Source organism: Myodes glareolus, chromosome 2 (assembly GCF_982192425.1).
Source record: "Myodes glareolus chromosome 2, mMyoGla1.1, whole genome shotgun sequence".
NCBI classification, from domain to species: domain Eukaryota; kingdom Metazoa; phylum Chordata; class Mammalia; order Rodentia; family Cricetidae; genus Myodes; species Myodes glareolus.
In genome coordinates, this window is record NC_142027.1 from 75,134,213 (window position 1) to 75,278,391 (window position 144,179).

At 40.4% G+C, this 144,179-nt stretch overlaps 1 protein-coding gene and 1 pseudogene across 1 annotated transcript; both read right to left on the reverse strand.

Annotated features, from left to right (window-relative positions):
• Nucleotides 1-23,028: 23,028 nt before the first annotated feature.
• Nucleotides 23,029-102,191, reverse strand: LOC146895607 (tumor protein 63-like). The gene is made up of 4 exons (XM_087897833.1): nt 101,628-102,191; nt 28,485-28,613; nt 27,598-27,730; nt 23,029-23,076 (listed from the first exon to the last, which is right to left on the reverse strand). The coding sequence occupies exons 1-4, from the start codon at nt 101,687-101,689 to the stop codon at nt 23,029-23,031; spliced, it is 372 nt and encodes a 123-aa protein (XP_087753959.1). The 5' UTR covers nt 101,690-102,191.
• An 8,172-nt stretch (nt 102,192-110,363) lies between these two features.
• Nucleotides 110,364-111,174, reverse strand: LOC125413160 (tRNA-splicing ligase complex subunit RTRAF pseudogene; annotated as a pseudogene).
• Between the last annotated feature and the right edge of the window lie 33,005 nt (nt 111,175-144,179).

Genomic DNA, 144,179 nt, shown 5'->3' on the forward strand with positions numbered 1-144,179 from the left:
TACATCCTCTAAAGGCCAACAGGGGTCATAACGTCAGATTTGACTGCAGCTCCTGGCATTGTTTTCATAAAAGAAGACCAAATTTTTAGGCTGGAAGAGGTTTTGATAATACTCTTGTGATAATTCTAGAGCTGGGATTGTCTCAGTTGAGTACTTATGGGAAAATCTACTTTAACTGACAAAGAGGGATGTAGCAGCTTAGAGATATGCAATAATTGCCTTTGGATTTTATTTTCATTGTGCCTTATACATAGCACACATAGACTATGTTTGACTATCTTTCAGCTAGTTCCATAATTTTCTCCAAAAGGAAAACTCAAACAAACAAACAAACAAAACAAAAACAAACAAAAACAAATAACCCAGCACTCTCAAAACATGTCACCGCTACTGCAGTGAACGCAATCTGCTGTATACTCAAGCGTTTCTTATTCATTCATGGTTCCTTATTTCCCCTAGGTCGTCAGTTGCTAATTTCTCACCAAATTCTTGTTATTGCCGATCTCCTCTTAGAACCTTGTGCTCAAGTCGTTATGACTCCTAGAATAAAGAGGCCCTTGAGAGTAGTGGCCCTGCCTCCTTCATTTCTGTATTTCCTGTAGCTTGAGGACTGTACCATCAGCAAAAGTTCTGCTAAAGAGAGGTCTGGTTTGGGAAACAAGCTTGTTCTCCTTAGCTTTGGTTCTCAAATAAGGAAATACGCTTACAGAGGAATTAAATGTATAATGAAGTTCACACATAAATTACGCTTAGAGCTGAGCTCAGAACTCAGATTTTCTGGCTCCATCCCCAGGGACTCACTCTGTGTGGCACCAGTGCTCATTACAGAAGAGATTAGTGTCTTGCACGCGTGCCAACAATGTGCGAGAACGCAGCCTCAGAGAAAGGCACTACTTGTTTGTATGGTCTGCAAGGGAAAATGAATGGTCCTATGGACAGAACGGACTTCAGTGGACCACTGCTTCCCTTCTGTAATGTGCCCCCTGCTAAGCATTGCTTTCCTGAGCTTTCTACTGTTACAAACATAGCAAACTGAATTATTCCCAGCTTCCCAATCCTGATTCACAACTCGATTAAAAAGTGGTGCAACCAAGTAGGTGTGCCTCTGAGTCTGGGTGGCTGAGCCAGATCTACAAGGCTATGGAGGACGCTGTTTTGATTTTGTAAGAAAACATTATCTGTTTTCATCTTTAGCTGGAAAGGTCTGTCGGGAAGAATCTTAAAAGTTCCAAGAGAAGTGATGCATCTGAGAAATATATGCAGCTTCAAGTAAACACTGAAATATCTTTCAGACTGACTCTTTATAGACAACAACAGGAAAATAGCTCAGTAGTACAGTGCATGCTTAGCACCCGCGAGGCCCCGGGTTCAGTCCCCAGCATGGCAAATCCAACAAACCAACCAACCAAACAGAGACACCTAAGTCAAAACATCAAGAAATGTAATTAAGATTATAGGGTAATAATAAGAATGATACAGTAATTTCTTTAAATGGAGTCTAGTCCAGGTATGTGCAAATCATAGAAGGAAACAAGTGACAAAGCCAGGCTTCAACATGTGTATCTAAAAACCCACATAGGTGTTGCATGTGCGTGTGTGCACATACATATCTACATATGCATGCCTGTGCATTCACACACAATTACACTCACAGGCATATACACACATACATACTGGAACAGTGGATCTAACAACATGAAAAATAAAAATAACACTAGGGTCTGTGCATAGCATTTGCCTAGCATGCAAGACTTTGTTTGTTATTCTTATCAACATAAGGAGATAAAGAGATAGAGTGTGTGTGTGTGTGTGCACGTACATGCACATGCAAGTGTAGAAGAAAGAGGAGGCAGAAAGTCCCATAGAGAGACAGAGAGGTAGTGAATAGAAAAGGTTATAACTGACTATGATTTGTAATTGGGTTGCTAAGTGGGTGCAGGGCCACACTACTCATATTCTAAGCCACTACGTATGATTTATTGCTTTTTACTGCTGAGAATTTCTATTCAGAAAGAGTCTATGTAGAATGGGGAGCTTAAGCTATAATATCCCAGAGTGGACTTAATAGTATAGCTGCTGCAGCCTGGGCTTAGAGAATTATACCAAAGTCAGGTCACTGATTCTTCAGTCTGAGCATTCTTAGAAGATACAAGATACATTCACCATCTTCTTTCCTCCCTTAGTGCGAAAAAGGTCCTTTGAATAACTTTTTTACTTAGCAGCTATAATATGTTGTTAGTCAGGGTCACTAACTTGGCACTCATGTAAGCAAAGTGGCATTGATGCATGATCCTCAACACCACACAAGCTGTGCTCCACTCCAGGATGGAACAAGTCATAATGCATTGGTTCTTCCAATGTGCAAAAGTGCCAACTGTAACCTTCTACTTCTTTCCCCTTGTTAATAGGAACATAAGAAACATAGACAAAAAATATGAAAGTCAAAGTTTAAAGTTAGTTGATTTGATTAGAACTTAACATCAAACCATGTATCCATGGAAGATGGTAAGTCTAGAAGGAATATTACAGAGTATCTATTGGAGATCAAACATAGGTTTGTACACATGCACATTGCCTTTAAGAATATGCCTGCATATTTTACTATATATGGTCTGTGAAAAGACCAAAGCAACAATATGATGCAGTGTTGCTCCTAAATCTTCCCCATCTAGTAGACATCTCTATGTAAACACATAAACAGAGGGTCAGGATGGTACCCATTCGAAATGATAGCTAGAATAAATGCTAGCATTAAGTTAAAAGTCAAAGCTACAGTACCAGGGAACACTGAAGGGACAGTCACTGATTCTTTGTGGTGGGGGATAGAGAGGTAGATCCTTAAGACGGAGCAGGATTTAGGAAGAGGGAGAATATATCCTAAAAGCAAAGTATCAAAGCAAAGAAATGAAAAATATAAAACGTATCTGAGCAGTAAGCTGGAGTTGTTGGCCTGGGGTCTCATGGAAAGAGATGATCAGAAAGGCAGGACTGGAGTAAGGCTGTGATGGGCTGGCATTCTGCACATACTACACGTGAGGTAACATACGCACGCAGAGACTTTGTGACTGAAAATCTATGCAAGGAATTGCATGGGTGAGAGATCACCTTTTTCTGCCCATGACTACTTTTCTATCTTCTCATTTACCATAGAAAATCTTCATGTGAATTGAAAGTCTATCTAAAAAGACGAAATGAGCAGAGCGCTTGTCTTCTGGGACTGCTATCACCAAGATCAATAGCAACTCCTCATCTCCTTCACCCTCCACAAGGAAGTGGGCCAAGTCCACCCAACTGTCACAACAGCATTTACCCTCTGACCCTCAGCAAACAAGAGGACAGGATGCCTTTCTGCACTGCTGGATGCTATGCCTTGTAAAGACTGACCTCTGTGGCCAATTACAGAGTACAACTTCAGGCCCCTAGGACTCCCAAACACACTTAGACCTGTCTCTGACGGATCTGTGGCCTTGAAAGAGTCTAAACCAGTAGAGAGTGGGTGGAGCTTTATTATTAGGGTAAAATGTTAAAATCTAAAGAAGAATCTATTTCTTCATCAACACTGACCTGGGAAGTCAGGAGTAACAAGCAATTAGTAGTACCTCAAATGTCTATGCACTAATGCTGTTTTTCAGTATTCTCTGGGACACAGTGATCGCTCGGTGCCCAGGATATCGATTTTTTTTTCCTCCAAGATGCGTGGCAAGCCTAAGAGGAGATGTGACATTGTCCCAAAGGAAATGTGGAATTCCAGAGACGAAAGAAGAAGGAAAGGTGGAAAGAAATGGCAGATGGTAATGATTACGGTGACCTTAAATTTTGGTAAAGCAAGAACTAGATGTCACAGTAGTGGGGACGGTAGACATCACGGCTAAACAAACACAACTACAAGTGAACAGTACAAAACTGAAGATGGAAAAAAACTGGTACTTTTGCCACTGTTGTGCTGGTGTCTCACGGCTTGTTTGAGTACCGTACCCCACATCTGAAGACTCACATCACCTGTGACGTTAACTGTAAGAAATACAAGCATTTCCATATGTGCTATTCTGTATTTGTTGTTCAGTGTTGTCTCCCACAGTTCCTTCTCATGCAGCCTTTGCATTCTGCGGTAAAATTAGTTTTGATGTATTGCCCCCAGGACAGGCTTCTACAAAGTTCACTATTGCACAAGCTACCATTGGCTTTGGAGAAACATATTTCTGCTCTCAGCATGGAGACTATAAAAGGTATTAGAAATGGGGGATTTAAGAGATGGAGAATTAGATAGCAGTGACAGAAATGGCGACAATGGTTGTCAAAGTAGTAGAGAAGAGTGACCAAGCCTGCTGAAAGGCATGTATTTAAAAGAGAATGAGGGAGAAAGAGGAAAAGTCATGAAATCAAGAGAGAAATGTGAGGATGACTTGGGAAATGCTGTTGAGTCTGGATATGATCTGAATACATTGAATTCATGCATAAAAGTACCAGAGAGTAACATTTTTTTTTTAAAAAAAAACTGAGATTAAAAAAAAAACCCTAGAATCAATGAGCACTCTAAAATAAATGACAGACAGCAAGTAGAGGAACAGGGTGACTCATGAGGACTAGAGGTATCCAATGCTACTTGAAGCACATCTGTCACAGCTTAGCGTGAAAGAGCTTCGTTGAGCCATGGGTTCTGAACCTGGCTAGGTTTGTGACGTTAGGAAAGCCTTTTTTCTTACTCACTGAGAGGGGGTACCACCCGCTAAACCACCTCACTTAAATATAAATGTGAGTGTTGTTCGGAGAGATTATTTTACCCCTCCTGAAGTGGAAAGAGAAATCGTAGACAAGAAAAACTAGCAAGCATATATTGAAGTTTCCAAAACAGCCACGCGTAAACTTTAGGCCATCCTTGTCCTCAGCACAAACTGACCACGATTTCTTTCATATTTTCTTTGTGAACAATCACCTCATAAAAGAATCTGGGGGCTGAAGCCGCAGCTCAAAGGGCAGACTGCCTGCCTCGTATCCAGGAGACCCTGTGTTCAGTTCCAAGCACAGCATAAACCAGATACAGAGGGACAGGGCCATGCTGGAATTCCGGCAGTTGGGAGGTGAAGCAAGAGGGTCAGAAGTTCAAGGTCATTCTCAGCTATACAACACATTGGTGATGAACGTGGGAACCCCCGTTTCAAAAGAAAAAGAAAAGAATTTGGCTACAATGAATGGTGACTTGTGGAGGTCCTACTGCTCATCTGATATTTATAAATTAGATATTCTGTCAAGTCTGAAATCATGTGCTCCCTTTGCTTTTGTGTTTTGAATTTGCAGTCCTAGGAGCGGGCTTCGTGGTTCTCATGAGCAAAGGAAACTCCACCCGAACCACAACCTTGTCTTGAAGTTTGGGCCTTCAGGGAAATACTCAGCAAAAGTCAATAGTTTGCCTTAAAGCAAAGTCTGAACCTCTATCCACATATGAGATGGTGTTTCTATTATTGTGCCATTTACTCGTTCCTGTAACTTACTTATCGAAACCTAGTGATATATTTTCTTCTCTCGCTTTGTGTATGTGTACTCATTTCATGTATGGTGAATGTAATCCATGTGTACATGTATGCATGTGGATTGGACCTTAGGGGAAAATCTCTCAAGTTTTCATTCATTCTTAGGCACCACACACTTTTTTTGCTTGAAAAAGGGTCTGTCACTGGCCTGGGTTCCCCAATCAGACTACACAGACTGTCTGGCAAGCCCCCAGGGTTCTCCTGGCTTCAGTTTCCTAGTACTGATCACAAGCACACAACACTCCCGTTTTTTTTCTTTTCTTTTCTTTTTTTTCAGGTGGATTCTGGGGATCAGACTCTGGTTTTCACACTTGTGGGACCAACACTTTATTGACCAAACCATCTCCCTGGTTCGTCATTTTTTCTGTGATCAGAGGATGAACCAGATGACATTTTTCCCCCACTTCCCTCTAAGAGAATTAGAAGGTAGATGCTTCCAAATTGTAATTATGGAGTTAAAGGCCAGACTGCTGGGGAGGTTGAATCTGGTGACCTTTGTGATCTTCCCTAACGCAAGGATTTCTATAATTACACAGACACACGTGCACTCATGCACGCACACACTCACACACGCACTCATCAGCATTAAGGAAGCAGAAAAATGCCATCAATGAACGCAATTACTAAACAGTATTTTTTTAATGCCAGCACCATGCAGGCCTGGCATGGTTCTCTAATTCTCCTGGGAGTTGACTTCTGATTTATCTACTATAATGAAATAATTGTTGGTTTGGCAATGTATCCAAATTGTCTGAATTTCCAAGATGTGTACAAAATTAATGAAGGCAGACTCCTCATCTCTAACCAGGTCCATGAACCTTGCTAATACAGCTTCACTTAGCATGGCTTCTTGGAGCCACAGTAGCTTGAAGCTGTCTGGCAGATTTACTGTCTGGGCTGACCTAAATAAGATTAACAAGGAAAAGATTTGAGAAGTGAAAAACAATCCTGACATAACCAGAAGGGATTAAGTAAAACACAGGATACTTAGTAGCATTGAAGTTTTGTGTTTTGTTTTTCAGTTGTTTTTTATTTGCTTGCTTGCTTTCAGAGTCAAACATTGTGGAAGAAGTGCACACAGAAAACATTGCATCAAGATCAAGATAACTTTCAGAGGTATTGCTCCATACCCTAATGACTTAGTTTTCCAGAAAAAGAAAAAAAAAAAATGTTACCACTGGTAGTTTTCGGAACGTCTTGTACTCATTTATCAAGCAGGGAAAACAGCCAGAAAACAGGAGCAGAGGCCGAGCCACCCCCCGCCACACACAGGAGGGGCCTTGGTATTTGATGGAACAGCAACCTTCGGCTGCTCGACAAAAGACATTGAGTGCAAACCCAAAGAATTATCTACCTATTACCCACTTATCTGCTTATTCTCCCCTTGAAGTCCACTTCTGTCTGCAGTATCAATCACGCCTCTGGCAGCTTGTCCTACTACAAAGGGAGGATTTGGTGCCTTCCTTAGTCTTCTAGAAGAAGCAGACTCCTGCAAAACTAATTCGTTTTACCACCAAGGCTGTGGGGTGAGGTTGTCTGGGGGCTGGGCATAAAAGCAGACTATTACAGCAGAATTCTTGAGAATAAAACAGAAATTCAATCTAAATTTCAGTGACATGCTACAGTCTAGGCACTAAACTTGGCACCGAGTAAACACTAAATAAAGGAGAGGAAATTTCTTACAAATAACAGTATGAGAACAAGTATCCAAAATTATCTTCAGAACGTTGATAGGACGACATTGATATTATTGCTGAGATAGAGTTAGCATCAAGAAATTCTATATTATTATTATTATAGATACACAATTTTAAAGGCTCCACACATCCTACAGTCAGGAACCTGGACTTCTGGCTGGCTCTTTCACCATCTGACTGTGTGATCTTGGTCTGGGCCCTTCCTTTGCCTTGCTTCTGTTTCCTTAGTTAAAAGGCTTTGGCTGCCAGGTGATCGACACCATCCACCCTGGCGCTGACATGCTGAGTGAGAGCGTTAGCTTATGTGACATGGCTTTCCAGTAAGTTCAAAATAGGTGCCCTGCTTGGGAAGATAAAAGATTGGGCCAGGGACAAGGAGCAAATTAGCTGAATGCCTCCATGAACCCTGAGACTCATTATGATAGTTTGTTTACTTAACTGTCTTCATTAGCTGCTCTTGCTTCATCAAAGGAATGCTTCCAGACCCTTCCAATTAGACATGTAAACAAAAGCACCATCTATCACTGCCATACTCAGACAAACAGGGTTTCTGATACGCTATCAATCCTACCAAGGATGATAGCCACACTAAAACTATTAGGCAGGCATGCAAATACTAGGGAAGTATCCATAGGAAAAGAATAAACCAAGTCACAAACTTCCTGAACGCCGATGGGAGCAGACTGCTAATGAACAATGCCTTGACCTTTCCACCATGGGCAAGGGGAAACCTGGATCTTGCAGAGAAGGGAGCGATCCACCAATCAAAGCTTTATGCAATTTCTGATTGTGCTGGTACTAACAAATATATGCAGCTCTTCTACCGAGGAGTCTCATATAAACATGTAATATTATTAAAGAAATTACATTCAGATCAGTAACTACAAAGGTGAAAGTTTTACTATCAGCCCACAATATCAAAATTCTTTGCTTTTATTCTTTCTCTGCTTCATTATCTGTTTGGTTTTGTTTTTCGAGACAGTGTTTCTCTGTGTAAATTTGGAGCCTGTCCTGGAACTCACTCTGTTATGTAGACCAGGCTGACCATGAACTCAGAGATCCACCTGCCCCTGGCTACCGAGTGCTGAGACTAAAGGCATGCACCATCCGTGCACCTGGTTCTCTGTTTCATTATTAATGATGTCAGTATGTATTATAGTATGACATAATATAAAAAATATTTAAGTTTTGAAATCCTAATCTTTTAAGTTGGGGAATTGAGAATAACATTTCACTGAATGTCTGAAATATTATGGTGCTTTTCATTTAGACATAAATATTAAAATATACACTCAATGGAGTTAAGTGGCTTTTAGTAACATTTTAATTGAACAAAAAACAAAAGATAGTCCTGGCTGGGTGGCATATGAGTGCAGTACCTACAAGTAAGGAAATGGAGGTAGCATAAACCCAAATTTAAGACCAGCCTGGGCAGATTATCCAGATTCAACTTGAAAATAAAAAGTGAAAAAATATCTGGGGATTTGAGTGAGTATCAGACAATTTATCTAGCATGCTTCAGGCTCGAGGGTTGATGTCCAGGGTTGGGAACGGGGTGGGAGAATAAGGAAACAGTTACTTTGCATTTAGACTGTGCATTATATCAAAGACAATAACAGCTAGAAAATAAGATTTTAAAATACAGAGAGTTATACAAAGTATTTTTATGACTACATATTTAAAATCCTTATTGTAATTAATTTCAGTTCATTCAAACAATAACTTCTGACATCTTACATCATTTGTACAGCGGGAATGACTCACTAATCTCAAGAAAAGAGCTTGCAATCTTAAACGTCTCTTCTTGCCTAACAATCTGTGGCAACAATGGCTTGGACTGGACTCTTTAAATTTGCATACATCAAGAGCAAAAGAAATGTTCTTCAGAAAGAAAAAAGAACAGCCTTCCCGGCACAATGCCTATTGATAAGCTCCCAAATGTCCAGCCTTCTGCTGCTTAGCTACATCACGAAAGGCTTACTAGCTGCCCAGGAAGCATTTTAAAGTCTACACATTCCGACTGCACAGAAAAGCAGTAACTAGCATATGTGAATGGCACAACACCCACCAAGGTGGGTAGAATCATTAGAGAAATCACATTTGCTCACTAAAACTCATGTCACGACAAACCCGGGGTAGTTGGAATACAGTTCAATAGAATGAATGGCACATGCTTTCAGATGTGTGAGGCCCTGGGTTCAGGCCTCAAGAGCAAAAGTCAGAAACAAAACAATAGAACAAACTCCACATAAGGTGAGCCATCGGGAAGGCTTGGGTTGTACGGCTTAACTGAAGGAGCTAAGAAATTTTGCTAGAGATAAGCCCTAACCATTCACTAGACATTTGCTGAATGTTGCTAGGTGCCAGGCTTTGTAATGTTTCTGTGTTCCCGGAGCTTGAAGCAATCTGCTGCAAATCATGAATCAATCCGTGACTCATCGCTGGAATCCCACCAATGGTGACAAATTTCCATCCTTTAAAAAAAGGTTTTCCGCTGAACTGAGTAATCAAACTAAGTAAGATTATCGGGGAAAAAGTAACATTAAAATAACAACATTTCATGTTCCTAATATGTTTGCCCTGAATGTAAGCACAAAAGAGACTTTGAAGCAATGCAATTGTCCGAGTTCGCTTGTTAGAGACCTCTCTGAAGTTCTAAATGTGTTCAATCATTTGAAAGTACATTATTTCAATGATTCCTTTGAAGAGTACAAAAACTCTTTATACATGCATGTTGTTAACCAAAGAGATTATTAGTATTAGATATTGGATTAATTATGGATGAAGAATAATTTTTTGAAGTAGCTTTCCACCAAGAGTGGGGAAAACATGAATAAGGAAGTCCTGACATTTACAGAGTCCATGACCTCTCACCCAGACATACAGCAGGGCTCTGACTTATCACAGATAAATCACAACGATATGTCTACAAACAACTTCTAAAATATCATTTTATTATCCAATACTCTCAGGTAGACTAATTAGTAATAGACTTAATAAAAAATATTTTTCTTTTCTTTTAGCCAAAAATAACTTTCTCCACTGTTATTCAAATTGATCATTGCATATGTTCAAAAATTTGGAAGACAATAGAACTTATAAAAATATGAGCATCAAATGATTTTAAAAATTCATTATTTGTGAAGTTGGGGAGATAGCTCAGTGAGGAGGCACTTGTGCAAGCAGGAAGACCTGAGTTCAAATCCCTAGCTCCCTTGGCTGCACATGCCTGTCATTCCAGCATCAAGAAGTGGGGACAAGTGGATCCAAATAGTTTACTGGTCAGACTGCCTAAGCAAGGCCAAATTTAGCAAGCAAGAGACCCTGGTTCCATGCAATAAGGTGCCTGGGGATAAAATACACTCTGTGTCTTCCTCTGGACTCTACATTCAGGCACTCAGGCACGCAAAACTCACGTATACACAACAGAAATACATACATGATATACATATACAAGGACATATTTACATAAACAGTCACAGGATGGAAATAGTGAACATTTGTTAGACACTTCTTTAGTAAGTCACAATTCTCAGACTTGACATACATGTTCTGATTTAATTTATTGGCCCAAGAGAGATTACTATTATGATCCCCTTTTTACACATGAGAAAGGTACACAGGTAAATAATGTAATGTGTCCAAAACCATGTAGCTAAAAGGTAGGAAGACCAGGACTGGACAGGTCTCTAGCAGCCACATTAACTAGCTCTGGTGCTTGACCTTAAATGGAATTGCTTCATCTACCTCTGTGATTGTACCTGTACTTCTGAGTCCAATTTCACAATCCCACAAGGCAGAAGGATAAGGATTGATGTCTGCAATTTGCCACGTGACTTTCACATGTGCTGTTGGCATGTGTATACCCACACATGTACACACACACATATACACACACACACACACACACACACACACACACACATACAAGCTAAACACATACAAGATGTTAAGATGGAAAATAAGTCCTAAATCTCAAAGTTAGTTACTATTATACTCAGGGTATTTAAACACAGAAACCAAACTACCTCATCTTTAAAATAAATTCTAACATTAAAATGTCATGTAATTCACTCAATGTATCAACATACTATATATAATCTCACATTGCCATGAAATTCTTTAGAAAACCTCTCATCTAGATTTGAATATCAATTCTTAAGGGGCAAATCAGAATAATCAGAGTTGGTTAGTGACATGTTAGTTTATAGGACTCACAGGTCATGGCTAACATGCTAGAGATTTGATCATCAGAAGGAAGTTTCTGCAGCTTGTGGGGCTGCTTCCACACAAAGCCGTCTGCTCCCAAGGATGCTTCATCCAAGTTGCGGTCAGCCAGAGAAGGAGGGTTGTTTCCATGGGCCCTCAGACAGTGCGGCAACTGTCACTCAGTGGAACATAAACTACTTACTATGTCTGGTTTGCCAGCTGACTTATTGGTGGGTGCAACTGGCATCCTGATTCTGTGCCAAGGGAGATGCTGGAATCAACACTGAACTTCAGATCAACTCATGTTCTTATACTCTGAAGATGATATATAGAAAATCAAGTTCGGCAAAGAAAATGCATTTTGTTCTTTCATGTTTGCATTTTAATGAGAGAAATCAATAAATTCAGCTTATATAAGACTGAACTACCATTTCCACTACACAAACCAGGAAATGGACATACTTTTCTCTCTTTGGGGGCGAGATTCATTTCAATTTTTGTGTAGATGTGTTTTGCTTACATGTATTCATTTGTACCGTGTATGCTTGGGACTCATGAAGGCTAGAATGGGACATTGGATTCATTGGAATTAGTGTCATGGTTCTTTATGAACCACCACATGGGTACTAGAAACTGAAGTTGGGGCTCCTGCAAGATCAATAAGGGATAGTAACTCTCTCTCTCTCTCTCTCTCTTTTCTCTCTCTCTCTCCTTCCCTCTTCTCTCTTTCTCTAGTCCCCTTTCTCTTTTTCATTGAATACAAAACAAACTCTCTAGTTAGTTAGAAACTTCATATAATCTGATCAAGAAAATTATCTGAGACAGCACTATACAAATTTTTTTTCTTATTTTTAAAGCCCTTTTGTAGGACTAAATAAAGAACTGGATCAAAGTATAAATAGGAGAGGAAAACACACCAATTCCTTCAGCTGTGGCTTCAGTTAGCATTGCTTACTGAAGTGAGCTCACGGGTACTAAATTTATCAGCATAAAACGTTTTCATATACTTTTCCATGGCTTGGTAAGTGACAGTTTTAATTTAGATCTTTTGTTTCATGTATGAATTGCCGATCCGAAGGCACCAGCAAAGAATACACACACTAAATATCTTCAGAAAACCACCCGTAGGCTGCAGGGAGAAGGACAGAGGGAGGTGTGCAATAGGAGGAAAGATTACATCAAGAGAGCCTAATCCCTGTCACCCAAAGAACAAATGCAACCTAGGGGGAAAAAGTCTCTAAAAGGAAGAAGGCAGCAGGGAGTTTAATCACTTTTGCTTTTGTTGGTTCAAAGTGGTAGGTAGGTCTGTGCACTCAAAAAGAAAACAATAGCAACAGATTGTGTGTGTGTGTGTGTGTGTGCAACATTTACTACTTAAAACAGCAACATGATTTATGCTTTTAGAGTGTTTCAATTTCAGAAGAAATCTGAATGAGGAGATAGTCTGTGCAAAGACATTCCGATGAACTGGTTAGGCAGGTCCCTGTTTGGAAGGAACACTGCCTGGGGCTGGCCAGGGAGATAGAGGCAGCTTTACTCCAGGGAGTGGAGAGCCACAGAAGGTCCCTACTTTTCCTTTCACCTCTCCACACAGGACTCACATTTATGACTAATCGTTATTAGGACAATCTGTTGCCGCCCACCCTACCTTCAGACCGTCAACTGGGAACCAGGCGTTTTCTGAGACAGGAAAAGTCACTTTTGTGCTAGGTTTGCAACATTACAAAGACTCTGGATGGTTCGGGCACATGTGTTTTATTTAGAAGAACCCTTGTTTGAACAAAAGTTCATGCAGGTTCTAGGGCCCCTGTACTTCCTCACTAGAGGAGCAGCAGTGAGATGGACTCAGAAGCAAGGAATTGACAAATGCAGTCTTTACCAAGCACGAAACAACAAGAAAGCTCAGTCCAGCTGGGACCTGTGCTTTTTCTTATCGGCTAAGGAAACTAAGTGGAGAGGGAGAAGTAATGGGTGTCGGTCAACAGAACCATGAGTGCTAGCAGCGCGGACACTGGAACCTGAGACTGTTGCCTTCCAGGCCAGAGTTTCTTACCCGAACTTGACTACTACAGACGTTTATATGCCTTTCAACGTGCTTCATATTTTAGAGAGTCTCAAACTGAAACCATCTCAGGGCAAGAGACCACTGAGGAGCTCAATCTTGCATATGCTGCATCCTTTATTTAATTACAAGGAAACAGAGATTACATATCGGGACACTAGTTTCTTTTATCATTTATTCACCAAACAGATAGCTGTCCATCTCCAAACCCTCTAGCTTTTTCCTGTTGGGCCCATCGCATGCACCGGAGTAGTCTCCTTTTCTAACCGGGCTCTTTTTATTGTTAAGAAGCAAATAAAACAGCACGGTCAAATAAGGAGCGGGCTGCATGTCTTTAACACAGTGGCTGGGGGGCTTTGCTCGCCTTCCTTTCATCTAGAGCAGCCACCGTCACCCCAATAAAGTTCCGCCTAACCCCAAATAATCAGATAGGGCACCCAGACATCTAAAGGAGAGGCCACTTTACAAAGCCATATTTTACAAGGTCATCCAGCCCTGATTGGAAGAGTAACAAGTGGCAAAGAGGCCAAATCATGATTTGATGTCGAACACAGTTTCTGCGTCCTTACCCTGTGCCACAGAGGTACAGGAGTCACTGCTGAACATCCCTGCCCACTTTTCACTGCTGTAGGAAGGTGTGGCACGAAATGACTTAAGTAATATCCATGATGAATGCCCAGGTTCTTGGCAGGATGGTGAGTAAGTAAATGCAAAGGGGCCGGACCTGTTCCCTGTTATGCTTGCTGTCTTGTTTTGTTTTAACATACAGAAAAGAACTGTGTATCTCTTCTAATCACAAAGGCTAAGTTCAATAGACAAAAGAGGCAACAATGAAACTCATGGAGCTGCAGGTCGGATTCTTCTGGCGGCACCAGGGGTCCTCCAGTGAAATGGAGAGTCACAGGCAGGAAGCGCTCCAGAAAGAGTTCCCGGAGGCATGGGCAGCCCACACCCAGTGTGAATGCCATGCACAGTCTTCTTACACCCTGGAGACGTCCATCTGACCCTTCCAACCAGAAACGATACACACACAGTTGTTGGTGTCGACTTGTTTTGTTTTATGCTGCATTCCCAGCACACAATCAATGTGGTTCTTGTATTGTAGTTAGTGGGACACACAATTGTTCCTCTTACAACAGCAAAGCTAAGAGCACACCGATTTTCATCTCTGTTGTTATGTGTGAACAAGCCGTCAGTTCTCAATAAATATGGGTGAGATGAATAGGGACTGTTTGAAAAGCAGACTGAACCATTAGCACCCCTCAAAACCTGCTTTTCTTCCTGATGAACCACAGAGAGGACAGAAGAGGAGACTATAGACATTGCAGATACTTTATGTCTCCCCCAACTTCTAGGTACTGACGCCCAGCTCAGCAAGGACATGGGTTACATGTATGACTCTTTTTCCTTTCTTTCTTTCTTTCTTTCTTTCTTTCTTTCTTTCTTTCTTTCTTTCTTTCTTTCTTTCTTCCTTTCTTCCTTTCTTCCTTTCTTCCTTTCTTCCTTTCTCCCTTCCTTCCTTCCTTCCTTCCTTCCTTCCTTCCTTTCTTCTTTCCTTCTTTCCTTCTTCCTTCACTCATTTTTTTTTCTTTGAAACAGGGTTTCTCTGGGTAGTCCTGGCTATCTTGGAACTCACTTTGTAGACTAGCCTGGCCCTGAACTCACATAGATCTGCCTGCCTCTGCCTCCCAAGTACTGGGGTCAAAGGTGTGCACCACCAAGTCCAGCCACACAGCTCTTCTCTTTTCATCTCTTTTTTCATATATATATGAATATATGTAACATAATTCTTTATTAATTTTTGGGGTATTTCACTTTATACACCCCAATCCCGGGCTTAAACCCAGGGCTGTGCATTCTATGCAAAGGTCCTACTGACTGAGCTACATCCCATTCTTCCAGGAAAAGCTCCAAACTGTCATTTGAGTCACGAGGTGATTCATGTATCTTTCCTTTCTTAGTAAGCACCACCACTCATTACCTTACATTCGCTGTTTCATGTATCTAAGCCGAACCCTTCCTTTCAGTCGCTCCCTGTCTCCAAGAATACTCGCTGTCTTTTTCCTTTTCAATAACCTGATTATTTCCTCAGCTTCCAAATAGAAATGAGCTCACTGGTATTCCTGTTGTAGAATTAATTCCCTGCTGCACAGCACCCTTTCCCTCAAGAAGGGCTGTTTGTACAAGGTGCTGTCTGCCAGGACCCAGGAAGTCCTTGGGAGAGACTTTTTTCTCATTTATTCTTTGCTTCTGCAGACAATCTAAGTGTAGTAAGTTGTGGGTGCCCACCAGATGCAGGGTAACTAAAATGCTCTCCGCCAGGAAGCACGCTCTCTTATAGCTCCTGGTGAAGGTCGCTCCTGAAGCCTAGCAGTCATCCTATGGGACTGACCTCTGGGCTAGTATTCTAGGATAAGTGCACATTTTCCATCTTTTCTATTCATCTTTCAGTATTCAGTCCTCAACCATTTTCCCGAGGAGCCCTAACAGAGTGTCATGAACTTTGAAGACTATTAAGAACATGAAATGACATTGTAAGTCTTTTCCGGGGAGGACACGTGAATGAGCCAGGAATCACGTGAATGTGATTAAGGAAGTACAGGCGAGGCGAAGCAGAAGAGAATCTGATCAAAATACAATGTATGAAATCTGCAAAGATTTCATAAAAATTAATAATGAATGGGAAGGTAATAGAATTTTCTTGCTTTTTTCTGATAAAGTATACGCAGTCAAACATTCAGTAAATATATTTTAGCTACAGTATTATACTTAACATTTGGTTTGGTTTTCTTGTTTTTGCTTTTGTTTTGGATATGGAATCTTCCTATGCTGCTTAGGCTAGTCTCACATTTATGAGTTCAAGCACTCCTCCTGCTTTATTCCCCCACCTAGTTATTATTACACACATGTGCCTCGCAAACACCAGAACCGGACTTACCTTATTTTCTTAATGCCACAATGTTGCAAATCCTTGCACATATTTTAATATGGGCCCCAGTCAGAAATGCCTATTTTAGAGGAGACACTGATCTAGGAGTTTCTTCTCTGTCATTACAGTTTTATAGCCTTGCCCAGTCACCCCCTCCCCCAAATGGTTTGTGTTCCTGTGAAAACATGCATTAAATGTTTGCCCCAGAAGCTCTGCTCATCAGAACACCTGGAGGGTGTGGAGAAACATGGACCCTAACATTTTCCCCATCAGGTTCTGATTCTAGATCTGTAACGGCACCTAAGAATTTCCAGATCTTAACAAATTTTGAAGTACTCTTGATGCTGTTGGTCCTCAGACCGTGTTTCAAGAATTAAACCATATCTTGGGTCTATGTAGATCTGACTTTACCACTGTGTTAAGGATTAAGCCCAGGTGGATCTGTGTTGAGCCACTGAAGTTCATTCTCCCAGTCACTCACTGGAAGAGAACAGTGCAAAACCACTCAAGGACAACTGAGTAACAACATATAAATAGCTAAGTAAAATAGGTATGTTTTCTAGTGAGTTCTGTGAGACCTCAACATAAAAAAGATTATTTGGTTTTCAGAAGAAGTCATCAAACTTCAGCAACAGTTTGGAAAAAACAGAAACCAGAAAAACTTCTGTTATGATTTATGACGTGAGAGACCCTGGCAAGTCCCAGGTAGGTCGGGGACGTGCCAAGCAGAGAGCGCGTTGGTATGGGGAGTTTATTTAGTGTGTATTGGGAAGGTATGGAAAGGTAGGGGTGTGTGTGTGTGGGAGAGGGAGAAATAAAGGAATAGAGAGAGACAGAGAGAGAGAGAGAGAGAGAGGAAGGAGGAGGAGGGGGAAGAGGAGGAGGAGAGAGAAGAAGGGAAGGGGGACAGAGACTGAAAGCTGTTTTTTCTGAAGGTGGGGAAGAGAAAAGGAAGAGAGTGGAGACCAGTTTATCTCTGCCTGGACTGGGGAGTTGGGGAGTGGGTGGAGCTTGTTTCTTAAAGGGATAGGGTACTGACATGGAAGGCCAGCAAAATTATAACAATCTCAACTCTGTATAACTTTAAATAGGAATGGCCAGATCCCATTTCACAATGTGCTAACATGTCAGAAGGAAGCAACTCTTGATTTTAAAAAGGATGAATATATAAAAATTTCATAATTTTCTTTCGTCAATGGTAATTCTGCTACTGAAATGAAAAAATCATACTTTTGAGACATTTTAGCCATGATTATGAACATTTTAACCAAGATTATGTGACCATTGAACAACATGCCCACAAGAAGTACAGCTCTAACCACTTTGTGCTCACATCTCAGGATTGTCTGCCTTCTGTAAGTAGTGACAGTGACTTCCTCCTCCATCCTGGGAGACAGGCTCAGAAACATTCCGTACTTTTTCTTTTTGAATTTTTTTATTCATTTTACATACCAATCCCAGTTTCCCCTCCCACCCTCCTCACGGACCAAAATAGTGAACAAGAGAGCTGGATTAACCGCAGACAGCTGGCTGGCTGTTTGCCTCCAGAGACTGAACTCTTTAGATTACTTCTCACAGCAGCCAGCGAACAGGTCTAGGAGCTCTCAGAAAGCCGGGCTTACCCCCAGAGCTCATGTTTATCAGAAGTGTCCCCAGGGTCCCTTGAAGCTTAGCTATCTCAGAAAGGTGCATTGGGCACGAGAACATTTCTGAAGTTCCCATATTCTCAAAGAGTTGTCTAAGTTTCTCTGGTTGAAACTCTGCCTCCTGGCTGAGGAAAAACCTGTATTCTTTCTTTTCAAGTCAGCTTGCTAGGATATCAACCTGCTGAGGTTCTGAGACCAAGCAAGGTCACAATCAGCTCTCCTGTGTCTGATGAAATCCCGGTCTGTTTATCTGTCCTTTTCAACTTCGCCATCTTGAATGCCGGCACACTGAGCACAGTGTCTTAAGTAACTTTGCTGGGGTTACACCAGAGACAGGTGTTAAGAAAACTATTCCCCTGGGGCGATCATTTCGAACTCTCCCTCAGCAAAAGGAGAGGGAGGGATAGAAGGGAAAGGGTTTCTTTTCAGATTAAAGCAGGGACTGCAAACACCTTCCCCCAGGCAATACATTCTCTGCCAGTGTGGGCTGCAGTTTACCCAAACACCAAAGCAAAAAGCAAACAGCCTCTTTTGTAAGGGAAGAGCTGTCAGCTGTCAAGTGATATTTGTGAATTTCTAGAGAAGAAAGAAAGAAAAGAAAACCCTTGCCCTTATTTTATTAAGCAGCCTGTTTGTTCAAGGTTGAAATGCATATGTGTGTTTAAGGTAAAGTCTCTCAGTTGGCACTCTGGAACAAAGTGATGTCTTCCTATTGGCTAGGCCATACAAAGAAGAAAATAGAAAAATAATCTGCTGTCGGGGGGACATCTAAACTCGGTCTAAACTAAGTGTAGAGTGAGCCTCCCCATACACAGAATAGGTAATTACACACGGATTCCATAGGAATCGCTAGAGCATTAATTGTTTGGTGGAATGTTTCCTTGCTCCCATGTTTTAACTGTATGCATAGAGTGGACACACAGCTCAACAGCCGAGGGGATTGCCACGGCTTCTGCGGGAAAGGTTACGAAGTGCTGGAGGAAAAGGAGAAAATGATGTAGCCATTCCCATGCCCAGGACAAATTCTAGACCCTGCGCACACTGTTTTTCCACCTTGCCTTTGGCACACTGTCCCCATCACAATTTGCCCACACAAGGACTAGCTGCTCCGGTCCCCAAGAGTACTTACTTCTTTTTAGCCACAATACCTCAGCCCTGTGAATCCTTCCGATAAGGTGACTACAAGGAAAGGTGTCATAAAGGAGGCCTTTCAGCATGGTGTGCAATCAATGGACACTTCTACAGATGTTTGCAGCTTTTCACAGAAGATACTGTATCACCAACATTATCTCCAGTTTGCAAACTTCCTCACGGGTAATGGATATGTATAACAGAAAAATTCATGGAAACAAGTCCTTTGTATACACAATGTTATCCAATGATTACGCATTTAAGTATCTAGAAGAAAATAGCATATCTAAATACATTTCTAAATTTTTTTACCAATAGAAAAGTTAAAGTATGGTAAATTTGAACAATCTATATTATAACAATTAAGGGTTTTTTTTGGTGAAGATTAGCAAATAAGCTCCATAATAGACATACAAAAGGACAGTTTATAAAACTTATTTACTGAGTTCCAGCCAGGGAAGCAGGAGAACATTTTATCTGGAACATCCAGTGACCACACCTACAGGAATCCCAGAAGAATTTCCAACCAGGCAACATACAGCCACCACACTCTCCTAAGAACCAGAGAGTAAACAGAAACCAAAGTAGAAAACACCCATCCAACAAAGACAAGACCAGATATCCCAAGAATTACAATCTTCTCAACCCCAGATGCCTAGACACTAGCATACGATCAGTAACAGGACAGTATGTCTCCACCTGAGCGGATCAAGTCAACACAGTAGGGCCTAAGGATTGCAACACAACTGAAGCACAAGAAAAAGACCTTAAAATAGCCATTATGCATATGATAAAGGTCCTTAAATATTAAAAAAATAAGCCCTGTAAAGAAATCAATGAAAACACAAACAGTGGAAGGAAATGAAGAAAACTGATCAAGATCTAAAAGTGGAAAAAAATTAATAAGAAAAAATCAAACTGAGGGAAATCTAGAAATGAAGAAAATCAAGAAACCTGAACTTCAGAGGTAAGCTTCACCAACAGAATACAGGAGGTGGAAGAGAGAATCTTAGGCATTGAAAAGACAATAGAAGAAATTCAATGAAAGAAAATACTCAATCTAAAAGAATTCTGGGACAAAACATCCAGGACATCTGAGATGGTTTGAGAAAAAAAAAAAATCTAAGAATAATAGGAATAGAAGAATAAACACAGGTCAAAGGCACAGGAAATATTTTTTTATTGTTTCTATTGAGCTATACATTTTTCTCTGTTCCCCTCTCCCCCTCTACCTCTCCCATGAAAAATATTTTTAAAAAAACACAGAAAAAAATTTTCTAACCTAAGGAAGGAGATGTCTATCATGGTACAAAAAGCATACAGAACACCAAACAAATTGGACAGGAAAATAAATTCCCCTGGTCAAGTAATGTTCAAATCACTAAACATATTAAACAAAGAAAGAATTTTAAAAACCTCAAGGGAAAAAGACCAAGTAATATATAAAGGCAGAATTATTACAATAACTCTGAATTATTGGTGGAGACTCTAAACACCAGAAGGGCCTGCATAGATGTTCTACTGTCTTTCAGAGACCACAGAGGTCAGCCCAGACTACTAGACCCAGCAAAACTTTCAATCACAACAGATGGAGAAAATAAGACATTACATGAGAAAACCAAATCTAAGCAATATCTATCTCAAGTTCAGTCCTCCAGAAGGCATTAGCAGGAAAGATCAACAGTAAGAGATTAACTACACCCAAGAAAGCACAAGGAATAAATAATCTCAAACCGGCAAATTAACACACACCACCAACAAACAACAAAGTAACAGTAATCAACACTGTTCATTGAAAACTCTCAACATCAATAGTCTCAATTACCCAATAAAAAGACACAGACTATTGGGACAAATATGAAAACAGGACCCATCATCTGTTGCAATCAAGTAGCACACACACCTTAACATCCCGTATAAGCATCACCTAGATAAAAGGATTCAAAAAATATTTTTCAAGTGAATGCACCTAAGAAGCAAGCTGATGCAGTCATTTTAGTATCTGACAAAACAGATTCCAAACCAAAACTAATCAGAGAGATGAGGAAGGGAACTAAATAATCAAAGGAAAATCTACCAAGAGGATATCAATTATTAACATATATGCACCAAACAAAAGAGCACTCAAGTTCATAAAAGAAGCGCTAGCACAGTTTAAATCATATATTGTCCCTCAAACACTGATAGTAGGTATCTTCAATACCCGACTCTTACCAACAGACAGATCTCCCAGACAAAAGCTAAACAGAAGAACGATGGAGCTATATAAACTATATTTATATACATTATAAACTATATACATTATGAAATAAATGGACCTAACAGTTATTTAGAGAACATTGCACTCAAACATAAAAGAATGTATTTCCTTTTTTTTCACCTTCTGGAACATATTTCAAAATTGAACACATACTCAGACAGGAACCTCCTCTTAGGAGCAGGCTTCATGCCCAGCATGAAGGCAAACAAGAAGTGAATTCAATGGTATCGTTGGAGCTACCTTGTCTCATAATGTCATGTCAGAACTTTACTTTCTTATTTTGCAAAATTCTATCTTATTATTTAATTTATTTATTTTTATTATACAAAATTATATATATATGTATATATATATATACATATATATATATAATTTTCTCTTTTAATCCTACAGGTCCTTTGTATTCATATGACAGCTCCTGTTTAGTGTTTTTATAGTATTTTTGGGTGTGTGGAAAAGTGGGTCTCTGTTTCTTGCTGTGTGAGGGTGATGTACACCTTTAATCCCTGTACTATTATTTATGACATAATCCAAAATTACTTGTTTTTTTAAGTAAAGAAGAGTAGGAGAAAACTGTGATCTTCATGTGTATTATGACTGTGTAGAGACATACATACTTGTGAGAGTTATAAAGTTTTTTAAAATTTATTATCATCTAATTAGGTAAATTTATGAGTGTTATTCTCAAAACATTACATATTTACTGTATTTAAAAAGCTTATACGCAAAACAGACAAATGATGACAAAAAATAACAAGTTTTGGACTCTATGATTATACGTGAGGCATGCGGAATGAAGCAAATCACCATAATTCTCCTGGGTAAAGATGCGTGTGTGTGTTATTAGACTTTTCTATGCAAATGAGAACAGACATGTTTGGGAATGCATGTTACTGGAGCCTCGTCACAGTTCTGAAGAAGCAGCTCCAATACCAGTTTTTCTAACTATACAATTCTGTGATGCAATTTAGCAATGAAAGGTAAATCGTGTGGAACTTCATTGTTGGAGGAGGCCACTTGTTCTTCCTGGCTGCCCGGCTAGCTTAGACCCAAAATAACCACACAGAAACTGTATTAATTAAATCACTGCTTGGCCCATTAGCTCTAGCTTCTTAATGGCTAACTCTTACATATTAATTTAACCCATCTTCATTAATCTGTGTATGGCTATGTGGCAGTGGCTTAGTGGCTAAAGCTTCAGCATGTCTATCTCTGGTGGCAGCTCCATGGCTCTCCTAAGTCCACCTTCCTCCTCCCATGCTATAGGCCAAACCATTTCTCTTTATTCATTAACCAATAAAATCAACACATAGACAGAAGGACCTTCCTATACCACTTCATCACATACATAAAGTATTCACTGACCATTTTCTAATGATTGTAACCAAATCTACATACACTGAATTCAACGAGTTTCCTAAAAGACCAGACAAGGGTGTAGACGACAAAGGGGAAAGGCATGGAACAAAAGATGGTGATGCTTTGAGAATGGCTCTAGAGGCCTCATGGGAGCCAAAACTGAAAGAGAAGAGAAGAGAACCAATGATGCCTTCCTTAGAGTAGGTTCTACCCATCGTCTCCAGGCTGAGCTGTGACAATGCACATCTCCAGAACCTGGGGACAAGGGTGCACAGGAAACGACAAATGAATGCACCCCAGAGCTTTGTGGAGTCAGGAGAGGGCATATGCTAACTCCTGGATCTGACCTAAGTTAACGAAAGCAGTTCCTGTGAACAACTTCTAAATAGTTTGCTTCCCCCCCAGACCGTGTGTAGTTAATACATATATAAATCTTAAAATTTCGCAGATGATGATGATGGCATGACATTATATATGCCAGAAACTGCTATGACTTTATTCTCTAATATTAGAATACCTGTGCTGTTCAAAGTGCATTACATGTGGGTGCATTCATGTATGCATGTGTACCTGCAAGCTGGGACAGAGGAAAGGAAGAAATTAGGAGTATTAATAAATTCAGATCAATGCAAGACTGGACATGAGAATCGAACTTGTCTTTCTGTTCTGCTTCAAAAACACAGGCATTGTTTACTTTGAAAGCAGTCATTCTGGTAACTGAAGGGTAACTTAGCAATGCTCAGTGAGAATTGTAGTTTTCCCCCAAGAAAGAACACTCGAACTGATAAGCATCTTATTTAATAAATAGCCCATAATTCTTCTCTTGAGTTCACTTCTTGGTAGTTGAAAGTTGAACTTCAACCCTCAGTAGTCAATATAACAGGAGACAGAAAAGCAGAAAGAATGTAGTTCTTTACAGTTCCAAAGCCAATTGGATCCAATTGCTATTTATAGAACCTCCCACACAACAGAAGCAGAGTGTGCAGACATGTACTTCAGTGGTATGCTTCCCAACACTAATAGCTCCAAGTTGAAGTTCCAAAAGAGGGTGAATATATTTAAAACTAAACAGAAACTGAAAAAAGCACATGGAGTACATCAGCATTTATTGGATTCAGCTAAGGCAATGTCTAGTGGGAAATTTATTGTAAATGCCAACATCTCCCGGAGAAAATGAAAATAATCAACTTACAAATATAAACTTCTAGGTGAGGAAGCTAGGATATTAGAGCTTTGATAGAGGGATGGCTGTAAGACAAGAAAGGAGAAGCAGGGCAGGATGAAGAGCAAAGGGAGAAAGAAGGAAGAAAATGAGAAAGCGGAGGAGGAAGATGGGAAAGAGAAAGAGGAAAGGGGAATGGTAGAGGTGGAGAAAACTTTGGGAAAAACAGGGGAAATAAGGGAGGGGTGCAAAGTAAAACCAAAGACACAGAAGCAAGGAAAGCAAACCAGAAAAAAAAAAGTGAGGTTGGACACAGATAAACATTAGAAAAAAAGTTAAAGTAAAATTTAAGGTGTTTTGCTGAAAGATAATCAAAATCAGTAAGTCTCTGGTACTGAAAGTTTCCAACATAATAAATAAAAATATAATTACCTTTTTGATATTAATAGAATACAAAGGCAATATTCCAAACAATTCTGTATGCATGGGTTTAGCAAGTTGATTCAATTTATCCTGTTCTCAAAAACTCCATTTTGTCCAGACTTGCCCAAGACAAAATAATAGCAGCAGTCCAATAAAGACGTTCAATTTCTCGCTTCTGGAAAAGACTTATCAGACCTAGATGGCTCCACCGGTAAATTCTATCAAATGTGTAAAAGGGAGTATCATTCTATAAAGCTTTTCAATGTCAATCAATGTCTGTGCTGGGAATAGAATCCTGGTCCTCTGGAAGAGCATCCAGTGCTTTTAACGGCCAAGTTATCTCTCTAGCTCTCAACACTGCAATTTTTATTGCCCAAATTTTGCTTATATATATATTCTTTAGCTGAATTTTTAGCCTGACCTCTTCATATTTCAGAGTTCCTTCAAGCTATGATTTGATGATATCAGTTTTGCAAATGAGGAGTCATGTTGCCCCTTATAATCAATTTTACTCATATTTCAAAGCCTAAATACAAATCACTCTTCTGTAACATATTGCTTGTCTTTCTCAATCTTAATAAATCAATACTTTGTCGTGTTTTTATAAGAATACCCATACATCTGAGTAGATTTCATAGGCAACTTTATATCCATTTGCTTTTGATGCTAGCTATTTCATAGCCTTCTTGAGGGGGATAACCAATGACTTCCTCATCTGCATCATAAGGAAATGCCATATGTAGTTACTAAATAATAAGACTGTTTGGACTTGTAAACAGGATGGAAATTTTATATAAATCTGGGTCATATAAGTAGGGTACTATGATAGGTACTAGGACAGGTACTATGGCTTATTTTACCAAACATGCATGCGTGTCCCCGCATGCATATACATACATACATACACACACACACACACACACACAAGTATGCACACGCACATGCACATACACAATAGAAGTCTGTTGACATGTAGAGCTGAAGACTTCTTAAATGTATCTGGGATGAGTCAGTAAGGATTTATAAAAACAGAGCATTTTAGGTAATTACCACACAGTCTCCTTAAAGAAAACTCTGATAATGTGAAGTATGAAGGAAAAATAAGGGCAAAATAGTTACTTGGCCAGTATCTGTAGCTAAGGAGAATGCTTAGTTTTACTATTTAATATACATTTTGATCATTTTAGAGGCTTGCTTACACAGATTTAAAGCAAGGCAAGATGGAGAAATACAGTAATATATAAAACAATAGAATCAAAAATCATTAAGGCACTGAAAAAACAGATTAAAATATGATTTTCTTTTGAGATATTTCACTCACCCTCACTCTTAACCCAGGAGGAACTAATTTTCAGAGGCATAAAGCACATTCTAATTTTTAAAAAGATACACAGTATCTACATGTTGTTACAATCTAATTTAACATCCATACTTTAACTTTCTTTGTTAATAATCAGACCAAAATATCATGATTTTATTTCTTGGCCATATGAAAAATCAGAAAAGAATAGAATGAATTTCTCAATTTTTATCCTTAGTAATCTGATATGTCTTTTCATGCCCATTATAGAGTTGCATTTCTTATATAGTGAGAAAAGAATTGGCTGAGTTCCCAACTTATTAAAATACTGCATTGATGGGGAAAGCAATTTATGTGTAGACTTTACAAAGTATTTAGCAATTAACTGATAATGGAAATGTGAAAGACTGCTACTTCACAGTTGAAACAAGCCCCTCTCAGTAGCACAGCTGTTGAGAAGGACCGGGCATCTCAGAGACACCCTAATTCCTGATTCACAGAGCACAGCACTGCTACCGCATCTTGCACAAAGCCACTATTTCGCCACGCCTGCTGCTGAGGCCTCTTGTAATTTGGCCCTGTGTGTGTAACTGCCAATCATATTTAACTATGTGTATTCAGAGATAAAGATAAGAAGGTATTAGAATAGTGCTAATATAGAAGTTGACAATTCATATTAAATTAGAGTTTATGACAATTGTAAAATCTTTTGAATTAAAAACAGGGTATCTACAGAAAGGTAAGCTTGTTTATTTGTTGAAATTCATTTCTTCTCTCCTTCCATGGACATATCAATATAGCTGCCTCAAGGGCTTTCTTATTATTTTGTCCTCTCTGGCCAAACCCTACTGCCTTCTGTCTGAACCTCTACTTTGTGCTCTCGAGAACTCCAATGACAAAAATATGGTCCCTGATCCCCGAAAGACAGAGAAATAAACAGGTATAGTATTGTGTAACACAGAACATACCGAACGTTAGCATCACGGTTGCTTCAGAGGGATGGTATTTAATTCCAGGGGAGGGAGATAGCGACACAGAAAGGAATCCAAGAGAAAGCAAAGAGGGCAGTGAAGAGCACATTAGTGCTGGACAGAGGGAGGGAACACGTGGAAATGGTGTTTTAGAAGAGAATGTTTTCAACAGCAAAATGAAACAACAGGAGAGCCTAGAACATCAGGAAACCAGCTATGTCAGTGTGTAAATCAGAATGATCATAGGAGCAGGGAATTGAAAAGCCTGCGATTTTAAACCTCCTAACTTTTGGTATTCCCATGTGGCCAAGAGTCAGACTAGAAAATCTTTTCAGTACGAGAACACACAACTTCTTTAAGACAGGCAGACCTCTGCTGGGAATAATCTGTTTTTTTCTCATTAGTGTAGGTATTAGTATTTTGATCTGTATCAAACCTAAAAGTAATATTCCTGACCTAGCCAGAGATGGAAGTCACTGGTATAGCTTGGCCATTAGCTGGCTAGGTCACAGATCTAGCATCCTAACATTAGAACTGACACAGTGACCAGACAATACAGCTTATTTATCGCCTTTGTTCCTTTCCCGAGTGCACACACAGTAGTTACTTCTTCCTTCAACATTACAGTGAAGCCAAGCGAGAAAAGCGGTTCCGACAGTGGCTGGATCTGGGCAGAATCAGCTCCAGTTTCTGCTTCTCTAGGAGTCTGCAAACCCTGGAGACATCATCCTCTCTAATTTGGGTTTAACATGAAGAACAACTCAGAAAACAACCAAACAAAGGAAAAGAAAACCCAGCTGATCATTCCCCAGTTGACTAGGTTTGCTTTCTTCCCAATGTTCCGATCTGTTCGGAACCATCGACTTTTGATTTGCCGATAGCCTGGCCCACACACTGAAGAGGAAGCTCAGGGTACTCACCCACATGGGGTCAGTGAGGTCTGAGTCTTGCATGCGAATACAATCCATGCTAATCTCAATCTTGTTTGTTGCACCATTTTCTGATGGTTCTTCCACAAAGTTCAAGTCGATGGGTTGTACTGAACATATGGGCCTAGCACAAAGAGGGAAGAAAGTGTGTATCACAAATTGGGAGAAGCTACAAGGCATTTAACTACTTAACTAGGAATATTGAATATGTTCTGTCTCAATGTTGGCAGGTCCTTGCTTAGAAATCAAAAACCCCAGGTTTGCATCTGGACTCAACCATTTCCCATATGTCTTCATATGGGCAAACTAAATCCTACTTGGCAAGTTGGAGGCACGATCTCTGCTGACTGACATGCAGGCCAACAGGGATAAATTAGTGACAGAGTTATGTGTAGATCCTGGAATGTCAGCAGTGTGCGGGAAGCACTCTGGTGTCCCCTTTCATCTTTGTAGTAACTTAACTAAAACCTGGTATCGATCAAAACAGTGATAACCATTTTTCACAGAAAGGTTTAATTGACTACTGCAATGAAGTGTTTCACCTTCTTAGGGGATATGTCTTCAAGAAAAAAGAACAGGGTTTGAGTGTCAGACACGGACACTGGGGAAGATGTTTTGGATTGTTCTGGAAAAAAACATTTAGAATGTCTACAGTGAGCTACTTTAAGACAATGATCTTCTTTTGGTATTGGAAACTAGAGAAAGAAAGCTAATTTATTTCCAATGTATATATATTATCAAAGGCCTTAAATTTACAAAAGTATAACTTTTGCTAACTGATTTTTCAAAAAATATTCTGTAATAAATGATATTTCAGCCATTAGTGTTTACTTATTCTTAAAGAGTTCAGGTACACTTCTTGATTAGATGATACTTACTGTTCCAGAAAATCCCAAATATGCTGGAACACTTCCGGGCTGAACAACTCACTTGTTTGGGAGCTCTGTGACATGGCGGATCGGTAATAACTTTCTTTCCAAGAGAAATGAGCTGGGGTTTCTACGAAACTTAAAAGGACAAAGAAAATGAAGCTAAGATTATAGTTTCTGTATTCACGACACTGGCTAATAAAATCAAAATCTAAACTATCTGGAAAACACCAATGAGTCTCTACAGTCAGACAGGCGTGTGCAGCCCCGTTCCTAAGTTGCACAATTGGTGCTTCATTCGAAAGCAGCATGGACCTACGTTCTGCATGAAATCAAGGCAGAACTTCCAATGCTAGACCATCAAGTCTCCTTTATCAAATTCATCTCTCTTAATTAATAGCATTGTTACTGTATGCTATACTTACACTTCCCAACAGAGTGTAGATTTCAAAAAGAAAACAAACACCCCTTCATTAAATCTGTCGGCAAGTCTGGCCTATCATTAAGTCTATTTTATAAGTGCCTCAAATGGTTATCTGCCTTTTCTGCCTCCAGCAGGCAAGAGATAGAATTGAAAAACAGAAGTGATTTCAGAGAACTTAAATTTCACCCTCAGATTAACAACTTCTCTTATAGCTACAATTTTAGCGTCACACTCTCGGACAATAAGTATAAGCTCTTGGACCTAAGGCTTTATTATTATTTTTTTTTAATCACAAGTTGTTTACCAGGGTGTGTGCGGAGGTGTTGCTTAATTGGAGTTAGGTTAACTAAGGGATCAACAAACACCAGGATACTGTGCCAGTTAACGCCAATTCAATTTGTTCATTTTGCTGTTAGGTCCTCAAGTATGCCTGTTTTTTCTTTTTTTAAATTCAACTCTGATCCCTGTTTATCTAGAGCAAAACTCCAGCTTTCACCGTGGATATATTCTCCACGTCTGAATATTATCTGCCTAGATAATCTGGGTAGTGATTTGCTGTAATGATCAGGAGGCTAATTTTACCTCAGAATGAAATCAGTTAGCTCTTAAATCAGTGCTCTTCCTATAAAAATTAATTAAATTAATAGTGTACAAGGGCAGTAAGTCCTCTTCCCTGTCAAACATTTACTCTATAGTCTCTTTATGTGGTAGGTGATCACAACACTGCAGTTAGTAATAAATGATACTAACCTACCTTGTCAGTACATCGATCAGGTGAAATATACAAAATAATGAGTAAAATATGCCTTGTTCACCAAGAAGCATGTGAATAGTGAAAATAAAAGAGTGAGTATGACTGTCTCATTCCTCTGGGAGGTCATGGGGGAGGCAAGAGCGAAACAAATCCATAATAAACTTGGTGAGTATACACATCTCTATTAAATCGTGTTATATAATTTCTGCAGGACCAAGGGAAGAGCCAAGTGGCCGAGGGAGAATAAGCCCGTGTAGTAAGCGCTAATGTGCAAAGTAGGTAGAAGAGCAAGGAGGCCAATCAGGTGTCTGTCTCTTCCACTTGGGGCTAGAGTTAAAGATGAATTGCTAAGATGGACAATGACTTGGTGCATGTGAAACAACTTGAGGAAACTCTGTGTTCAGGCTGTGTAAAATGTTGGACACGGAATGCGGAGCTATGCAGTGTTTGAGGATATGAAATTTACATGTGTGTCTAAAGAAGCGCCGGCACTAGGACTTAGGACAGCAAAAGGTCCTTTTGCCAGCTATTCTTTCATGTGTACATTCCTGTGTCTGTGTGGATATATGCGCATGAGTGCAGGTATCAGTGGATCCAGGAAAGGGAACTGGATCTCTCAGAGAGGGAGTTACAGGTGGTTGTGAGCTACCAGGCGTGGTTACTGGGAACCAAACCCTGCAAGGTCCGTACACACTCTTGTCCACTGAGCTGTTTCAGCATTACCTTTTAAGCCATTTTAAATGAATTTCTTGTCTCAAGATAATTATAGATTCATAAATGATTATGATAAATACTATAAAGAGATCTTAAGTTTGCTTTATGCAATTTTACCTAAGGGAAGTATCAAAAAAAAAATCATCTACTGACATAGCCAGGTAGCCAGGACATGACTTTAATGAGATTTACAGATCTCTCCCAGAAATTCTTAGTGTCACTTACATTTGTGTGTGTGTGTGTTGTGTGTGTGTGTGTGCGTGTGTGTGTGTGCGTGTGTGTGCGTGTGTGTGTGGTGTATGTGTATATGTGGTGTATCTACTCAAGTTTACATGTTTATCACTGTTTAGGGCAATATACACTACCTCCACAAGGCTAAAGGATTTGAACCATACAATGGACGAAATCAGAATATATATTTAGTGATCCGTCTGGATAGTGCAGGGAGGAAGGACTTAAAGTGATTGTTTAGAAAGTTGTTGTTAACAACGTAGGTAAGAAAACAGGAAGAGGACAAAGTATTTATACAATTCAAACTTGAAAATGAACATAAATGGTCACACGAATAGTCATTTATGTGAGAGACTGAATAGGTCAGGAGACAGATATAAGGGGGAAAAACACCATATATCCCAGGAGCAATTTCTTCCAATGGTCAGTGTGTGCTTCATTGCTGTTAAGCACCCCTGAAGTTGTAGCTGGGGTCCTCCATTTACAACAGAAACAAAGATACAAAGGAAACTTCCCCAACTGCCTCACACGGACACTAATAAAAAATCTAAATTAACAGAAACCACTCTGATATCATAATATCACTTGGAATGTAGTTTGACTGCCTGTCCCCCACCATGTTCCTGTGGGCTTTTAAAAAGAACCTGGATATGAATATCCTAAAATGTGGCTGTGGGCGTGGCTCGGTGCTCTTCAAGAGGACTTGAGTTTGGTGCCCAACACCTCTGTCTGGTGGCTCATGACCACCGATAATTCCAGTTTCAGTGAATTTGATGCCCTCTTCTGGGATCTTTGGGCACCTGCACACAGACGATACGGACGGACAAGCAGACAGACAGACAGACAGACAGACACACACACACACACACACACACACACACACACACAGACCCTTTTTTAAAAGGTGACATCTAGAACTTAAAAGGAGATCCAGTCCTCTAGTCCTCTGTAATTTGAGATGGGAAAGAGTGATACTTTTCATCAGTAGTATATCACCTATCTCAGGCATATTCATTCATAAGCATTCCTTTAAATTATGCAATGCAGAACCCAATAGGCTGGCACCAGCATCTTCTGACACATACTCCTCCCTTCTGGTCAGTGGCTACAGTCTGTGTCGAGAGCATGCTGTCCTGCGCTTCACTTTGTTAAATAAACTTCCTCTCAAACTGGGTGGATTTTTTTTTGCCTCTCTAAGAATCTAAAAATTTAGGAATGCATACCCGGTAAAACATTGACCTCCAAATGGGGAGGAGGAAACGATAGGGGAAGGCCAGAGCGGGGTGGGGGTGGGGGAGTGTTGGAGAGGTCACCCGGGGCCATAGGGCATGAAGGGTGAAGTAAGTAAGCACCGCCCATCTTTTAATTCCTTGCCTATGGGTGAATCTCAGTGTCAATTACTCATGCAACAATGGCTCCCTTCAAAGGTCTTTGTCAAAGCAGTCACGCCCGAACACTGGAAGTCTGAAGATGTATTTTTTTACAACTTTTTTTTTTTTAAGAACCATCCTTCACTCTTTATACTAATTCAGAAAAGAACACTTGTGTGTGGGGGGGAGTTACTGGAAAACACACATCAATCAACAGTTGGTATCTTCTTTTGCTTTCTCATTGCCCCATAAAGCATAACTTCTGCTCAATTTTGTTCATTTGCTACATGGAAAGGCTGAACGAAAACACCAAACCAGAGAACAATCAGGCCAGCTCTGTTATGCGCTAACTTGGCTCTTTCCACACAGTCTTTAAAAATACATTAGGACATGCGAGGCTGAAACGTTCACACCTGAACCAACCTATGGTTTCTTAGCAGCATCCGTGCTTATCATTTGTCCAAGAGCATAAATATGGGGAATTAATTTAAACAATAAAGTCTCCCTGTTTCCCTCCAGAACATATAGAGTTAAACATATAAGCCTAGAAATTCACTTGATTCTACTCAAGTGTGCCTTAAGTTAGGTAACAGAAGAAGTAACAGTTAGCAAGGCAAGCTGGAAGCTTCTGGCAGCTGCTAGATTTCCTGCCTCAAGGAGCCCTTGATTAGATAGATCTCAGTCACCAGGCTAGAAGGGAAAGCAACTCTTCTGGGAGCCTCCTCTCTAGCCAATAGTATCACAATTGGGACTCACATGGACTGCGGGGATGTGTTCATGTCTGAGTCCCAGCTATGAAGGAGGGGCAAGCAGCTCTTCTAAGAACCTCCTCTCCAGCAGCTAGGATCACACTGGAACTCAGATGGGCTGCGGGGATGAGTTCATGCTCATACCTGAGTCTCAGCTATGAAGGATGGGTAGCACACCATGTGCATCCTGTCTCATTAACATCACAGCACAGCTGAGGTCCCAATAGAATCGAATGCCAATGCCTCAAGATTCACCGTGGTGCCTCAGTGTTGGCTGCTGAGACCAGGAGGTTCACTTCCCTGGGACTTTCCAAGCCATCGTTAATCACAGCTATTACTCTACCGCATTATTATGAAATACATTGAAAAGAAAGTTATACTAAAATACCAAGGTGATAAATACTGACAACTCATCTCCTCTTAATCATTCTGCTATCTAGCATATCCATCCATCTGAAAGCCATTTTAAAAAGAAATATGGTAGGATGGCTTAGGTAAAAAAAAAAATAAAATAATCAGTGACTTCAGTACCATCCCTCTGAAATAATGCACATAATATGCTTGGTGTTATGTTTCATATGCAAGAGATTCAACCATCTACAGAGATTCTAGCATGTGGGAAACCAAGCAGAGGGGTTATCTAATAAATAGAGCATGTTGCTTTTTTTGAAAGTTTTTTTCATAGATGCTATTAGTAATGTTTTTAAGTTTTTCCTAATTTTTATCCATTTTCATAACACCTTGTACACAAATTTCTAATTTCCTACAGGTCTGTGGCCATCTTAGCAGCAGAAAAGGCAAGTTTGTGCTCTGCTGCTCTGAGGACAGGCAGCAAAACATTGCTATGGATTAAGGCAAGATCTCCAAATGGGGCCTGCTTTTCCAGTTATGCAGAGGCCCTCTAGCCTCAGAGAGGAGAAGCAGGTTATTCAAGTTCACTCAGGCAATAAATGATAAAGCTGAGACTTAAATACAAAATTGTGTTGCTTCAAAGTCATGCCTTATTAAATTACAGATATAATATCTACTTTTCATTCCCCATAAAACTTTGGAAGCATGGAATTTTAATATTTAGGAGGGGTTTTTTTTAACGTTAAAAATTCTACTGAATCGGTTTTGTCATAATAGGTATCCTTTGCCAATAGGATGGGCATGAGGTGACCTTAAAAACGATGGTCATAAGTGAATAACGCCCCTATAACTGCCATCCAAGAGCCTGTGCAGCTCTGGTAGAATAGATAGGCCTGTCCCATCCGTCAGTCTACTATCCGTTCTTACTTGCGAAACAAGTGCATTTAGTAGGCCCAGAGGAGTCTGAGCTGAAGCTGGCCTACAAAGAAAAGAACAACCCAAGCCTTTCAGAAAAATGGACCCAGAGGAAAAGAACTCTGCCAGGCCTGGAGTGGATGGGAATTCTACCACCAGCCAAATCAGAATCGTTTCTCTTTTGAAACAATTGGGGGAAAGGTTTTAACTCCATTTTCACCCTGTACTTAAACAAACCAAGGGCAATTGTCTCTGTAAAAGAGAACAGGGAGACTCTTGAGTTCAGGTCCCCTTCTCCCAGGACAGAAACCATTATATGTGTATTTTCTGGCCTTGTTTCATCTTCTACATAAAACTGGAGCACTACAACAGGAAACAGAAATCAGTAGCCTTTCTCTCCCCAGTTTGGTGAAATTATAAATATGTCCACATTCTTTGTACCAATTTGCTCCCCAAATTCTCTGAAATACAGGGATGTCATGGCTAGGAACCTGTAACAGCACCTGCAGGGGCGACTCACAAAGGCATTGAGAGAGGCTCTGATGTAATTCAGCCTTGAGCAGTCTCACAGTCTTGGGATCAATCCTCAGCATCAGCTCAGGGGGAGGAAGGGTGGTGGGGAAGGGAGTCTACACATGGAGTGTGAAAATACAGCCAACAACTTCCCTAGTGCTCAAATGCTCAAGAGACCTTGATCACTCAAATACTCAGGGAGTCTCTCCAACTCTCAGGGAAAAGTCGATCCAAACTCTGAGGTTGACTTCTTGTTCTAATATCTACCCATTGGTTGATAGTTTCTTACTAACTTCTCTAGGCCTCTGAAGCATTTTAGATCACATAATTCCTTTTACATTTTTAGCTCAGAAACCCTTAATTTCTTTGAGTTCCACTACTATGATCATAATAATTAGCATCATTAGGAATACAAATATTAACTATTAATATCTAGCTTTAAGGAGGCCAAAGAACATCTTGAAGCCTTTTGGCACATTGTCTTCTTTCTCATACCCACCACCCTCTAAAGGCCCCAAATGACTAGATTTACTCTTAGGACTGGGTAAAGCAAACCTCCTCACCATGACTTAGTAACTTTAAGTCAGGTCATTAGCATGTTTGCTTCCTTTGATGGCAGTTTTTCCTCTACCATCATGATGAAAACAATCAATGTGTTTCTTGTCTCTCCATTTGTGAAGGTTACTTTTGATTGACACTTGATTGGCTTAACAGACACATAGGGGATTAGTGGAAGACCTCTCCAAGGATAGCTGGGACAGTATGTCCACAGATAGTTTTCAAAAGGGCTCTGATCAATTCAATGGGTTTATCTTCTATATATTCATAATATAATTGCTTCATTGCTTCATTGAAAGTTAATGAAAGCATAGTTGAAGGAAATAGCTTACCTTGATATGTTCCTGGAGCAACATCTTGCTCTGGTCCTTTCTAGAGTCTTTTTTAATTCTATGTGTGTGTGTGTGTGTGTGTGAGTGTGCGCGCGCGTGTGTGTACACGTGTGTGTATGTGTGTGTTATACATGTGTTCATATGTATACATATGTGTGTGAAGTGATGTCTACATGTGTTCACATATGAGAAAGCACCTCTAACTTTCACATCTTGGTTTCACTTTGTGTCATAGCCAATTCTACTTTGAAGGTGATGACGCTCTCTCTGTCTATAGCTCCCTTCTCTTACTACCCTGTTCCATTATGGCTTCTTTCTGGTTTCTTTCCACTTGTTGCTATTCTCTCCCAAACTATGAGCCTACATGATGCTCAGAATTCCCCAGCTCAGAGCCTGCACTCATTAGCTTAGCCCCCTTTTTGCCTCATTCCCTTCAGGGATCATTCTATTTCACTGCCCCTAAATCATTGTGGAGCCTTTGTTCTCATTAAAAAAGACTCTAGAAAGGACCAGAGCAAGATGTTGCTCCAGGAACATATCAAGGTAAGCTATTTCCTTCAACTATGCTTTCATTAACTTTCAATGAAGCAATGCTTTGTGCTTAGAATCCTATCTTGTCATGTGGTAGAAGTTTTAATAGTATCTGGAGTTTGGCTTCCGGAGACAAGAAACACCTTTTAGCCTCTGTTCTTTCTGCTTGTACTTTTCAGCATAGTGGGAATGCAAGTACTTGTCAAAGGAAACATTTGAGCAGTAAAAACATTTGAGCAGTGTCAAAGGAAACATTTGAACATCAAAAGCCGTGATGCCAATAGTTAGAGCCAAAACAGCAGCTAGCATCCCAACGCTCCTGTTAGCGAGGTGCCCTGCAAAGCACCCAGCAAGCCTTGTTCAATTTCACAATGTCCTTTGATGCAGATACCAACATTCTCACATCGTACAGATAAGACTGCGCTCAAGGCCTTGTGTGGATTCAGAGAATGGGGGCAGTGTTTATAAGGACATGGCGTTAGAGTCACTAGATTACCACTCTCAAGGCTAATTGAAGCCCTGGTTTCCTTAACTGTACCAACCAGGAAAATGTGGTCTAGGCATAAGGAAGACCTCAAACCTAAGCTAAGAGGCTACCAACTCCTCTAGTAGGAGGTAGGAATCTTCACCCTGTAAAGATAAGGGGAATCATGGGAATATTTTGGGGGGAATGCCAGTGCTGGTGTTTTGATCCCAATGATGTGGTATGAACCTGATCCGATGTATAGGCCTGTCATGCAAGTTGAAGGCAAAAGGACCCTAACTTCAAGGGCATCCTGAGCAATTAAACAACACCTTATCTGGAAAGAAAAAGTAGAAAAGGGACTAGGGCTATATCATCAATATGGATCAATGCTGCAATGTCTTGGACCAATAGATAGACAGACAGACAGACAGACAGACAGATAATATGTGGCATAAGACTTAGAAATCTACACCTTAAAGACAGAGTGTATAAAAACTCACACCTTGAGGTTTCGGTTAAATTTCAGTCTGTCTAGCGTTCAGAACACTTTTCTAAAAATCAAAATTTCCCTAAATATCCATCCTCAGGTAGGCAACGAGTCACAGGCACGTTTCCTCTCATCAGTGCATCACAAGGGTTTCTGGAAGCATTAGGGATTGAACCCCGAGCCTTGAGCATGCTAAGGAATCGGTATACCACTTCCCTTATATCCCAGCCCTCAGACACCATTTCAGTACTAAACAAAGCAGCGAGGGCAATGATTACAATGCTGCAGAATACAAGTAGCCTGCTAAGCATTTTCTCAATACTTTTGGCTCTTAACTCATTTGGTCCTTTCAACACCCTATGATAACATTTTACAAGTCGAATCTTCTCTCGCAAGGTGAGGAAATGAGGGTATGTATAGCAAATCAGCTTCCACAAAAGGAGCCTACGTGGGTCGAGATTGGAACAGATTTAAACCTGGTGAGAGGGCAGCACGGCCCGCGTCCCTAGGTCTCACACTATGCTGCGTCTCCCACTCATGGACCACATAGAGCTCTGGACACAGGTTCGAGCTGTGCCTACTGTACAGCCCTGATGGAGGCTTTCAGTGACTGGGATCTTGGGCAAGTCTTTGCCATCTGGGGTTCAAGTTCATCCTCAGTGAAAGGAGGTGGGTGACTTTAGATGAATTCTAAGATGCCCTGTTCCAAAGACTCTAGCGTTCATCTTACTGTGTTATTGACCCACTACGACTGAATGGCTCCTGACAGAAACACACACACACATACACTTCAACACTGCCCTGCTATTGTTGCCGCTACTTTTACCTGTCAATTCAAACTGTTCCTTTCTGAGACATTTCCCCTGGTCAAGCAAAAGTCCCATGGAACTCCGTCTTCATGGAGTTCACTCGTTTCGGCTGAATTTAATCTCACTCTCTGCAGGGCTTTCACCTGAGTCTACAGGAGCCCCACCCTTCTCCCGGGAGCTCAGCAGCCTCTGGCCACTCCTTCCCGTGTTTAGGCCCCAGTGCACCCTGCCACCAAGGCATCCCCAGCCCTCTCCCCTGTCTGTCCTTCTTACCTACTGTTTTTCTGCTATGGTCCTATTTTAGGCTTAACCTCTCCGGCTTCCCTTAGCCCTAATTTCTCAAACCTGGCAATGCCTTGGAATACTTGGGATGTTTAAAATGCAAATGGCTGAACCTGACCCCGATCCAAGTAAGTCAACAGTTAGCAGAGTACAACCTTGGGATAAGGTGTTCTACAGAACTTTGGGGTTCCGCAAGAAGGGCTAAGCTGTGGGATGGCTGAGAAACATCACGGTCCCGCTCTCCTGATTTCCATGCCCTGGGAATCAGAAGACAATCACCCCGGCAGGTGGACCAACCTCACTCCAGGGAGGGATGTCTGGGCATGTGAAGTAAACGAGTAGGGCCTTCTGTGAAGCAGCTTTAAGAAATGTCAAAGTCGTAAATCATATCTAAGGTCCAGCGCATTACTATCCTGTCCTGCCTGTCCTTTGCCTTCTTCACCCTCCAGCCTCAGGCTGTTTATTGTGTCCGACACTACCCTCGGCTGCAGCGCAGACTACATTTTCTGACACTGTGTGCTCTCGCTGATGAGGTGACCAGGAGGGTCCCTGTCCCTCTTTAGGCTCCATTTTGCTGGCGACTGGATTACTAAAGAATTGCTGCTTTCTCCCCGTTTCATTATTCTGATACTTTAAGGCCTGCAACTCATCGCCCTCCACGATTACAAAAGCAGCCCCAGTTCCTTCTGATTCAGCTGACAACAGGGGATTCATCCAAGAAAGCAATTCATGGCACCTGCTGAAGAAAGCCTGGTAGCCAGCACCGTGGCCTGCACACGGCCTACTGCACCCTCGCTACACCCAGAGCTCTCGCCGCAATTTTGGGAACAAAATCCGAATCCGCGCAAAAGACTTCCCAGGGTGTAGCGATGGCAGTTCCTTCTGAGGGTAGCTCGTCTTGCAGCTAGGGGATTCTCACCTCCTCAGATGACTGTATGAACGTGGCTCAACGTGTAGACTCCATGCTCTCCCTTCAGCGGCCTGCTGATGCATCCTGGGTAATTACTGTGCACCCCAGCTGCAGGGGCTCTCCCTTCAGCGGCCTGCTGATGAATTCTGGGTAATTACTGTGCACCCCAGCTGCAGGGAGATGGTCAAACCCGGAGATCTACAAGCAGAGACTGCCTCTCCCCTCCCTCTCTGGTGGGATCCTTGGCTTTGAGAGACATTGCCACAGGGGCTGGAAGCTTCATATGGGCGTTTTTATTTTCTCCCCGCAAATAAACAAAATTCACCAGTGATAATGAAGACCATATTTGACAGCATAAAAACTTAAAGCCAGGAGTGTTTATGGGTATATTTTTAATACTATTTTTTTATTAATTCTTTGAGAATTTAATACAACAAATTTGCCTTCTTCACAGTCACCCCAACTCCCCCCAGATGCATCCCTTTTTACTTCCTGTACCTCTTTTCCTTCTTTTTTTTTTTTTTTTAAATTTTGCATTCTGACCACATCCCTTCTCTCCTCCGGGTCCCCTCCCCCCACATCCATTCGCTACTCTTGCATTTCTATCCACAAAAGGGCAGCATGCTATGGATATCAATACCCATGGCATATCAAGATACAGTAAGATTAAACACCTCCCCTTGAAATAAGGTTGGGCAAGGTGACCCAGTATGAGGAGTGGGGTCCCAATAGCCAGTAAAAGAGTCAGAGACAGCCCCTGTTCCCACTGTTAGGAGTCCCACAGACAGAGCACCGCTACACAACTGTCACGTATAGGCCAAGGGCCGCTCTCATGCAGGGTCCCTGATTGTCTGCACAGTCTCTGTGAGCCCCTGTAGACCCAGCTTTGTTGATTCTGTGAATTTGCTCATGATGTCCTTGACCCCTCTGATTCCTACAATCCTCCCCCCCTCTCTTCAGGTTTATTGGTTTTGATAGTCTTCCAGTAACGAAGATTCTTTGACTTTTGTGTTGGGGAAACAGAGAAGAGACAAGATGAAGGACATGTTTAATAAGGGAAGTTTAGCTTAATGCCCTTCAACTGAAATAAGGGCTCTGAGAGAACTGGGAGTGAGACAACGAGAAACTGATGGCGTTTGTATGCTGGGGGTGATGGATGGACCATGGTGTTTGGAAAGGAGAAAGAACAAGAAAGAAGAAAGAAAGGCATTTTATGAGCGTGCGATAGTCTCCAGAAACAGAACATGTGAACATGTCAAAAGAAGTATTTTCTTTTTCCCCTTCTGTAGTGAGGGAGCTGCAGGCAGGCCTGCTTTACATCCCGCCCGGCTCCCGCACAGCTAGCTTAGCCCCAGAAATAACAACACACAAATTGTATTCACTTAAGCACTGCCTGGCCCATTATCTCTAGAGAGTTAGTTACTGACTAACTCTCATATCTTGATATTAACCCATTTCTAATAATCTGTGTAGCACCATGAGTTGGTGGCTTACCGGAAAAGATTTAGCATGTCTGACCTGGTGGCTGGCTCCATGGCGTCTGCCCCATTGCCCTCTTCCCAGCATTCTGTTCTGTTTACTCCGCCTACCTAATTTTCTGTCCTATCAAAGGGCCAAGCAGTCTCTTTATTAACCAATGAAAATAACATAATAGACAGATAACCCTCCTCCATCATTTGCCCCTTTTCTGTTTAAACAAAAAAGAAAGGCTTTGATTTTAACATAGTAAAATTACATATAACAAAACAGTTATCAAGCAAGAATTATAGTCACAATATTTATAACTATATCTTTATCATAATAATGGAAAACTATAACTATGACTATCCTGTTACACCCTGTACTGTTTAAATGCAATACCAGTAATGGAACAAACTCATTTCAGTCAAGGGTTCCAAAGGGCACAGGGTGTTTCAGTGTTAAACACTTTTAGGTACAAGGAAGGTGTTTGTTTGGGTTTTTTTATTTTGTTTGTTTGTTTATGCTTTATAGAGCAAAACAGAGGCACAATACCATATAAAACGGTTGTCAAAGTAGATTTGCTAGAAAATTGGAGGATCTCATAAACACGTGTCCACAAGCTGTTAGCCCCCAAATTGCTCATTGCTTAGGCAGTCTGGGACTTCTGCTCCACATGGCCAGAGGATAGAGGCTGGGACAGTGATCAGACTACAAAACTAAACAGGTTTGTTGTCGTGGTGTCTTCAGCCACAGCATCTTACATTCTGGGAGAATGTAAAGATAAATCTAAACACACCAGCAATAGCCTTTACTCGTTTGGAGTCTCTTGGTCAGAAGAAAATGTAAACGGCTGGAGCTAGAGGATGTGATATTGACTAAGGTAATCAAGAAAAATAAAACCATGCATGTTATCTCCTATTTGCAGACCCTAGCTCCTAGTCCTTAGACATTAGACAACCTGGAGTGAGTGCACAACCAGGCAGGAACTCAGAGAGCAGATGAGGGCATTCAGTTCTAAACGGTGACCTCAGGCTTCTGAGACTCACAAGTCATGGGGGTTACGATGAGGAGCTTGACCTCATCCTTGGGAGTCTCAGAATGTACGTAGACACAGGCTTATTTCTCAATTTTACGTCTTCTTGGTTTTGTTTTATTTCTCAAGGCAGGGCTTCTCTGTGTAGCCCTGACTGTCCTGGAACTCAATCTGCAGATAAGGCTGCCTGGAAGGGAGATCTGCCTGCCTCTGATTTCCAGCTGTGCAGCACCATGTCTGGCTAGTTCTTGATTCCTTTTTCGGTTCTTTTCTTTTTTTTCAACAAAAGAGAAACAAATCAGTGTACAAACTGTTCGCAGATAAATCTTGTCTCTCCCACAGTGAGTTCCACAAGGCATCTACATTTTTAACAGGACTAGCTGTTCTAATTTTTAGTATCAGATGTATATCCCATCGTAGCTGCCCCACACACCACAGCAGATATGGTCCCAGACTCACTATCTGTGACCTGGTACTATTTAGAGGCATTTGACCTCAAGTTCAGGATGTAATTATAATTGCAATTTGCTGGGATGGTACACCTAAGAGTTCCCGTGTTTATCGAAATTTACTACGTCAAAGAAGAAAAACTATACATTCCTAGAGAAACAGGTGAGCCATTCCCAAGAGCCTCAGCTTCCAGGAGATGAGAAAGCTTTCATAGCCATCATTCATTCATTCATTGCCATTCATCATCATTCATTCCTTCATAGCCAGACTGAACTACATGCAATCACTTCTCAGTATTTTGTCTAAGATCAGCTGTAAAACAGAACTATAACAAAATGTAAATGTGGTAACTCTAACCCTGTCCCACCACCGAATGTCCTCACTCACACCAAGCCTCATTAGGAAATTTCCCTGCAGGTGTCTTCCATGTTCAGTGTTGTCCCAAGTGGCTCATCGGTCTTAGAGTCCTTTCCTCAACTGTGCAGCTGGTCTTAGGACCTTGAAGATTCCCTCCAGTTCCTTTCTATACAGTCCGTAGGCAAAGAAGGACTGGGAATATAGGGAAGGGGGGAGAGAAAAATAATCTAGAGAGCAAGGGAGGAATCTTAAGTAGTTTTAGGCCCATCCCGGCAGAAGCATACAACACTCCTGCTCATGACTCATGCCACCATGCCTGACTTCAGGGGAAGCTATAAGGTGATAGCTGTACCCAAAAGGAAATCAAAATGAAACAAAACACACAACATTGTCTTTCTCATAACAACCTTCCCAGTGAGTGGGAAAACTGTTGAATTTTGGGTTTTGTTTCAGTGTGTTCTGTTGAATTTTGGGTTCTAGTTTCAGTGTGTTCTGTGCATGTGTGCATGCATGTGTGTATGTGTGTGTGTATTCATAAGAGAGAGAGTGAGAGAGTGAGTTTATGTATGGCATTACACTCATCTGTGGGTATTTTGCTTTAGGCGCTTTTCTCTGTATCTCCCTATGTCATCTCTTTGAGACACAGCTTCTCACTGAACATGGAACTGGCTGTTGTCATTTACACTGCTCTCTCCACCCTCCCAGGGCTAGGGTGACAGATGCTGCACTTGCCATTACACCCGATTTTCTCTTTCTCTACCATGGGTGATAGAAATTCAAACACAGCTCCTCATGCTTACACAGAAAGCACTCGACCCACTCAGTCATCTCCTCAGTGTCTAGACAGCCCCTTTAGATGTTTTTTTTTTTTACCTGAATTGTGTGTGTGAGAAATGACTAAGTCTGAGGAGGATGCTGAACTAAATCATTGGTACTCATTTATCCCATCTTTTCAGCCTCACCCAAGAAACCAGGGAGTTCTAAGTGTTTAGACAATCTTGGAGACATGTAAAAAGATGTAAGGTTGTTGTCCCACCAAGAGGACTCCGTCAAAAGACAGGGACAGACCAGCAAGGGAATTCTAGGCAGAGAAGCCTCTAAGGCTAAACTATGTTGTCATGTGTCACAAAGATATACTAAGGAGAAATCTCCAGGCAATTGTTTGTAAGGGCTAGCTACTTAGTCTTCTGCCAAAACAATAGTTATTTCTCTCCTCTTTATGTGGTGTTGATTCTTGGAATAATCTCCTGTATAGCCTGTGCTTGAGCAATGAGCCAGGTTTTTAAGCCAGAGTTTCTCTGTATAGCTTTGGGGACTGTCCTGGAACTCACTCTGTAGACCAGGTTAGTCTTGAACTCACAAAGATCCACTTGCCTTTGCTTCCCAAGTGCTGGGCTTAAAGGCCTGCACCACTGCTGCAGGACAATGGCTCTTCTATCCTGTAAAGATTTGTCATATGTATTGGTTTAATAAAATGTTGATTGGCCAATAGCCAGAGAAGAAGTATAAGTGGGGTGACCAGGCAGAAAGTATAGGCCAGGCTAATTATATAGGCGAATTCTGGAAAAAGGAAAGGCTCAGTCTGCAGTCGTCACCCAGACACACAGGAAGCTATATGAGACTGTCTCACTGATAAAGATACCAAGCCACATGGCTAACACAGACAAGAATGATGGGTTAATGCAAGATGTAAGTGTTAGTTAATAAGAAGCATGAGCTACTAGTTCAACAAGTTTATAATTAATGTAAGCCTCTGTATGTTTCTTTAGGACTGGATGGCTGCAGGATTCGGTGGGACAGAAACCTCTGTCAACAAATGACATCAAACATGGAGTTCGAACACGCTACCCTGAGATTAAGAGTCTCATGCTCTATTGACTGAGATAGCCAGGAGAGAGAGAGAAAGCGTGATCACATACTTTAAGTTGGCATTGATAGTATAAGAGGCCACGCCCAAGTGGACTGATGTATTAAAGGTTACTGACTGAAGGAATTCCCACAGCACTCTACTACTGCCCAAATGAGGCTGGACCACTTGAAGGAACAACTTCTGGGACTTGCAAAAACCTTATCCCTTTGTATGTGTTTTCTCAACTCTTAGGATAAAGACGAGCACCAGTGTTAGGAAAGAATGCTGAGCACAAGACCACTGCGCCAAAGATCACAGCTCAAAGCAGCGGAAAATGGAGCTTAGAGATGGGAAAACAGGGACGCTTGAATGGTGCCATCTCTGGTTGCTTTGAGAGTTCAGTGTTAACTGGGAAGTGGTGGCACACAACTTGAATCCCAACACTTAGGAAGCAGAAGCAGGTAGATCTCTGTGAGTTTGAGGCCAGACTGGTCTATAGAGCGTGTTCCAGGACAGCCAGGGCTACACGGGGTCTCCTACCTGTACACTACCAGTTTCCTGATTTCGTTGATCACCTTCAGTTAACACTAACACAGCACCGAGTGTCTGTGAATGTCTCATTCAACATACAGATTTCAAAGCCCAAATTTATCTAAAATGGTTCCAGGTTTTATCTGTATTTTTGATAAATGGGAACTATTAATATATGAAAAAATATGCCTTGGAGAACATGAAAATCAAACTCTGACCACATTTTTCACCATAGACAATAAAAGATGCCTACTTGATCAAGTAGTTCCTAAATACTAATTCTGAAAGTGTCATAAAGGACAGGAATTGGTGTGGGACTTTGAGTGATATCTCAGTTGACAAAGTGCTTGCTGACCAATTTGATCCCTAGAAGCTGCATAAAAATATTTGGGTGTGGCGGCACACACTATTAATCCCAGAACTATGGGAAATGGAGATGTGTGAATCCTGGGACTCACTGGCCAGCCAGCCTGGACTCCACGGCAAGCTTTGAGCTAAAGAGATATTCCATCTCAAGAAAGAATAAGGAAAGCAACTGAGGAATGGCACCCATGGTTGAATCTGGCCTCCATACATATGCACATGTATATGTATACATGCAACCACCCAAACACACATGTCCACTTGGGCACATACATACACCCATACAAACAAAATCATTTGTTTCATAATTACATTATTGACTTGCTTGTTACTATATGCAGTTCTAAAGTCTATTTCAACAATCAGTTACATGCATTTCATTATACCAGTTACAACTATAAAAAGAAGTATAAAAACTTCCAGGAAATCCTCAGTGAGCTGTTAGGAATAATTGTACTGGTTATAAATATGAATTTGTGATTTATTGATTCAGCTGTGTTATTTTATAAGAAAATGATTCTTTTAGAAAATGTTTAAAAACTATTATCCCAAAACCTTCACTCACATTTTTTTTTTACTCCCCGCATCTCAAAGAGCAATAAATCAGGGAGGTGTGAAGACTGACTTTCTGAAGTGAAACCCAGACCAGAACAAGTAGGTGAAGAACATTTAACACTGTTTTCCAAAGTTGGGTAAGATAATCTTGAAGGAAACTCATTATTTATCAAATATTGTCTGATCAAAAGGAAGCCATCAAAGGTTGACTTTCTCTCCTGTTCCAAACCAGAGGGATGGATATGTGTGGATTATTTATTCAAGCACTAAAGTGCATTCCTCTACTGAAGAAAACAACTTAACTTTTTTTCTTAAAAAAAAAAAAAACAACTTAGTGTTTTGTCTGATAATTCAGCCAAACATTTACTGAGTACCTATTACTTGACAGATAGTGTGTTAAGTCTCAGAGACACAGAGACTTGTTTAAGACTAATAGAACTGTCTAAGTGGCCGAAGTGGAGATGAAGATGAGGTTGCAAGAGAGATCCATCAGGAGAGCTTTGCTCATCTCAGTTCACAGTTGCCTCTTGAGTTCAATTATCAGGATGCCCTGACATACCTCTATTCCATGGAGGCCCTAAGGGAAGTCCCAGCCACAGCTATCCCTTTATTACAACTTAAGGAAACACCGATGGACAAGCCCTCCATCCCCGGCATTTACAGATAGGTCATCCAGTGTCATACTGCATTTGAGATGGTTCTTTATCAAGTCGTACAGCCAAACCCTTCAACATAACTCTGCAGGCATTTAAAGATCTCGTTCTAACCCCAGCTCGTCTGGAACCCTAACTCTTAACCTCATTTTCATTTCTGAAACAGTAGTTGACTGTTAGGACAGCTTTCTTTCTTTACTCTCCCCCACAATCAAACACAACGTTCCACATTTAATTATTAGTGTGGTCCGAATGTTTATGTCCCTCTACGTTTATGTTTTGAAACCTAACATCAAAGCTGATGGATGGGGTGAGGATGGGCTTTGGGGCAGGTCATGACATCATGATGTCAGAGTCACAAGGATGGAGAATGCACCCTTATAAAAAGAAGTCGCAGAGAGATGCCTTGTCCATCCACTGAAATGAGGACACAATCAAAAGCTGCCATCTAGAAAAAAGAAGAGTCCTAACCAGGCGCTTCTGTGACTTTGATCTCAGTCTCCCCGGGTTCCAAAACTGTGAGAAATAAAATTGTCTTGTTTTACCAACTCAGTTTGTTGTATTTTGTGTCAGTGCCCAGAATGGCTGAAGATCACTATTGATAACCTGGTTATTTCTTTTCTAACTTCAGAGTGAGTGTTTCAAAAATAATTTCTTGTTCCTCCCCAGTTAAAAATAGACCTGTCTTTTGCCACACTACAGAGATGAATTACCAGCTCTCTCTGGATTTGATAGTAGCTGTATATTTCTGTGCCTGTCTCCCTTCCTTATAGCTTGGAATAGGGGAGGTAAGTTGTGTCCCAGTAACTGCTACTGACTATTATGGTGTTTGTGTAGGGTGTATGCTAAATAAAACATGCCAATTCAAACTGTTCTGTCTTCCTCTTCTAGACCAGTTACTAAAACTCTCCAAAAATCTCTCTTTGTTTTTTCCAATACCTAAGGTGGTAGTTTGAATGTAGTTGACCCCCATCATCCCAAAGGGAGTGGCCTTGTTGGAGGAAGTGTGCCACTATGGGGGTGGGCTTTGAGTTCTCATGTGCTCAAACTACTCCCAGCGTTACCGGCCATTTCCTGTTGCCTGCGAGATGAGGGACTCTCAAGATACCTATAGACCCTCTTTCCTTTGTTGTTCCTGCACCTACATTTTCCATGCCCACCCTCACCATCAGGACAGCCTTCCATTAGGGGTGCCCCATCCTTCCACTCGGCTCTCCCTCCTACTGTTTACTCACCTCAGACAAGGCCCTCGTCTGTGTAAGAATCTAACCAATGTCACTGAAGCCATGTGCCCAATGGGAGGTAAACAAGTCATCTTACTTTTTTCATGGCCAGAAACAAAAGAATGATGGTTTTCAAATCATCACAGCCCAGTTTCAACACAAGAAATACACATGTCGGATAATCTCTAGAGCGTCTTTTCTCTTTTCTGCTTTTGTTTCATTTCCCCCTTCTCTTGCAATTCCCCATCTATGTCTTCTCAAGCACCCATCATTCAAAGCCTATACCCAAGGTTGGTTCCTTCTTGAACTTTCTCTCGTCACCCTGGATGGACTTGGGGTCTCTCTGAATTCCTACCACATCCTTTCCACAACTCCAGCATCTCTTCTTCACAGCTGACATCCCCCTGCCTTGGTTCACACCCATGAGCCTTGTCTGACTAACTCTGTCACTATCCGCTCAGCACCAGACCTTGCACATACAAACTCTCCACATGATGAATAAAATTACACGCATGCTGAGTTCTCGCCACTGAGCAGAGAAGAAATGGATGCCTTGCCCCAAATTCCACAACATGGTTTTCGAAAATCAAACTGGGGTGAGGAAAAAAAAAAATCTGTGCTTCTGGGATTAAGTGATGTTCACCCAAATGAAAGATCATTAGCTCTATCAAGCCTGACATCTAACCACACATACCCACATGCCATGTTGCTGGAGACAAGGGCGCCATCATCGGTGTTCATACATATTTCAAACACTCCAAGTGGACGGGTAGGCATTACAATTGATGCAAAAAAAAAACCTGTCATAATATTGAACTTATTTATAGTTCCAGAGGAGGGAGAGACAGTCTGATGAGTGTGCCGTTAAAACTCTAGGAACTTGGCAGCGGCCTGTGTTCAGGAATTCCCCCTGCTCCGCATTTTAACGCTGATGGGATTTGTAGGCATCACTATTTAATGAGGCACACAGCTGTGCAAAAGAGCAGGAGGTGGAGATTGGCAATTAAGAGCCAGCAAGCAATCTGGCACCCCCCATCCCCTGGAATTTCCCCCGAACTCTGTCAAGCCACCCTGCTTCCTTGTTCCACCTTAGAGAGGGGCTCTCTCTGAGCCGAGCATCGCAACAGCATAAATAACTGCGTAGAGTTTGAAGTTCATCCTGTCCTTGAACTCGTCTTTAGCAAGTGTATTTTTGTAAGTCCGGGAACTACAGTTGGACGAACCGGGAAGGTAAAATAAGAAATGATACAAACCGGCAGCTAAAAGTGAAATGGAAACACTGAGAGGAGCTTGGGTTAATGCTATAAATCATTCGTTTTAATTAAATTAGCCCCACCCGCTCCGATTTTAGCTGCAAGCAGAAGTTTCCACAGCAGCAGCGTGGAAGCTGAGAAACTTGTCTGAAGTCCGGAGCTGCAGTTCTTAGTTCAGTTCAGATCCCAGCTCAGTCCTGTAGTGAACCCAGGATTCAAACAAGTTACCTCATTCCTTCCACAACGTGAAGCAGGAATTACCTCACAAAGGGCACTCAGGGGGTGTTTTCTCTTCTCAACAGCCCTTCCCCTAACATGTGGACAGGTCTCCATGACATGAGTGTGTATTCTAAATCTAGTGATAAAAAGAAGGAAGGAAGGAAAGAAGAGGAGGGGGGGGGATAAAGAAAACCTTGCTTTTAAAAATAAAATAAATATTTGACAAATGTATGTCAAGCAACACATCTCTTTTGGAATTATTAAGTAGTACAACCTGATCATTGTGTCTTTGTTTAAAATGATTCAACACATTTATAGCTATAAGTAATTCTTCATTGATATAATATTCCCATTAAATATAAAGAAAAAACTCTTGGGCTGGAGAGATGGCTCAGCCATTAAAGGCCAGGCTCCCAACCAAAAGTATAAGAACAAACACTTCCTGCCTAGTGAACAAAGAAAGGGGAACAGGCTGTTGCAAGATGCAGGGCTTATGAGAGAACTCCAGTACTCGGGTTTTTGTCGTACCTTAAAGGAGCTGTCCTGACAATGGCTTCCACATGTATGCCCTCTTTTAAGAGTGTCCACTTTAGAACGACAAGGACAACTCAGAGGAGCGAGCAATGTTCTATAGAGACATTCAATTAGGGAAAACTGGAATTTAAAAGCATCTCAATCTCTCAAAGAAAGTACACAAACGTTTGCTTTGCAATCTTTTCTCAGGTGAAATAATAAACCAATGGGACTGGAGAGGTTGCCCAGCTGTGTAGGAAAACTTGCTGCTCCTCCAGGGGACCCGAGTTGGTTTCCTGCCCCCATGTGCAGTGGCTCACAGCTGTCTGTAACTCCAGCTCTGGGGGCTCTGACACTTCTGGCCTCCCCAGGCATACAAGCCTGTATATACTCTAAAAGATAGACGAATTAACACAAGGGGCATGGCGCTACACACTTGTAATAGCGGCTCCCAGGAGGCTCAGGGAAAAGGTGGTAAGTAAAGACCAGCCTGAGCTGCACAGCAAAACTCTGTCTCAAAAATAGTGTAAGGTTTTCTTGTTTTTAATTCGGACAAGGTTAACTACTGCCTTAAATATACAAGAAATGTGTTTCTGTTGCCATAAGTATAAATGCTAATATAATCATTCATAAAAGACACCATGCAGCAAGCTAATGGATTTTAGGTGGAGAAAATGAAGTCTGCATAACTAAAGGGTTACATTATGGTAACTTATTCCGAGGCTGTGGGCAGATTGATTTCTGTAGGGACTATGTAATAATACATGGATTCTCTAAGATTGCTTGCCTACGATGTTTAAGACTGTGCTTACTCTATTCAAACACACTTACAGACCTGGTAAAATGGCTTAGCAGGTGAAGGCACCTGACACTAACTCTGTTGACCTGAATTCAATCCCCGAATACTACATGGTGGAAGAAGAGAAGCAATTAACCAAGCCCCCCAAGTTCTCCCCTGAACTCCACAATATGCCATGGCGCGTGCGTCCCCGCCACACACAAAAAATAAATCCCTCTAGTCAAAATTATAGAAGCCGAACTTACACATGTCTCCTTCTATGACATGCTTATTGTGATAACCCAACATATTTTCTGGGTTTCTTATAAGCTTTACTAGAAATGCTGGCGTGCCATGCTGTGTGGGTTTTGTTTCCCCAGTTAGAGTTATTTGGGCCAGAGGTGAAATGCACCGACCAAACTGAGTGCCATCAGAGTTTATGTTTTAGAATAAAGCATACGGATGAAAGACCAACAACAACAGAAATCAAGCTTTAGCTGACAAGAGAAAGAACTCGAAAGATAGATTGTGCTTTTTTGGTTCAAAACAACAGGTTGTTTTCCGTAAGTGGATATAGTCCTCATGACAACTACAACTGGCAGGAAGAAATGTTTGCTCCGAATGTGAAGCTAAAAGATAGTACGCAGTCATTTGAAGTCAGTGTTGGTAAACACTTCCCAAGCACTAGATATTGTCACGGCTGCTTTAAATCTCCTTTCCAATCTGTTGATCCAGATCAGGAAACTTGGCAGCTCAGAAAACAAAGAGAAAGAAACGAAAACAGCAATGGAAGCCTCTGATGTAGGCTAAAACACAACACAGCCAGATGACAAAAACGAGAACCCACGGCATAGAGTGTAGGTACATAGCACCTTATGGGACTCTGGGGTTTATTTGTAGATGTACCCATTTGTGTGCTTTGTTTCCATGTGCCTGGAAAGTTCAATAAGCTAAGCAGACAACATCTTTATTTTTTTTTCCTTTTTTAGCTAACGCTAAGAATATCCAAAACCTGAATTAAAGAATAGTTAAAATTCATTTTCATCTGAGCTTGAGCTTACCGAGTCCATTTTAAAAGTTTTAAATACAGGTTCTAAATTTTCCTTCCTGATTTTAACTTTAGTATGGTAGTGATTTTAGTACTTAAGGTATTAATGTTAATATTTATGATACGTTTTAAAAGCAATCATTTTCTAGCATAATGATCTGATTTTTGCTTAATGAAAAGCAATGAGATATGTAAAAGAGCAAAGATGCCATGATTCTATAGCTGCAAATGCATTCTCATCCTGTGACATAGAAAACCTTTCTGGGATCATCTTATCTACAAAGGTAAGTCTTTAAAACAATGAAATAGACATATGTATTTAGACGATTATAGGTGTATGAACAATAGCAAAATAGATTTTACTCTCCTAAGCTGCAATTCAAATATTGATTATAGAACACGGACTTAATATATTCAGATAAATCTATAAAGACAATATTAAATGTAGGATTAAAATGATCACAGCGATAAGTTCAGAAAGTGTGTATGTGGCGCGCTGAAACAGTGTCCTTTCATATGCTCTCATTGCAGATATCCAATGTGTGCCAGCATCTAGCTAGACTATAAAAGGGAATACGAAAATAACAATGTTTAATATCCCTGAATGATATGTTTTATTATTTGTAAAACCTATATTTTTAGCTAATGTGATATAGCTATTAAATAGGATGACATGATTCTAAAATGCAATCAGTGTTGACAATAATTATCAGCAAAGGTACATGTTTGATCTGCATACGTACTGCTAAAGTCCCGTGAGAGAGCTAGCAAGAGAGACCGTTCAGAGAACTATAACAAAAAACACAGAACAAGTCTCAGACATCCTGAAGGGTAGGCTTTGTGCACCAAGAGGAAACAAAGCTATATAACGAAGATCCTTCCTTCTGGAGGTGGGGTGGTTTGTGGTTTCCATTTGTGGATTAGGGGTTTGGAGTCAGAACTACTCCCCAGTTAAAGACTATTATTCCAAGTCATCTGTCTGGCCCTTACCTTTCAATGTTGCTGATGGCATGCGACCTTCTGGCTTTACAGTTTGTGTTGTAAAACTGTATTAATGAAATCACTGCTTGGCCTATTATTAGCTCTAGCTTGTGATTGGGTAGCTCTTACATCTTAATTTAACACATTTCTATTAATCTGTTTATTGTCACATGACTGTGGCTTCCCAGCAAGTTTCCTTCCAGTGTCTGTCTCTGGTGGGGCTATATGGCTTCTCTCTGACTCCTCCTACTCTCTCTATATATATCTCTTTTAGCTTGGATTTACTCTGGTAAGCCATTGGCCTGAAAGCAGCTTCTTTATTAACCAATGGCAACAAAACATATTCACAGCATACATCACCTCCCATATCACCTCCCCTTTTCTGCTTAAATAAAAAGGAAGGTTTTAGATTTAATATAGTTAAATTACATATAACAAAACAGGTATCAAGCAAGAATTACAGTTACAACATTTATGTGTACTTTATCTTTTATTATAATTAAGGAAACTATAACTATTTATTCTTCAACTCCACCAAAGACCCCGGAAGGATATATTACCTAAGTAAACAGGAAGCGCATTGTAAGCAACTTCTAAAACTCTGGAATTGACAGAGACATCTCACTACCTAGACAGTCACCCATAGGTCTTCTGTAAACATTGGAGTATCCATCTTCAGCCTACTGGTCTGTAGTATCTGGCAGACCTTTCCATGAAGCAGGAAATTCCAAAGACAGTTCCATCTATATTGGCAGTTTGTCAGTCACTTTCTTCTTTGTCCTGCAGAATGTCTGGGAGACTCTTTAATGAAGCAGGAACCCCAAAGGATCATCTCACGTTTAGGCAAGTTCAGTAGTCATTTCTCTGTGGGTCCTGCATGCCCATTTCATACAACATAACATCAAGCAGTCTAGGCAGAGCAGTTTCTTGCCCAAATGGCTAACAAATTCCATAAGGAGTCTCTTCAGTGTCCATCATTCTTTTGAAGTAAATTGGTGCTGCCAGGAGGAGATGTGTCTCATTGTCATGAAATAATCTAAGTTCTTAGAACATTTTAAATACATATTCTGTAGTCTTTGAAAGATTTGAAGAATACCTATCTAACTGAAATTTATCTCCGTATATCTAGAAAACCTAACAGACAAGATTAAAAGTTTGACTATTATAGATGATTAACTTATGTTTATGTTTTTTAATTATACATTATATTTGTAAAAGAGCTACACAAACACAACACCTTAATCAAGAAGAGAAGTACACATATATAGCAAAATTGATCTTAAATTTATACCAATAAACCAAGATCCATACCAAAGCAAAGTATTCATATGTATAGCAAGTTTGCCTTTATATCTAGCAAGCTATATAAGATCTAAGTAGGCTGATTTGTAGGTACTGACCTGGGAAGACAGAATCTGTAGCCAAAAGATAGGAATCATCTTCAGAACAAAACAAATAAACAAGTAACAACAACAAAACAAAACAGAAAGACACAATTCAGGACGGAGGTCACAATAGCATGCTTTGTCCCCTCAGGTTCCTAAGTCTTTATTGTTTTCCCAAATTCATGCTTTTAATTATGGTCTTGCTGTATGAAGATTATGTTAGAAGAAAGTTGGAGGGATTGAGAGGGAAGAACACACATGGCATATTCCAATTTACCATGGAGACTTTCTCAATAGCTAAGATGTAGGGTGGGCAAGGTGGAAGAAGACGGTGTCTTTACAGAATCTGTCTGGACCAAATGTTGCTCAGTCTTAGCCTTTATTTGTGCTGTTCCATTGTTCTGAAGTATAGCAGGTTCTGCTAAAGGTTTGCATCACTGATCCACAGTGGACAGCTGTGTTCTTCCTCACATGACCCATTTCTGAGGACAAGTGATCCCATTTCAGGTCTGAAATGGTCATCTCGTCTATCACTTGGTTAAAAGGCTCCATACCTTGGATCTCTAGCATACCCACCAGAGAATGCATCTCCCAAGCCTCGTGAAATCAGCACACTTCTTTCCAAATTTCAAACACAAAATTGATACAATTACATATACTAAACAGAGTTTTAAGAACTCCATATCTTTTTCCACCTACTTCAGTTTCTAATTTAACATGGCAATGATAGTCAAGGCCATAGTTGGTGAGAGAGGCAGCTGTGAGTTAAGGGACAATTCCATGTATCAGAAAGACGTGTGTTAGGTATCACCCACCACACTGATTTTATTTTTAAAAGAAAAAACACCTAGGCTGCAATTTCTATTAAATCCAATAATTGGTGTCATAGGAATTTCTTTTATGTCTACATGTATGTTTAAATATTTCTAATAACTTCTCCCAATTATAACTTAAAATTATCAATCTTTAAGTTTCTCTAACATAGCTGGAAGAAGGGATGTGTTTGAGAACTGATAGCATTATTTAACTCTTCCAGGCACGACTATTTAATTCTTCCAGTAGAACCTCCTGGAAAGCCACAACTCTTAGCAGCACAAAGACTCTACCCCAGGCACATTGAATGAGCATATGTACAGTTCGGTTTGGAACATCAGTATTTCTCAAAATCTTTGCTACGCAATTCAAATGGTTTTTGCCAAAAGTCAAATTTCTGGGTTCTCGGGTCGACTTCAGAGGGCATCTTGTCTAATTCACCTGTGTTTCTTTATCCAACCCCACCATGAACAATAGCTGGGTTATGCTTGTTTAAGTTGTCTGCTTCCTAGTAAAATTTCCCTGGAAGCAAAAGCTCTCAAGCACAGAAAAAGAAGTGCCGTCACAGCCTTTGATAACCGTCTCCTTTCCCCCTCGAGAAGATTCAAGCCCGTGGCCATGTCCAAGCCTCCAGTATCGGTGAGAAAAGGAAGTCGGTAAGAAAAGGAAGTCGTTGGTTACTTTACCCTCTGCCCACTCTCAGTGTGCATGGATGGCTGTTTCCACAGATATGAATCTAACCGGAAGTGATTATACAAGTCTTGTAGTCTTCATATCTATATTGAAAGTTAGTGTTTCACGGTATACAATTAATTTATAGAAAAGCCTGACATTTAGCACAATTTTAATTAGTGCACACAAACAGTGCCTAAATACCTATAGGGGCTTAGAAATCTCTTTGATAGCATAGTTTCTGTTTTTCTTCCCCCAAATTCTGAAAAGCCCACAGTATTATTTTATCTCATTTGTTTATCTGGCAATTTATGGATATTAGAACTAATCCCACTTTCTGTGGATATGGTCTTTGCCCTGAGTGATACCCCACTCCCAAATCCCTTTATTCATAAGAATTCTGCTATTGTGAGAAACTGTTCTTTTATTGAGAAACTAAGACAATAAAATCCTCTTTGTTGTTGATTTCTGTGCCAACTTAACACATACTATAAACTAAATACTGCGTGCTATTTTATTTAACATTTTTTATTAATTCTGTGGGTGGGTCTTATTGTTATACCCATTTTATACATGGGGAAGCAGACACTCAAGTTTCCTGACAGATCCTTCTAGAAAAAGGCACTGAGTGAGCAACTTGTTCTCATGAGTTTTCCAACCTCTTGGGTATGTCTCTCACAGCTTTCCAGAATGCTAGGGTATTGAAATCCCTGCACCAGACATTGAGTGGAGGATGCCAGCATATAGAGAAATATTATGCATCTCTGGACAACACTTGAGGGAAGTCATACAACTGAGCAGACATCATTTTAAAGTCACAGCATCTTATAAATATGTAGCACCGCCTTTCTTTGAATTTTTATCCCGTCTCTCTAGGAGAAAGAAGTGATAAGAAAATAGGAATCTTTCTAGCTGGCTGACTGGATTTATTAGAATTTACAAACTCCACGGGTGAGAGATTTTACACTTTTCACTTATCTGAACTCTCTTTTAACACTTCCACCCTGCCAACAGTTGGCTAAACTGTAAAGGAACTAAACTCACCAGACGTGTCAGCAGGGGGAGAATTGTACACAGCACGCGGTGACAACTGCTCATGCAGTCTGAGATTCTACCCGAGATCCGCTGCGTGCGCAGGGCTCCTCTAGGCCCTGAGCGAGGCAAGCGTGGACAAAGAGCCCTGTCTTTCCTTCAACTTGAGGGAGACTGATTTCGCTTCAGTCAAGCACTGCAATTACCATCCGGGAGCTGTGACAAGTGCGTGGAGGAAAGACGAGAAGGGACAATGACAGCGTGTATTAGGGGCCTAAGCCTCATATCCAAGTGTGTTTCCCAGAGATGGTGACATTTAACCTGAGCTCCGAACAGCAAGTCCATGTTATCTCAGTGCTAGGCTGTCTGGAAAGCTGAGGGAGCTACTTTGTAAGCTATGGGTGGCTTCACAAGGGAAGCTGAGGAAAGTGGAAGTTGGAAAGATAATTCAATATTATGTGGAGAGCAAGGGAAAAGAACATTCTTGGATGGAAAATAGCATGAATCCATATGACCTTAGCACACCTCTTTCATTCTGAGCGGAACACACACAGGCAGCCTCTTATAAGTACACACACATATATCACACACACTTATCACACACACACACACACACACACACACAATTTTCCACCTTAGATTACATTCACCCAGATAAATGTCTTCCATCAAGTACCGGCCACATGTGTATGATGTCTCTGATACACACTGTCTTGCTTACCATCTAGTTTCTACCACCCATCCTTCACAGAGGACTAGACCAAAGTGAAGGTTAAATCTGGCTAGGGAGGGCTGTGAGCTTCCTATAGGCTGCTGGTCCATATGTGAATGCACTGTTCTCTGGGACAGACACCAGGAAGGTTCTTTAATTCGTATTTAAGTTGCTGTCAAGTACTGTTTAGTGAGTGAGGTTTATTAGGGAATCTTGAAGATCACCAATTAACCATAATGAGCCCCTTTCAGAAGCCAAAGTGAGGTCGCATAAGCAGTTGGCCAGTGTGGAAGGGACTTGTGTTTTGGCCTCAGCTTGTCTAAGAACTTGTCGTGTGACTCTGGATAAGTCAGTCATGGCAACTTTCTGAGCTTCTGATTCCTTCTCTTTACAGGGAAGATACAATGGCAAGGCTCTCAATTCCTCCAAGGAGCCCTGGCAATGATGGACACGCATTTGGAGTGCACTGTTGGTGTACCTTTCAGCCATTCTCCCAATTAGCATAAAGCACCTGAACGTTGAGAGTCATTTTTATTGAACATCTTAAAGACCTCTGCCTCCAACTGCAAGCTGGTACAGCCCCTTTGGATACCAGTATGGTGACTTCTCAGAAAATTAGGAAACAGCCTTCCTAAAGATCCAGTAATACCACTTTTGGGTATATATCCAAAGGATGCTCAATCGTGCCATAAGGACATGTGCTCAGCTATGTTCATAGCAGCATTGTTTGTCATAGCCAGAACCTAGAAACAACCTAAATGCCCCTTGACAGAAGAATGGGTAAGGAAAATGTGGTATTGGTACACAATAGAGTACTACATAGCAGAAAAAAAAATAATGACATCTTGAAATTTGCAGGCAAATGGATAGAGCTAGAAAACATCATATTGAGAGAGGTAACCCAGGCTCAGAAAGACAATTATCATATGTACTCACTCATAAGTGGTTTTTAAACATTAAGCAAAGAAAACCGGCCTACAAATCACAATCCCAGAGAACCTAGACAACAATGAGGACCCTAAGAGAGACATACACGGATCTAATCTACATGGGAAGTAGAAAAAGACAAGATCTCCTGAGTAGATTGGGAGCATGGGGACCATGGGAGAGGGTTGAAGAGGAGGGGAGAGGATGGGAGGGGAGCAGAGACAAAATGTAGAGTGCAATAAAATCAATAAAATAAAAAACTGTAGAGCAGTCATGGCAACCTGCTGCTTGGCAGCTCACCCCACCAAAAGACACACCTTTCCTTCCTGTGCCTCCTGCCCTGTTCATCACACCCTTGGCTGGTAACCTTGAGACCCAGGTAGAGAACAGGTTGAGTGATTCTGACTTAGTTTGCAAAGGAGAGAAGAATTTCAGGCCTTGGGAAAGTGACAGTTTACCAATCAGCTCCATCCCCCAACAAGTCAAGAAACAATAGGGAGATAATCTTCCACAAAAAGAAAACAAAAACAAAAAACAAACCAAAAAACTGAAAGCCCTAAACTTCCAGAGAGGCCCTGAGGACTTCAAATCTGAATCAATTAGGCTAAGAAAGAAGCTGGTTTCAAATTAACCTTCGGAAAGTTGAGACTCACTCAATAAATATCCCCTGATTTTTATGTCTGATGTATCACATTAGATTAAAACTTGTAACCCCCCCCCCACTCCAGAAACTTCCAAGACAGCAAAAGTCACCTAAGAGCTTGGTGACTTACTCCCTGATGCAGCTCATTCGAGAACCAAGAACCCTAAGAGGTCCATTTAGCAGGTCCAATATCAAACACACCTCCAGGGCTAATCCAATGCTCTAAGGATATCATGCATTGGCTGTTGGAAACTCCAGAGTGTGGAAAAGATACAAATTCAACTTGCTAAGGTTAAATTGTGCATGGGGGCTCTTCATCTACCAAAGAAGTAATGGAAAAAAAAAAAAACTAAGGAAAAAAAAAGAAAAGAAACGCTCCCTCAGATTTGGGAGAACATTCAACCAGTCAGTCATCCTAGAAACGACATGTGCCACCCCTGCTTGGACAAAGCAGAGCACAAAACAAGGATTCACCCATCTAAAACCACTTCAGCCTGGTAACGGAGGGCTGAGTTCCGCAAGGGAAGCTGTGGGTCCAGACCTTCTTCATGGCCTTGTGTATTAGTTCTACCCCTGTCTCCAGTGTCTACTCAACTTTAAAAGGACTTCTAACCCCCATGTTCCCGAGACTCTTTTATCCACCCTCTCCTCTAGGCCCTTGAAAGAAGGTTTTGAATATAAAGTCAGACTTTCCTTTGTCTCTGACTCATGCTGTATATACCTCACTTATATTACAATTTTAATTTCCTTCCATTCACGGGGACCCTCCAGAATCACAACAGAGGAATTTCAGTATTCTTCATAGCCCGACACAATCAAATTGTCTTCCTCCCTCCCTCCCTCCCTCCTTCCCTCCCTCCCTCCCTTCCCTCTTTCTTTCTTTCTTTCTTTCTTTCTTTCTTTCTTTCTTTCTTTCTTTCTTTCTTTCTTTCTTTTTCTTTCTTTCTTTCTTTCTTTCTTTCTTTCTTTCTTTCTTTCTTTCTCTTTCCCTCCTTTCATTCATTCTTCTTCTTTCTTTCTTTTTTGAAACAGGGATTCTCTGTGTAGCCCTGGCTGTCCTGGAACTTGCTTTATCTGTCAGGCTGGCCTCAAACTGACAGAGATCCACCAACCTGTCTCTACCTCGCAAATGCTGGGATTAGGGCATGCACCATCATTGTTCAACTAAACAGAAATTTCTTATATAAACCCCTTTGGTATATGTAACTGCTAAATAGCACCAACTGGACAGAAAAGTCTGAAGCCAAAGGTTTCCTTGAAATGTGATATAATAAGAATGGCAAAAATAATAAATGGGCAGTAAGAAAAGTTATCAACAGCACTGACTGAAACTTACCCTGGGCTCTCTTAGAATGCTTCATGAATGCTTGATCATTTAATATTGACATTAATTATAAGGTGGATATAATAGTCTTCTCTTTTCCTGTTTGGGAAACTGAGTCCGAGGGAGTTTATAAAACCTGGTGGAGCAATACTCTTTTAACATGAGAGAATTAAAGGTAGATTTAATTAATTAATTGTAAAAGCTTTGTTCTCTAACCTTCATCATCAGAAATGCAGATAGATAACGGTCCCCAAGTTTGTCTTTCTAATAAACAGAATTCTAATCTCTATTTTTAAAATATTTTGTTTTTCACAAATTTTATGGCTTTGGCAGTTCTTCATAATCTGATTATTCTTTATTGACATCAATTCTGTGATATATTCATTTTCAAGATTTGGCCGATGCTAGCCTGGCCCAAGGCTTCCTACATTCCCAGCATGGGATGCTATGATTTACCCTTATCTTAACCATCCCCAAATTAATCCTTAGAAAATTCAGAGGAGGTAAAGGAGCTCTCAATCTCGACTTTAAAAAGTGAGGGCCCCGTCGGGCGGTGGTGGTACATGCCTTTAATCCCAGCACTTGGGTGGCAGAGGCAAGTGGATCTCTGTGAGTTCGAGGCTAGCCTGGTCTACAAGAGCTAGTTCCAGGACAGGCTCCAAAGCCACAGAAAAACCCTATCTCAAAAAAGAAAAACAGACAAACAAAAAGAACAAGTAAGGGCCCCCTACATCTAGCTACTTGTTTCTAGTTCTGTGCATCACTTCTTTCTGGTAAAGGACATCAGTTCCAAGATGAAAATGGAAAATTTCACCTAAATACACAAAGAGACATTGACATCTTATTGCGCCAAAGCTACCCAGACTCAGGAGTCTTTGGTCCTGAATGTCAGTGGCGTATTCTTGTATAGCATCTGTCTACCTACCTATCTGATGTTGGAGTTACTGCATTTCACTTAGAGATCTGCTCTGTGCTCTGTTGGCTTTTGCAGTGAGCATTTCTATTTATTAGGTGCCGTTCTGGGACAACAGTTTGTATTTGGGAGGCAGTGCCAAAGGGAAAATCCAGTGAGGCAGTGTCTTGGCCTGCCTGACAGGAAGATACTGAATGAAGGCCAGGCAAACTGCATCTCCAAAGAATGGCGCCATGTTTCGTAATACTTGAGTTACTTCACACAGCGCCAGGTCAGGAATCCATTGTGCAGCTCTTCTCGTTCAACACAGGCTACCTTCCTGGTGTGATTTAACAACCCCAATCAGGAAAATCCAAAGAATGATATTTAGGAGCCTCTGGGAAGGCATTTCATCTCTGATTGTCGCACAACGTGTGGATCCACCCATGATCAGACTCACTGCAGACACTTCAAATGTCCCACACAGGTCAAGGAGTGAAGACCGCTGAAAAGGCGAGACGATTTGTCTACACAGCCCTGCAATCAGACAGGCGGTTCTGCACCAGCCCATATCACCCTGTTTCTCCAACAAAACCAAGCCGAAGCTGAGCTTTATCAGCTAATGTCTGAGTTGGTAAACATTGGTGTAAATCACTAACAACTGGTGTTTGATTAGCTATGTTGTGTTCACACCTAAATATAAGGCCGACTTTATACTTATTAAGCCAAAGAAAGAATTCAAATTCTCTCTAGTTCAGAAATAACTCAGTGAAAATCAAAGCAGGAATGAGTATAGCGATATCAGAGTACCCACGGTTACAGTTTTACAAATTTGGAGTCTTGATATATATATAAAATTAATGTTAACAAGTTTATATTTGCAGAGCTCAAGAAAGAAGAAAGTCTGACTTTTCTAATGTTTACTCATTCTAAACTTTTTAATATCTTCACTTTGAAGAGACATTGGACCACTGGTAATGATCTGATGACGCTTGCATTAAAGCCCAGTGTTTTATAGCCATTTGAATCTGCCTTTTGATGCCTCCCCAAGTCCAATGCAAAACAGTAAGGGTGTGCCTACCATTTTTTTCTGCTTGTCATTGAACCCCGAGCCTCATACATACTAAGGGACATGCTCTATCACTCAGTTACATGCCAAGCTCCATGTATGAACTTTTTATTTGGAATTTTAACTCAAATTGGGTATAAAGGTTAATAAAATATTTTACCAGATGCCATACTTACATGTAGAAGGTGAGTGAGCGATTTTGTGATGTGAAGCACAACTCAAAATTAAGAGCAGCATCACAGGGTTGCCATAGTCTGAAAATAAGGAAGTAACTGTGCATACTTTGACCGGGGAAGATCCTTACTATGTTTTGTGAAGAGTTGACAGAAAAACTGACCTTTCATTCACAAAAGAGTGAGTTTGCTGTATGCAGGGGCTGTGTTGTCCACTGCATCATTGCGTGTCTACAGTCAACTACGCAGTACGCAGTGAGCTTATGCGTACTTATACCTGAATTCTGGGTTTGTCTTCTCCAGCCTTTTCCTTGCCCTGACAAGATACCTGACAGAAGCAACCGAAGGAAGGAAAGATTGGTTTTGGCTCACAGAGGTGCCAGCCCCCAATGGTGGACACAGTATCATGGAACAGCGAAGCTCACATCACTATGTCCTGGAAGTAGAGTAAGCATGGCCATGATGAGCTTGGTCCTTTTCTGTGTCTGGGCCCCTTTCCTGTGTGATGCTGCTGCCCACTAAACATGACTCTCTTAATCCTTGCTAAAAATGCCCCCACAGACATACCTAGAGGGCAGCTTGCCTAAACTTGCTCTTTCTCATTCCAGTCAATTTGGCAATCAAAGTTAACTCATCACAGTGTGTATCAGTCATTCCATTTTATTCCGATATAATTTATGGGAGACATACATAATAATAGACACTACTTTACATTCCGCAGCGAGATGGTTCTCTAAGTAAACAAGGGAATATCAATTATTCAGATATTTCTAAACACTACTTTAAGAGATAATTTCAATAAAATCAGCACACCCTTTATCACGTTGTAAAAAATAATTACAAAGAAATACGGAGCTATAAACAACAATATTTATATAATTTATGACATTTCTGATACTCTTTTAAGAACATCACATCCATTAGCATGCTTAGTCCTCAAAGAGCACGGTTTATTATTAGCCTCTTTATAGATACAGAAAATGAAGGAGTAATCAGTATATGGTCTCTTAGCTCATTAAAGAGTACAGCTGGCTTGGAAAGTCAGCCATATCAAGCTTTAAAAATGTAACAACATTATAGCTGGTGAGATGGCTCAGTGTACAAAAGTGCTTGCTGGGCAAGTTGGATGACCTAAGTTTAGATTGCCAGAGCTCCCACAAAGACTGGGCACAGTGGCACAAACATCTCTAGTCCCAGCACCCTCCTATGAGAAGGGAATTGTGGAGATGGGAGAATTTCTAGAAGCTCGTGGACCAGCTAGCCAGGGTTAGCAGCAAGGAGACCCTGAAGGTTGTGCTCTGACATGCCAAGATGTACTTTGGCATTTCTATGTTCACATGCATATATGTGAGCAAGTATATCACCCATCCACACATCACACACACACACACACACACACACACACACACACACCACATACACACAAGCAAATAAAAGACATCAGTAACTACTCTGTCATATCCTTGTTGGAGCATTAACCTATAACCTCTGTCTTAAAGGAAGGAATGGCTGCTCCCTCTGATTAAGATGAAACAAAGTGAGGGAAATAAGGAAATGAAAAGAGAAAGGGATGGGTTATTGAAGACTGAGAAGTATTTCAATTTAAATTCAGTTAAAATAAAGGGCTGCTGCTCCAAAGTCAAGTCCTATCCCAGCCCCTTTTAAAGTTCATTCTATTCTGAGACGGGGGTCTCATTACATGGTCTCCAAATTGTTTTGCTGCCTCTGCCTCCACTGAGCTGAGATTCCAGGTGTGTTCTGCTGTGCCTGACTCTCCAATTTAGATTATATTCTTACTGTCTAGTTAATAGAGGTAACTATTGAGGAGTAAGTTATACCACACTCCTTTCAAAGTGAAATCTTTATTGAAAATGAAAGGAAGGCGAGAAAGAGGAGGAAAGGAAGGATGACAAGGGGGAAATAATAAATAATAAATAAATGGCAAAAAAAGGGGAAAGAAAGGACAAGGGGGGGGGAAAAGGGGGTGCAAATGTGCAAACAAAAACACACAAGTACACAATCAAAGAGCAAAACCCATGTTTTAAAATCACTTTTTATTTATTGATGTCCCTAAGGAGAATCTTCTACAAGATGGTGCTCTTGCAGGAATGACCCCAGGGGAGCTTGTTAAGGCATCTCAGCAGGACCAGCTCACAGGAGTTGTAGGCCCACGAGAGAATGAGCATTGGAATTAATGCTGCCAGTCTGAGACCACAGCTGCCTTCAACACCAATCCAAACAGCACACAAAGAGAGGGAGTTGCGGTGGAGAAGTAAGAGCTGGGATTCTACGTTTTAGTCCAATCTTTAACCAGTGTGGCCCTGAACAGCCCACACTCGGTGACGTTTTGAGTATGAACATCTCTGGCAGGTGATGTGATGATCCAGCCCAACGGTTCTGTTCTCAGTACAATGGTCCGTAGTTCTGACAGACACCTAACTGAGAAACTGGCTTGTTTATACAACAAATGGCAATAAAGTTCCAGAGGACAACAATAGCAGGGCAGAAAGTGGCTGCTGTATACACCAGGGGCGACAGCAGAGATGTTCGGCCTTCTCAAAGGGAAGCATACTTTCTTTTTACAGACGGTGACTAAGCAGCACGGAAAGAAATCACCATTGATAACTCATTTGGAAACGTGTGGCCACCTTTCTGCCTGGTGCAGCTAATGAAAATTTCATTAGAGGAATATTTTGTTTTAAGAAAATTCAAACTGTAGAAAACCTTCATGGACTCTTGCCTACCCCCCTCTCCTGTGTTAGAAAATGAGCAATCTGAGACCTAGAAGGAAGATATAATTTAACTTAGCTCTCAGGATGTACACGCGGGCATATGATTTGGGGATATTATGACATGCATATGTTTTACACACACTGTAGGAATTATTGACAGAACCACAAAGTCTTCAGCTAAAGAAATTTTCAGTGCAGACCAGGTTGACATTACCTCCCTGCGTGGCTTTGATCAAGTTAGCTGCCTGGCGCTGTGATTTCAGGAGTCAATTATCCTCTTTGACACTGGAGTTTCTGCAGTTTAAACTGAGGGAGCACTGGGTAGCTCTGCTGTTTTGAGACACTTAAATCAAGGGAGAGTCAGATGTGCCAGGCAATAGTTTCCTCTCTAATAAGCAGGCAGAACTAAACGCCGCTGAAGCGGAAGTCTCCGGGGCTCTCTCTCAACACAGCTACACAGAAGAACACAGAGCTCCTGGCTAAGTCCTAGGGCGTGACAGGTGAGGACTGATACCTACAGCTCTCCAGATATCACGTTTTCCCATCAGTTTCCTTTCCAAAGCCAGTGGCCATAAACTTTTGAAGGACTGAACCCTATCAGCAGCCGCATCTCCCCTCTGCTGCAGAGCACAGCAGATAAGGTCTCTTAAATTTTGAAAGAAGGAGGCAGGAAGTCCTTTCAGAGCCAGAGGACACAGAACAGCTGTTCTCAGGCACAGGGGCGGGTGTCACCAAAACTGTCAGGGTCAGGAGTGCCTCTAAACTGCCTTCTTTAAAGCGAGAAGCATCTGTTCCTGCCGGAGGAGCCGTCCTCAGGCACCAAAGCGCTGGAATAAATCTGCCAGATCCTAGGGATGATCACACCCTCTACTCTCATTCACCCAGGGCAGTTCTGAAGTTTGTGACCTGACAGAGGGAGATTGGTTTGAATTATATCCCCTCTTCTTGGTCTCTAGTTACTCATCACCAACTTGTGTGTGTGAGCGAGGGGAGTTGAACAGGCTCAGCTGGGAGATGTTTTAGGCTCTGAAGGCTTTGCTTTTAGTGAAACTTTCTTAAACCTGAAGTACCTCCTGAAATACTATTCTTCTGATCTTTTGTTTCTTTTCTTTTCAGGCGGGGGTGGAGGGGGTGGTTCAGTGAACTTTATTGATGGTATTTAAGAATACTCTAAGCACTCCCTAAGCACCCCTCCCCCTTTTTCTGGGGGTCTGGGATGGAAACTGTAAGGGGAAATGCCCATTATCAGAGGCTGAATTGGAAGGGCCTCTTTCTTGCTTTCCTGCTGTTACTGAAATGGGTGGCCCAGGGTTTCTTACTCTCCGGAGGCCATGTAGGCCATGAGGTCTACCACCCCATTGCTCTAACCATAATGATTGTTATGCCAGGAAGTGAGCTTTACGAAGGGGTCACTGAGAGCAATGCCAGCCCCAGCATCAAAGGTGGAAGAGTGGGACTCACTGTTAAAGTCACAGGAGACAACCTTGTCTTCAGTGTAGCTCAAGATATTTACAATACAATTTCTAACAGCAGCAACATTGTAGTTATGAAGTAGCAACAAAGGTAGGTGGTCACGACAACATGAGAAACTGTTTTAGGGAGCTGCAGGGTTAGGAAGGTGAGGGAAACACTGACATATTTGCTGCTTGATTCTTCCTCCTGCCCTTTAAGGATGAGGTGAACGAGAAGAGCCTCCTTTAAACAATGGCACCACACTTTCCGTTCTGTAGAAAAGTCACCTGAGGAAACAATTGCTCTTTCCTTGTTCTCCTTCCTAGCCTTCGTTCGTTCTCCCATGACCACGTTTATGGAGAATGAACTGTGAGACAACTGTAGAAGCAGATGAAATGCCCATGCCTTACTGCAGTTCACAGGAAGTGAGGCACTCTGGGAAGTCCACAGTGCATGCTACGGGAATGCCCAAGAGCTAGGAAACTGTAAAGTCAGGCCTTAGAGGACAGAAGCTGGGCCTAGAGGAGAGGGGCCGGATGACCAAGAACAGCATTGCTAGAACCTTTCAAATATGACTGAGTCAAAAACAAGAAGCTAAACACACAAGGAGGCTAAGCTCCATATCCCCAGCTCACCGACTTTACAACGCTAACTCTTCTAAGCATGGAAGTTCTCATTAACCCTTTTCTCCACCCATTTCCTGTCAAGCTATTGCCCTTTGAGAAAGTCCGTAATCCCTGGGATAATCAGTCAACCTACTTATCCTGTCATTCTTTACTGGCCATATGTTTGGGGGGAAATGTCAGATTTTTCACCAGAGCCCATTTGACTCTTCCTGTTTCTAGTTTCCCTGGCTCTGTCACATTTTGTTGTCGTTTTATTATCTCGATATTAGTCTATTGCAATTTAGCTGTTTATTTATTTTTATCACATACTCACTATATATATATATACTATGTACATATATATACATATTCCCGCACTATAAAAATGTGAAAGTCACAAATCACATGCGAGACAAAAGTTACCTTTTTATCCATCCTTCCTTCCTTCTTCTCAGAATCAGCAACATTAATAATTTTTATTTTTATACAGCTATATACTTCTATCCCCAAAATAGCAACACTTCTTCATGTCATCCATAAAATGTCAGTTTATTCTATTCTATTCTCATTTGTTACTCTCAATTTTCCAAACATGAATGGACCCACAGTTCTCAAAATTCTGCTTCACTCACATCACTATACCTGCATGAATTGCTCCATCTCTAGTATCCCCATTTTAAGCTTTTAAAGCTTTGCAGTGTAGACTTAGTCACTCTATAAGCTCCACCCTCTGTTCACTACAACATTTATAACCTGTATTGAAATCAAACGTGTCTTCTCCTGATAGGATCCGTCAATTTTTTTTTTTTTTTTAACACAGCGAGTGTACTGGGCTGAGCTCACAGTTTGGGCATACAGCACACTGCCTAGCTTACCGGAATTCTCAAGTGAGTATCGACTAGCTGCAGGAAAGAATAAAGGATGCAGCGAAAGTTTCTTCTGGGAAATCCAGTGCCATGAGCTTTATACAGAATCTATACCATGTAGGTTCTGTTTGCTAGTTCCGGCCATACGGCCATCACAGAGCTAATTTTCCCAACCGTCTCCATGCAGTTGCTGAAGCTGCAAATGGCTCGGTTGTAATCAAATCACCAAACTTTGAACGTAAAACTTTGTGCAGCCCATTTTTCATCCTAGGTGACGCATCTACATTCTGTGCATAGCCTTCTGATGAGAACACCGCACACTTTAGCAGGTTGAGAACAGGTGCCGAGTTGTTCTTACTCCAGGTCATGCAAGACAGGGATTCGACGAATTCAGAAGCACTGAGCAGGGGCTCATGACTGGCAGGCTACCACGATGACTTCATGTTCAAGTGTAAAGAGGAGACCGAGTTCCCGACAAAGGAACAGAAGATGAAGTCATCGTCTTGGCTTTGTTTGGAAACTCGAATTGTTCAGCGCTATAGTGGGACATTCAATATGCCGAATATGATAGGGGCTGGAACTGACTCACCGGAAACTAAGAAAGAAATAAAGCTCTCGTTTTTCAGAAATAGCATGTGTTCCTGCTGCCTACTGTGTGTCTGCCGCTCTGGCATCTCGTACTTCAGCAAGTGGGTTGTTAAATATGTGTTTCCAAAGGGGAATGAATAGATGAAGCGTGTGCTATAACATATTACAAAACAACCACATCTGCAGTAGGGGTTCCGCAGGGCAGCAAAGAGTATCGGATCTGGCTTCATTTGGGCTTTAACGCTTTCAAGACAAAGGCCTTGGGTGTCTTATATAGGGGCTCCAGTTTCTTCATCTGAGTATGGGGATGGTAATAGTGTCTCTCTCATGGAGCTGTTGCTAAGTTTAAATGAGGAGATGCATAGAAAGCACTTACTGCAGGCCCTAGCTTATAGTTGTCTACTGTATATTAGGAAACTCTTGTTCTTTTAGGTGCAACCCTTGTGATTATTAAAAGTTTTACTCACGGACTAAAATCTGGGCTTAATCTTCACATTTACCATTAACTAGCTACACAGGCAATTTAGGTGCTACTTCTATTTGTCGCAATAGAGACTATAGAAGCAACAGATGTAAGATAGCACATGGGGAGGGCCTAACATGGTTCCTGATGAATTGAAGGGCGTCGCGGCATCATTTACAGTCCGCCAGGAGTCATCCCGTCACCAGGCTTGCAGGGGTTCACACTTACTCCCTTTAAGGTTCTCAGTCAAGGGCAGAATGCAGGTTCAGAGTCTTGGGCACCGGGGAAACAGTGGTGTCTGTGTGTCTTTGAATAGGAGATTGCAGAGCAGAAGGGGGAATAGATTAGCTAAAAGCCGCTGAAGATAGTTTGTCATTGATTTTCCTGGGTCATCTTTGACTTTATAAATAATGCTTCCGTGAATCGCACTGTAAATAGTCTCTACCCTGTTCCATCTTTAAGGCAGATTCCAGGAAATAAAACTTCTGAACAATCAATGTGTTGGGGAGGAGCAACTCAAGGCTGGGCATGTGCCAAGAAAGCTCACCTCCCCTGGTGGGTGAAGTTTTCCTTTGGGATGATACAACAATACAACAATGTAAAACTCCATAGCTCTACACAGCAATTGGAATTAACAGTTAAAAAAGAAAATAAAGGTACCAATTTATCTATCAGACGATGACAGGTTGCTTTTAATTTTGCTCTCTTCAGTGGCTGGAAGAAAGGAGTGTTTTGTATATGCTTTTGGCACTTGCATTCTTTCTTTGAGGAATTACTTATGTGAATTTTCCTGGGCCCTGCAATCTTGTGTTTTGCATTGTCGTGTGCTAATAATATATGTACAATGTATTGACCCTCTGTCAAGGATTGAATATTTTCCCAGTATACTTTTTAATTTCTATATGATGGTATTATTTCAGTTTCTAAAACTTCGCAAACAGGATCAGTAGGTCTCATGTCTATGGCTTTCCCCTTTGTCTTTATACTTAGTGAAGATTTCAAACTTGATAAATGTATATGTACAGCGACTAGGCTGTTTTGTTTTCTTCATTTGCTGCTTTTCTTCTCCCCTGCACTGAGCACTAATTATCTCTCCTTAGCACTCTGATTTGCGGCACCAAACATTAGAACCCATCCCTAGGATGCTTATGATACTGTACTTTTTTTGAACGGGTGGCTGGGGGTCTATTGCTGTACTCATACTATTGTGTAATTTTTACTATCATAAAGATGTTCTATGTTTCAGTATCTAATAGTACAAATCTAACTTTTAACTTTCAATTTTTTTCTGGGACATTTATTTCTCTTGATCTCTTTTATCCACCAAATTCTAGAAACATAATAGAATCCACTGGAGCGATAGCTGGACCCCCACGCAGCCAGCACCATTCAGAGAGTTGACAACTTTATGCTATCAGAAAATGATTTTCCCCTGAATTTACTGAAGTCCCCACACCATTATGTGTGGAGTTTGGATTTTTCCACAGAGCGCTGGTAGTTTTAATTGTTGTTAATTCATATTCTTGTTGTTGCTCTAAATACGATATCTCTCAAGAACTATTTCATGTGATTTTGCTAATATCTGGGAATTCTATTAATGTCTAAATATTTAGCATTTTTACCTACCTAATTACAAACTTTAAAATTCATGCAAATGGGTATAACGTCAGCAAAATGCCAAAGCAGTGGAGTCTGGGTTTCATTTCCCTCACAACCTGAACAACTCTTCTTGCGGAAAACTCTCTTCAGGAGCTAAAACATTCCAGATGAGAGAGTACAGCTACTGAATGCAGTTGACAAGTTAGAAAAATGTATTTGAGAGGTTCAGAGGGCATTTTCACAAAACCAGTGTCTCCCATTCCCCAAGCAAGGCCAGGGCAGTGTGGAAAGTTACACCATCCATTTAAGGGAATGGCAGTAAGGTTATAAACTCAGCTTTGTTGTGGACCTAAGTACCGGGCCTGCTCTAGTACACCCTAGTACTACGCAGCTCCCAGGTTTTAGAACACAGGTTCTTGAAAGAAGGTCTCCAATACTAGCACAAGACCGTGTTGGCTATACAAGTTATGTTTAAGGGTCAAGCACAGGCTGAAAGCCCTGGACTCAGACCTCACTAGAGTCTTAGCACACAGGCCCCAGGTCCACCTTCACAGATGTTATCACCAGCCCACTCCACTGGACCAAAGCTCCAAGCCTGTCATTAGAGAAGATAGAAGCCTGACCCTGGAACTTAAGCCTCTAGGTCTGCCACTGAAAAGTCAGACACCAGGAAAATCCTTGTGAACTCAACACCTCATGCAAGCATCAAGATTGTCTACTGAAGATTCCAGTAACAAGCCCAACACAGATCTGTGTTCACCTACTTACACTCTCTGACTGGACTGAATGGTAGCAAAATTCCTTTGTTAAAGCTATCCCATCAAAGGGGGAGGAAGGGCTTACTTCAAAGCCCCCTTACTTACTTACTCAACAGTGCAGCCAACAACAAAGATTCCAAGGATCATAACCATAAAAGAAATAAGAAATAAAGCAAAATACATGTGCCTGATCCAGAAAGGAAGGGAGGAAGGAAGAAGGGGGAGGGAGGAGGAGAGAGGGAAAGGAAGAGAGAGAGAGAGAGAGAGAGAGAGAGAGAGAGAGAGAGAGAGAGATCAAAGAAATGAGAGAGGGAAAGGGGGCTCATATAAATATGAACTGTTTACAAAAAATTCAAGATTCTCAATAAAGTCCTAGCAAAATACATATGAGAACATTAAAAAGAATATTCCACCTGACTAACAGAAGAGTTCTTTGACAATATACAATATCCTCTGATGATAAAAATGGCAACAAATTTGTTATGGAGGGAAATTTTTTTTCTACATAATGAAGTCTCAGACACTGCAAGAGCCCAAATCCTAAAATACTAAGACTGAAGCAAAAACATAATTTTCTTTTTTTAAAGATAAGATAGTTCCGAACTGGAGAGATGGCCCCGCAGTTAAGAGTACTGTCTTCTTTTTTTTAGAAGACCTGGGTTCCTTTCCCAGCATGGCAGCTCACAAATGTTTGTTGCTCCGGTTCCAGAGGATCCAACATTCTCACACAGGCATACACTGCAGGCACAACACCAATTCACTTAAAAGAAAGAGAAAGTAAGAAAGATAGGACAGTTCTTACATGTGAAGAAGAAAGTGAATATCCAGATGAAGCTCAAATAAGCCCAAGCACGTTAAATATGAGATGTTCGCTGGTATATGTGATGATCAAAGCAGGCAAAGGGATACAGTGACATTTGAAGGACGCATAAAAAAATCTGAAAAGAACTAGAAAAGTTGGCATCCCTTTCCTGTTCCACCTGTAAAGAAAAGGTTTTGAATGTGCAGCTAACCTGTTAGGATCTGTGCACCTGCAGTGTGTGAGCCCCTAGTAGGTCAAAGAATTCTCCCCCTCTAACATCTTTATTGCCAGAAGACACTGTCTACTGTCAAATGCTTTCTCTTCCATATGCATTGTTCTTTGTGCTGTGCTCTTATACTCGCTTTGCCAGAATTTTGTTCAGCATTTCTGCAACCCTACTCATCAAACATATCAAGTTCTCATTTTCTTTATTTTCAAAGTATCTTTGGAGTTATTAGCATAATACTGGTCTCCAACTGTGAACTATCTTTTAAAAAGTCAGTGATTTTATTTATTCCTTTCTGATTCACGCTTCTTTTATTTCTTTAGACTTCTGAGGAGTGAGCCTAGTAAATTCCTCTATTCTTAACTGACAGTAGGACATTACCCCAGGAGGGACTGGAGAGATGTTGGGGGAGATTCCTCGGCAAGAATGAGGATCTGAGTTTTTCTCCTCAGAACATAAAAGCCAGGCATAGGAGCACGCATGATTCCATCTCCAGTCCCAATGGTTTTGTGGGGAGGTGGGAGGAGGTGAGAGAATATGCAATACACAGATCCTGAGGAACCAGTTAGCCTGGCATATGCAGTGACATACGACAGAGAGACTATGCCACAAAACAAGGGGCAAGGTGAAACCATCGACTGGAGTTGCCCTCTGACCTTCATACAGTTTCCAGACTCTCCCCTCCTACAAGTTCTGGTTCAGGTTTTTGTTTCTTTCTTGGTTTGTCTTTGCTTGCTTTCTGTCCACTTGATATAAACCTCCACATATCTGGGAAGAGGGATTGATCTAGAGTGAAGGTATCTTCTTAATTGATTGATATGGGAGGTCTCGGCTCATGGTGGGTGGTGCTACCCTTGAGCTAGCTATGAGGAATAAGTTAGGAAGCAGTATTTCCCCCATGATGTCTGATTCAGTTCCTGCCTCAACTTCCTACCTTGATGTCCCCCATGATTGATTGGGACTGGAACATGTAATCTAAAAGAAACCTTTTCCTCCACAACTTGATTTGGATATTCTAAGACATCAATAGAAACCCTAAGACTGCCACTCCCCCTACACATAAAGAAACACTGTTCTAAAAGCTGTTATAGACACAGGCAGAGCTCTACAGAGAAACCTGGTTGAGAATCTAGGGAATGTTTGTTTGTTTGTTTGGTTTTTATAGACAGGGTTTCTCTGTAGCTTTGGAGCCTGTCCTGGAACTAGCTCTTGTAGACCAGGCTGGCCTCGAACTCACAGAGATCCACCTGCCTCTGCCTCCCGAGTGCTGGGATTAAAGGCGTGCACCACCACCACTCCGCCAAGAATCTGGGGAATGTTTCTGGCCTTTAAGTCAAATGAGCTGATAGAAAAAAGAAAATAAAAGAAAAGAAAAGAAAGGAAAGGAAAGGAAAGGAAAGGAAAGGAAAGGCAAGGCAAGGCAAGGAAAAGAAAGGAAAAGAAAGGAAAAGAAAAGAAGAAAGAAAGCATTGCCAATCTGCATCTGCGTTGTATAACAATGATGTCAGGTTATATATTTTAAATGTAATATTAAAACTGTGTTTGGGTGTCACGAGGAAAGAAGACCTCTGACATGACTGGCTCATGACAGCTTTGACGTCCTAAAGAAAGACCTCTTGTGAGGAAGATGACTCTTTTCATGTCTCAGTACAGAACACAACCGCCTCCCTCCACTATGAAACAGGAAGAAGATGCTCAGTAGGCACTGAGTCTCCCAGACTCCAGAAGTATGCAAAATAAATTTCTACTGCCAGGAAGCTGCCTAGTTTATGGATTTATGAAAATTGTTAGAAGTTTCTGAAACTTTGTTATTGTCATCCCGGGATTAGTAGACTGAATAAAACCGAGTCTAGTTTTAGACTTGGTATACTAGGTTCTTTTTATTGTTTTTTATATTATTATTATTTCATTTTGTTTTTTAAGACATGCCTTTCCCTAGGTAGGTCTTGAACTTGTGACTCTCCTGTTTCTGCCTCTGCAGTGGATGGATTCTAAGAGTGTGTCACCATGACAGGCATATCTCAGGTGTCTGGCAGGTCATTATGTTTCTTTTTTCAATACTATTTGTGAATTTTATTTTATTACGCGAATGTGCATTTTGATTGGGTGTAGGCATGCACATCACACATCTTCCTGGTGGCTTGCTGAGATCAGAAGAGGCACTGAGTCCTCCTGAACTGGAGTCAGGAATGATAATGAGCTGCCATAGATGTGGGTGCTGGGAGCTGAAAGCAGGTTCTCTGCAGGAGCAACAGCAGTTCTTAACCACGGAGTCCCCTCCCCAGCTCCATTTCTCTTTCTTCTTGTTGTTTGCTTGGTTGTTTTTCTGGTTTTTGTTTGCTTTCTTAGACAAGGAGTTACTCTGTAGCCCAAAGTGGCCGGAAATTTGTGGCAGTCCTCCAGTCTCAGCCTTTTAAATGCTAAGATTGGGTCTCCTCTGCAAGGGCAGATCTGTGTCCATTCAGAGGACAGATGGCAGCGCCACCTCATTTTTGTGTAGATCTGCATCTTGCTTCTTTACCTTCTTGGACATTGCAGAAATTTACGCAGCCTCTTGATGTGTGGCTGTATATGTAATGACCATCAGTTATAGCTGATGACCCCTGAGGGATGCCCATGTAACCAAGCCTGCAGACTGGTGTGCTAGCCTTCTCTTGGGCTAATTCTGGAAGTTATTCTGTCTCTCAAGAGACTCTTCTCAAGTGAGCCCTTGTTGTCCGCAGCAGTAACTCAGTCAATCACTTTGTACTGACTAACCCCAGCTCCATTTTGGTTTTCTCTGCACCTTTCTTCTTCCTTCTTTGGGTCATTACTTGTATATACTTTGAGCATGCAAGTTCTTGACTCAGACTGTACTTCGGAAAACTGGGGGTAAGAGTGGGAGGGGTGGCCACTTGAGGTCAGCCTTCAGACAATATTGATAACTGTTAATTTTGGACTTTTTCAGATACAGGATCCTGATCAAAAATCTTAGAATAATATTTCATTTTAAAGGGTTGATTTCTGTTTCCTCGGACGTATCTTTTTAGCCAGAACCTCTCTGAAAATCTGGAATAAAATGTGTACATTGGAGGGTTTACCTGGGTGATGGTTATCTGACTGTGAAAAAGTCATTATTTCCTGGTTCTTAGTACCTTCCAGTAAAAGGATGTTCAACCCTGTGAAACACCTTTGCACCCTTTATTCCAACAATTATGTGGCTTTCACTTTTATTGTGATGATGTAATGAACTTAAATGGCTAGTTTTTCAAATTTTGATCAAAACTTAAATATGTTGAATTTAAAAGTTTTGCTCATTGTATGTTAGTGTCTTCAGCGCTGCTAAATTGATTCGTCGTATTATTTTGGCTAAAATGTTAGCATCTCTCTTCATGAGAGCTAGGGTTATGGCTTCCTTTTCTTTTTTCCTTTCTTGATTTTCTGTAATGGCTGTATAACGTGTGCTGCTGTGTTTCCTTGTCAGCTTGATACAACCTAGAGTAATCGGGAAGTGGAAGCCTTAGTCAGGGAACTGTCATCCGTCAGATTGGCCTGTGGCCGTATCTGTGGCAAGTTTTTTTTTTTTTGATTAATTATGGATGTGGGAGAGTCCAGCCTCTGTGGGTGTTACTACTCCTGAGGGGGTCCTTGTTGGTATTAGAAAGCAGGCTGAGCATGCCACGAAGAGCAAGCCAGTGAACAGCACTCCTCTATGGTCTCTGCCCAAAACTGGACGCTTGAGCTTTTGCATGGCTTCCCTAGACAATGGACTACAACTTACAAATTGAAATAAACCCTTTCCTTTCCAAGTTGCTTTTGGTCACAGTGTGTAATCACAGCAACAGAGAGCCAAAAGGACTACACAGCACTTTTGGAATGAGGGCCAGATTGGCTTATAAAAATGAGTTGGTCAGTATTCTTTCTTGTATAATTTGAAATAATTCACATAAACTTGACCTTCAAATGCTTGATTAACATTTTGATTGAGATGCTAATCTATCTGGGCCTGTGTTGAAAAGCTTTGTTAACAAATCAGTGCATTTAACAAATTTAGATCTTACAATGTTTTCCACTTCTCCGTGTGACTTTTGGTAAGTTGTATTTTTCAAGAGTAGGTCCATTTCATGGAAACTGTTGACTTTCCCGATGGAAAGGTTTTCATACGATCCCAGAACTGCCATTTGTCAATATGTCCCATGTTAGTGTCGTCCGTCATTCTCGTTAGGATCACTCATACTCCAATACTCACTGTGAGATTTCTCTCCCCTAATCACTCTTGCTAGAGGTTTAACCAACTCTCTTAATCCATCTGAAAAACTCGAACAGTGCTTTTTGTTTAATTTCTCTAGCATTGATTTCTCCTTGTAACTTAATTTTACTCTTTTGGCTTACTGCATCTTTAATGTACTCTCACTAGTATTTTATTATCAGAATTTGCATAATTTATTTTAATCTTTCCTATTTTGTACAGATATATAAAATGGTATTCTAAGTACTGTATGTACTACATCCTACAAATTCCATCCTTTTTCATCATCTTTAGTTCAGCATATTTTCCTTTCTGATTTATTTCCTAACCCATGAGTTATTTATACAATTATTGTTAAATTCCAGATATTTGGGGAGCTTTAAAAAAATCACATTTACTGCTTTATAATCTATACCATTTTGTCAAAGAACATGATTTTCACAATTTCAATATTTTGAAGTGTATTGAAGCTTTATGGCTCACAATATAATTAATTGTGGTGAGTACTCAATGAATATTTTATGATAACATGTATTTTGCTTAGATTAGCTTTTAAAATCCAAGTCTGGAGAGATGGTTCGTGGCTTAAGAGCACTTGCTGCTTTTCCAGGACCAGAATTTGGTTTGTAGAACCCATATACAGTGGCTCACAATAGCCTGTAATCCTATCTTTAGGAGATCCAGTGCTCTCTTCTGGTTTGCGAGCATCTGACCTTTTGGTGAGCACATGCAAGGACACACACACACACACACACACACACACAAATTGTAAAAACCAAAATGTCAAATATTGACAATATGACCTTCATTGGTAACTGGATATAAAATAAAATTGGATGGACCTCAAGCAAGTAAATAGAAATTTTTCATTATTAAGAAAAACTGTTTAAGATACAGTTCTTCAAGCATATATAAGACAATATCAAGGAATCTTAGGACTGTTCAACTGCAATTCAAAGAGATGAAGGGAGAGTCAGAAATTTAATGAAGACATTAGTGGTCCCTTCAATATCATGGTAAACAGTTCTCAATAAATCCCTAGGAACTCCAGAAAACAGCAATCACATAAAACTCACCAAACTAAATTGTACCCAAACACAGTACAAATACATTCCTAAAAACCCAAGATAAGGAAAAGCCTTGAAAGCTACAAAAGACAGTGAAAATTTTATCTATGGAATATAACTGACGAATAACTTCTTATTAAAAAGTAGAAACTGAAACATAATGGTATGACGTCTCTTATGCAGAATGTGAAGTTAACACAAAACGATCCAGTTGAGGGGTTGGATTGAAGGCTCAGCTGTTAAGAGCTCTTACTGATCCAACAGAGAAAACTTGTGCCATTCCCAGCACCAACATGGCAGCTTATAACTATCCGTAACTCCAGCTCTAGGGGGCCAGGCAATCCTTCTGTCTTCTGGGGGTATATTGAATGTATGTGATTCACATAGATATGTGTAGGTAAACATTCACATAAATAATAAAAATAGATGAATCTTTTTACTACTTCTTTAAGTTTTTGATATTACAATATACTTATATCATTTTTTCCTCCCCTTTTTTCCTTCCAAACCTTCCCATATGTCCCTTCTTGCTGCCTTTCAAATTCATGGCATCTTTTATCATTACTTGTTGCTAATGCTTGTATGTATATATATTCCTAAATACAGTTTACTCAGTCTCTGTTATGTTGCTTGCACTTATGATTTCAGGACTGACTATTGAGTAATTGGTCCATTTGTCTAAGAATGCCAAATCCCTGAGAACTAGTTTTCACGGTATCAAAAGGAAACATGCACATTCCTAAGGGAGGTCGCCAATCAACGGTCCTACTAAGCAATAATAGCTGTATCCCATATCAATAAGCAGTGTGGCATAATAACTCTAAGGGTGCAGTAGTGGTGCACATACCTTGGTAGTAACCAACAGCTCTCTAATTGAAACTGAGGCCTGCTCAGTCATTTTGGTACCAGTACCCGATAATCTACCCATGGCCAGTGGACTCATGAATCTTAGAGGAGAATCTACAACCCCATGACTTTACCAAACCAGCAGAATTCTTAACTACATTTATCTATATTCAAGATGAATCCTTTTTAAATATCCTATTCAACTGGGTTTTTATATCTGGTAACAACCTTGGATACGTAATATTCAGCTATTACATTTTTGTTATATATGCAGTTTTGGGGATTTTCATTTAACCTTTTAGATGTTTCATCTGTCACATAACGTACCACTGCCCTTTTGTACAACGAGACTGTCAATAAATAATTCCTCTAACATTGTGTTTCCTAAGTACAGCTTTAGGCTTTTGTCAATCTCTGTTTTACTTAACCTCATTTTTTCTCTTATTCAGTAATTTTTTTAAAAAAAATATTGATGTGATTTAAATACACTGGATTTTGATTTCGGTTTTTGAAAAATGTAGATTTTTGCCAAAGACAACAGTGGAATTACCTTTTCTTTGTTTAGTTTTTCTTTGGTGGGACACATTAGCATTAATGCAGGGGGCAAAGTGTTCTCAGGTACCTCTAACTTGGTGAGCATGAATTCCTCCCATGGAGATTATCAAAGCTGAACTTTAAGCTTTAATGAGTAGGTGCAGTACGGGCCTCACTCGAGATCCAGAGTCAGCAAACTATGGCCTGTGGGTCAAAGCTAGACAGACACCTGGGGATTTGGTAATTAAAGCTTTATTAGAGCATACTCATGCCCATTCATTTATGAATTGTCTACAAAAGATATAGCACCACAAAAGCAGAGCAAGAAGATGCAAAAGGGATGGATGGAAAGAAGGATTGAAAATATTTACTTTCTGACCCTTTGGAGAAAAAAAAATGCTGACCTCTGCTTAGTCACAAGGTCCAGGTCTGTCACAGGTCTCATCTGAATGCTTGGAAACAGCAGAGGTTTTCTATTCTGACTTCAGTGGAGTGCCACAGTCTCCCAGAACTATGGAATCGTCTCTCTTTTCCCAAGTCTGGAATGTATGTTCCTACTATTTGCCTCCAGTAGTTTTTTCTTGAGTTTAGGAAGTCCAACTCTTGACTTGAAATGAAGTCACTTGACTTGAATTGGTTTTGCCCTACATACAAACACTAGGGGCCTTATTCATCTCAAGGGATTTTTTTTTTCCATTGTGATGTGGGAGTCCCCTCGGTGTGCTGTGATTAGCATTAATGAATAAAGAAACTGCCTTGGCCTGTTGATAGGGCAGAACTTAGGCAGGCAGAAAAGATGGACATGAATGCTGGGAGAAAGAAAGGTGGAGTCAGAGGGAGATGCCATGGAACCTCTAGAGCCAGACATGTTGAATCTTTGCCTGTAAGCCAATACCACATGATGCTATACAGATCAATAGTTATGGCTTAAATTAATATAAGATTTAGCCAATAAGAAGCTAGAGCTAATGGAGCAAGTAGTGATTTAATTAGTACAGTTTCTGTGTGGTTATTTTGGGTAAAAGCTAACCAGGAGGCCGGGAAGAACAAGCGGCCCCCTCGTCCAACAACATTGCTTTTTCCAACTCCTTCAGAAACTGAGTTCTCATCTTTGAGGTAACATTAGCAGAATTGTTGATTTCTGCTTGGTTCCCAACTTCCTTTCTCATAATTTAGGAAACATAGCCAGATTGTTGGGGTAGTCTTGAGATTTGCCCATTGGGTGTCTTAATTATCAGAATCAGAAGCTTCCCAAAGATGTAAAAGCAATTTCTAAAATAAGTTTGCTCAATATTAGATGGCTTGCGTATGGTCACAAACATATATTACCTCTATTGTCCTTGAAAACTGTTTAATCTGCCTTTTGGCAAATGTACATGACTTTGTGCAGATACTGACACATGAAAACACTTTTCACAGACAATGTTCCTAATATGACATTATGCTTATGTTTTTGGAAAGATAAGGCTTCTAGGCATCATTAACTTAGGGATATTTATCATTCTGTTCTCCCAAGAAGCTTCAAAGGGTTTCTTTAGCTGTTTATCACCTGGAAGCTAACATCTCACGAGACAAAGGAGCCAGTACATCAGCCAATATCATGCTATTTGCTATAGTATTGTATTTGGCTTACTTGATCATAGAGCAACATCTCACAACTCTGTTTCCATGGCTCCTTTCACTAGAATAGCATTTGAATTCAGGATCCAGGATGGCTTTGAACACTTCGAATGTGGGTTTTACTAGAATACACAACTTCCTATTTGCTGTGAAGTTCCCCCACCCCAGTTCTCTCTTCCCCAAGGACAGTGCCCACAGTCACTGCCTTTGTAGTAGTAGTTGTGAACTCTCTATCACAACCTGAATTCAGGGCTATGGAGTTGCAGTCAGTGACCCCTTCTCTTTTATTCAACAGAACAGTGTTTTTCTATTAAGGGATCACATGTTTAATAACATGTTAAGGTATTTTGTGTTGTTTCTATAACTTCTAGAATTTCCAAGGAATGATAGGGATAATATTTAATTAAATATGACTCATCCGCTTCTAATTGGGTACATGCTTACTGATGCTACATTTGATAAATACGCTATTAGCAACCTCCAAATTAATGGACACCACACATTTGCAAGGCTGACTTGTGATGTAACTTCCCCTGCTGAAGAGAACGCTATTGACTTTATGTTCTATATTAAGTATTCATCACGGTCATCCGTGCTCATAATTATATGAACATACATTCAGACTGTTCATCCCCTTTTAACAGTTCCTTTCTGGTTGCATTTCACATAAAGGACCTAGGTTCAAATAACACTTTCATATACTGGAAGCTATAATTAATTCAAAGTTGTACTTAAGATTAAAAATAAAAAGACAAGCTTTGAAAATAGAAGTACTAATAAGACCTTAGGTGAACTTTGCTAACTGTCCTGGCTGTAGAAATTATCTGACTTTTATCTATAAAACGAGTAATTGGTATATTAGTCAGGTTACCTTCAGCTACAAGGAATATACACCCCAATTAAATGTGGCTTTAAAGTATATGTTTCACATGACAAAAATGCCTGAAGTGTGATTCTAGAATTAATTAATTCAATAGCATGACCAAGAGCCTGGGTTCATCTCAGCTTCCTTCTCCGTCATCTTCAGCATATTGACTTTGGTCCTCAGAAAAGCCCTTCAGTTGCAAAAAAAAATTACAATTGCTACAAACATGACATTCACCTCAGCCTTCAGCTACTGAGACTCCAGTCCACATGGAAGTTTACACAAGATATACAAAGTTTGGAACTCATGAGTAAAAAAGCAGCCTCCTAAGTATAAGTATGGGATGATAACACCCTACAGACATTATACAAAATAAACATGACTATTTGCATTTACTATAAAAGGACATGAAATATTATTATGTTTAAAATTTAAATTAAAAAACTAAATAATAACCTGGAATCACTATAATGTTTTATCAAACACAAAAATAGAGAATACACAGTCTTCCTATCATATTTTATTAAAACTTGAATATGAGAGAAGAACAATTATATTGATAAGCAGTCTTTTCCATAAGATATAGGACCAGAAGTTTGCATTATGAGTCACTTATTTTCAGCTTCGAAACTTGTTTTGGAGAGGGGAAGGAAGAGAGAGAAGGAAGAGAAAGAAAGGAGAGGGAAAGAGAGGAAGAGAGAAATGGCAGAGATAAAGAAAAGAGGAAGAAGAAGAAGAAGAAAGGAAGGTTATTGTTCATATGCCCATCTTTCCCCAACCCTATGACTTTTAAGGGCGGATGTTACACTGGAGTAGAGAGAGAAGGTTAAAGACTATGGTCTTAGAAATTAGCTCTGTCCAAGTAAATTTGAAGTTCAAAACTATGCAGAATGTTAGGCTTGCAATCTATTATCTCATCTAATTTAATCTTTGTGTTTAAGCTCATTGAAATATTTCGAACTGCAAACAAACTAAGCAGATATTCGAGAGGCAATAGCTAATGTTTGTTTCTATATCCAAAGAAACTGATACTCTGCTTGAAAATGATAGGAATCTTATTGTTTAAATAAGTTATGAGTGACTGAAAGAATAGAATAAAGCATGCGGGTCTGGCGCAGACAGTTTGCGGGTTCTAGAGCACCCAGGCTCCATGGCCTTCACGTGGTAACGTCAACACTATGAGCTCTGATTGTGTCCTTTAAGATGCTTTAGGAATGAATTTCTCTAAATATGCTTCTCTGGGATGTCCTTCATCACTGTGTGATGGAGGTGTCATAGACTCTGTGGCTCACAACAGTCGTGCAAAGCTTCCAGTGTATTCTCCACTTTTAACTGAGACTGCTGTGGAACAGAGCATAAATGATGCTCTCAGTCAGAGATGCTGACATTTGGAAACATTAGTCCGGGGCACTACCTTTGTCTCCCAAGAATGAAGGCTTCAAATAAGAAGCTAGTAGTTGATGAGTGTAAGAAAAGCTGTTGATTTTTTCACTTGTTTATTTTTATAAGACAGAGAACAGCAAGCTGGGGCTAAGCTGCCAGTCTCCCTAAATCATTTTCAAAGGTTTTTACTCTCGGTGTCCATTTTACGCTGCGTTCCAGTAGGTTAAAAAGGAGCTAAAAAGTCACCAGCCACATTACTTTCACTCTCGCGAATTCTGTGGGTCCATGAAACTCTTAAGTCTGCCTTTGTCTCCTGCTGCTGGGCAAGGATTAAAATCACTGCAAAACCAGCTGCTGTGCACTAGTTGCAAGAACCGCAAGAATGGGTGCATGATCCTCCTATCCAGGTATCCAAATGAAATGCAAAAGCTGAAGTCTGCCTTCTTCCCCCTCACTCTTAGATTAAATACCTTCCAGCTAACAAAGAGGAAGATGGAATTCCCTGAGAGCATGTGATATTGGAAATTAGGATGATCTGGATTAGGAGGAATGGAGCCTAGGGATGTTATGTTGAAATCCGGGCGAAGGGTATCTTGGTTTACAGAAAATAGCTGTATTTCTAAGTCAATAATACACATATGGAAGACTGTAGATCTTTCAGTTTGGACTACTGATCATTCGTTTAGTTTGTTTTATTGACACTTACAATTTATGAAAAATGCCTTTTGTGACATTAGAATACCCAAGACCCTCAAGGTCATCAATGGCATGTCTCTCCTACAAATATTCCACTGAAAAGCACTTTCTAGAATGAGTTCCTACAGACAAATGAAAAAAAAGTGCACTAAAAGATTTTATAACTTTTATCTTCTACTGAACTTATGACGTAGGAAGATAAAAATATTGGCACTCTAGTAGCAAAGCCAGTGAACAAAACATTTGTCTAAGCTAAAGTTAGAGTGATTTTATTGAACTCTAATGCATAGAGGAATATATGCTATTTTCTTTCACACCCATTTCAGTTTAATAACCTGTATTTTTCATCTTACCACATCAACTGTAATTTTGAGTCTTTGGGATGATGACTTTAGAGAAGTATGTTAGTAATATTTTTTCTTAGCTAAGTATTCATTTCCTGTATTTTGGGAGATAATTCTAAGTGGGTTTTAAACTTAAAATTTGTTGCTGGCAAGTAGGACACAGCTTCCCACATTTAGCTAATAAGAAAAAAATTATCCCCAACAATAGGAGATTGGATGTATAGCATTTACTATAAATAACATATCCATACAGAAGAGGGCCTACTCATTTGATCCTTTAATCCCTTGCACCCTACTAGGAGAATAATTGAAATTCAGGAATTTCTCTCTCAAGCACAAAGAACTACTGAGAAAAGCCTTGAGGTGCTGCTACCTAAGATATTGATTGTTTAGGTATAGAAATGACAAAGAATAAGAAGCTATGGATATTTAGTTCTTTAAAAACATAAAGGTTTTAGAACAACAAGCATGTGTCTAAACATATCTGAACAAAAACTTTAAGAGAATGAACCATGCAAAAAAATTTTTGTTTCATTATTACAGCTCACAAGTTTGGCTGCTGTACAGCCTGAAAGTTGAAAGTAGGGTCAACAGAGAACCCAGAAAGATAGGTACCACATTGGAAAAATCACAGTCACGGGTAAGTGACATAAATTTAAAGAAGAAACTATACTGTTTTGATTCCATCAGTCTGAATTTAGCAATGTGGGTTCTAGAACTTAATGAGGATTTTAGAAAATAGTCCATCGTGGTGACATATAATTGTGGTAACTCAGAACCAGAAATAAGACTGAGAGTCCTTTACGAGTGGCGCTCAGTGGATCTGACTAAGTGACCAAAGAGACAGAATGACTACCGCCACATCTAGAGGCAAATCTGTCAAATATTTAAACCCATCAAAAGGAAGAAAGAGCTAGTTGGGTTATTGGAACTGGTGTTGGTAATCAGTCAAGGTAGAGCAGCAGGAATAAGGGTTTAGATTTAGATCCTAGGGTTTCTACTGGCATGCCCCCTATAAATGACTATGTATGACTATGGTCCTCTTCAGCCTTAGGGAGATCAATACACAAGATAAATTACGCAGCTGTCTTCTGTCTTCCTGCTGTGCCATATTCAAGCTGTAATATTTGGAATCAAATTTTGTCCCTCACAAAAATGTTCCCAATAGCCCCAAGAAGTCTTCTTGGAAAGGCTTCCTAACACAGACTGCTCAGGCAGCAGGAGGGATGGACTAAATGAAAAGAAAGGTGTTAGCATTTCAGAGAGACATCTCCCATGTGTTTAAGAACAAGTCATATGGAGTTTCCCAAGGTTTTCCAAGAAAATAGAATCAATCATTTTTCTGTGCAGTCTCTGGATCACAGTGTGCAGTGTATATACCTGAGGAAGGCCTGTCGAGCTGGGCTCTCTCTGGGCAAAGTTACTAAATTATGACTCTTATTAATAACTTTGGTGAACTGTTCATCATCAAAATCAGAAATGTAAAATAGTGCCTTCACATAGATCGTCATAATTTTAGAAATTTCTGCTATTCCAAAGAAGTCTACCTTTGGAAGCCTCGTCTCATCAAGGAGAAGACCAGAATGACAGAATGGCCATTGTCAGCCTAAGAGCTTAAACTGAAGGACTGTAGCATTGGTGTTAGTGTCTGGGTCACAGTCACTCCCATTGTGTGTGAGAATCTACCCACCTGCAGGCTGGCAGAGAAATTGGAATCTATTTGTCAGAGCTATTTGAGTTCTTAAAGGTGAGAAAGCATTAGACGAAGGTTGTTACTTACAAGCCGTCTCTATTTAACAAAGGTATTCTACGAGAGGGTGTTGCCAAACACCACATTATTATCGAACCTGGCAACTTCATTTCAAGGTTATTACTGGTTGAAACTGAAAGGCATCATTTGGCAAATGGCAACCACGGCACTCCCTTGTGACAGGGGAAGCCCATTTCAAACTTAAGTTACCCCCAGTTTCAAACATTTATACTGCATTTCTGTTACTCATTTGATAGGCAGCCTAACCATACTAAAACAATAAACAAATAAATGTCAAGAATAGTCATCAACTTTCTCTGATCTCCATAAAGAAATAAACAAACCAATAAATAAAATTCATCCACCTTTTCCACTTCCATGTTAAACTTTATTTCATAAGATGCATTTCTGTTGTTATGAAGAAACAAATCCAAATCGTTCAGGGCCCCATTTTTCTTATTTTTACATTTGTTATTTTAACTCGATGTAAATCAACATGTCATGAGAAAAGAGGGTGAATGTGTTTGAGGGAATAGCAGAAGAAAGCTAAAAAGTCATTCCAATTCAACGCTATTGATTACCTACTAACTGTATGTAAGATTCTGTATGCAATGTATATGTTAAAAATAATTGACTTGTCATCTACATGTATACAATCAACCATGCCATATATCTGATGACATAAAAGAAAAATTAAAGTTGTTATTAGAATAATAAACAGACACAGTATTTGGGATAATGATCAAAAGCCTTATTTACTTACCCATTCATTCATCCCATTCCTATGCATTTATCAAATGTCTACTTTTGCATACTGGGAATTCCAAACTAAGTAAGACCATCCCTAGCCCGGACCAGTACATAGAAGCTTCTCAAACTTCAGTATACACCAGAATATCTTGATGAGTGTGTTTAAAATCAGGGCATGGGCCACAATGTCAGGAGTTTTTACTCAGAGGTACTGGAAAGTTTGATTCCCAGCACAATCCCAGTAGCACATTCTGCTACTGTTGTCTGGGACAGCACCCGCGTCTGGGACGTTAGAGCAATGCTTCTCTAGTTGAGCTGCTCGTCAGTCACATGTAGTACTTGTTAAAAACCAAAGTCTTGGGGATTACAGAAGATGGCCTGCAACACCCATGATGGTCTGTTAGACTTCTCAGGCAACAGGAAAATTTATCAACACCATCAAAAAATTTGGGTGACATCCGCAAGGGCTCTCCTTTCAAGAGCAAAATGAAGTGAGACCCAATACAAGGCAGAGCATGAAAAGTCCAGAGTCTGTGCTATAGAAATGATCAGAATCAGAGGAGCTTCCCCTCACGGTGATGACCCGAGTCACTGCAAAGAACCTCAGAAAATCACAGATCCACTCCTAGAAGTAGATATTTTAAAGTCAAAAAGGAAAAGAAGAAAGAAAAAAAGGAAGACAAAGGAACAGAGGAAAGAGAAAGGTTGTGCATTGTGGGGGAACAGTGGAAGAGGGGGAATGCCAGAGAAGATGCTCAGGACTGCAAAGGCATCATGGCAGGGTGTTTTTTTAAAGAGCCCCTGCTGAGTGCACAGGTAGCGCTCAGTCTATAGTCCCAGAGCCTCTGTGGACCCCACTCATGGGAAACACACAGCAAGTATGGCAGGATGCTTTGCTGAAACCCAGCCAGAAAGGTACCGCTAGACTGGACAGACACAGGTTAGAACTGAACAATATTTAACTATTTGTTTGGATTTTCTTGACCGACATTTTAGTGATGTCAAGTGTCTGTATCATCTTATTCCATTTGAAAGCCATTACTGCAGGTTTTTGAAGGAATCACGTTGCCTTGGTTTTCATGTTTCTCATGTTTTTACTTTAAGACTTGTGAATCTTTATTTGTACATGAATATGATCATTGGTTAACTTTTAAAATCATCTCTCTCTCTGTCTCTCTCTCTCATTTTTTTTCTTGAAAAAAGGTTTCTTTGAGTAGTCCTGATTGTCCTGAAACTTGCTCTGTAAACCAGGCTGACCTCGAATTCAATGCAGGAATCCACCTGCCTCTGCCTCCAGAGTGCTGGCGTCAAAGACATGCACCACCATCACCTGGCTTAATCATACTTATTTCAGTGGAAGTCTTTACAGTGCTTAAGACGGGCAGGGCTCTAACAGGACTGAGATGGTGATTGTTTCTCCTTGACTGGACATCTATCTCATAGTTAAATCCACCAAGTTTGGTCTCCATTACTCCCCTGGGAGTAGAATAGAATCTACAGAACCAATTGCTACCAAAGGGTAAAGTCACTCTGAAAATATAGTAATAATTTTTAAGAATCACCTTCTAGGTGCCATTATTTTAGGCAGTAAAGGCATAACAATAGCATTGTGTGAACTGTGACTAAAGTTAGTGTTTTATGAATGGAAAGGGAAAGTCAGAGTAAGACTAATGAATTGTCTTGGATTTATAGAGCAAAAGTAGAGACTGGAACAATGAATAAGGGGGGAAATACGGGCAGGCAGTGCAGCAGCTCTGGCTAAAGAAAGATAGCTTTAAAAATGACGTAAATTCTGGATTAAAAGTAGAATTCAATAACGAGAAAGAAACAATGACTAAAAAAAGACAAATTAAAAATTTAAAAGTTCAATGGGTCAAACAATGGGAAGCCATACACATAGACTGGATCAAAGAGAGAACAGCAGGCAAGGCAGATGAGTCGGGGCAGTTATACAATGGAAAGTTAATAAGTAAGCATGAAGAGAACATATATGATCTATACCACACTATGAAAAGGCAAAATCTGTGACCCATGAAAACAGAAAAAGGAGCATTTTAAGCTAAGAGCAGAAATTCTCCAAAGACCAGAAAGAGGCACCCATCTAAGTAAAGGAGGCATTTTGCATATGAAAGAGATAAGACCAGAAAACATTTTCCTCATATCATAATACAATTAAAAATACAAAATATACAGAAAAAAGGAAGCATATTGAGTGCTAGGAAAGAAAAACAACAAGTTTTTTGGAAGTCCAACAGAAACTTTAAAAGTCATCAAGCCTTGGAATGTTATATTTCATATTCTGAAAGTTAGTAACTACCAACCCACATGACTAGATACAGAAAAATCTGTCTTTCACAATGAAAGGACGGGTAAACATTCCCATGCTAAAAACCAGTTAAAGAAACTTGTGATTACTATGACAGCTCAAGACATAAGCTCCAAAGAAGAAATCCTTCAGTCTGAGACCAGTACACTGAGGAGACCACAGGAAAGGAGAAGGCAATATTAGAAGAACAGTTAGCAAAGAAGGAAGAAGAAAATGTCAAACACTATACAATGAGGAAAATAACAGAAATAAACGTGTATTGACCGCAATAATCCTAAATATTAATGATCTCAACATAGCAATCAACAGACACAGACGAGCAGATCAGATTAAAGCACAGAGTACGTCCATGCACTGTCTCTAAGAAACACACCACACCATCAAAGACAGATACAAGCTTAGAATGAAAGGATGCAACAAGCACTCCAAGGGCATAGGTCCAGGAAACAAAATAGATGCCTTCTAGCATCTGCTAAACTTCACTTCATGCCGGCGTTAGTGGAGATGAAAATTTAGCGATCAATGCATCAAGAAGATATTACAATTCTAAACATATAAACACTGAACATGGGTGTACCAGCTTCCCCAAAGAAGCACTTCTCCATATAAAGGCACGGGTTAATCCGCCATAATGATATTGGCTGGCCACAGTGTCTGATTTTTAGCAACTGACTGGCCTTCTTAACCATAGTCACCAATGACGTTAACGACAAATTAAATTGAATTAAAAAGTACAGAGGAAAAATAGGGACACATTGAGTTAAATTATATCATAGATTAAATAGATCTAGCACACATCTATATGTCATTTCATCAAAACAATTTTTCTCCGCACATCATGGAACTTTTTGTAAAATAAATCATATAACCCTGAACAGAATAAATCTTAAATGTAGAAAAACTGAAATAATTTCCTGTGTTCTACCTGACCACAGTGCAATAAAACTATAAATCAACAGAGGAGGAAGTACAGCATATACAGGAAGTCATAGGAATGAAACAACACACTGCAAGATGATGCAAACGTCAAAGAATTCAAGAAGTCAATGAGAACAGATCCCTAGAATTTAAAGAAAATAAAAGAGCAATATACAAAATATGGTAAAAATAGATCTGAGAAGCGTGCTTATAGCTATAAGTGCTTTTATTAAAAAATATGAGCTATCTTAAATAATAGCTATATACCCTAGGGTCTTGGACAAATAAGAACAAACCAAATCCAAACTTAAGAAAAAAAAACAAAGAACTGTTTTTATTTTTGTTTCATTTTGTTTTTAATAAGACTGACAAATCCTTATCCAAACTCAGAGGAAAAGACTTCTCAGCCAAATTAGTGGTGGAAGGGGAAGCATTATAAAACATATTAGTGGACTTTAGAAAATTGTTAGGGCATATTCTAAAATCTTTGATTCTACTCACCTGGAAAAGGCTGAAAGAAATGGTTGCGTTTCTAAATGCATATCAAAATTAAAGCAACATGAGATAAACAACTTAAACAGATCTAAAACAAGGAACATGATTGAAGTAGTGATAAAAATAATCTGCCAACTAAAAATGCTCAGGCCCAGATGCGTTACTGCTGAATGCTCCCTAACATGCAAAGAAATTCTTCCCAAATTATTCCATAAAATAAAGACAACAGAACACCACTGAATCCCTTTATGAAGACTTGGTGCTAAAAGCAGATGAATCCACACAAAAGATGAAAATTATAGGTCAATTTCTTTTATGAATATAAATAAAAAATTCTTAATAAAATACTTTTGAACTGAGCTCCAGAACACATCCAAAAGACAATTCACTCAATGAAAAATTAAACTTTTGCAAATCTATAAATGTAATCTGTCATGTAAGTGAACTAAAAGCCAGCGATCATATAACCCCTTAACAGGTGTAGGGAATGTTATGACAAAATCAATATACCTTCATGGAAAGAGCACCAAGAAACTAGCCATAGGGACAATGTGTCTTAACCCAAAGACTTTATACAACACAACCCTAACAATTGAACTCTAACAAAATGATAACAATTGAAGGAAAGCTTGGAATATTTCCACTGCTACCTAGAATAAGTCAGCATGCCTGTTCTCTTTATCAGAATAGTGCTTGGCGTCTTGGCCAAAGCAGGATTCCTGAGAGGGAAATAAAAGGGAAGGAAAGGAGCCCGAGAATCCGAATTTGAAACTGATGTGATTTTCTACCTCAGAGGTACTCCTCAAAACTAGAAAACTTGTACATCTGGTAAACACTTTCAGCAAAGTGACATGATACTAAAAGCATGTGCAAGTCTGTACACCGATAACAACCTGGTAGAGAAAGAAATCAGAACCGCAATCTCATTCCTAATTTTTTTTTTTTTTACCAAAAGAAAACTATCTTTGGGAGAACATTACCAAGAAAATTAAAGAACTCTACAATGAAAACTTTATTTTCCCTTCCCTGGGAGATTCAAGTGTCCACCCTTGAACTCCCTTTGTTACCTAGTCTCCCTGTGGCTCTAGATCCTGTCAAGTTGACAATCTATATTAGCCACCACGGATGCTGAAAATACACATTAGGGAGAAGATCGGCCCTTTAATAAATGTGTTGTAAAAAGTAGATTTCTAGGAGTACAAGAAAAAAAAACTAGATTCCCATCTTCTACCCTGTATAAGACTGAACTCCAAATGGACCAAAAACCTCAATATGGAATCTAAAACTTAAAAACTGTTATAAGAAAAAGAAGGCGAAATCTTCGTTATTTAGGCATAAGACAGCACACTCTGAATAGAGCTCTAGTTGCTTAGAAAATAATGGCAGGAATTCTCCAGGGGGGATTAATGACATTAAGAAGCTTCTTCACAGCAAACTGTTAATCTAGTGACAACAGTCTATAAGATCGGAGGAAATCTTCCATCTCTCTATATCTAGCAGAAGAGTATTATCTAGCACCTACAAAGGGCTGAAATAACTAAGCAACAAGAACCCAAGCAACCCAGCCATAAGTACACAAATGAGACAGACACATCATGAAAGATGAAGCACAAGTGACCAAGAACTCCATGATAAAATGTTCATCCTCACTGTCCATGAACGCCATGCAAATTTAAAGGAAATTGTCATTCTTGTGTTACCTGAGTTAGACTAGTGATCCCTGAGAAACCAGCAAATGCTGGCATGGATGCTACCAGAAGAAAACCCTTACACACTGCTGGTGGGAATGCAAGCTGGTCTAACCACTAAGAAAATCAGTCTAGTGACAATTATATGGTCTCCAGCAAGTGGTGCTAGACCTATATGGGTGAAAGGGTCTTCTCATCTGGGCTCATCTTCACAAGCCACACGGTTCAGGTGTCTGACCTCCCCTTCATAATAACCCCAGTGTGCACGAGAAACTGTTAGAAAGGAATCCAGTTTTGCCTCTAAAGGCTCGTGTCAGCCTGGCTGCATCTTAATCGTCAGCCAAAGCTCTAAGGATCTCAAGTATCAGGGCAATGGATTCTCTTTCTGCGAGGCACACTTTCCCTACCAGTTAGCTTGACTGAAAACTTGCCAAACTTTTCCTCCAGACTCTTCTCATCCATTGCTCTGGGAGGAGTCCCAGCCTTGCCTGTTTGCTTAAAGATGGAAGTGGTTTTTTCCAGTTTGCTGGTTCCAGGGGGGCCTGTTGGTAATAGGAATGGAGTCGCTATAAGATCCCTTGGAGCAGAAGAAGCAGCAGGCCTGTGCAAAAGTATCGCAGGAAGGTCATCAAAAGAAAAATGTATTTTTTGATGAGTTGGAAGAAGTCCCAGTGCAAAGGGAAAGAGACCCCATGACAGAACAGTTCTTGTTAAAGGTTCTCATTTTGTCTTGAGCTTCTGTAAGTCAATGTGATCCCTGCGGTTCCAGAAAACAGAAAGTTTTTCTTGAATAAATCCATCCAGATTGTTAGGTTCAATTAAATCATTACACTGGGGAAAACAAAGCATTGATAATAAGAAAAGGGGGGAAAGGCAATTAATCTGATAGGGTTTATAGTATGTAGAACTCAGCAAATTTCAACAGCTGAAGTTAGCAAACAGGATCTGTGAATTGACAGGGAACAAAATTATTGCTTTAGAAATCAATTAAGGGGGGGGGCTCCAGAATAATCAACCTCAAGTTTCCAAGCTGAGTAATTCCTGGCTTTCAAAGTTGAAGCTCTGTGTGGGAGGTCTCTGTTATTCAGAAGAACACTTTTATTCTCTAGGCAGAAATAACTTCCCTCAATTTTGACTATGTGGTGTTCTATTAATAGTGAAAATGATCCCTCAAAATTTATGTCCTCTAGGACTGGGGCTACTTAGTGCTAGAGTGCATACCTAGCATGCACAAGGTCTTGGGTTCAACCCCCAACACCGTGCCAAGCAGTTTTAAACGTTCATGTCCTCTCAAGAGTTAGAACAGTTATTATATTTTAAGGTATCTGTCTTTAATTTATGTTTACAAGACATTCCTATTAAGAACTATAAGCAGGGGTGCTGACCATATAAAACATAAGTTGGTAGAGATCAGACTACATACATATCCAACTTGTCTGCCCTGGGCAGGCAAAATAGTTATGTAAAATCTAGATATGCAATAAGATTGAAACAAGTTATAATGTTATAAAACACTAACAATAAAAGCATCAAGTTGCATTGATTAGAAGGATCCAGATGCAGAGCCTCAAGTTAGAGACAGAGAGTGACCCAAGAACTGGAAAGGGCTCACAAAGCTTCTAATTAAGAAATAATGAGATTCAGAACGCTTAAAGTCTGCACCATTTTTCATGAATCTAGCACTTAATAAGTACTTGTAGAACATTATTGATTATCTCTGTACTCTGTAATGGAATTGAGGTTTGTGGCATCTTTGCTTCCCTTTGACTATTGTCCCTTTTCCTCCAACCACATGTCTATCAGTCTATTTAAATATACATTATTACAAATCTCCTTTGAAACGTTGTTAACAACTCAGATACTAGAAACAAAGCCTAAACACAATCCAAAGAGGATATAATTTTCTTAGTTTCATTTATGGTTTCAGTTTTGACATTTTTTTTTTTTGCAATTTCTTTCTTTAACTAAAGAAATGAGTACAGCTTTGCTTTTGTAAAGTAGAGCTTGATCTATTGAAAAATTGTTTTGGCATTTTAAGCTATTTAAAGCATTTTTGTATCACCATGCTTTAAAAATAAACAAAACAAAACATTATCTTAAGTGAAAGACATACAGGAAAATTAGGGCAATGAGAAAAGTTAATAGAAAAGGTTTTATTCCACTCTGTTGAAGAATTGAAGGCAAAATGTATATGAGTACATGCTAAGACCTAAGTGAGACCTCATCTTCCACATAGTAGGGCCAGTAGTGCATCACAGGCAAAGAAGCATGGGAAGTTTTAACTGACTATGCGACTCTAAGGCCAGGGTCCTGGCATATTTCAGTACCAGCTGGAGGTAAGTCATCTATTTCTATGCCTATGGATTGGAAAAAATCACATCAGAACTCACCACAGCCTCTACAGGACACTAGAGAAAAGCACTCTCAATCTCGAAGATTCATCCAATTAGTTCCAGTAGTCAAGATGTTGAATGAGAATTCTTTGTTTTTACTAACAGTTTTGTGATTGCTAAACTTCATCAAGATTAATTTGAGCCGGGTAATGGTGGCACACGCCTTTAATCCCAGCACTCAAGAGGCAGAGACAGGCAGATCTCCGTGAGTTCAAAGCCAGTCTGGTCTACAAGAGCTAGTTGCAGGAAGACTAGAACTGTCATCCAGAGAAACCCCGTCTCGAAAAACTAAAAAATTAATTTGAAAAAAAATCCTATCAAATAGAACATTTTCCGTCATTGTCTGAAGAAAAACAAGTAGTAGAGAGAAACATGCTGAGCGATGGGCGCAATATCATAGAAAAGCTACAAGTAAAGTAAGCACGGCCTCTCTCTGAAAACTTATTTCTATACTCTAACTTGTACTTAAGAAACAAGTGACACTATTAAAACTTAGTCATGAAGATAGAGGTATCTGTGAACTTGGATAAGACGGGAAGAAAGAGAAGCCAATTTTCCAATTATTTTAAAATGTAAGATATTATACTTGTTATTTAAAGAAGCGCTCGGAAGGCAGAGGTAGGCAGATCTCTGTGAGTTCCAGGCTAGCCTGGTCTACAAAGTGGGTTCCAGGACAGCCAGAGTTGTTACACAGAGAAACCCTGTCTCAAATAACCAAACGACAAACAAACAAACAAATCAACAAAAACTACCCCAACCATAAAAATGAAGAAAACCAAAAACCAAACAATAACAACAACTAAAACACAGTCCAAACCTTGGCTATGACTACACTGATGAAGCTCCAGGTAGTGATTGAGAGTCAAAAGAAAAGCAATCAACAAGCTGGACGCTAATGTCTCTATCACACTGTCATTCCATGATACGTTTGTAGTGTCTATTAATTGTTTACCTGATGCTATCAAACATCTAATAAAAAACGTACAGTAAAAAACTCCAAGTAAGGATGTGACTGATAAAAATCTCACACCTCTTTCCATTTTGTGTTTCAAGGCTCAAAAGGTTTCCTCTGCCTTATTATTTCTATGCCACTAATTTTGCTTTCAATTAGGCGAGACAACGTAAGCTAATGGAATGGCAGTTTGCTTTTGAACTAGGAAAATTACGTTTGCTCATTTGAAACAAAAAAATGACAAAATGTAATAGAACTTTGGAAGTGTCTGGAGAGTGTGAGTCATTAGATTCATATTTCTCAGTCTTTGTGGTTTCAATCTCATTTTCAGAAAGTCAAATTTATAATTTGAGGAGAGATAAGTGAGAACGGAGAAGGTAAACAATACCAATAAACATTAGAATAGAGTCATAATTAATTTTCGCCACCTAAATTATTCTCCCAATTCGTATGGCTTAAGGCAAAAAAAATTTAATAAGTGGCATTTCCCAAAACCTTGACTAGCCAATAAGCACATATCACTCGTGTCCGTTTCTCATCTTCTATTCTATGGAACAAAGTGACTTTCAGAAGCCGGGAAATGTGTAATTACACAGGCAGGGGTTGGTGGCCTTTGATCATAATTATAGCGCTTTATCCATCCATCACTTGTTGCTGAAGGACTGGTCCTTGTGAATCCCTTAAAGGAGTGGGAACCCTGTCAAGACAAATTTGAGCTTCAAAACAGCTCTTCAGAAACCTAGCTTTCTTGGCATGAAACACAGATAGAAATTGTCACTTTAATCTTACAATCCATTTGCCTTTTAAGTAAGCGACACCATGAAGTCTTTCTCTAGGAAGACACATCCTGGCGAACATTTATTTTGGCTTCTTTGAGGGGAACTGGGTCTAAATTTCTTGTTCTTAGGTTGTGGTGTACAAACAAGGGAGGCATTGGAAGTACTTGATAAAAATGTTGATATGGCATTCCTTTTATTTATGCTCCATTTCTCTATCTCAAATCTCAGATGAGTGAGGAGCCTCAGAGCACAGAGAGCTGTTTCTTCAAGTGTGACCTGGTGGTTCCGCAAATCAGATCATTTCTGTTTATTACACAATTTCAGGACTCCAGCCAAACCTGCCAATAGCAGCCCCCAAGCATGGGTGGGACATTTGTCTCCGTACTTGGAAGAATCAGAAATAACCATGTACATTTGGGCTCCAGAGTCTTAGGGATATTGTTAAGAAGTCAAGTTCGGCTTCACATAAAACAATCCGACACATGTTAACGAACACTATTAACAAAAACCACTACTCCAATTTGCTCCCTCCCTCAAAAGGCTGCTTCCAGTCCTGCTCCTTGATAGTCTTTCCAGCACCCTGAAACACAAGTGATTAGGGTGTTATTCTAACTTGTTTCCACACAAGTCATTCTACTTGAGGAGGTACCTTGAAGTACATGAATGCATCTCATTCATCGTCTCCTTTCCTGACTCTGTACCACAACACTATCATAAAGAGAACATTTTTAGTTCAATAAACTAAAGCAAGACATAGTTTCTTTCTCTACGGTTTGGGGATACAAATCCTGTGCTCAGCAGATTCATTTCTTATTGCAGCTATAGTAACTACCTTCTTCTTAGTGATGGAAATCATCCTCCTTCATTATGTTATACTTTGGCAGGTCAGAGACCTTACACAAGGTCAAACAAGGGGTTGTCAGGGCTCCTTCCCTCTGAAGAAGAATTCATTTCCTTATTTTCCCAGCCCTTAGAAGTTGCTCATCTATCTTGCCTCATGACTCTTTCTGCTTCAAAGTCTCTAATCAGCTATGTTATGCTGTCTTTTTCATATTAGATCACTTTTGACTCTTCTATCTTTAAAGACTCTTGTGATTGCACTGTACATATATAGACAATCCAAATTAATCTCTTTCAAAGTTGGCTAATTGGGACCCTTAATTAGTAGCCACCTTATTTCCTTTGGCCATATAATCTAGTCTACTCATATATTCCAGAGATTAGGAAGTAGCTTCCCCTGGGGGTCATCATTCTGCCACATCATCTTCCACCTTCCAAATGGATAGGATATACTGAGTGATCCTTAAACTAAGATTTTATATGTGAATCTAATAAAACGTTCTTGTCATTAGTACATTTGATGTTGAACCAGAGTTTGGAATTTGAACAAGGCTTTAAATTTTCATCTTCTTTTTGCTAGTATTTTGATGTGTACCAGCAACTCAGCACCTCTAGGGTCCATATTACTTAATTCTAAAGTGCAGAAATTCAGAGACACGATGATGTTAAGACCTTGAAGAACTCAATCTCAACTCCCAGGGGCCTTAATTTTGACAATCTAAAGATTTCAAAACCATCATGAGATGATTTTGAAGGTGGTACTGTAGTCCAGACCTTTGACACACAGCATACACACTCTGCTGACAAATTTCCCCATCCCTAGAACACTCAAATGGACTAGAATCTCTGAAGCAATATAGACCATGATAATTGCATTGTGGTAAGAACTTGAAGTAGTTCTTCAGGGCTGCACCTGTTGTATACACTAGACCCTGAACATAAATTACAAGTCAATATCTCTTTAATTGAAATGTATCTATTTGTTCCTGTCTTAGGCCTTTAAGAACTGAATTTAGACAGCATAAGCCAGTTACAGTGTTCTGCCCTTCTTGTCAGCTAGACAAACCTAACTGTTAGAGAAACTCAACTCCGATTCTCTCATGGAAAGATGCATCTAGTCTTTTTCCAACGCTAGAAATTATATTAAGTATGTATTATTTATTTAGGCAGTCCTCCTAAAAACACAAAGATTTTTTAATCCTTGCTTGTTGGTTTGTTTGTTGTTTTGTTTTGTGTTTTATTCTGTCTGTAATTAGAAGTATTGGCTCTGTTGTGAGTCCCTGAAATTTACAGTAGCTAGAAGTCCTTATTACATTAAACATTTTTTTTTAAAAAAAGAGAAGACAGCAACTGCTGCAACACGTGAGCCTGGGGGAAGCCCTTCTCACAAGGTCTACATGCCCAAGAAGAAGTCAGCCTGAGAAAGTCTATTCCGAGGTCATGGCGCCCATCCTGACTCTCTTCCTCCTCATCCCATTGACTGATGTCAACAAGAAAGGAGAGGGCAGAGGAGCTGTCTCTGCCATCCTTGGAAGCCAGCGTGCCTTGTCTCGAAGTAAAAAGGATGCCAGTGAGGAGAGAGGGCAAGTGACGACGCCCACACTAGGCATGCTTCTGCCTTTATGTGAGCTTTACTCCACAAAGGAATGGTCTTCCACTGTAAGTGGACTGCCACCACCCTTCCTCTTAAGATATATTTAGAAAGCACCGTTAATAAAGTTGACCTTTAAACAAATAACACAAAATTCACACACACACATCGAGTACTAATTCATATGAGAAACACTTGGATTGTTTCAGCCTCTTGAACCATCTTTGAATAGAGGTTTGTTGCGAAAGAATATAAAATATTTTATAAATGGATCACATTGTAATGATGTTTACTTTTATTTTATTTTTGAACCTTATCACATGATTTCAAGATGTAATCTTGATTTATTTTTATTTTTCCACAGGCTTATATTTTAAAAAGGTGTTTTGAAAGACTTGAATGCCTCACAGAATGGATTAAAAATGTACTTAATAAGCTAGATGGTAATGCTGAAAAGAAAATCACTTAAAGGACATAATTTATGCCACAAGTAATACATAGCGACTTTGATTCTGAGATACTGACTTTTACATTCATTTCTGCTAGCTATCTGGCTAAAAACAACCAATAATCTTAGTGTACATATGCTTTGTTTATTAGGAAACTAACCCACTGATTTATTTGCTGATTTGCAAAATTTGCTCATGCTCTGATATCTTTGTTAAGCGGGTCAGAAATCAAATGACAGACTTAATGACTTTTAGCCCTCTTCTCTTGTTCTGTGCAATTGCCAATGTCAACAAATACAAATATAATAAGCTCCGCAGATATAAATGCCTTTCTTGTTTTCAGAAAAGGTTTTGCAAAGACGGAAGTTAGTATTGATTCGGAACACAACCAAATCGATTATATGTCAATATATTCAAGTGGAAAGAAAAAAAAAAACAGCGAAATCTCTAATAGCTCATAGTACTTTGTATTTAAACTGTCCTTCTTGGACTGGCACTAGTATTCATCAATCAGCAATAACAGCATGCTATTCATTCTGTTCTGTATAAAAAAGGAATTCCTGAATGACAGAAGCTTGGAGTTAAAAATATCACCCTACCCTGTCCTTCATTAACACAACAACAATAGCAAAATGCGTCTTTATGCTTCCTCAAAGACAAGGTCGGGAAAGACAAGTTTAAGTATGTAGATGACTATGATTATGGACTGATTAAATTTGGTCTTTCTTAAAATAGATTTTGTAAACTGAGAACTACCAAGGTTGTCTGCTTAGAAAACTCAACTCATGTTATTCACTCACTGGACAGCCAGAGGAACAGTACTGGATTCCTGTGTTGCCATGGATTTTTTTTTCTTTTTATTGAAAAAGGGTTCATACAATACATTTTAATTACGTTTTTCCCTACCATAATTCCTCTCTCCCCAGAAATATTTTCCTCCCTCCTTAATTCACTAAGGAGGGACAATAGTAGCCTATGAGAAACTGACCTATGTAAAAAGATTAAAATATTTAAGGAGACATCGAATATCAAATATGTAAGTATTTGTAGAGTTAATCAAATGTCCATACTAAACATCATAGCTTTTTCTTTCTTTCTTTTCACACAGGATATCGCTAGCTAGCCTAGAATTTCCATCCTCCTGCCTCAGCCTCTTGAGTGCTGGGTTACAAGCATGAGCACACCACACCCACATTCTCGTGGACTTTCATGGTCATGTGCCTTGCTTATGAGGCTCGGTGGTCACATTTCCTTCTCTCTGTGTTATTTGACATTGTTTCATTATAAATAAATAGACATTTTAGTCTAAGAAAAAGCTTTCTAAATCTTCCCATACCATATTGAACCACGGTGTCATAGCTCTGCACATTTTCTTGTGCCTGCTCCTCCAGCTGGGAAGGCGACTCTAAAACTGAAAGCTATTTAAGAAGACTTTTACTTTTGCTGCTTCGCACTTTTCAGTATGCAGAGACCTGAGGTTCCATCTCTCCATGAGCTAATAGGTCGCTGGGGAACCATGAAAAGCAATTTCTCTGCTTGTATTTCTTTATTTGCATTTCTCTGCCCCACCACTGGAAATGCCCACAGGAAGAGGTGTGTAGAATGGAAGGGACTAGCTAATCCACAAACTAGGGAAATAGCGAAGCTGCTGGGAATCCAACAGAGTCCTTTGGAAATGCCCGGGACAGAACATTATAAAAACTGCTGCTGAGTCATGGCTGCGTTCTTAGAAGCTTGGGTCCAAAAGCTGGTGATTGGCCTGGGTGGTTTTTGAGACTGGAAAAAGGTCTTCGAAAACGGAATAACCTTGGGTCTACTGCTTTATCATTCCTATGCCCAGATCCAGCTAAATCTAATGTTTAGGTCATCCAAAAAGATAGAATCTGGGTCCATTTGTTTTTGCTAATACTGTTTTGCTAGTGAAGACGGCAAGGGAGGATTCAGAGGACCATTCCCATTTCCGGTTTCAACCTGGGAAATCAATACCAGTCTCTGCTTCTGCCTCTGTCTCCTTCCTCCCCCTCTCCTTTGAATCTGTACTCTCTTTTCTTGCTGTACCCCTACTCCCTTTATCTTTCCTTTTCTGTTTTCCCACCAAAAATCTCACAGGAAAAGAAAGAGTCAGTCCTACGCCAGAGCGAATTACACCGATGAAAACAGAATGTCTTTCATAATCCGAGGCAACTCTCTATGGTAACCGAGCCCTGCCCAGAGCTACCGACTCAGATTCTAGTGTGAGCCTCCAGCAGGCACAGGTGGCAAGCAGCAGTTTAACCCCTTTCTAGCCCCGCCGTTTTCAACACTCGGGATCTCTCTCATTAGGCGTACAAAGTACCAAATTCCAACCTCAAATCTCATGCCGTTAAATTAACAGCATCACACTGCTTTGTGTGGTGTGAATGTCTCCCATAGCTTTGCAAGGGAAGCACTCTTCAGATTTCATTTACCCGTTTAAAAATAGCAAACTCTAATCTGAAACAGTCTCTTCCCCCGACACAGGCATACTATTGTGAACTCTCGCTGGTATTCCTTCTCAGTGCTAGGTAAATATTTTTCCACAAACACAAATAAAAGTCAGTTTAATCACAGGTTTGAGAAGTCGTATTTGTCAAAAAGATGATGTTTGTTTTGAAATAAATCAAAAAGAAAATATTCTTTAGAGCTAAAATGACAAGCCACAATCTGTTTCATTTAACAATGGCCATCTATTTTTGAGATTTAAATCACAATTTCTTGTGTCTGTTTTGACTTGAAGATTGCCCAATAGATCATCACATCCCCGCCCAATGAAATTTCTTTTCCTGGGGTGGGTGGGAACCGAGCATACCAATTAATACATTTTAATATTTTTAACAACTAAATGATGTGAAAATTTTTACCTCATGTTTGGATTAACACTCTGAGAATCATACTCACCCCCTTCCCCCAACCTCCTACATCTCCCAGTTCCTCACTCATCTTCTACCCATCCTTCATTTTCTCTCTCTCTCTCTGTCTCTCCTTATTGAATCCAGGAGTGTGACAATTTTTTTAAATAGATGTCTTCAAACTCAATAAATAAAGCAAAAGATAACTCTAGAAAAGATGCTAACAGACCATCACTTTAAGTCCACACAAAGTACAAAGTAGCATCCTTGTGCTCACTAAACAAGGAGTGATTCTTTTATACCCAACTGAAACACTCGGAAAACACAGGCACACCAGTTCAGTTTTGACAGAAGTAATGTCATATTTAAACTCACCGCTGGAAGTAAGGGTCGGGGCAGTACTGTAGGGTGGAACACCGTGAAGTTTCAAAATTCATTTCCTTCACCTCTCTTTGGTACCAACAGATGGGGAGCAATTCTATAAAATATACATATACACCTGAGAATATCTAGGTATGTAGCCAGGGAGGCTGAAAGCAATAGGGTCAAATGCCATCAGACATAGAAGTTGAGACACTTCCCCCTCTTCGCTCAGATTTGCAAAGAGGCGGGGCATTTCTTCCTTTCAGCCAATGAGAGTCTTCAAGTCATTAGAGCATCATAAACAGTCAGTTCTTACCAGCTGGGCATCCTCTCTAAAACTGTTCTTCCTCTCTGCCACAGTTTTAGAGCCCTTGACGTAGAGTGGCCGCACTTGTTGCCAATTTGTAGACATCTCCGAACTTTTGATCTTGCTCGTGATTGGGTGTTGGCATGAATGGCATCAGAGGTTAATCTCTGGAGCCAAGACTTGTGTCATTGAGCTAATAAATGTCCGCCTCTCTTCAGCTGTGTAACACCGCCTCGTATCGGGATCCTGATTTGATTCGAGAGTTTCTGGCCCTGCTACTGGGGCTAGAATGTTTTGCAGAGAAGCTTAGGAGAGTTTTTTTTTTTTCTGTCTTCTCCCCACCCCCCTCCTCCCTTGAGTCTCCCTTTCAGCCAACCGCCTGTTGTGGTCACAATCTCAAATAGCAAAGACAGGGAAATTCCTTGATTATATTTAACCTAGAACTCACTCTTCGTTTCAACTACAGAGAGAGTTATCATGCCTACGTCCCTAGAATTTTTTCTGCCCTAAATAAAAGAGACTGTACTCTTTTATTTTATCCATACAGATATAAGTAACAGTGTTTAAAATGTGTTTGTAAAATAGGAATGGATACTTTATTTTATAAGTTTTTTTTAATTATTTTTGTCTTTGAATACTTACTTAGAATTATTTCAAATTAACTCTCATTGGAAAATAACAAAACTTTTTTTCAAACTCTATTGGTCTGCTTCACTCTCTTAGGTCTCATATTTGCCGCTTTTAATCCCTCTTGACCTACTTTGCTATAAAATAATATTGTTCATAATTCAAGAAGTAATATATTATCAGACAAAGTCGCCATGAAGATTGATTTCTTTCCTTTCTGAATGTAGGCTGTAAACCTATCCTGGCCCTGTGGATTTAGAAATTGAATGAAATATGATTCAGAAGCTAAATAGGAATAGAGTCCAACGGGGAAATAAAAACTGGGTGCCCAAGTGTCACTGACACGGCAAGCACACATCTCCATTCATGCTGGAACCGTAGCCACCTGGAAAGGAGTGACATCAGAAAATGTCAAAGTTGTGAGACAAGCCACTGTGAAAGCTGACATTTTCCTGTCAGAAGTTCTGGTTCAAAATGTGTTCGTAAAGATGTTTGATTTGTTGCTCCAGCCAGGGAGAAGCTATTTAAAACTTGACATTCTCTTCCTTTACTGAGACTGAGAGTGTCTAACATCTGTGAATTGTGAAACTCACGCACATGTTGGCCCGAGCCCCAGCCAAATCAGACAGCTTGCTCTAAAAACATGGGAAACTTGAAGCAAAGATCACTTCACTAATTAATTATAGAAGTGCTCAGTGGCATTGAAGTGTTTGGCTTTCTTTCTCTCAGCAAATACAGATGACCTAATTGCAAAGTTCTCAAATTGAGAATAGGCAGTGTCCTGTGACCATGGGGGAGTTCCGTCACATAGGACTTGTCTGTGCCTAGTTGTAAGATGAGTCTTTGGAGGCACAGGTGGGATGATCTCCCATTCAAAGACAGCCTAAACTGTCCCCACAATGCAAGAATGGGGATATAGTTCAGTGGCAAAGCATGTGTCTAGGGTGAAAAGGCTCCGGGTTCAGTGCTCAATCCTGAAAAGCAAGGAAGAGCAAGACTATGATTCCAATGGTAGAGTTTCCTAAGTGTTAATAAACCTGGACGTGACTTGGATTTTTTTTCCATGTAGAGCCATAGAATCTGGCTCTTTAATTCCAGGGTGGGGTTTGAGATGATGCTTCTAACTCTGGCCAGAATGGTTGGCCGTAGGATCAGAGTCCAAAGTGGTGAGATCTGTACTCACTGCTGGTCGGCTATTAATAATTGAGTGCTTGCTGAAAAGAAGAAAGAGTTTGCTAAAATATTTTACATTAACTTTCCAAGTCATAGACTTCCACATGATCAATTTTCAAGCATCCTTTAGATTTTTTTTTTTTGCTTACAGTTTACAGTTTAATTTGAAAGGTTTGTGTTTAAAATAACTTAAAGCACATACCATTTCATCAACAGTTGCTACACAGAAATTACTAAATTCGTTTGGGTAAAGAAGACAGATTAAATGCCAATAAATTTTACAGAAAAGCAATTACAAAGAATATTGGTTCCTATTGCTTATTGGTAATTAATAGAGTTAACCTGATTTAGAGAAAAGCAAACTCCCCAGGATTCAGCAACATATCTACAGCACCTGAGCATCCATGACCTGAGAAAATACGTGACACTTACCCTGCAATTATGATACCTGCTTCACATCAGCAGACACTCAAGTTAGTCCCCAAATGTGTAAATTATTTCTTTGAGATACAAATTGCAAAATTTTCTGAGAGTTTGAAGTCTTTTAGTCGGAAAGTGGAACGAAATAACCCCACAGACATCTAGGAGAAGGCAATGGCCTTTCCTACCTATGTGCTTGAGAGATGCTTGGGAGCATCCTCGATTTGTGTGAAGAGGAAATGAAGATCACAAGAAAACAGCCATGTTCAGGAAGTGGCGCTCTGGACGTAATGTGACCCAGAGACATGTGTCTTCCTTCGCAGCTTCCAACAGCTGCGAATCCGGCTTGATTCAGGCGTTCAGCACACAATCTCCCAAGCCTGTGTGGCGTTTACCTCACATCTGCCAGGCCTACCTGGTCCAGGCTGCATGCTTTTGTCATTATTCTGCTGCGGGTCATGCTTTGTTTTTCGCCAGAGATGTTCTCCCACCTTGTCTGTACAACCGTCAAAGAACCAATGGTTCCTGTGTCTCTTCAGATAAAAAGAAATGACTTCATCTCTCATGCTGTAAATCCTTACACTCAACGACTATGGTTTGAGTATAAAACGTCCCCAAGAGGCTCATGGATTTTACACTCATCTTGAGAGGCTTTAGGATCTTTGGGAAGTGGGGACTAGTAGAAGGAAATGATTCTGTGGGCCTAGGCGTAAAGATTTACAACCTAGTTCCATTGCCTGTCACATCTCTAGTTCCCAAGCCACCCTTATGTGAACAGGCAGCCTCATGCTGCGGCCTCCATAGCTCGGACGGGCTCTGCTTGCTACCATTCCTTTGTGCCTTGATTGCGTGTTTCGTCAAGACAGGGGAAAGAGTTCTGCCACGCGACAAGGGAACAGTAAGTGCAGGGTGGTGGCAAACATGCTACCACGAGCAGATTCCCCAGCCATGGCAGCTTGTGACTGTGGTCACTGTTAATTAGAGAAGCTGAATTCAGAGTGATTCGACCTTAGGCACCGTCCTGCCAAGCTCATTATGGCCTATACCACTTTAGGCTATGGCAACAAAAAAGGAACCTTCTAGAACACACGGTGGTAACTTTACCAAATATCACCACATGAAGGGACGATCGAGAGTGACATTTTTCAACACCTAACCTCGGTTCAACCAGTCTTTTTCCATTGAGGGGGAACGCTAGGCTCACTTTGGAAAGAGGGTCTTAACAAACCCTCCCACATTGCATTCCATATTTCTTATGGTTGCTCCAGTCTGACAGTGAGGCAGAGTAAAGGCGGGCCAGGATTCCCGAGTGGTGAGAGTGACGAAGAATTAATTCAGTGTAAAAGCGCGTGCTTTGCAGACCTTGCTCTGGGCTTTGGATTTGACCTTGAGCTTCTTGCAGGTCCTGGAATCCATCAAATGGAAATATTTATAGCTAAACTAATGACTAGAGTCTATTCAGAAAGGAGAAAAGGCTTCAGGGGGTTGTCCCGACGAAAGGGAAGTTTTGATTCGGGAGGCATGCAAGGAAACACAGACGCCAATTAAGCAGGGAAGAGGTTGGCAGGTTCCCTGACAGACAAACCTGATACCCTCGAAGTCACACCCAGTGTCCAAAAGCAATGTGGGTGGGCTTCTCTTCCAGACATACCCGAACAGCTGTGTGGGGGACGCTCCTCACTCCCACCCCCTCCTGCACTCAAAGTCCACGTGAGCGGGAGATAAATAAGGAAACACAGGAAGTCCTTATTTGGTACTGCCCAGATTTGTTTTTCCGGAAGCATCTGTTAGATGCAAGACAAGATGTGCTCTTTCCTCTGCATGTTTCAAGTGTGTGTTTCCTAAACGAAGAACTCGCTTACATAACCACGGTTCAAGCATAAAAACCATGAAGTGCGCATCCGTACAATTTTTACTCTCTGCGTCCATTTACGGTTGCCTGTCGTCCCACTCATCCTGGAGCGTAACAGAAAAGTCCCGGTTCGTGCATTGCCCCGTTTAGTCTTTTCTCACCGGGAACAGCCCCTTCAGCTGCCTCACGACAAGGCTATTTGGAAAGATGACGGGCCAGTTGCTTAGTTTAGTTTGGGGGCGGGGGAGGGGGGACATTTTCTCCCGAGTAGATTCCGTTAATCACTTTTGGCAGAAACAGCATGGAAGTGAGGCTCAATATACCAAATCAGGACTTGTGTGGCTTTTCAAATACCACCAGTGGATTTCCCCCAGTTTAAACCTCAAAGAAGCAGATCATTTTGAAGCTTTCACAGAAACTTCAAGACCTCAGGAAATTCCTCTGCGGTTCATTCACAATGTCATATACTTCGATGCGATGTATTCTTGCAAAGTATTTTTTACATCATTGTCCCTATCTACTCTTTTTCCCTGTTATCACCTTTTGCCCCATAGGGTCTTGGGAAAGGGCAGGGGTGGGGCTTTTAAGAGTCACCCAGAGGCTATTTGAAGAGGGTTCATTTTCAATTGGGGTTGAAAAGACCCATTCAAGTGGCTTTCAATTTTGCTTGTGGGGAAACTACTGCGGTTCATCCTGGTGCATGAGTGACCTCTGAACATGTTCCTCCTCCTGGTATTCTGGTATCCTGGCTTCTATTCTGTGGAGTCACTAAGGGCTCGGGTCCCAGGCCACCGCTAGATCACTTTAGGAAATGGCAAGAAAACACCTGTGGGTTTCTTTATCGGGAATGCAAAATGGTGCAGGAAAAACAGTCACTTCAATAGTTACTTAAAACATAAATGGTTTTTAATTATCCAGTCTATGTATAGTATTCAGTACACATATTATATATAATATGTCTGTATATATTATATGATATACAGTTATACATTTACTATACATGATATGGTTATTTTGAGAAGAATATATGAAATAGAAATTATCTTAATTTTGGAGGACATAAGGACACACATGTGCGAAGAGCCACAAACAGTAAGGATGTCTGTCAAGTTTCAAATTGGCACAATAGAAGAAAAGCCTAGGGAAGATCTTTCCAACTCCAGGAACCCAAGATTCTATGGTGAGTAACTTCTTAAAAGCTATATACATGTTTGATCCATCCAAGTATCTAACTATATAAAGCCATTTGGCTGCAAAAATCATGCTTATAAATTGCCTATAGATTACAAAATACATTCGTGGTGTTACCAGAGTCTGGGGGTGGGGGAGGGAGGAGTTGGAAGTGGTTAACAGGTATTGGGTTTCAGTTTTGCAAGATGAAAAACTTCCGCACATCAGCTACATGACGGTGTGGCTATATTTAGCTCTACTCAACTGTACATGCAAAAGTAATTAAGGTAGCAAAGAGTATGTATAATTTAGCATACTGAATTTTAAAAATTAAAAATATGTATGGGTAAATCATGGAATCAACATTCAGCATATAAGCATCAAAGGTAAGAGAAACAAAAGAGAATCAGAGAGTATTTCTTCTGAAATATGCAACATGAATGTCTCTATGTGTTTTAAAGAGCCATTGATTTGTGATCTTCTGAGAAGGATTTTTAAAGACATAGATTAGGATTCTGTCTTGCAAAGCATGTTCTAGCTATATAAAATCTGACCAAGGGCTAGAAGCATGTCTCAGTCAGGTAGTAAAGTGTTTGCTTGGCAATTATACAGATCTGAATTTGACCCTCAGATGCCAGAAAAAAAGCTGAGTATTGATGCGGACATTCATAACCCCAGCTCTAGGACGCTGAAGACTGCAGGATGAAATGTGAAATTCATGGTGAGCCAGCTTAGTGTACTTGGTGAGCTTCAGGCCAGAGTTCCAGTTAAAGACAAAAGAGGAGAGTGGACGGTCCTTGAGGAGGGACTCTAAGACTGCCTTCTGGTCTCTACATGTGCACACGTGCATACATGCACATACACAAATATATATACACACACACAAATCTGTTCATATAATGTTTAAAATGATCATTCCTTCTGTGCAAGGAGCTTAAACTTTTAGTCTCTGAGTTTAACACTTGTGTTTGTTGCTTTTGCCACTGTAGGTCAGTGACCATGGTTGATGTCACATTATGACCTGAACCATTTAGCATGTTTCTGGTGTGTTTCCTCCAGATAGAGCATTCATTTATTCAACAACTGATTCATACAATCCCCATAAATAATTCCTGATGGTCTCCTTTATGTAGGCGTCGGTGTGCTGGTACCTGCTGGGAGCAGCCAGATCAATAAGAACCAGTTTCTATGTCTAAGTGGCACCCAGAGCTCTTGAGAATGACGTTCTTTTCCTTTTTGTTTCTTAAACTTTGTACACAAAGAAATGCACTATAATACCATAATAACCCAGAGTCGGCCATGATCCATTTAAATACTGGTAAACTATTAAAATTTTGTATTGCTTCTTTTTCTTGCCACTGCATTTGTGTTACATCTCCCTCACAAAATTTAATCTTAATTAATGTTTGTGAAAGGAAAAAGGAAAAAAAAAATAAGTGAGAAGGGCTGGAGAGATGGCTCAGTGATGAAGAAAGAACATTTGCCTGCTCTTCCAGGAGATTTGGGTTCAGATCCAAGCACCCATATGACAACTGTCTGTGGCTCCAGCTCTAGGGCATCCATTACCCCCATGCAGACATAGCTGCAGGAAAACACCAACACATATAAAATAAAAATTACCAAATCAATAAAAATAAGTAAATAAAAAGGAATGGATATGGCACCCCCCCCCCCGAGTTACTGATGGTCAAATTGCTTGTCTGGATTTTGGTCTGGAGTAAGTGGTACTTGATTGGTGTTGTTGAGGCAACAGGATGTTCACTAGCATTCATGTAGCTCGGGTGTTGGCAGGGAGAGAACGCGGCATTTTTAATGGTCTATGTGAGACCAAGAGACCAGTGTGGCAGTTCTTCTCTCCAGATAGACATTCTTTTCAACCTTGTTGCTTCAGTATTGTTCCTGGGGAACCCCTAAAGGTCATTATTTCTGCCCAGAAGGAAGGTAGGTATGAGCCAAGATCTGCATATTCCAAAGGCTGTGGCAATATTGTGTCTCTTTGGTACTTTGAGTCCTAAAAACAATACCTATAGAGAACAACAATCAAAGGAGGACAAGAAGCAGTTATGAGTTCCTAGCTTTGAAAATCAATTATACTTAACGTTTAAGAGAATTTAGGGATCATTACGTGAACGAGAAAAAAAAATCCAACAAGCAGGATAATTTTTAAAATAACAACATTTTCTCTGGATTTTATAGAGTATCACCTCATCTCAGCCTTCTGACTTTTCAGTGAGGCCAAGACAAGCAGGGCCATCAAGTCCTTTTTACACTAGAAAACCAAGAATCGGTGTAGGAATCAATATCAAATTATATCTTCCAATAAGAACCAGTAATCCTGGCCTATAGTTGAGCCAGACTTGAGACCACCATCAGCTCAGGAAAACAGCAAATGCCCGTGGTATTCTTTGCAGTACATGGGCTTTGGCAAAATAAAACACAATGCCTTTCACTAAACAGTTTGTGCCCGTAGCCCATTTATGAAAATGTGAAAAACCCTGGTGATATTTTCTCCACCCGAAGTGAGAAACAAAAGCTGGGGAGAGTGGGCTCCTGGTAGTCACGGAGCCAGGATCTGATCTCAGGTACAGCTGATGTCCTAACATCACCACCACGCTTTCATAGCCCTGGCAAGATTCAAAATGCTTCCACATACATTTTGCATCTTGGAGTCTAAATAAATGGTTCTAGCATGTGTCCCTTGGCTTCTTTTTTCTGATCCGAGGAGCCTACAATACCCTAAGCCCCACAAATACCAGCCTCCAAATGAAGGCATGAGCTCATAGTGAGCGCCCACATTTGGGCTGAGAGTCAAGAATGTTAACTCTGCTTGTTTTGAAATTGGGTTGTGCACACTGTTTAAACATGCGGAGGTGGAGTGACTGATAAAACGCTTCTGTGGGATGGAAATAATTCTCAGGGCATCCTTACAGGGATATCCCATCCAATGACCCCTGGCTGAGTCTTGTTTATAGCAATACCCCTTTCTTTCCTTCCTTCCTTTCTTTTTTCCTTCCTTCCTTCTTTCCTTCCTTTCCTCCCTCCTTCCTTCCTTCCTTTCCTTTCCTCCCTCCCTCCCTCCCTCCCTCCTTCCTTCCTTCCTTCCTTTTATCCTTTCTGATTTCCCAAACTTTAATAAAGTAAAAAAAAAAATAGTAGTGATAAATCTCTAGAGCATGGCCATTTTCCTGGGATTTCTCCCTTAGAAATGAGACAATTGCCTTCCAAAGACATGCCCATGACTCATTCTATCCATACTAAGCAGGTGAATAGCTGAAATCCAGGGGCGCTCATCTTCCACCTTTCCCCGGTCTGTCTTTGGATGAGCAACAACTGTGACAACTCCGACTACTATGGCTTCATTAATTTTTGTCTATAGCACTCTGAGCACTTCTATATGCAGGAACCACAGAATTCGAGCAGCTTCATTACGAACCACATTCCCTGGGTCAAAAGCAAGAAAGTTTGTCTAAAAAAACACAGGTAAGCTCTCTTCCAGTCAATTTGCTTTAGCAACTATAAGCTGTGTTAGACCCTCCTGAACCTAAAGGTGAATTGCCTGAAGTATCACCAAGTAATTGTCATGACAGTGAATTGGAAGCTAGCCAAAGCCATTACACCAGCCTTAAAATCTGTGTTATTTACATCCAGGTTGACCAATGGCTCTGCATTTTTATCTGCATTTTTGGTATTTCTTTTCTGTCACAAGGTATTAATTCCTTTTATTTTTCAGCATTATCTCCATATTCAAACCTAATAACTAAAATAGTAAGTCAGTCAAATGCTTCTTTTTGACCCTGAATCTTGAAAGGACAGTTAACATCTTTGAGATACTTCTAGAAGAACCTGGGTTACTCACTGCTCTGGATGTTTCCCAAGTTACCCCGTCTTTGATCCCGCAACATCTGATTTTTTTGGTCTTCAAGCCAAACAATAAAGTTTCTAAACTCTGTTTCATCTTTGCAGTTGAAGCCCTCAGGGTTATCGAAGGCCATGAGTTCATATCTGAACATGATACCCCCCCCCCCCAATTGTACTAGGTGCTTGTGGTTCTACGCAATGTGTTCCAGGCCACCCAGGGTTACATAGTAAGACCCTGTCTCAAAATATAAAGAAAGAAGCTGGGCGGCCATGGCACATGCCTTTAATCCCAGCATTCAGGATGAAGAGGCAGGCGGATCTCTGTGAGTTTGAGTCCAGCCTGATCTACAAGAAGTAGTGCCAGGACAGGCTCCAATAAAGCTACAGAGAAACACCATCTCAAACAAACAAACAGAAAAGAAATAAATAAATAAAGAAAGAAAGAAAGAAAGAAAGAAAGAAAAAGAAAGGAAGAAAAAAGATGTTTCTTGAGGTACGTAGGATATTAGAATATTTACAGTTCTGGTGGAAGAACAGGTGAGCTTAACTGTTATATGCGTCACTGATATTGTCTTGGGAAGACCTCTACTGGAGAGGAAGACTCTCATGAGTGCCCAGTTCAGGTTTTTGCTAGATGCAGATAAAACAGTAGAGTTGTGTGGTTATTACTAAGCAACAGTGACACCCCAGAGAGAGAGATTGGGAAACCGAGGGTCCCTAACATGCAATTAAAGGGTGATTATAAGAGATAAATGGTCTCTTTATCACTTATGAAGAGTCAAGAGCCTCTTCACAAAAACAAACAAAACAAAGCTTCAGGCTGAGAACTTTGTGGTTAAAGTCCCAGAGCTGAAAAAACATTTGCGCTCAGGGCAGATTGGCTGGAAACACCTGTTACCCTGAAATAAAGGAGGGGACCTTGAATAAACTCTATTAATAATTGTTCAGACTATCCTAAGCTCTCAGAGACTGAGATGGACCACCTTTCCCTTGTGAAAGCTAAGACTTCCTCTTGCTGAAGCATTCTGGAAAAATATCTCTAGAGCAAGCACCCACCGCATGAGCACCTTTATTTTCTCTTTAAGGTCCCAGCCTCCTACCTAAGGTTAAATTTCAACAGAACAAGAAAAGAGATGTCCTAGTCATAATAAAAGGGAGCAGAGTAATCAGAAGAGGGGCAAGAATTTAGTAGCACATAGCAGCTGTGGATAAGGAAATCCTTAAGGTTGCATAATGTGGGTGCTTCTCTGAAGGGGCTGACAAAGAAGGCATACAAGAGTTTGGTAACTTAGGTACATTTTCTCATGGGCTCCAACACCCTGCTAATGACTTTTCATGGCCAGGGCAAGCCTACTACTACTACTAGTTTGTTCCAGAAAGTCAAAGGCAATGATAACCAGTGCTGAGTAAAGATGTGTTGCATGAGTTTCCCTAGAAGAGAAAAAAGGGAGCTAGGGGAGCTGAACACACTAAATTGGAACTGTGAAGTCAAGAGATCCAGCGGAAGTGGGAGGGGGGGATGTAAATGGGTGGGGCAACAAAGCTATCAGGCTGGTGGAAGGTAGAGTTGCAGTATCCCCAAACCTCTTCTCAGTAGCTCAGGCCTAATGATAGGAGATCAGAGCTGGGCTTCCTCCCTTTGATTCAAGGGGATGGCATCCTTTTACTCTCAAGCAGGAAGAATCAAATGGCAGTCTTTACCTGTCAGAGAGAAGAAAGCTGTAAATATAATAGTGACAAGCAAGAAAGCTTAGAGGCGCGGCCAATGGGCTTGACCTGCAAGGAGTTGTAGAGATAGATGTCTAGCTAAGACATTCTTAAAAATAAGACTGTGGCTGTCAATAAAGAATACATCTTAACATGTAAATCCAGACCAAAGAGAGTGGACTGTGTGAGGCTGAGAGATGTTGTATAAACATCAACACCTAATTTCTTATTTCAATTATTGGCCTGAGCCCATTTTTAGACTCATAATCCATTAGTTAAAGTGATGTCTTGGTCCTTAGAAAAAAAGAAATAAATACATAACCAGAATTTTTGAGAACAATAACTCAGGTTACAACAATATTTGACCCCCGTGCATTAAGTAAACTTATGGCTTGAAGGCTGCAGGTCTCTGGTTGGGCATGCCTTTATATTCTGCAAATGCATGTCATGATGGCTGATCTAGACTTCTCTAAATAAATCTATTGGTAAGGATGCTCAGAGAAATGCTCTGCTCTTAAAAGAACTTTTTATGTATTTACAGCCCCATAGTCAATGACTTGAAATACTTCAAACAAAGTCCCTAAAGAAAGAGCTTTGTATTTTCATTTGTACTGGACCATGCAAACTGTCCAGTACAAATTGCTTATGGCATTTACTTAAGTGACAACATCGAATACGGAGGGTTTGCTATGAGGATGGACTTCTGTTTGAGCTGAGGATCACATGGGTACACAACAAACAGAATGTTGGGTAAAGTCTAACTTGCTCACTGTATCTGGAGATCCATCCCATGGTCCTTATTCTAATTTCCAAATATTCTACTGGAATGGTAAAATAAGCAGTATGATACTTACACTAAGACCTCGGCTGCAAAGTAAGAGCTTTCAGACTGAAAAGCCCGTACAAAATCCCCTTTATTTGCCCTATCCTCCCTCATCCAGAAACTGAAAAGAAATATTATATTCTACAGATGGCAGGAACTAGTTCTTCCATGATAATAGCTGAAAAAGGTAGATTAGGTACACAGGGAACACCATTATTATAACTCTGTTAGATGTCTCAATATGCCTACCCCCAAAATTCAGATAAGTCTTAGAGACCAAATTTGTGGTTTTATAATGTCAATTCAATAATTTAATAATAATTTGTGTATAACTTATATGGGTTTTTTTCCTCATTTGTTTTGCTTGCTTGCTTGGTTTCCCTTTGCCAGAGAAGGCTGACAGGATTTCAGGTCCATGTAGCTACTTGTTTAATTTAATGATAGAGGAGGATCAGAAATAATTCATATTCATGTGGAATGTGTAACAAAACTTATAGTTTTGCCTCAGGGTTGTAAGACCTCTTCTGTTCCTTGTTATATTGTATACTGAAAATATCTGGGTTGCTTGTTCTACCCACAGCACTTCATATTCTGAAATTCATATTCTGAAGTTTATATTCTGAAGTTACCGCAAGTAAATAGCTTGCTAACGGGCAGGACAAACAATACAGGGTCTTAATGCAGGAATTCTTGGTAAGACAGCTATAAGTGTACATTTGTCAAAGAATGGATCAGTGATTCTCAACCTTCTCAGTGTTGTGACCCTTTAATACGGCTCCTCATGTTGTGATGACCCCCAACTACAAAATTATTTTCATTGTTACTTTGTAACTGTAATTTTGCTACTGTTAGGAACTGTAATGTAAATATCTGTAAATAGGTAACCCCTGCGAAAGGGTCCTTCGACCCTCAAAGGGGTTGCAACACACAAGATAAGAACTTCTGGAACAGAGGATAAGCCCCAGGAAGATTCAGAACCTGAAACTTTAATGAAACTTTTAGGAGTCCATGTGTTAGGACTTTGCAAATGATACCTTCTGAAGGAGAAAGAAAAGAAAGATCATTGTTTCCTGAATTACTTATTACCACTAAGGAAAAAGAGCTTTAGAGTCAGTTCTGAGCTCTGGAGGCAGCATATCCCATGGCTATTTATAGAGTTCTGGATCAAATGCTGGCTGACAATTCAGTCCTGGTGCATTGGGGCAAAAGACACAGCTTGGAGCTAAAGGAAAATTCGTTGGCATGATCTTAATGTACACATTGACATGCAAGAATAAACTCAAGCCATTTATACCAGAAAAACATTTTTATAAATATCTTTTTAAATAGTCAAAAATAAGTATCTTTAGCCTATTCTAAGTAGCTATAGACTGACCTTGTTGCATCTTGAGCCATCATCTCAGGACTGCAGGGGTCTTGCCTGATGCTGCTTGACACATTGTGTTTATGTTTGCTAGAACAACAGGAAGGCCCTTCTCTGATTCCTAGGACAGGTCCTACAACACGGGTCAACTGCGGGCACAGACCGCTGCATCCAACCTGAGCTGTTCATTGTCTCTTTGAAGGTCAGCCTTGGCTATGCATGCATTGCCTTAGGATGTGTATGAAGGTGTACAATGTCTGGCAGCAGCTTTTCAGAGCATTTTTGGATGAATTTGAAAGATACAACATCCAAAAATAGTCTGAAAGCAGTGAACGGCAAACCTACTCACCTACTTTGTGAGAAAGAAAAATCCCCTTTCAAAGTAACAAAATAAACAGAGTTCTGACAGTGACCAGTGACTTCGACACATCAGCCAAGGCAGACAGGAAGGGAAGGATTGGAGGCAGTGCAGCCAGAAACAGGATATAGGAACACAGAAACCCATTGTGAAGATGTTACTGTCACATGTTCATTCTTATCAGGACCCAGGAGGAAACACTGGCAAAGCAAATACACACAATTATGCCAGCATGACTTTCTCAGCACCTCGAAAAAGACAGAAATCATGTGAGATTAGAGGGAGGGGAGGTAAGGGTGTGAGAAATTCAGATTAAATAGCTTGCATCGAATAGCCTTTTTAGAGCTTAATTTTTCTTTCTTTTTCATTTTTATTTTATGTGTATTAATATTTTGCCTGTGTACCATATGTAGGCCCAGTACCCAAAGAGGCCAGAAAAGGGTATGAGTTATCCCAGAACTATAGGTACAGAGGATTTTGAGCTGCCATGTAGGTGCTAGGGCCCCTAGTTCAGCAACCAGTACTCATACCCGCTGAGCAATCTCTCTGGCCCTGGGGGAAAGTCTTTCTGCAGAGATGATCTTGAGAATGAGAATGATGCGTTCATCTAAAGAGCAGGAGAAAGGGCATGATGGGAAAAGGGTGTCAAGCAGGGCAGGGCGGGGTCAATGGGTTGAAAGCAGAGTGTTCTCATGGGCCAAGGTGACTGAAGGGAGATGGCATCAGAAGAGACATTTCTTCAGGAGATGGGATGCCAGGATCTTAATTAAAGGCTAATGGAAAATTTTTGAAATGTTTTAACCAGATATGTGACATGATCCAATTAATACATTTTTTGTTCATAAAGATTCTGGCTTACCTCTAAGTTGGGAACAGGGTAGGAGGATCAGTTAGGAAGCTCCCCTGATGGCATTCAGGTAACAATCCAAGTCACACAGGACCTCACCTGCCTTGTGAATGGGTTTCATTGTCTGTCCCTGTGGAGGCAGTGGTTGAGGAGGTGGATGACACATCCTTTTTCTCACAGCTGGTATCCCAGGGTCTGACACTGGGTGACCTTCTCCTTCTCCAAAACATGTGGCCTAGAAGTCTTCTAGCACTGGGGTAATGTCACTAGACTATACCAGTGCCAACTCTCCAAGTATCTGTCCCCACATCACATCTTTTGAAAGCCTAGTTCTATTAACTGGTTTGTGCCTAATCTGACACTGAAGTAAAAAGAGAGATCAAAGAAACCCATGGAGATTTAATCTGTGTGTTCATATGTAACCTATGCATGGGGCTTCCTACCCTGGATGAAAGCAAGGAAAAAGGCAGAATAAGTCCTCAACTTTGACCAGTAGAATTACCTGTGTGTTATTAGCTTGGGACAATTTAATCCAAAGGAACACAGACTCCTCGGGAACATTCGTGACCATCACAGTCCATCACTTTACTACCTTAAAAACCACCAATTGGGGTGGGGGGGGTGGCACATGATTTAGTGACTTTTCTTGGGAAGACACCAACAAATCTACTCATCCCTGGTAGGGCACCTATGATAGACCAAAGAAATGATGGCATCCAAGTCTGGCTTAATGAATCAGTGAGTTTACTGGGGTCACTTCAAGGAGTCTGAGCATCTCAATGGCTGCTGAGTTACAGGACAAGTCGCTCAGCTTGGAGGACAGCTCATGGAAGCTGTTGGCGGGTGGTAGTCTCCCTACAAAATATGTGGGCAGCTTGGCCAATCAGAGCCTTTTCCCATCAGCAATTGTTACTGTTTCTAGGGCCATGGGTAGAAACCCTCTGAATCGTCTAAGTCGTCATAACTCTTGTAAGTCTCAATTACATTCTGAGGCATCTCTTTCTCCTCGCAGTGAGGAAGAAGGGATTTTTTTTAGTTTGGAAAAAACTCATTGCACAAAGCGCACTCACCCCTATTGGTGACTTTATAGCTTGATTCCTTCTTGTGTCTTATTAACCTGCCAAGGTTATTAAATATTACTATTTCCCAGAAGAGAAAAGAGATGACATCTAACTATGTATACTTGAGTCACAATTTTCTCCATGCTGCATGAGCGTTATTTGCCATTTAGATACAGAAAGACATCGAAAGGGAGTTTTAAAGCAATAATGGAAATATAGTACGACTTCTCATTTATAGATAGTGTTTTTGGTCAGAGAGTTTCTCTCAGTAGTTATGAAATTAGAAAAATATAATAACTCAGTAATATAAACTGCCCAGTAGTATCTCAACTAGGTCATAAAAAGAGCAAAAATAAAAGAAGTATTATATGAAACCCCTATGCTTATTCCTTGAACTATAATTTCTTATACATATGCATCAAATGTATGTTTCCTTGGCTAAGTTCAGCCATACAGTACTTGACTACCAGCAAATACAAAGAAATGCAAGAATACGTGTATACAGATGTGTCAAGACTTAGAAGGAAGACTATTCTACAGAGCGAGAGGCAGAAATTTTGTGATGTCTTTAAAATGCACATTTTGGTTTAAGTTGGAGGTTTTATTAAATATATTTTGATATATACTTAAGCATAAGGGTTAGGAGAAAAGAGGTGCTCAGAACAAAGTCATAAATAAGGTTTTCTCCAGTGGGAGCTGCCCCTTTAGATTTTTAGAGTTGTTGTGGCTGGGTTTCTGTGGAAGATATTCTAGTATGCTTTGGGACAGTTCTGAAAGGTTGATGAAGGTTTGGGGTTTGGCTAATAAAGTGGAACAATTTTGGTTTGACCATAAGTTAAAGTCTGAAAAAACAGCATAGAACAAATTCAGAGGCAATAGTTTATGACAATAACTGTTAATATATTTAAGTTACTGTTGTGTTAAATTTGTTTGGAAATGAGGAACAAAATGGACTAGATCAAATTCATCAAATAGCCCAAGCCATCAATATATACAAATTTGTTTATGTCAACATGCTTGGTGAATTTTGGATTCATTATAATCTAATCGGGTCGTGGCCTGACTCTTCTTTTTCTGACGAAAACAGATAATCTGGGTTCGGAAACCCCCATTTATGTCATCAGGACCTTGCACAGAGAACTGCTTTCTGTAATTCTAGTGGCAGCCAGCCCCAGAGGATGAAGGCAGTGAACTGAAAACTCCATCCAAAGGTCTAGGCCTTATAAACCTCTTCACTCAGTCTGGTGTCATCCTACCAAGTTCAGCCTTGAGATTTTACAGGGACTCTCCTAAAAGCCCACACAATCCACCCCTAAAGCACACGCTTACAGGAATCCAAACAGAAGCAGAACACTTAAAACTGTTGTACTCAGTAACTAAGATGTGATCGCCTCCATAGGTGGTTTCTTTCAATGAGTCACGCGAGTGTAGTTATCAGCCTAACCTAAGAATTCTATGAATTGAACCAGTTGAGATCTTGTTTCTATCTAAGTACCAACTGCTCCAGATGGATTTCTTTTCTCTGAAGTCAGATGAAGTCCTGAGTTGAATTTGCTAGCCTCTCATCAAGTTGCACCACCAAATACTTCATGAGTTTTGTGAGACTCTGTGCTATCAAGAATATTCTATACTCGTCCTAGGAACCATATAATCTTAGGGGGAAAGTATTGTGTTCCTGAAGTGGCTGTTGGCTATCCAATGGCATTTCCTTATGAATTTAGTCCAAAGGCATATGAATTATTGTATGTGAATATGTACATGTGAGTGTTATGTTCATAGATACGTCGTTCTACTTTTGAGCTTTGTGTTAGGAAGCACCTTATATTCTAGCACCAGATTATCATCTTTAATTGCTTCATGCCCACTTCCTGAAAAGCCTTCTTAGCCATTTCACTGTAGCAAACTGCACTTTTAATTTTCATAGTTGGAAGACTTATTATTTGTAGTAAAGATAAGACTACAATAGATAATGTCTCATAAATACATTTCTTTTTGTATTCAGTTAACATCTCGAAAACAAGCTTTCAAAAATCTTTGAAACAGTTTTGACTTAAAAATATGTTTCCAAGGTACCCTGGGCATTCCTATATGTTACTTATCTACCTGCCATAGTAGATTTGAGGAGCTGTTTTCTTCATGCTTTATATGATTTGTGTAATTTGTTTTGAACTTTTGCTAGTCAGTGACTTATTTGCCTTTCCTGTCAGATATGTAGCCCAGGGTCTCACTAGACATGAGCATATAATCCTCTTGCCTCCGTCTTCCGAGAGCAGAGAACACTAGCCTGCACCACATGACTTGCACGCCTCACACACATTTTCAAATGAACAAGAACTGTGCTGCAGGTTCTATGCAGATACCACCTTCTTACAGAGATGTACTACTTCCTGCTTTGGGAAAGGCAGAATGTCACACATCGGTCTCCAGCCCTTTCACTGGCTGTTACCTGAATCAGCATCTCAGACTCTCTTGTACTTCAAGATCACAAATGTTTATATATTCAAGGAAACTATCCAAAATTGGTGGCACATGTTTGTCACATAGCAAAGAAGCTTAAGGACACTGTCACCAGAGATTTCAACCAAATAATTCTTTTTTTTTTCAAAATAGTATATGAGTCATTCTTCTTGCTTTCGTGTTGCTTTGACACAAGCAGCAGAGAAGGTCTAGGCCTAGGCTCAGAGTCCAAAGCACACTCTACTGCGGGAGCTTCAGATCACCAGTGGCAGTCTCTGGGAAAGAACTCTCCCTCTGTGTCTGGTCATCTGATGACAGAGCCGAAGGGAAATGGGATACCCAGGAGATGTGCGGTGGAGAAGGGACTTTCCATTTCTTTCTCGGGTGGCTCAGGATGTTCTTCTCTTTGGGTCCACGGAAACTGTGCTGTGTAAAGCCATGACTTACTTATTTCCAGGGAATTGTTACACATCCCCTGTGATGCTTGAGCTGGACACTTGGCAGGTTTAAACACTGTGCAGGTGATAGGGCATTTTCTCATTCCGTTTTCCCGATTAGGTAACATGATTACGTGGCAATGACTTAGATGGCATATTTCCCAAGCTCCTACTCACCACCCATCTCTCCATCAACTCAAAGAGTTCCAACTTATTGTTAGATTTTTAAAGCTAGGTCCTGGCCCTCCACACTGGCTGCCTGAGATGTGAATGGCAAGACCTTGTTTACCTCATACCCAGGAATCATCTTCAGCAAAGGATCTAAATGAAATTGGAAGAGGCTCGAGTTTCTCTCTTATCCATTAGGACTTAGAGAACTGCTGGGGACCTAGCCAGGCCTCACTATATTTTCTAATTTGGGCTGAAAAGACTTTCAGATGTGCTGAACATGCAGGAATCTAGGTGGAGATCGTAAAGAAGAAGCCATCGGGGAATCGTAGAATGAGCAGAGAACAGTGAGAGCGATAGAACTAAAGAGAAGACTGAGTGTAGTAAAAGCATCCGTTCTAAACATCATGCCTATGGTTCTCATTCTACCCACCTTGACATCTAGGATTCACTATTTCACAGATGAAGTAGAAACTCGGAGGGAAACTGACTCATCCAAGGACAGCCCAGCAAAGCAGAGATCTCACTTTCAGTCCCAGAACTGTCTGATTCCACCCAGCACTTCTCCAAAATAGTAAAGGTGTCTGGCTTCACTCATAGTTCTTTCTTGGAGGAAAAGGGGCTTGTTTCTTTCCAGAAGTCCATCAATCCTATTTATCCCGCTGTCAGCCTTTTAAGATGCATTAGCAATGGATGTTAGGTTGGAGTGTTAGCGTTGGGGGCTGACCTTTGTGAGCAAAACAACTTTTATTTGTGTTAATTTTTTTTTCTGACAGACAGTATGAAAGAAATCACTTCTTTTCCAGAAGTGTACTGGGACTTGGAATGCTGGTGTGAATAATTTTTTTAAAGGACAATGTGAGTCTCATGTATGAAGTGAAGGAAGTAATATGCAATGTGATGTCAGAAAAATAAGATCTATGACTCTCGAACTGTGATTCTTTGTATCATTGACAGCATCAACAACAGCGAAACTCCAGGAAATCTGCATGTGTGTGGAGTCCAGGGGCTTTTGCAGAAGGAAAGGAGAACTAACAACTGACATGAACCGCCGTTTCTCACCTCCCTTGACAAGCAAAGTAGAGCGGCTGCTCAAAAGAAAAAACCCTGTGCTCCCCATGAGTGTCTTAATAATCACAATTATGGAAACCAATTGAATACAAACCTCAAAGCAGAAGGAAAACAGAGGTAGGAGTTGAAGGAGGACAGAGAAGAGAAGGAGAAAGAAGAGGAGGAGGCCAAGAACAAGAGTCAGGAGGAAACAGAAAGACCCAGATCTATCAAATCGTTCCACTTTTCCCCTTTAAACGTGGAGACACACAGGCCTTTCAGGGCCTGGCACAAGGCATGGCCATCCTCTCAGAGCATAATGCTGGCCCCATTGCTTTATTATGTCTTAATTAACAAGAACTAAAAGTGGGCCACTGCTGTTGCAGAAGCCAAAAGTGTGTCTGTGGCACCATACAACTGATTTGCAGCCTAACAAGCAAACCCTGGATTCTTTGCATTTGACCTTCAGCCTTTGCCTTTGTTTGCCAGCAGGGCTGATGAGTTGCAAATGAATTGGTAACCCAGGTGGGTATCTATTGCAGCCTAACAGCGCTGTGTTGTTAAAGTACAGCATGTACCTATATTTTAACAGCAGTGCTCCATATTGAGGAGACTCAGTGAGCTATTCAACTGAGTATAGGGCAATCCTGATTTTGCAGAGGGTACTTAGGTACAAAAGAGAGTATGTGAAATCGGTGTCCTGATGCAATAGCTCTTCCCGCAGATTAAAAGCACTTTCAAAGAGAGAGTATTCCTGGCTTGTATGCTTCACTGGCTACACAAGGTGATTTTGCTGTGCATTATTCTTTAATTATAACTGCGCCATAGCCATCTGCTCCACTCCATTCCCTAATTATAGATGCAAAAAGCATTTCACAACTCCCACCCATAAAAAAGATCTGAGGGATTTCATGGCAGGCTTGCTCTGATCACCTCCCGCCTCTTTTGGCCTGTGGATGCTCCCTTCAACGGTACATCTAAACAGACCCAGGAAATTCTTGGGATATAGTGATCACTGCCTAAGACCTGGGTGGTGGAACTCTTTCCATCTATTTGACATGTGCTTCTTCCTGTATTATGTACATATTAGCCAGCCTCTCCTGTGCAGTGGTCAAACGCAACATTGTGTTCACAGTTTCCTTCCCACCAGCATTGTTCCTACCATTTTCAAGTTTGTTCTTGTATTTGCTGGACCATTACTTTAAGCATCTCTCCAACGCCTGTGTTTTCAGTGGAGAGAAGAGAGTCTGAGTGTTTTCTAGTTTGCTTCTGGGTGAAACAGTTGATATACTTGAAGGTATCACTGTAAGCTTAGGCCCATAATCCCATCCCCTTAGTTTCCCTGTGTCTAAAAAGAAATTAGGTAACACAAATTGGCAAAGGAAAATGTGTTTGGCCTATGGTCGTCTACTAGTTTATAGAAAGCAAGGAGACAAAGGCTGGAGCACATACACACTTGGCTGTAGAAGGAGATCTGGGATTGCTCACATTATAAAGACTTTTTTTTTGTTGTTTTGTTTTGAGACTTTTGTTCAAGTCTCAGTCTAGGAAAACAGAGTTGTTAAAGATTCCCCCATTGTTGAAAGAGAAAAGAAAATCAGATTATTGGGATGTAAGATTCCCACCTATTACTGCTCCGGAAGAGCTCTTTGTCTCTAAAGCCATGCCTCTGACAAGAGTAGAGTGGAAAGCCCATCATAGTTTTCTTTGGACTTCGGTTTTAGCTCAGATTCCCAGCATGCTGGTTAAACACATTAGTTTCATGAGTGAAAACATGACTGAGATGGGGCCACAAACGTGTCTCTTCCAGAACGTCAGCATGGGTACCTGGATAGCAAATCACATCTGCAGACACCGAGTCTCACTTCCCCATAGTTGCTGCTTCCACACGACATCTGAAATCCCCTCTCGGCTCCCAGAACTGTAACCGGGGCCACTTCCCACGGTTTCACACAAGGGCCACATAAGTCTCAGTGACTTGTGTGATAGAGGGAACCTGATCATGATGAGACTGGAAAAGAGACACACAGGACAACTGCGTGTTCTCCTCACTGCCCTGCAGTGTCGTGCTCGTCATTTGCATAATGCCACCGATGGGGGGGGGATCAAAGAAATATTTTGGGCAGGATGATACCTTCACTTCTGAACTTGCGCATAAGAATTTGAACACAACTCACAATTGGAAATACAGAATTGTTAAACCAAATAAGTGGTTCTAGCAACGCTCTGAAGATAGGACGTTAACTTTATACTTTAACCTTCTCCAAGTGGCAAACTCAGGATGTTCAGATGAGTCTGGTAGCTTTGCTGTATCTCCATGGTTTCTAGAGCAGTCTGCTAACTCCTAATGTGTGTGTTATTACACATTAATAACTGAGGGTGATGTACTGTAGTCCCAAAGAAGGACACTGGAGGAGGGAGGGCAAGACGTTTGGGATATATAATCTAGCATGTCAGTTGAATGCCTCTCTGGATCTACATCTGAGGTTCCTGAAGAATCCGTGAGTATATGTGGACTTCACCGTGGGTTGAAAGGGAAAGGCTTTATAAATTCCAAAATTCTTTTTCCCCCAATTATTAAATTTCTAATAAATACAAAATTTGGCTATTTATAAGACTACTGTTCGAGAACAGCCAAGTCTCTAAACGAAAATACTCAATTTGGACCACAGGAAGTCATGTGACACCAACTGTAATAGCAGAAATAAACAGTGACATTCTGGGCAGAAAATGAAGCATAAGCTTCTTATTAAAAATATCTAGTGAAAAATATCCATTCGCAAGGTGACAGAAACAAGACACCCTAAATTCCAGCATATGTCATACTGATTGGAGATTCAATTAGATTCCCTGTATAGCGAGGACAGCTGCATCAGATGTTATGTTTGATTTGTAATGCACATTCACATTTTTGCGTGTGCTGATCTCAAAATTTTATTTGTGATGGTCTCAAAAGTATCAAAGTTGATAAATATTAATATGAAGTTAACAGATTCTACAGATATCTTTTTGCTTCCAATTGAGTCTACCTTTAGGAAGTCCTTAATAACTAATTCATTCAAGAGTCTATTAACATGTTTAAGGGAGCTTTAATAATTGTTGCTCTAACATTAACCAGGCCACCTAGGGCAGTATAGAGGGACATGCATTGCAGGGACTAAGTGGATTTGGCAGTGAACTGCCTGCTTTGACTTCCTGATGTGTACTTGTACTTGTTGTCAGACCTCAGGCAACTTTTTTTTTAAATTTTTCTCCCCCATAAAATAGAATTTTATGATAGGATTGATTTCTGAACAGGATCTTCCAGCTAAACATAAATAGACTGCAATTCTCCAACCCACTCAGGAAAGGTTTTTGAAGAGCTAAGTATTCATTTTTGAGTAGGAAAAAATGTAATGACAACAGAAAAGACCCAGGGAATAGCATAAATGTGCTTGAGCTAGAGCTGTGGAGGTGGTTTAGTGGCTAAGGGCACTTACTATATACCATAAGGAACTGAGTTTGGACCCATAGCACCAACTCAGAAACTCAGAAGGCTGGTTGGCCAGTTGGCCTGGCTGAAAACTGGCAAGTTTTAGGTTCAGTGAGAAAAACCTTTCTACATTTTTCATGGGGATAGGGCAGAGTAGAGAGATAGAGTAGAACACCAGATGTCCTCCTACATGCTCACTCAGGCACACACGCACATACACACACACACACACACACACACACACACACACACACACACACACACATGGGGAGAGTGAGAGACTCAGTTACTTAATGATTGTTGGAAAAATTGATATTGGATTTAAAACTTTGTCCCTAAACTAGAAAATTTTCCTTAAAAAAATTAGTAACTCTAAAATTTGGATTAGCATTATAGAATCTGCTGTTGATTTGTTTCTTGTTAAATTCCTCAATCGGAACCTAAGGGAGAAATTGCCTGCCTGGCTTCCTGGAGCATCACTCTGGTTGTGGCTCATTCACTCCGGGCATTAACTTTTAACTCTAATTCCAAACAATATTTGTCCAGATGCTAGAGTTGTTTGTAAGACCTCCGTTTCCTGGCCATACTTTTACCTTTAGTCCTTAGCCATTTCAGTAGTTAACCAATCCCCCTGCTCAATTCTCTACCCGGTGAAAGGCTGCTTTCTACTTGGTCATCTTTAGTATCTCCAGTGTGCAAACTGGAGCTTTCTTCCACAAAAAAGTGCCACAGTGAATGTGGAACTCAACAGTTGTGCTTTTATTGTTTTAAGACTTAGAACTCTCACGTCAGGCGTGTATTATTTCACTTTAGATACCTTCAAATATTTGCTTTATATCTGAAGCCCAGGCTCAATATTCAGCCAAAGTTGGCCTTGATTCCCTATCTTCATGCCTTAGTCTTGAACATATACTATTAACAGTTAAACTGTCTTCAACAAGAAGGGTCACATGATCCATACATGGAAAACTGAAGTTAATCAAACAAGGATGAATATGTAAGCAGCTATTAATCAACAGCTCCTGAAGAATTTGACGTAGTAATAATCTGCATAAGATTTCATTTGCCTTCAATGTTAGTATTTTCTGGTTTTATTTATTTATTTTTACTCATTTATTTGTTTTACATCCCAGCCACCACCTACCCCTCACCCTCTCCTCCGAGTCCCTACCCCCACCTCTGTTCCTACTCCCCTCCCTGCGATCCCCTTCTCTTCTTTCTCTATCCAGGAAAGGGCAGGTCTCTCATGAGTATCAATAAAACATGGTATATCAAGACTAAGCACCTCCTCATGTATTAAGACTAGGCAAGGTAACCCAGTAGGGGGAGTAGGGTCCCAAAAGCCAGTAAAAGAGTCAGAGAGAGCCACTGTTCCCTTTGTTAGAAGTGGCACAAGAGGACTAAGCTACACAACTGTAATATTTGCAGAGTACTTAGGTCACTCCCGTGCAGGCTCCCTGCTTGTCTGTTCAGTCTCTGTGAGCCCAATGAACTCAGGTTAGTTAATTAAGTGAGCCTTGCCGTGGAGACCTTGACCCCTCTGGCTGCCACACTACTTTCTTCTCCTCTACAGCATTTTTGAACTCTGTCTAATGTTTGACTGTGGGTCTCTGCATCTGCCTCCATCAGTTGTTGGATGGAGCCTCTCTGCTGACAATTGGCCTAGGCACCTATCTGGTCACAAGGGACAACCAGTTCAGGCTACTGACCCACTATTGCTAGGATTCTAAACAGGGGTCCTTCCCATAGAATCCTGGGAGATTTCCTTGCACCAAGCTTTCACCCAACCCTGAAATGACACCCCCAGTACTATCCGTTAAGATCCCCACTTCTCCGTGCCCTTGCAAACTGATTGCTCAAGTTCCCATCCCCACTCTCCCTCAGTTTACTCACAACATCTCTTCTATTTCCCCTTTCCAGGGAGATCTGGGTGTCACCCCATGAAATCCCCTTATTACCTAATCTTTCTGGGTCTGTGGATTGTAGCATTGTTATCCTTATTTTACAGCTAATATCCACTTATGAGTGAGTACATGCCATGTTTGTCTTTCTCAGTCTAAGTTACTTCACTCAGGATGTAGTTTTTTCCCTAGATTCATCCATATGCCTTCAAATTTTCTGGTGTCCTTCTTTTTAACAGTTGAGTAATATTTCATTGTATGAATATAGCACATTTTTCTTTATTCATTCATCAGTTGAGGGACATCTAGGGTGTTTCCAGGTTCTGACTAATAGTTGAGCAAGTGTTCTTGTGTGTAGTGATAAGGAATGGAGGGCTGCATTCCCACCTGGATCCCGGCTAGCTTACCCCCTAAATAATTACATGGAAACTCTATTTATTTAAATACTGCCTGGTCCATTGTCTCCAGCCCCTTATTGGTTAACTCTATCATTTCTAATAATCTGTATGCCACCACAAGGTTGTGGCTTATGGGCATGAGCCTAGTCAGCACCCATCTTGGGAAGGGGAATCAAGGTGTCTGTCTCATTGCCTTCTTCCCAGCATTCTGTTCTGTCTACTCTGTCCATCTAATTTTCTGCCCTATTAAAAGGCAAAGGGAGTCTCTTTATTAACCAATGAAAGTAATACATAGACAGATGACCCTCCTACGTCACTTGTGGAATGATTGGGCATTCTTTGGGTTTATGCCCAAGAACAGTACAGCTGGGTCTTGTGATGGTTGATTCCCATTTTTTCTGAAACACCACCACACTGGCTTCTAAAGTGACTGTACATATTTGTCCTCCCACCTGCAGTGGAGGAGTGTTCCCTTTGCTCTCCAGAATAAGCTGTTGCTGGTGTTTTTGATTATAACCATTCTGACAGGTGTAAGATGGAATCTCATAGTCATTTTGATTTGCATTTCTCTGATGACTAATGATGTTGAACATCTCCTTTAATGTTTCTTGGCCATTTGAGATTCTTCTACTGAGAATTCTGTGTTTAGATCTGTACCCCATTTTTAACTGAATATTTGATATTTTGAAGCCTAGTTTCTTGATTTATTTACATATTTTGGAAATCAGCTCTCTATTGGATGTTGGGTTGGTGAAGATCTTTTCCAAGTCTGTTGGATGACATTTTGTCCTATTGACAGTGTCTTTTGCCTTTCAGAGACTTCAATTTCATGAGGTCCCATTTATTAATTGTCAATCTCAGTGCCTGTGCTATTGGAATTCTGCTCATGAAGTTGTCTCCTGCACCAATGTGTTTGAGATTATTTCCCAGCTTCTCTTCTATCAGGTTAAGTATGTCTGAATTTATGATAAGGTCTTTAATCCACATAGATCTGAGTTTTGTGCAGGGTGATAAGTATAGAACTATTTGCATTCTTCTATATGCCAATATCCAGTTATGCCAGCACCATTTGTTGAAGATACTTTCTTTTTCTGTATTCCTTTTTTTTCCTCTTTTAAATTTTATTTTTTTTAAAAAGAAAACAAACAATCTTTTTTTCATTTTATATGCCAGTTCCAATTCCCACTCCCTCCTCTCCTCCCGTTCCCTCCACCTTTCTTTCTACCCATGCCTCATCCACTCCTCAGATAGGGTAAGGCACATTGCTTTGAGGAAGGTCCAAGACCCTCTCTATAAGAGTGTGATTAAAAATTGGAACAGAAGTCAGAATATTATAATTTGCATATGGATTGATTATATACTTAAGTGACCCTTAAAATTTCACCAAGAAACTCCTATAACTGATAATCACTTTCAACAAAGTAGCAGGATACAAAATTAATACACACAAATTAGTAGCTTTTCTATAGGCAAATGACAAATGAACTGAGAAAGAAATCAGGGGAAAGGCTTTGAGTTTCTCTCCATTCAGTTTGATGTTAGCTGTCGGCTTGCTGTATATTGCTTTTATTATATTTAGGTATGATCCTTGTATCCCCAGTCTCTCCAACACCTTTATCATAAATGGGTGTTGAATTTTGTCAAATGCTTTTTCAGCATCTAGTGAGATGATCATATGGTTTTTTTCTTTCAGTTTATTTATATGATGGATTACATTGATAGATTTGCGTATGTTGAACCAGCCCTGCATCTCTGGAATGAAGCCGACTTGATCATAATGGATAATTTTTCTAATGTGCTCTAGGATTCGGTTTGCTAGTATTTTATTGAGAATTTTCGCGTCGATGTTCATGAGTGAGATTGGCCTGTAATTCTCTTTCTTGGTTGTGTCTTTGTGTGGTTTTGGTATTAGGGTAACTGTACCTTCATAATAGGAGTTAGGCAATGACTCTTCTGTTTCTATATTGTGGAATACGTTAAGGAGTATAGGTATTAGCTCTTCCTGGAAGTTCTGGTAGAATTCTGCATTGAAACCATCTGGTCCTGGGCTTTTTTTGGTAGGGAGATTTTTGTTAACAGCTTCTAATTCTTCGCGACTAACAGGTCTATTTAGATTGTTCACCTGTTCTTGGTTCAACTTTGGTATATGGTACTTATCTAAAAAAATGTCCATTTCTTTTACATTTTCCAACTTTGTGGCATATAAACTTTCATAGTAAGATCTAATGATTCTCTGAATTTCCTCTGTGTCTGTGGTTATGTCCCCCTTTTCATTTCTGATCTTATTAATTTGCATGTTCTCTCTCTGCCGTTTGATTAATTTGGATAGGGGTTTGTCAATCGTGTTGATTTTCTCCAAGAACCAGCTTTTTGATTCATTGATTCTTTGGATTGTTTTCTGTGTTTCTATTTTGTTGATTTCAGCCCTCAGTTTGATTATTTCCAGTCTTCTAGACCTCCTGGGTGAATCAGCTTCTTTTTTTTCTAGATCTTTCAAGTGTGCTGTTAAGTCTCCAATGTGTGCTTTCTCTGCTTTCTTTAATTGGGCACTTAGTGCTATGAACTTTCCTCTTAGCACTGCTTTCATAGTGTCCAATAGGTTTGAGTATGTTGTGTCTTTGTTTTCATTAAATTCAAGGAAGAGTTTAATTTCTTTCTTTATTTCTTCCTTGACCCAGGGGTGATTTAGTAGTTGACTGTTCAGTTTCCATGAGTTTGTTGGCTTCCTGGGGGGAGCATTGTTGTTGAATTCTAATTTTAGTCCATGGTGATCTGACAAGACACAGGTAGTTACTAATATTTTTTTGTATCTGTGGAAGTTTGCTTTGTTACCGAGTATGTGGTCAATTTTCGAGAAGGTTCCATGAGCTGCAGAGAAAAAGGTATATTCTTTCCTATTTGGGTGGAGTGTTCTATACATGCTTCTGTAAAGCAAAGAACACTGTCAGTAGGACAAAAAGGCTGCCTTCTGACTGGGAGAAGATCTTCACCAACCCCTCATCAGACAAAGGTCTGATCTCCAAAATATACAAAGAACTCAAGAAACTAGACACTAAAACTCTAATTAACCCAATTAAAAAATGGGGTACTGAACTTAACAGAGAATTCACAGCAGATGAACTTCGAATGGCCAGAAGACACTTAAGGTCATGCTCAACCTCCTTAGCGATCAGGGAAATGCAAATCAAAACATCTTTGAGATACCATCTTTCACCTGTCAGAATAGCTAAAGTCAAAAACACCAACGATAGCCTATGCTGGAGAGGATGTGGGGTGAGGGGAACACTCATCCATTGTTGGTGGGAATGCAAACTCGTGCAGCCACTGTGGAAATCAGTGTGGCGGTTTCTCAGGAAACTGGGAGTCAACCTCCCTCAGGACCCAGCAATTCCACTCTTGGGAATATACCCTAAAGATTCCCTAACATACTACAAAAGCATTTGTTCTACTATGTTCATAGCAGCACTATTTGTAATAGCCAGAACCTGGAAACAGCCTAGGTGCCCCTCAATAGAAGAATGGTTAAAAAAGGTGTGGAACATATACACATTAGAGTTTTACTCAGCGGTAAAAAACAATGACATCTTGACTTTTGCATGCAAATGGATGGAAATAGAAAACGCTTTACTGAGTGAGGTATGCCAGACCCAAAAAGAGGAACACGGTATGTATTCACTCATAAGTGGATTCTAACCATAATTAAAGGTCTTTGAGCCTATTATTCGTGATCCTAGAGAAGCTAAATAAGAAGATGAACCTGATGAAGATTATTTAGCTATCCACCAGGAGGTAGGAAATAGACAAGAGTCCCAGGTAACCTCGGGTGCATGGGGGGGTGGGAGGGTTGATGGAAGGGGAGAGGGTTAGAGAGAAGGGAGTAGGGGAGGAATGGGGAAAGCTCGGTGGCCTGGGATGGGGGGGGGAGGAAGGATGAATATGGGATCAGGGAAGAATATATTTCAACTAAGGGAGTCATTTTAGGGTTTACAGGAGACTTGATTATATATGGGATCCCAGGTCCAAGGAGAGATCCCCCAGATTGTTCTCTGGACAGAGGAGAGAGTGCCTGAATCGGCCGTGGCCCATAACCATACTGATGTATATTTTGCTTATCACCATAGATCCTTCATCTGGCGAAGAACGGCGATACAGTCGGAGACCCACATTGGAGCACCGGACTGAGCCCCCCGAGGTCCAAATGAGGAGCAGAAGGAGGAAGAACATGAAAAACGAAATCAGTACTGCGAGGGATGCTATCACCCACTGATACAAGGGAACGGATCTAATGAGAGTTTACCAAGGCCAGTTGGACTGGGACTGAACGAGGAGGTGATCTAACCAGATTCTCGGGATTTGGCCGGATTCTCTGACTGTGGCTGGCCCGAAGTCTTTCTGAAAAGTCATTGACTATGATACTGGGACCTGTTTCCTCTGCATATACTGGATTTTGGGGATCCAGTCTGTTTGGACACTCACCTTCCTGGACCTGGAGGGAGGGGGAAGGAACTGGAACTTCCCACGGGGCAGGAAACCCTGACTGCCCTAAGGGACGAAGAGGGAGGAGGAGAGGGAGTGGGGGGAGTGGGAGGGTGTTGGGAAGAGGGGCGGAAATGGAAACTTTTATAATTTAATAAAATTTACTTAAAAAAAAGAAAGAAATCAGGGAAACAATACCTTTCAGAATGGCTTCAAAAAATTGAGGGACTAACTCTAATTAAACACTGAAAGATTTATATGATAAAAAATTCAAGGCACTAAAAAATTAAAGGAAATATCAGAAAATGGAAAAATTTATCTCGCTCTTCGATCAGTAAGATTAATATAGTAAAACTGGTCATCCTACTAAAATGCAATGCAATGCAATACTCAACAAAATTTCAATACAATTCTTCACAGATCTTGAAAGGGTAATTTTAGGTTCAGTTTGAAGCAAATAAACAGTGAAACCCAAAATAGCAAAAGCAATACTGAATGATAAAATAACTGAAGGAAGTATCACTGTCTCCTAGAGTAATAAAAACAGCTATAGTAGTAAGAACAGCAAGGCATTGGTACAAAATGATTCATCCAACAATGGAACAAAATTGAAGACCTAGAAATAAATCCATACATGTATTAGTAACTGGTTCTTGATAAAGAATACAGAAATACACACTGGAAAGAAAGAAGACATCTTCTTTAACAAACGGTGTTAATAAAAATGGATGGCTGAATGCCAAAGAACACAAATAGATCCATACTTACCACCTTGCATACAATTCAACTCCAATTTAAGGCTAGAAACAATGAATCTGGTAGAAGAGAAAGTTGAAAATAGTCTTGAACCCATTGGCACTGAAAAAGACATTCTGAACATAACTCAGGTAGTATAATCACTAAGAACGATTAATAAATTGGACTTCACAAAACTGCAAAGCTTCTGTATGGCAAAGGACATTATCAATTGAACAAAATGACAGCCTAAAGAAAAGAAAAAAACTTTATCAGCTATACATCCAATAGAGGGCTAGTATCTAAAATATATAAAAAATTGAAAAATTTTACTTGAAGAAAACAGCCCAGTTAAAATTGGGATACAAATCTCAGCAGAATATTCTCAAAAGAGGAAACCCAAGTGGCTGAGAAGCACTTAAGGAATGTTCTACCTACTTAGCCATCAGGGAAATGCAAGTCAAAACTATTTTAAAATCTCATCTTACAGAGTCAGAATGGCTGAGATCTATAATGCAAGTGACAGCTCATCCTGGTTAGAATGTGGAGCAACGGGAACACTCCTCTTTTGGTGGGAGTGCAAACTTGAACAGTCACTATGGAAATCAGTGTTGCAGTTTCTCAGAAGTTGGGAATAGATGTACATCAAGATCCAGCTATACCATTCCTGGGCATATACCCAAAAGAAAATGGTTCATCTTACTACAGAATGACTTGCTCAATCATGTTAATCGCTGCTCAAATTACAATAGCCAGAAATTATAAGCAACCTAGCTGTCTATCAATAGATGGATGGATAAAGAAAGTGTGGTAGTTTATACAGTGGAATATTACTCAGTCATTAATAAAAAGTAAATTCATGAAAGTTGGGGTAAATTTATGGAGTTGGAGAAAAAAAATTCCTTAGTGAGGTGACTCAGATCCAGAAGGAAATATATGGTGTGTAATTGCTTACATGTGGATATCAGCTGTTAAGTCTTTGATAAACAACTACAATCTGTGTAAAAACAGAAGTTAGGTATAAAGTATGGGACTACTGGGGAGAGATGGATTTCCATATGAAAGGGAAATAGAATAGATAGATATGGATGAACAGGATGGGAAATGGAATGGGAGAATCATTCCACCAAATTGGAAAATCTAGTGGGAAGGAAGACGAGGACAAAGTAAGGAATACAGGAAGGAACAACTAAAACTAAGGGTCATTTAAAGGATCATATGGAAACCTAATAATACCTAATTCTAACATAAATATATGTCTGAAGGCAATCTAATGGCAATCTAAATTGCCACAAAATGGAAGAGACAAACCCTAACTGGACTTATAGTTTTATTTATTGCTATGTTACTACTATGTTACACTTATTAATTTCATATACTTAACAATTCTTGTCTCTCTGTAATAAATCCTATTTTTTGTGGTATATGAACCTCTTAATGGACTGTTGTGTGTTGCATTTACTAATAGGTTTTCATATATTTTTATATTCACATGAATTAGATTTGCTGACTTAAACATTGACTTGAAATCAGAAAATGGTTGACTTGTGCTAGTTTGGGAATTAGCCTGCCCATCTCTTTCTTGTTCCTTAGGTTTTAAAATTGGGTTCATCTTTAACATTTTTCCTCCAAGGAGACATATTTCACTATTATCTCACTATTTAGACAAGGTTTTTTTGGAGCTCAGACATTCTCATATTTTGTTTTATATTTCATTTATATCTTCTTTTCATTTTGACATTTTAAATTTCATTTTATTTTTCCTCTTTTATCAACTGAAAGTTAAAGAACAAGTTGATTAGTTTTTCACCTACTTGTGACCTCCATAATGTTCGTTTTTCTTCTGTATTGTTTCATAATGGTGTTGTAGAAAAGTTAGTGATGTTATTTCAAACATAAGCTTGTTAAAATATCATTTATAGAGTACATATGGCATTTCTGAGAGATACTATGAGTAGGAAAGGATGCTGCTGTTGGCTGGAATGCCCATTAAATTATATGCCCATATGCACACATATATGTATGTAAACACACACACACACACACACACACTTGTTATATTGCAGATATTAGTGTATAAATTTATAGTATGTAGTGTTCCAATCTCTTGTCATTAGTTATTCCCTCTGAATAACTCATTAATTGCTGAAAGTAAGCTATTGAGGCCTTTTAGAAATGGGTCAGTGATTAAGAGAACTTGCGCCTTTGAAGAGAACCTGGTTTCAGCTCCAAGCTCTAACAAATCATCTGTAGCTCCAGGAACTACTGTTAGTAGTTCTTCTGTAACTCCAGTTACAGAAGAGCCAGCACTCTGCTCTAGCCTCCATACTGCCAGACATGCACACAGCACACATATCTGCAGGCAAAATCCTTACATAAGTAAGATAAAAAATAAATATTTTAAAATGAAAGCTATTGAATGCCTTTTTTGTTCCTGATGGTATTTTTGCTGTTTTTATTCCTATCTGTGCTTATATTAAGATTGATTTATATATTTAAGTTTCACAATGTCAGTTACATACATATTTTAAATTTTAAAGATATTTGATTAAGTGCTGCCTATATGATTATTTTCTTTGCTTTTTTATGACAGTTTTTGCTTGTACTCTATGAGATATGATAGAAGCATAGCCATACTTACTCAATTTTGGTTACCATTTGTGTAGCAGATTTGTTTCCAACCCACCTTTAAAGTTAAAGTTAGTTTATTGAAAGCTATGGGTTTTGAATTTATTTTCTTTTTCTTTCAATTTAGCCAATCTATACTTTTGATGACAAAATTTAATCCATTTACATTTAGAATAGTTATTGTTAATAAGGAATCACTATTCCTGCTTTGTTGATTATTTCTGACAACCGTTTGCTCTCCTATTTCTTTTTTTATCAATTTTTTTCTTTTTTTAGATTTATTTATTTATTATGTATACAACATTCTGCCTCCATGTATGCCCACATGCCAGAGGAGGGTGCCAGATCTCATTACAGATGGTTGTGAGCCACTATGTGGTTGCTGGAAATTGAACTCAGGACCTCTGTAAGAGCAGCCAGTGCTCTTAACCTCTGAGCCATCTCTCCAGCTCTTGATTTCCTATTTCTTCTACACATTTATGTGACTTTCTTCTTTGGTAACTTGTTTTTCATATTTATATGCATTTTTCCTTTCTCTTCCTATTTTGCCTAGCTTTCACTTATATCTGTGCATCTGTAAAGATAAGTACTTCGTTAGTCTTTCAAAAATGACATAAATAAGAGAAACTCTTGAAAGATTAAGTCAAAGACTCTGGGTGGAGGGGCGGCCGCGGTTTTCTGATTTTGTCCTCAGATGACCAAAAATATTACCTAGTGGTAGTCAGGCCTACTTCTTGGGTTCATAAATCTGCTTGGGTACCTTGCTTTGTGGGAACTATCCTAACTTTTGAGGGGATCTGGAAATTGGGTGTGCAACATTTGGCTTGGTTTTTAAGTTTCCAGAAACCAGTTCATAATCAAAGTTATGAAATAAGTCAGGTGTTAGGGTCCATGACACAGATACTGACCAACAGTATTTGGATTTACCCTAGGTCCCTGGCCTACCAATTCACAAGGTCTTGGAAGCCCAAACAATGCCAGGGATGGGTTCCATCTCATGGAGCAGGTCTTAATTAAAATGAGATATTGGTTGGTTACTGCTATAAACTCTATGCCACTATTGTCCTGGTACATTTAAAAGGAAGGCCACCATTGTAGATGGAAGGGTTTGTAGCTGGGTTGCTGTTTACCTTTCCCTCTGGTAGTATGCAGAGTATTTTCCAGTATCATGAACACTAGTCAGTAATCCTGAAGGTTCTAGGCAGGCATCAGCTTGACTTCTCCATGTTTAATGAGTTAGCAATGCAGGTGTTTCCTTCCGAAATAAGGCCTTACTGTCATTTGCGGAGAGCAATCAATAGCCTGAGAAATCCTGATTTGTTTGTGGGTTTGTTTCCATGGCGGTTCTTTTGGCCCACAACTCAGTTAGATGCAACTTATTTCCAATATTGGAAGCTTTGTTTGGTGACTAGAGATGTCCATTTGGGGCTCTGTCTTCCCCACTATTAGGCGAAGGGAGAAGTCAGTTTTCCATCGCTATAGCAAAGCGTTAGTGCTCTGGTGCCTGCAGCAAAGATAGCATATCACAGCAGTGACTATATGGTAAAGTCTGCTGCTCACATCTCGCCGATCAAGTCATGAAGGAGATAGGGAAAGAGATTAGCGGCCCACTATCTCCTTCAAGGGCTCCCCCTTTAGGCATTGCTTCTTCTCAGTCCTGCTTTCACTAATGCCACACTGCAGACTAAGTTTAGGGATATCCGAGGAGAGGCGCCCCCAGGTTGAAACTATGGCATGGAAGTATCTTTTGTTGGACTATACTAAGAGAATTTGAAGGATGGGACGGGTGGCGCAGGCTGTAAAACATGTCATTCCTACCACAGTCTACTCTCATTCTGGATTCCACAGATGAACAATCTCTCCCCTAGATTCTCTCACTTCTTAAAGTTATTCTCATGAATTCAAAGTCTTTCACAGTCATGTTTCTGCGACAAGTGTGTATTGAAACATTCTAACACTCTTTTGAAGTCACCCAAGTCTCTGTTATGGCTATGTTGTTGCTATTTCCCTTTCTATGTCTTTAGAAATATCAACAACAACAACAAAAATAACTTGCCATGTATGTTTACTTCACTATGCACTTAATTGGTCTCTTTTTGGATTTTTTTAATTAATCTTATAGGTGTTTGACCTGTAAATATGTGTGTGAATCACGTGCATGCCTAGTCACTGCAGAGGCCAGAGGAACTGGACAGACAGATGCCTGTGAGCTGCCGAATGGGTGGTGAGAAGTGGCCCCAGGACCTCTGCAAGAGCGGCTCATGTTCTTAGCACCTGAGTCATTTCTCCAGCCAATGCATTTACTTTTAACAATGTCAATATTTAATGACATTTTGGGGCATTGTATAAATCCTCTTCATATGCACAATTGAGTATATATTTAAATAAAATATAAATACACATATATGTGAATGTCTTCCTATCTATCTATCTATCATCTATCTATCTATACATATATATGTGAATGTCTTCCTATCTATCTATCTATCTATCTATCTATCTATCTATCTATCTATCTATCTATATCTACCTATCTATCTTATGTGCATATATACCAAGAAAAGTGATCCTGTCAAATTTATTGTGTTATTGTAAGGTTAATACTTTCTTATCAATAGATGCAGCAACTTTTCTCCCACAAGGAATCCTGTGTTTGTTTCACTGAGGAACACATAAATACATAAAAAGTCAATAGGTTTTGGCCACCTACATTAGGATTGCACATCCCTCAAGACAGATTAAAAAAAATGAAGGGCTGGGTGGGTGATGAACCAATAACTCAACACCGTACCTTCCAATTTCATCAGTGTTTTTACAAGCCATCGCAATTTTGCAGTGATATCTCAATTAACACAGTCTTTGGGACAAAGCGCCTTTGTAATCCAGTTGGCTGCACTGACAATAGCTCACAAACATAAAATGTATGCTACCAATGTGTCATTCTGATCAGTGACAAGGTTCCAATTAAGCAAACAGCAGGGCACATAACTACTGTTGGCATGTACAGCCAATGGAACCAGTTTCAGAATACCTGCGGAGGAGGTGACTTTTTTTCCTCTTGACAATTTTCTCATCTCTGTTTGACATCTAATGGCTATACTCCCTCACTGGAGTTTTGGGTGATGCTTTAGCTACATCTCTAATTTAAAATGAAATTTTAAATTAGATTTTTTTTTCATTTTAAATGAAAAAAATTAGAGGCGTTTATGTGGCTTACTATTCATATTTGTGGCTTGCCTGGTTGAGCAAGCTCACTCTGAAGCACTCACTTACATACTTGTTAGTACACATTGTAGAACTGTAGCTACAAGTCATACTGGGGCTAGAAAACACACAGTTTAGCAGGGGCACTGGAAAGAATTCTGCACGATTTGTATCATAAGGAATGAATCGCTGGATCACCACAAACTCTCAAGTATTCTGTATCCTGAGCTGGATGACCGACCTCTATGGACTGCTCCAGACCTAAAGTGCCTGAATTGAATTCAAAGTTAGAAAGGGGATTCTTTCTGTGAGTTCCTCTTCCTCTCATCCTCTCTCCCCCCACTCCCCCTCTCTCTCTGACTTAGGAAAATGAAAGATTATAAATAATGGCTGATCTACTTTATGGTTTGGTTCAGAAAAGAAGACAAATTAACTTGATCAGATATTATTTTTAGTGGTATGGCTAATAATCCCTTTGGGGAGAAAAACGTGGAGAATTGCAAAACAGATTAGTGAACAAGACGTCTGTAATTTCCCGAATTTTGAGAGAAGTTTCGGGTCTCAAAGCGTGATTCACTGTGTGTCTGTCTTCGGCATTCATAGGCATACACACCAAAAAGTCACTCCACCAACCTGTGTGCTGGCGTTTCTGTCATGACTGTAGCTGTCTATTGCCTCACTTTGGGTCTGTGCTGAGGGGGCAAATGCAACCTTAAGCAATTGAAAAGAAAAGAACAAAACCAATCTTCCGCATCATGGCATGATACATTGTCGGCCCAGCTTCCTGCCACTGGGAATTGCCTGCCCCAGGCATTTGCAGGTGGGAGGAAGAATTCATACTGGAACCTACCCTACTGATAGAGAGCCACCCTTGGCATTTTGCCTGTGACTCTTGAGAGAGAATTTATTAAGGACTCTTTCCAAACTTAGGATTTTGCTACTGTGATCTTGAGGGGCTTAATTTCGTGTTCATTGGTGCCAGGAATAGGTAAAGATGTTTTATTTATTTAATGTTCTTACTCTTATTCTGTAATTTCAAATTGATCAGACCATTATGTTAGCCAAGAACCTGGCCCAACTCCCTTCCTTCATTCTTGCTTTAAGTGATATCCAATTTCTGTCTGACCTTTGCCAATGAGTAGAAACACACTTCCTCACGAGAGAGCCAGTGACTGAATTCTCGCTGTTTCGTGAGTAAGTCCACACCGCTGTGATTTCCCTTCATACAAGTGCCCCCTCTAACTCTGAATACTACAGATTAATTCTCCCAGTCCTTGAGAGCCCTTGAAACATTTGAAGACAGCTGGCGCGGTCCTTCTTAAAACTTTCTCGATTTCCTTTCTCAGAGGAGGAACACGATGCAGAAAATGAGTTTAGGGAAGTGATAATTGTTGGCGCCTAACATGATTTCCAGGTGGTCGTATTATTCTTATTAGTGTTGCTAGTACAGGTGGAGTGAAAATTAGGTGGCAGAAAAGCAGTAAAACCTTCCAGTTCTCGCGGCTCCAGGGGTCCGCTGAGCCTGATTTCTCAATAACAGCACGAACGGAAGGCAGCTGGGGTCAGCTCTTTTGAAGCAGGCAGACTCGATTTCAGGGATCCCGTTTTGATTTCTCCTCTGGCTCCTTCTGTTGCTAATTATCTGAGATAAAACTTTTGCTACACGCTCGCTGATGACTCGAGCGAGACTTGGGAGAACTGGCGGGATAGCTAAGGACAATCACAGAGATACACGGCGGATGAACTACTCTGAGCTCACCGGACCATTTTCTAGTTGGGAAAAGCCCTACACTGAATGATTTCAATGTGGGAAGGAGCAACTGAACTCGTCTACATTTCATCCCTCAGAAACCAAGATGATAAAGTGAGAGTGTGAGCAATGGAACACAGATTAGGAATGGCAGGGTTTGGTTTTCAAAACAACGTGCCCTGGCTAAATTAATAATAATAATAATAACAAATGTGGTGACACACACCTTTAATTCCAGTACTCAGGAGGTTGAGGCCCAGAGAGCTCTGTGATTTCTAAGCTAACCTGGTCTACAAAGCGAGTTTCAGTACATGACAGCCAGGGTTACACAGAGAAACCCTGTCCTGAAAGACAAAACAAACACACAAAAGTACAAATAAAAGCTCCAGTTCCCATCCTGGAAGGAGTCTTGTAGGCAGAGGACCATGATGCTCACATCAAGTTTAAGTCACCGAAGAGGCTACAACCATAGCTTTCAGGAGTGTGAACAGCCTAGGAGATTTTTAGGGAGAACATGGTGGGTACGTAGATGGGAATGATTTTAGAATGAGGGCCGAAGGCTTTGAGAATGCTGTACTTGGATTAGAAAGAACCAGTGAGAAAGACACACAAATGACTCACATAGCGATGGGAAATTTGAGCCGGTGCAAGGTGGAGAGCGGTTCAGCGGGAACCAGGGCCACTTTATGAAGTGGGAATGATCTAAGCCCACTGAGTATCTCAGGAGATGGGAAAATGAGTGCACTGCCTGGCTCCACAAGGCAACTCAGGAAGCTGCTGGACACAGTAACTCCTTGGCCCCTAAGACGGAGGAGGCAAAGGAGAGAAGGAAACAAAGAGAGGGGAAAGGGTTGGGGGAGAGAAGGGAGGGAAGAAAAAAGAGGGAAAGGAAGAAAAGAAAACTCAGAACAACATGGAAGCCTGAGATTTGCTCTCAATTTCAAGCCCAATATGGAGGAGGGATAAAGACCACACACTAGAAGCCCCAGTGCTACGTGAGCGTTCTACAAAACAGTTTCAGAACTTGAAGCAAATTATTTTTTTCTTTGGCTTTTTTGTTCCTTTTAAAAATTTCAGGGGCCTATCCTTAGATAAGAGGTTTTCAAACGTGAAACCTCACTTACACAAAATTAATTCAATAAGTTAATTAACGGGTGCTCGGGCCCCATTGGAACAGGTCTGCTATCCCCTCCAAGGCTCTAGGACCATTGCAGAAGCAGGAGTGGGAAAAGCCTTAAGGGCCAAGGTGAGGTAGGTATGCGGCAGAAAGTTGTATTCTGGACATGGCCGAACTGTGGCTCTCAGGGACACACTACAGTTAAGGTTGTCCACACAAGACTCTCACAAGATGGGGCCCAAAAGCATTTCATCCCAGGTAAAGGTTGGCCCCCAAGGCTCCACCTCTCCCAGAGGAACTATTGGCAATTAAAGCTCATTGGATGAGGAGGTGTCATTTTTTTCCACTGTGAAGTTGCCTTCAATTCATAGACTAATCCCTCACCTGGGCTCAGATACACAAAGCCACAGACAGACAGAAGAAATAAATATAGACGACCAAAAATAGTGTGTCAGTGGAGGGAGAAGGATGAGGACAGGAAATGATGTAAGTGTATATACAAGCACACTCACATGCACATACACACACACACCACACACACACTTCAAAGACTAGAACTGTGGTTCAGAAGATAAAAGCACCTATCCAAGCCTAACAGCCTAACCCTGGCCTGGCCTGCGTGTTAGATGGAGAGAACTCAAACTTCTGTAATTTTCCACACGCATGCTAAGACATACACACAAATGAAAATAGATAAATGGACCCAGGGAGATGGCTCAGAGGCTAAGAGTGCTCACTGCTCTTCTAGAGGTCCTGAGTTCAATTCCCAGCAACAATGTGGCAGATCACAACCATCTGTAATGGGATTTGGTGCCATCTCTTGTCATGAAGGCATACGTGTAGGCAGAACACTGCATTCATAACAAACAAATAAATCTTGAAAATGAAAAGCAATAAATAGAACTATATATCATGTTTCCTTTCTTAAGTGGAACATAGATTTAAATCTATAAATCTAATGTCATTAGAAAGGGGACTATGAGAAAGGAGGAAGATATTTAAAGGAAGGGAAGAAATGAGAAGGTAATAAAATATATGTGTCATGAAGACAAAAGGGCCACTTGGGAGAAGGACGAAGACCAGCAAGAAGGGAGCTGCAGAAAAAAAAATGAAAAGCAGATGAGATCTTCCCTCAAGAGACTCCAAGGCAGCCACTAACAGGCTTCTTCCTATTTCGTACATGTACCTGTGTAACATGAGCTACGTAGAGCATTGCCTGTGGTGTGTGGGAGCTTGGGGTGTAATATATGTGTCATCTATCATTTCATATCTCATAAAGTCAGGGGGAAGAAACCGCCAGGCTTTGAAGATAAGCAGGAAGGTTACTTTCTTAGTAAGTGATTAAGCCTAAGGTCTGGGCTCAGTTACTGAGGTACTTGCTGCGCAAACGTGAAGACGTGAGATCAGATGCCCAGAAACTGCGCGTCCTAGTGAATGCTTTGCCACGCTGCTGGGTAACAGCTCCCTCCAAATTGTAGAGGAGGGAGGCTTGACAGACTGAGAAAGTCAACAAATTGCACACGTCCTGCCGAACTGAACTTTCCCGGACTCATGAGGAACCCTTGCACAGGTTATAGAAGCAAAGTACAACCACTGGGGGAAGCCGCTGAAGAGTCTAGCTGCTGGAAGGGGGTCTCAGACCCGTAGAGCAGCCTGGAAGTTATTAAGAGTGCGTAAGTCACCCCTTGGGCTGTTGGAGTGGGTTTTTCAGTGAGGCAGCTAATTTGAGTCGTCTCTCCCCATAGAAATAATCTCACGTGTACTCCTGCTAGTAAACCCAATAAAACTCCTCAGTTTATTAAGCTGAACTTCGGTAGAACATTGGTCTGTTGCGGGTTCCCTCTCTGTGTGAATAAATCGTATGTGTTGCATTTCTCCTTAAAAAGTCTCTTAGATAACAAACCCCAATGCTGGGAAGGAACATGGTGGAAGCAAGCAGGCCCCTGAGTCTCACTGAGCAGCTAGTGTAGCTTAGTTGATGACCTACAGACTCAGCGAGAGGTTCTGTCTGTGATTGCTCCACGGAGAGCAATCTAGGAAAGACACTGCCATAGATCATTGGCTTAAACATACATTTGCTCAGGTGCCCTCACACAACTCCATGTTACGTGTACATGCATGCACATGCATTCAAATACACACTAACCAGAAAATACATTAGGCACATACACCATAACATTACACCACACCTGCCCCTATGCAGAGACATTTACCACATTATACAACACAGTTTCCTGAACGTGCTTTACATCTTAGTGAAATTTCTCAATTCTGTTAATAAAGTCTGGAATGCCTTCCCACATTCTCACATTGACCTAAACCCTCCACATATTCCAAACTCAAGCTCAAACTTCCTCCCCAAAAGCTTTCTACATCAGATTTGCGTTTCAATCTTTGCAACCTCCTGGGTATTACATCTCTAAATTCTCTGAACAGCTTCCCTCAACACATTGAGACGCATTTGCTGTTAAGAAGGATAGCGCTTCTCGCCTACTAATGATATTTGCCTGGAATTAGGCTCTGGAACTGAGTTTCTTTGCCTGTAGAATGTGAATGGCTGTGTCATTCAGCAGGGGTCTATGGGAGACCAAATGGGACAATTCATTCAAAGCATACAATGCCCAAGAGGGCTGCCATTGGTCATCGAAACCAACAATATTTGTTTTGACCTGAAGGAAAGGAAATTTAAGCATTTGCATGAGGAGGGGAGGGGCCCTGCTGTTGCCTCCTTCCCCTTGCCACTGGTCACATTCAATATCAGTAAAAACTGAAATGACAAAACAGAAATCAGATAATGAAGGAACTGCAAGAGTTGTCCTGAGTAGGTAGCCCTTAGAACAATGGTTCTCAATCTCCCTAATGCTGTGATCCTTTAATACAGTTCCTCATGTTGTGGTGACCCCCAGCTGTAAAATTATTTCATTGCTACTTCATAACTGTAATTTTGCTACTGCTATGAATCATAATATAAATATCTGATATGCAGGATCTTGGTTAGGGTGAACCCCCAAAAAGTCGTGACCCACAACTTGAGGATTACACTGCCTTACAGTGTCTTTCAATATCTAAACAGCACCGTGCACATGGTATCAGTGTTCTTTATTTACAACTGAGAGCACCAAGGCGTACGGTCAAGTGACTCAGACTGACTTGCTCCTTACACTGAAAGGGCCTGAGATTTCAAGTAGGTTCTTCTTCCTCCTGG

Bases quoted from the DNA above. Each gene is read 5' to 3' on its own strand.
- LOC146895607 (XM_087897833.1), bottom strand. From the start codon at position 101,689: ATGAATTTTGAAACTTCACGGTGTTCCACCCTACAGTACTGCCCCGAC. The intron at 27,731-28,484 runs GTAAGTATCATC...TCTTTGTGCTAG, and splicing joins ATTTGGGATTTTCTGGAACA to GCCCATATGTTCAGTACAAC. The intron at 23,077-27,597 runs GTGAGTACCCTG...CCTTGTCCCCAG, and splicing joins ACCTCACTGACCCCATGTGG to GTTCTGGAGATGTGCATTGT.